We start from the raw sequence: 144,179 nt of genomic DNA, 5'->3' as shown, positions 1-144,179 counted from the left end.
TACAAATGTGTCAACAATCTTTTGAGAAGTTAAAGCAGTACTTGAGCACCCTTCCACTTCTAGTGTCTCTTTTACTAGGTGATTTATTGAAACACCCCTAACCCGTATCTGTCATCGGAACAGGATTACAGAGTAATACCGGACCAACGAAATAGTAAACCATTCAATTCATACATCAATGCAAACATAATCTAATTACTTCAAATACATTCATAATGTCCCTTAATTGAGCCCTCGGGGTCCTAAAAATACTATAGAAATAGTTCAGGACTAAATCAAAAGCATTTGAAAATCTTAGAAAAAAAGTTGAAAAATTTAGACTGTAGGGGTCACACGATTGAGACAAACGTCCGTGTCTCAGGCCACATGGACATTCGAAATAGGGACACACGATCATGTCCATGCTCATGTAACTCGCTAACTTGGGTCACACGACTAAGCTACATGCCCGTGTGCTAGGCCATGTAACTCTCGAAATGGCCCCACACGCCCGTGTGCTAGGCCGTGTAACTGTCTGACTTGCATGCCTTGAACCTGCAGGGGATACACGGCCGTGTCGCATGGCCGTGTGTCACACATAGTTGAGACACACACTCGTGTCTCAGGCCGTGTGGCCCCAAAATGGACCTTAAAATACAAGTTTACCGTTTCAAGTTTGCTTGGACCTTAAGAAACTTAAATACCAACAAAATACCAATTCAAAATGACATTAATTGAGCCAAAAACACAACAAAACCAACCTAATAAGTGCCTAACCAATGTACCATCATTGGTACCACAAGTATATATAATTATACATCAAAATAAACATCAATTCAATTCAATGATTCATTCAAGCAATAACTAATCAAAATACCTATCAAAGGTACCACAATCACAACATTTCATTTATATATACCATTCATACTAGCATAAAAATTATACCTCACTCTCATGTAATATTTAAGTTGTTTATCTGCACAAAATATTTTCATAATATTTACATAAGCCAAACAATAACCAAAACCACACAATAGCCTATACATGCCATATAATTTGTATTAAACGTTCCAAAAACTATTGAGATGAGTTAGATAGTGTGACTTGAGTATCGATCCGATCGTCCAATCTTTCAAGAATCTACAATGACATTAAACAACACAAGTAAGCTTAATGGAGCTTAGTAAGTTCGACATATTAATCGATAGATCTTACTGAACTAATTATAATAATTCTAACAATAATAATCATCCATGAGAACTCCCTGTCATTCATAATTTCAATCGATAAGTTCATCAATTCAGATCAATGTGGAATAAGTAACATATCTTTCAAATTCATTAAACATATTACCTTACCAAGATTTTCCATTCGAAGAACAACTTACGGGTAAGAGTACATCATCAGATAGACCGAATACACCAGACAGAAACTCATAAGAGCTAATCCAACTGAAATATGCCAAACAAAAGCTCATAAGAGTTGGTCCACTCGAAACACGCCAACATAAGCTCATAAGATGTAACACCCCTATACCCAACCTGATTACCGGATCAAGTATAGAAGTGTTACATTGGTTTTCAGAAACTCTAATAATAATTTCTAAATAAAAATAACATTATAATTTGTACATATTAGTTTCGTTGTTCTAGTATATTAATTATTGATATTCGAGATAAGCCGAAATAATTTTTTTTACCATTCTTACATTTAAAACAATATACTAAAGTGAAAGAAGGGCCATTGTGAAAAATAGGGAACGTGACTGTGTGGATTTCAGTAATCATGTTTAAATTTGAAATTTAAGGGATAATTTGCCAAATTAATTCCTAAAGTTTACCTAGTTTAACCCTTGTTCACATATCAAATTTTAAGCCAATTTAATTCAAATATAAATCGTAATTAAGTAGTCTAAAATCTAATTTTGTTATATCACTTAATTGACATTTAAACTATTTCATATGAATTAAGTAAATATTTAAGTCGCATCACATACAACCTTAATACACACACCTAGGTACATGCCATTTACTGAAATGGCAGAAATTAATACCTTAGCTCTTTCTCGGATCCACTGATGTGATGAGATGAGGTGTCTTCAATCTTCAAAAATCTTTTTCCTCTACTTTTAACCTACGCGTTAAGCTATTTCTAGCTTAGTAAGTACAACAAATATTTAGATTATAATCTATATTATAAATGATAACTTATTTATTTTTACTACATAGAAACATTTAAATGACTTGTTTGTATTCATCATACATAATTTACCAATCAATTCTCTTATTCTTACAATTAGGTCCACATTTATTATTTACTCATTAAACACCAACTAAACATTTTGATTTAATTAACATCTATATAATACTAGAATCACATGATTTGCTTTAAATTATCATTTACTCTATTTAGCTAAAATTTCTAATAATTTACTTTACTTATTTCAACCATATTTTTTTCTCAATTTCAAAACTTTTCAACACATATAATCTATATAATTCAATAATCACTAAAATAGTTTTGTACCTTTTTCAAAGGCTCAGTATACTTAATAGAACACACAGGATATACGGAACAGAACACCGCCGAACGGATGAACAGAGAACACAGCTGTGCTAATTGATGAGCATTGACGTGCAAATAATTAGAGAGCACTAACTGCTAATAATCAGAGAGCGCGCTAAGGTTTCTTAATGGCATGCCACTAATATTCCACTAGTTTTTATCTCGTCTACTTAGGCAAGTCATAATATACACATGTCACTTTTACACTTTTTACCATTTAATCCTTATAACAATACTTCGTATAATTATATCTTCCTTTTTCATTAACACATGTAACTTGACTCAATATTTAATAATCTTTCATAATTCCATTAATAATTGTTATTATACATTTCACCTATCACTTACTTATTTTACAATTTATACCTCATCATGACATTTCATATAACAATATCTTTTTCTTTCAATTTCATGTATAACGTATTTCGTATAAAACCTATCACTTCCTGAGCTAAAATTCTTACGAGTTCTTTCGAATACGTCAAGTTTGGCTGTAGCTCAATCTCACTATGAGAAATCACATGTGAAGGATCAGATCTGTACCATCTCAGCATTGAAACATGAAACACATTATAGATTTTCTCGAGTTCAGAGGGTAAAGCTAATCTATAAGCTACAGGGCCGATTCTTTCAACAATCTCGTACGATTCTATAAATCTCGGACTCAACTTTCCTTTTTGCCAAAATGCAGCACTTTCTTCCACGGAGAAACTTTCAGGAATACTCGATTGCCAATCACAGATTCTAGATTTTTTCTTTTTAGATCCGCGTACAATTCCTGACGGTTAGATGCAGCTTTCAAACAATCTCGAATAATTTGAACTTTGTCTTCTATTTCTCAGATCAAATCAATTTTCACCATTTTAGATTCACTCAATTTTGACCTATACAATGGTGTTTTACATTTTCTTCTATAAAGAGCTTCAAACGGTACCATTTTTATACTAGAATGATAACTGTTATTATAAGAAAATTCAGCTAACGGTAGGTACTTTTTCCAGTTACCTTTAAATTCAAGTATACAACATCTCAGCATATATTTTAGAATCTGAATCACTCGTTCTGATTACCCGTAAGTCTGAGGATAAAATGTTGTGATGAAATGAAGTTTAGTGCCTAGAGCCTCTTGAAGTTTGCTCTAAAATCTCGATGTAAATCTCGATCTAAAATAATAGATGTCAGAATTTCGTGTAATCTTACAATCTCGGATACATATAGTTCCACTAATCTCTCGAGTGTAAAATCTGTTCTGACTGGAATAAAATGTATCGATTTAGTCAATCTATCAACAATCACCCAGATCAAATCTTTCTTTCTTGAAGTTACAGGTAAACCAAATACAAAACCTATCGTGACTCGCTTTCACTTCCATTCAGGAATCATAACAAGTTGTAGTAAACCTGACGATACCTGATGTTCTGCTTTCACCTGTTGACAAATCAAGCATTTAGCTACAAATTCACAAATTTCTCGTTTCATACCCGACCACCAGTACATTTGTTTCAAGTTATAATACATCTTCGTGCTACTTGGATGAATAGAGTATGTACTGTTGTGAGCTTCAGAAAGAATATGATGTTTCAAATCTAGATTATTCAGGACACAAATTCTATCGAGATAACGCAATGTACCATTATCATCAACACTGTACTTTGAACTCAAATTATTCAGGATGAACTTTAGTTTCATCGTCAACCTCGAATCTTCATTTTGCGATTCTCGAATTCATTGTAGAAACAGAGGTTTGCTTCTCAACTCTGCTAATATAGAACCATATTCATTTAAAGCTAAATGAACATTCAACGCTCGAAGTGCAAACAATGACGACTTTCGACTAAGTGCATCCGCAACTACATTAGCCTTTTCTGGATGATAATCAATAACCATATCGTAATCTTTCAGTAATTCTAACCATCGTCTTTGTATCAAATTCAATTCTTTTTTAGTAATCAAATACTTTAACTTTTGTGATCTGTAAACATGAGACATTTCTCGCCGAATAAATAATGTCTCCAAATCTTCAAAGCGAATATAATCACGGCTAGCTTGAGATCATGAGTAGGATAATTTCTTTTCATGCGACTTTAATTGACGAGAAGCATAAGGTACTATTTTCCCTACCTGCATAAGCACACAACTCAAATCGTTGAGAGACGCATCACTATAAACAACATACGTTACTCCAGATTTAGGTTGAGTCAACACTAGGGCTTTCGTCAACATTTTCTTCAACTGATCGACACTCTGTTGTAACTTATCGGACCAAACAAACTCAACATTTTTCTGTAATAATCTGGTCATCGATGAAGTAATAATCGAAAGTTTTTAACAAAATGTCGATAGTAACTTCTAAACCCAGAAAATTTCGCACTTCTGAAACATTTTTCGGAGTCTTCCAATTCATCACAGCAGAAACTTTACTTGGATCAACTCGGATCCCGTCTGTTGATACTATGTGACCCAAAAATCCAACCTCGCGAAGCTAGAATTCACATTTACTAAATTTTGCGTACAATTATTTTTTCTCTCAAATTGTAGTACGATTCTCAGATGTTGAGCATGCTTGGATTCTATTTTGGAATAAATCAATATATCGTCAATAAATACAACAATAAATCTATCCAAATAAGGTTGAAAAACCTGATTCATTAAATGTATACAAGCAGCAGGGGTATTAGTCAAACCAAATGGCATTACTAGAAACTCATAATGACCGTAACGAGTTCTAAAACTAGTCTTTGACACATCACAGTCTTTAACCTTCAATTGATAATACCCGATTTTGAGATATATCTTCGAGAACACTGTGGCACATTTCAATTGATCAAACAAATCGTCGATATGTGAAAAAGGATACTTATTTTTTTATCGTGACTTTGTTCAATTGTTTGTAACCTATACATAATCTTAAAGAGCCGTCTTTCTTTTTCACAAACAACACACGTGCAACCCAGGGAAACACGCTCAGTCTAATAACTATTGCAACTGTGCTTTCAATTATTTTAACTCAGCTGGTGCCATACGATACGGTGATATTGATATCGGTACAGTTCTAAGAACAAAATCAATCACAAACTTAACTTCACGATCAGGAGGCATACTGGGAAACACTTTATGAAAAACATTAGCGAACTCACTAACAACTGGTAACTGATCTAACTTCGATTCTGAATATCTGTTATCAGGAATATATACTAGAAATGTTTCGTTACCTTTTCGTATCAATCTCTGAGCAAAAAAAGTTGAAATAATTCTAACATCTTTCGGACTTTTAGGCTTAACTGAAATCATCTCTCTTGTTTGACATTTCAAATCAATCCATTTCTGTCTACAGTTTACTATAGCATTATGCAACGATAGCCAATCCATACCCAGAATAACATTAAATTCCCGAAAGGGTAACAACATTAAATCGGTAAGGAATTCACAACCTTTAACTTTCAGTAGACAATTACGACAAACTAAGTTAATTATCACACTCTGACCTAAGGGATTAGTAACTTGAATATCATAATTAGTAGACTCAACAGGTAATTCTTTTTCATTACTAATGCAGTGCAAATATAAGAATCAGTTGACCTAGGGTCAATCAATGCATACATAGTAACATCAAAGAGATAGAATATACCAGTAATCACATCTGGAGTAGTAGCTTCCTCCCTGGCTCGAATGACGTAGGTGTGAGCAGGTGCTCTAGCTTCTGATTGAATGACAGTGTCTTTCATTTCCATATGAGTAGTCCCGGTAGCACTATTCTGGCCCGAACGTTTACTTTTCTGAGAGGTAGACATTTTCTTTTCTTTCTGATCTTCATTCTCTTTTAGCGATTTAGGACAATTTTGAATAAAATGATCAGTCGACCCACATCTAAGATAGGCTCCCGATTTACCTCTACACTCGCCAAGATGATATTACCCATAATATCTACAATTGAACTTTAAAGCATTTCGTACACTACCCACACAATCAGCTGGTTTAGTAAGTGCTCTAAAATCATACTAAATCGTCTTATTTTTGTTTAGATGCTCAAACACCGAGGTAGCTCAGTTAAAATCATCTTTAGTCTTCTTTACCGATGATACAAAAAATGACTTGGAAAAATCTTTCTTGTGAAATTCTCGAATCCGTCTATCCCATTGTATCTTACGGTTGTACACTTCTTGTATTTTCTGTGCACGATCAAATAAGATAACAAATTCTCAAATTTCATTACCTCCGATCATCATTCAGATTTCATCATTCAGGACATCTTCAAACCAGATACATATATCTTCTTTAGTAGGTACAATTTCTTGAGCATATTTATTGAGATACACAAATTCTCTTTCGTATTCAGTTACTGATTTATTTCACTGATGTAACTCAAGAAATTCTCTCTGTTTTTCTCTAAATACCATTTTTTAACATATTTCTTTTTAAACTCAGTCTGAAAGAGTTCTCAGGAAATTTTCTCTCTACGTGCCACAGCTACTATCGTAGACCACCAACTGTACACTTTTTCCTTTAATAATGAAACAACACATCTAAGGAAATTATTAGGAGAGCAAGCCATTTCTTCAAAAACCCGTAAGATATTCTGAAGCCAATACTCAACTTTAACCAGATCATCCTCAAATCTGCCCCAAAATTTTTCAGCACCACACTTTCTAAGTTTCTTAACCGGAATACGCCTACTGGGTTCAATCACAGAAGGATGTGGAAGTGCAACCGGAGGTACAACAGGTGGTATAACAAGGGGTACAATAGGGGTGGAGGTCGTTGAGCTAAATTATTCATTTGCATAAACTCGCTAAACCACTGGTTCATATACCCAAAGAATATATTTTTAAGCTCATGTTTCTAAGCCGGTAGAATCAGAACATTACTACTCGTCCCATGATCAGAGGACGGTACATTACTGTTAACCTCATCATTGTCAGCACGATCAGATCCGTCTGACATCTTTACAATCTATAAGAAAAATAAAGGTTAGATCGGATCAAACAAGTCACACTATCACAAATTTATATGACATGTAATTCTAAAAATTTTATATGCTACATTCAGTCTAAGAACCGAAGAAATCGGAGCTCTGATACTACTAAATGAAACACCCCTAACCCGTATCTGTCATTGAAACAGGGTTACGAAGCAATACCATACTAATAGAATAGTAAACCATTCAATTCATACATCAATGCAAACATAATCTAGTTTCATTCAAATACATTCATAATGTCCTTTAATCGAGCCCTTAAGGCCCTAAAAATACTATAGAAACAGTCCGGGACTAAATAAAAAACATTTAGAAATTTTAGGAAAAAGTTAAAAATTTTAGACTGTAGGGATCACACGGCTGAAACACATGCCCATATCTCAGGCCGTGAGGACATTCGAAATAGGGACACACGGCCGTGTCTCAGCCCGTGTCCATGCCCGTGTAACTCACTGGCTTGGGTCATACGGCCAAATCACACGCCCGTGTGCCAGGTCGTGTAACCTTCGAAATGGCCTTACACACCCATGTGCCAAGCCGTGTGCTAGGCCGTGTAATTGCCTAACTTGCATGCCTTGAACGGCCGTGTGTCCCCAAAATGAACCTTAAAACACAAGTTTACCATTTCAAGTTTGTTTGGACCTTAAGAAACTCAAATACCAACCAAAATACAAATTCAAAATGACATTAATCGAGTTAAAAACACAGCAAAACCAACCTAATAAGTGCCTAACCAATGTACCATCATTGGTACCACAAGTATATATAATTATACATCAAAATAAACATCAATTCAATTTATTGATTCATTCAAGCAATACCTAATCAAAATACCTATCAAATGTACCACAATCACAACATTTCATTTATATAAACCATTTATACTAGCATAAAAATTATACCCCATTCTCATGTAATATTTAAGTTGTTTATCTGCACAAAATATTATTCATAATATTTATATAAGCCAAACAATAACCAAAACCACACAAGAGCTTATACATGCCATATAATCTGTATTAAACGTTCTAAAAACTACAGAGATGAGTTGGATAGTGTGGCTTGAGTACTGATCCGATCATCTAACCTTCCGAGAATCTACAATGACATTAAACAGCACAAGTAAGCTTAATGGAGCTTAGTAAGTTCGACGTATTAAACGATAAATCTTACTGAAATAATTATAATAATTCTAACAATAATAATCATCCATGAGAACTCTCTGTTATTTACAATTTTAATCGATAAGTTCATCTATGTTCAGATCAATATGGAATAAGTAACATATCTTTCAAATTCATTAAACAAATTAGCTTATCGAGATTTTCCATTCAAAGAATGACTTACGGGTAAGAGTACATCGTCAGATAGACCGAACACACCAGACAGAAATTCATAAGAGCTGATCCAACTGAAATACGCCAAACAAAAGCTCATAAGAGTTGGGTCATCTGAAACACGCCAACAGAAGTTCATAAGAGCTGAATAGAAGCTCATAAAAACTGAACAAAAGCTCATAAGAGTTGATCCACCCGAATCACGTCAAACAGAAAGTATAACGCGAGAGTTCGCAACAAATGCTAAACCTCATTTTACTTGGGTAATATACAAATATCTCCCTCCACTCTAAACCCCTATAACACACCAAAACACGAATGTATCTATCCTACGTTTAATTGAAATCGAGCATCAAATTCAATATTATAACTCAAATAATGATTCATTTCCAACAATGGAACATATATTATGTTATGTAATACCAATCACCTATGTATATAAATGTTAAATTTTAACAGTACGAACTTACTTGGACTAAATTGTAGTAGTTGTAGAAGTTTATGGACTATTCCGCTATTTTTCCTTTTCTATGAGTATCTACGAAATCTTGATCTAAAATGTAAAGTTACTCATTTATTAGCATATATTTCATTTTCAATCTATTTTGCAATTAATACCATTTTATTTTTTCTAATTTACACAATTTAATCGTAAAATTAAAATTTAACAAAAATCTCTTTACAAAATCTTTAAAGAACAAAATCAAAACTCCAAATACATGATATTCATAAAAAAATCCAATATTCAATAATGGAAACTTACAAAACTTTTAACAGAATTAGAAACGAAGGTACGAGTTAGCTGGACCTAGTTGCAACGATCTCAAAAATATAAAAATTACAAGCAACAAGTAAGAATTGAACTCACACGCAAGCTTTTATGCTCAACCGATTCTCCAAGCTACTTCTATGGTGTTTCGGCAATGGCATAAGAAGAAATGAAGAAGAAAAACTTATTTCTTCTAATTTGTTTATTTAATTTTTATTTATTTATAATTATGCCATTAAAATCACATTAATTTATCATTTTAATTCCTTTTGCCGTCCAACACTATCCATTAGGGACTAATTATTATATTGGTCCCTCTTCATGTAATTAATAAGCCATTTAATCATTTAATTGAACTAATTACTAACTTTTTCACATTTTTCAATTTAGTCCTTTTTTTAATTAAGCATCCAAACGTTAATATTTCTAAACCAAATTTTAATACGACTCTAATAACTCTATAAATATTCTAAAAATAATAATTACGAGTCGATACGACATAAATTTGTGGTCCCAAAACCACTGTTTCGTCACCACTAAAAATCGGGTTGTTACATTTATTGTATGTGTATCTTGTTGCATCCTACAAAACAGTAGCAGCGACTTGGTTAAGGAAATTGGTGGACAACGGTAACCAATTTATTATGTCGGTAGGGTTCTGCAAGACGAAGAGCTAAACTACTTCGAGGTAGAAAAGATTGTCTTTGCCTTGGTAATGGTTGCAAGAAAAATCCGTCCTTATTTTCAAGCTCACCCCATCATGATCTTATCCGGCCAACCACTTAAGGATATCCTGGGCAAGGTTGACACTTTTAGAAATGTGATCAAATGAAGTGTCGAGCTAAGTGAATGTAGGCCAGAATATCTATTGTGGAAGGAAGTCAAGCCCCAAGCTCTAGCTAACTTCATAGATAAGTGCTCATTTTCTCGACCATTCAAAGATTTTAATAACAACCTCGACGAGCTTCATCAAATACCCAAAAGGTCCTTTTGTGAACCCTAATCCATTGCAAGAAAATTCTTAAATTCTCTATGTAGACAGCATTTAAAAAAAGGGCTTTAGAACTTGAGTTCTATTGGTAGGACTTGAAGGAGAAAAATAGTAGTACAATTTGTCCTTCTCTTTCTCCACTTCCAACAATATTGTTGAATATGAAGCCTTGGTGGTAAGACTAGAATTAGCTCGTAAATTAAGCATCTGGAATCTCCATGTCCACATGAATTCACAACTGGTGGCGAAGCAAGTTCAAGGAGAGTACGTTGACAAAAAAACCAACACTGGCCAAGTACTACTTAGTTATGGATCTAATTAAGTGGTTCTTGAAAATTCAAGTTAACCCTAATGACAGAAAATGCCAGAGCAGATGCCTTCTTAAAGTTAGCAGGCACCATCAACATCATGGAAAGGGGGAAAATCTTGTTGGAACACAAGGAGTATCCAAGTTATGAAGCACTAGAGCAAGTTTTCACTGTTGACTTTAAAGACACTTGGATGACCCCTATTCGAGATTCTTAATAAAAGAAAAGGTGTTTAGGAACCCAAAAGAGCATGAAATGGTAGGATGGTTGGCTTCCCATTATATTTTGATTGATGAGATCCTATTAGAGATTTCTCCAACCACTTCTTAGGTGTTTGGTACCTTCCAAAGCTGATTATATAATGGCGAGAGCCCATGAAGTAATTTGCGCACATTATCTGGGTGTAATGGATCTCACTTAAAGAATCCTATGGTAGGGTTACTATTGGCCCTTAATGCAGAAAGACATGGTGAAATATGTCGCCAATTGTGAACCTTGCCAACAATTCTCACCGGCACCTCGATAACCAACGAAACTCTCTAAAGTATCTCTAGTCTCTGGTCGTTCAACACTTGGGGAATTGACATAGTTGGCCCATTTTCACCTATTGTTGTGTAGAAGAAACATTTTGTGATAGTCATTGAGTATTTCACCAAGTGGATGGAAGTTGAAGCCTTGGCCACCATCATTGAAAAGTAAATGGAAAATTGTGTAAAAGACCATCATTTGCTGGTATGGGATTTTATGTGCAGACAACAAAACCCAAATTCAAAGGAAATTCAAGGATTTTTGTGAGAATCTTCACATTTATTTGACACAGTTTAGTCAAGATTTTGTAAACGAATGGTCAAACCGAGGGCACCAATAAGAAAATTCTCCAAGGGCTGAAGAAGGAAGTGGATGCGGCCAAGAATAGATGGTTGGAAGAACTCATTAGAGTTTTATGGTCTCTTTGAATGACATCGTATTTAGGAACATGAAAGATTCCTTTAATCTTATATATGAGACTGAAACGGTGATACCTATAGAAATTGGCCCCAACATCCATTGTATGTTGCATTATACCTCCCAAGCTAACGAAGTTATGCTCTGAAAGAACTTAAATCTCCTAGAAGAAACCAGAAATTAAGCAACCCTCTGCCTAGTAGTTAGAGCTCAATAGGTGGGAAAATACTGCAACTTCAAGGTGCATAGGTGGGAGTTTCTGGTAGGAGACTTGGTTATGAAGAACACAGATGCAAGTCAACTAGAGGGAACAAAGGGAAAATGTCTACCCAAGGAAAAAACCATACCAGGTAGCTGTATTTATCGACTTTGGATAATACTGATTAGAACAGATGAATGGAATAGCTATACCATGAACATCGATTGCTCATAACCTTCGCAGATTTTATACTTAAATGAAAAGTATGTTTTTCAAATTTATAATTGTTTTTGTTCTCCTTTTTTACAAGTTATGTACAAAAAAAACAAATAATAAAATACCATGACTTTCCATTCACACATTGCTTTTTATATAGCACCATGCGTCATAAAACACCCATATTTCTCTTGCAAGCCTCCGCCATGTGTTGGGAGCAAGATCTCTCTAAGCCTCCCTCATGTGTTGGAAGCAAGACCTCTCATAAGCCTCCCCCTTTGTGTTGGGAGCAGGACCTCCCATAAGCCCCCTATGTGTTGGGAGCAGGACCCCTCATAAGTGCCCTCCATATATTAGGAGCAGGACCTCCCATAAGTATCTCCTTATGTGCTGAGAGTAGGACCTCTCGTAAGCCTCCCTATATGTGTGGGATCAGGACTTTCTAAAATGCTCTACTCAAGAAATGACCCTAGAAAAGGATGTTTCACAAAGAAAACATTAGCGCTATTAGAAAAGAATACGCCAATAATACAAGTTTAAAGTCCTGGTAAATTGGTTTAGTGGTAGGGTCATTCGAAAGATTTTACCCAAGATAAATAATCACAACGAATATTTCTATCAAGAAAGTAAAAGAAGTAATTCCTTCATTAGAAGATGTTAATAGAAAAGCTTTCGTACACTCCAATCCTTCTAAATGACAAGAAATTTGACGACACAATATCTTATTTCTCTCAAAGTTAGCAAACTTGCAGGTATTAGCATTTGTCAATGAAAGCGTCATAGTAATAATGAATGGTCATTACACTTAATTACTTTGAAAGAAACTCTCCTAAGAATAAATAAACAACGAAACAGAAATGGAATGGAAGGAAAATGTAATTTTATTGATTAAGAGAAAAAAAGTCATTTAACATCAACAAGGGATTTATGCCTAGTATTACAAGTATTATTCTCAGCAAGGTTAACATTATTCTTCTTGAAAGTAACATTAGCAGTAGAGGGATCTGTATCTTTTAAAAAACCACCATCCGACTCCCTACCTACTTGATCACCTTCAGTAGAGGCATTTCTTGTTGTTGTCTCAGCAGAAGGCGTCTCCTTCGGAGCAGTCAAAGGAATTTGGAGTCGCTCTTGAAACTCTTGCCATTTATCATTGTCAAGATCTGAATCGTTCAGATTGAAGCTTAATGAATCAAAGTCCTTTTCCAGTAGAGCTGCCAAGTTCAACTACCGGTAGTCAAAAGGACCATGGACAACTTGAAGGGCTAAGACCAGTTAGTCCTGAAATGAGTCCAACAACTTCCCTTGAGCCAAGGTAAACAAGGCTTTACCAACAGCATAAGACTCTTCTTCCTTAAAAAAACTCGACTGTCAAATCTTCAATCTTTTTGACCTTCTCTTTCAACTAACTTTTTAGAGTTTGCACCTTCTCAGTTAATTTTTTAACATGCCCTTTCAAGTTAGAAATGTAACGACCTGAAAGTTCATGGTGTCAGAAAATACGATTTCGGGACATTGTTTCTGTAAATTGAACCTGTAAATATTTTTATTAAATAATTATCGAGTTATTATATAAGTGGATTGAATTTTGGATAAGTAATTTAGCTAAAATTATGTTTAATTAAGGCCTAGGGACTAAATTGTAAAATTCAATCACTATAGATTTTCAATTAGAAAATAACTTTACGACTTAAATTTTAACTAGTGGACAATATAACATGATTATGCTTAAAATTTATTAATTAAAGGTAAACATAATTAATTAAAACTAAGTATAAGGGTAATATATGTATATATTATAGAATTGGTGGGAAGAAAGATAAAACATCTTCTTCCCAAAAATTGAGAGAAATTAAAGGAGAAAACGCCATAGTCGAATATCAAGTTTTTATTCAACAATATTTTTAGTACAATTTAGTCATTTTCTTATAATTTTTATATTTTTAGATCATGAGAGCTTAATCTAGCTAGCCTATGTATGAATTTACAAAGCTGTTAATTTTTAAAAATTTTCCATAATTGAGAATTGAAAGTTTTAGGTGTTAAATTGATATATTTAAGTTTAGATATAAAAAAAGAGTAAATTGTTAAGCTTAATTAATAGTTTCGTACATTAGGAACTAAAATGAATAAAATGTAAATTTGAGCTTAATTGATTATCTTAATTAATGACAAAGGCTTAATTGGATGTGAATTTAATACAAGGGTTTAATTGATTTTTTTACCTTTTAATGGTTTTTTACATATATGTATTTTATTTTTAACTAGAAATTCTATTACATGTATATGTGTTATATTTAAAACACAAGTATGTGTTTAAAATAACATATAATAAATTATAAAACGTATAGTTTAAAGCTAATAATAATAAGAACATATATGCATTATGTACGAAATTAAAATAAAAATAGTTTAACTTATGAGTAAAAGAAAATTGAAATAAGTAAATATATCATATTAAGAATATTAAATACACTGTAATTATTTATCATCATATTTCTAGTTTTCTATTACATATCAAAAGTTATCAAGTTAGTGAAAATAAAATTCCATATTGAAATTTTATTTTAAAAAATTAAATATTGAGTTGATTTGTAGATTCATCAGACATTATCTATACACATATTTGATGAGAGAAAATATTTTATTATAAAAGTTAATTTTTATTTTAATGAATTATAATAACGGGATAAAGCTTGAACAAATAATACGAATAACACGACTCGAACTAAACACCCTTGACTAAAAAATTAATATCCATATAGTAATAAAAATCTTATTTATAAATCCATTCAGCACGAATTAAATAGAAAAATGAAAAATACAAAAACTAATCATTTCCAACAAGTTAGAAATCAAAAGAGCTCATGAAAGCAAAATATCTTTCGCCCCCAAATTCTGTCTTTAGTCCTTGTTTTTTTCTTTTTTTTTTTTCTTGTTGAAAATCTCATTGTTTAGACGCTGAGAATCAATCTCAATTCTCAGGTAAAACCCCATTATCTTTTGGCAATTAATTCCCCTCTGATTGCTCTTGCTTTTTTAAAATTCTCTTTTAATCAGATCTACAATCTACATTTTCTGCTCTTGTTTTCATTTTAAATTCATTTTTGACTGGAATTATCGTCCTTTCTGTATTTGATGAGAGGAATTATAGTTTCTTTATTGAATCTAATGTGTTTTGTGTTAGTTTTCGGAGACTATTTATATTTATGCTGTTTAAATTTGTGGGTTGATTTGAATTTTTTTTTCTTTTACGTAACTGAATCTTTCTAATATTTGGTTTCCCTCTATTGTCTGTTATATTAATTTTGGAGGGGTGATTTGAAGTGGGATTTTAATTTGTTATGGAAGATAAACTTGTGGGTCAAAGTTGAGATACAGTTAGTGATTTATCTTTGAATTTGCCTAGTTGTAAAGCTGAGCTGTAGAGAGCTAACTGTTTTGTTTTCATTGTTGTTATTGATAGTTTTGCTATCATGGTTGGAATCTAGTGTTTGTTCAATCATAAATTTTATGCGCGTTTTACTGTTCATTAAGAAACTCAAACCAACAATTAAATTTAAGTGGAGATATAATGTTATCTGAATTATGCTTTGATGATTGAAAAATGAAAATAATTTAGTTATTGATTTGTTCTGTTGATGAGCATTTTGTGCTGGTGCTTTACATTTTGGGTGGTTCGATCCTCAAGATTGGTTCAATTAGTATTTGTAATGTTTTACTATTGTCTTGGAACCAGGTATTTATTTTTGTTGATAATAATGGCGGGTCAGAGGAATAGCTATGGGAAGCGGTCTCATTCTCAGTCTGACTATTCTGAGAATGGATCAAATAAGAGGAGAAATGCAGGTGATGACAGGGAACAATTTGTTATTGATTCAGATGATACCGTTTATAGGTATTTGTGCCCTGCAAGAAAGATAGGAAGCATTATTGGAAGGGGAGGGGAGATTGTTAAGCAATTAAGAGCAGACACTAAATCAAAGATTAGAATTGGTGAGACAATTCCTGGTTCTGATGAACGCGTGGTTACTATCTATAGCTCTAGAGATGAGAGAAATGCCCTTGAAGATGGGGATTCTTTTGTTTCTCCTGCTCAAGATGCTTTATTCAGGGTGCATGACAGAGTTGTTGCAGAAGATTTGCACAGTGATGAAGATTCTGAAGGCCGCCAAATTACTGCTCGGCTTCTTATATCTTCTGATCAGATTGGATGTGTTATAGGAAAGGGTGGACAGATCGTTCAGAACATACGTAGTGAAACTGGTGCTCAGATTCGCATTCTTAAGGACGATTTACCTTCTTGTGCCTTGTCCACAGATGAACTTGTACAGGTTATTTGACTAATTGATTATTGTTGTAGTACTTTTAGATTTTCCTTATTCATTTAACAATCTCTTCTCTCCTTTAAAACATAGTTTACGCCCATACACCGACATGGTAAAAAGTTATGCTGAGATGAGTTTCAATTTATTGAAAGCATTGGCAAGAGGCTTTTCTTGTGTTTAGGGTCAACATTGGACAAAGATTTTGTTTATTTGATTGCTGTAGTTGACAAAATCAGCATTTAATTTTTCGCCTTTGATTTCTTCAGTTTATGAATTATATCTTTTGAGACTGTTTTTGGCATGCTTTTAATATGTTATTTTTTTTATGTGTTTTTTCCTGAAAATTTCACCTTCTTTTGTTTGTTTTCTGTAATATTGTTAGTTTTTTTTTTTTAATATTAATAATGTTATCAGATGGTTGGCCTTTTTATATTTTAATTTACTTTTGGCTTTAGATATCTGGGGAAGCTGCAGTTGTGAAAAAGGCTCTGCATCAAATTGCATCTCGCCTTCATGAGAACCCTTCACGATCTCAGCACTTGCTTGCTTCTGCTGTGTCAAATGCATATCCTGCTGCTGGTGCAATGCTTGGTCCAGCTGCTGGTGCCCGGATTGTAGGGGTAACTTCATTGGTTGGACCTTATGGACGATACAAAGGTGACACTGGAGAATGGCCACGCTCCATGTACTCAGCTCCAAGGGATGAGATGTCATCAAAAGAATTTTCTCTTCGTTTGGTTTGTCCAACTGCTAATATTGGAGGTGTGATTGGCAAAGGTGGTGCTATAATCAACCAGATCAGGCAGGAATCAGGTGCAGCCATCAAAGTAGATAGCTCAACTACAGATGGAGATGATTGCTTAATAACTATATCAGCTAAGGAGGTCAGCTTTTCATCTTTGCTATGTTTATTTGTCTTGTGGAAGTATCTATGCTATGCTTTTTGACGGGGTTCCTAATCTTCTGCTGCATTAGTTCTTTGAGGATTGGTATTCACCTTCTATCGAAGCTGCTGCACGGTTGCAACCTAGATGCAGTGAGAAGGTTGAAGGAGACTCTGGAATTGTATCATTCACAACCCGCTTATTTGTGCCTACCTCACGTATTGGTTGCCTTATTGGTAAAGGAGGAGCTATTGTAACGGAGATGAGAAGGATCACAAAAGCTAATATCCGTATCCTGTCAAAGGAGAATCTTCCAAAAATTGCATCTGAAGATGATGAGATGGTTCAGGTGTTCTATCATTTATATAGGATTTTCTTAATCATTGCTTTCTATTTGTTGGCTCTTTTTTTTAAAAAAAATATTATACGAACGGAACATGGTTGGTCTGTTATTATTCAGATTGCTGGAGACCTTGATGTTGCAAAGGATGCCCTTGTACAAATAACAACACGGTTAAGAGCAAACCTATTTGATAGGGAAGGTGCTGTTAATGCGTTAGTGCCAGTTTTACCGTATCTTCATGTGCCAACTGAAGGAACCGACAATTTAAGTTATGAAAGTAGAGAGGGCAAGAGGCATGGACGTGTGCACTCCTTTTCTGGTGGTTATGGCTCTAGTGATTTATCTTCTAGTGACAGCTATGGAAGTTATGGTGGTCTCCAGGTATTTCCTTTTGACAACTTTTACTATTTTACTGTTCTTTAGGTGGGTGAATTGTAGAAATATAGTTTGTTGGACTTAGTTATCCCATTTATCAAGTGAAAATAATTTTTAGTCCCTTAAATCCTTATTCCCTTCAATATTTATTTCTTATTTGGCTTCTTATAATAGTTTAGCTTTCTCATTTTGTTTACATTGTCCCAATCTCTCTCTCTATCTCTATGCTGATAGTTAATAATTATGATTCTTAAATATTATTTGTAGATTGGTAGTACTACTGGTGCTCATGGAGCTTATTCTGCAGGACGTGGTGGTCCTTCTGGGTGAGAATAATTTCTTTCCTTGAAAGAACATATTTCTTGTTGTTCACCTGTCATGAATATCATCTAATGCAGGAAAAATGCTTGGGGCTGAGGGAGTGATTGCACTATCATAAACATTATATTTAAATATTTGAACTACATGACATAAAGTTGTCTTCGAGGGTACAATGCCAGTTTACAATTTGTTCCTTCCCAAGCATGTCTTTGAGTCTTAGTTTCGTTAGGTTAGTACATGCACATTCTCTTCGGATTCTTCAGTATTCATCGTTAACTTCTCTTACCAGGTTATCAAGCCATACCTCTGTTTCCCGGCGCTAAAACTATGGTTACTAAAATTCCGTTATTGGTACGTGCAGATAGATTGTAGTTTTCATTTTGGTATTCTTATGTCTATTGTTATAATTGGCACTTCTTTGATGTTGTCCAGTACATACTAGTGTATACAGTTTGATAACATAGCCTATCCAATTTCCCTATTTACGGATCTGATGCTCTTGTTTTCCCTTTGATGCCTTTCCGATCCCACTAAAACAGCTGAGACTTATGAAGCCTGAATCTAGCCTACTGCCTACTTTGATGAAGCCTGCCTAAACCTGAAGACCAGATGAACCAGGGTTTGACATACTCATGGCCCACCCTGATGCTACAACCTAGAAGGACCAAATATATATGGAGATCTTATTTTTCTCTTTGAAATTTGCCATTTCCATGCCACCAAAAGCACCAAGCTCTGTTATGTGTGCGCCCAAGAACCTAGCTAGCCGGCATGCTTGTTGCCGACTTTTATTTCCTTATTTTGCGTCTTTTTCTGTTTTTAGTTTGCATTTGTTTAGGGGTTCTAAACCTTGTACCTTCTTCCATCCACTGGCAGTTGTACTGAGAGTGCTGGGTTATTATCTGACATTTGTCTTCTGCATTTTCTTAATTTCATTGGTGGTTCAATTTATGATGGCATCTTATCCTCAGCTTACCCGGTTTACTCTAAAAATGTATCTGTGAAGACATATAATCTGGAATACAGACATTTTCATTCTATTTTATTAGCACCTAAATCAGCTTAAATGGTCCTTGAGTCTTTGTAATGACACCCCTAATCAAGAAATCCATTGGTATCCACCTAACTGATCACCTGAGGCTTAGAGAAGTCTACATGTTAAACCATGTTGTGTAGGAGAGAAAAAAGAAGGAAAGAGGTGGTAAGAATGTAGCTTTTCTTTGCATCCCTTCGTTTGGTAAGAGGGAAATATGAGCAAGTTAAACAAATGGATTCTTTCTATTTAAATTGACTGTTATGTTTATTTTCCATCCTCTATGCTAAACAATAGAAAGGAAAAAGAACCTTCTTCCCCCCTTTTTCCTCTCCGTTCTTCGTTCTCTCTATCTTCCATCCATGCCTAATAGTGTTCGATGCATAAAAGGGATACAATATGGCATCTAGTCATCAACCTTTAGGGTTCAACACCTCAATGGTGCTTTCTGACACATGGCATTGTTTTAGGGTAAAAAAAATGCTAGTTTATGCTACCAATGGATTACTTAATTAAAGGACAATTTAATTATGTTGGAATCCCTATAATTAAGGATAGAAATTTTACCTTATTACTAGTAGTTCCTTGTAAATAGAAATTAATCTCGATTCTCGATTCTTAGGAAATTAGGAATTTTTCCTTTAAAATGATTATTCCTCTCTTTATAATCTGTAAACTAAAGCAGTACAAGAATAATAGAATATTTTCCTCTGAGTTTTTTCATGGCATCAGGGCTTTAGGATTCATTCGATCCTATTTTTTTCTCTAATTTCCCTTACTAAAAATTCCTTCGGTTTAGTCCTCCAATGGGTGATATCAATGAAAATTTCTCTGAAACTGAGACATTACAAATAACTCAGAATATCAATCAGGGAATCACTCAAGGTGAAATTAATTCCTCCCTTATAATCACCAATCATCGGCTAAATGGGAAAAACTTCCTGCAATGGTCTCAATCGGTTCTTATGGTGATTCGTGGTCGTGGCAAATTAGGGTACATCAATGGAGAAATTCCACTACCAACCATAGCTGATCCTACTTATGCCACTTGAGAACTCAATAATTCAATTGTAATGGCTTGGCTAATCAATTCGATGGAAGGCCATATAAGCGGCACCTATCTTTTTTTCAAAACTGCAGAAGACATGTGGGATGCTGTCAAAGAAAACTACTCAGATCTTGGAAACTCCTCCCAAGTATTTGAGATCAAGCTTAAGTTAAAAGATATCCGACAAGGAACACTCAAGGTAACTCACTACTACAACAATCTGAAAATTTTGTGGCAAGAACTGGATATGTATTATGAGGCAGATTGGGGTGAAGGCTTAGAACACAACAGGTTTATAACCCATCTCAACAATGAACGTCTTTATGAGTTTTTAGCAGGACTGAACCGTGAGTTAGATGAGGTCCGTGGCCGAATTCTGGGCAAATCACCTCTTCCAACGATCGGTGAAGCATTTGCAGAAGTTAGAAGAGAAGAAAAGCGTCGTCTTGTCATGATGGGAGATTCAAAGGAACCTAAACCAATGACCCCGATTTCTAAGCATCCCTCTCAATCCTCTCGCTCTCATCTCCAAAGGTCCACACCATAAAACGTCATCGAAATGATTCGGATCAACAAGACCATGGCGTAGTCAATGCAATCGTGTTGGTCATACAAAAGAAAAATGCTTCGAACTCCATGGCTATCCTGAAAAATACGTAAGGATAATAAGACCGCCATGTTATCCTCCACTCTTGGTGATGATGTTCTTGATGTTCGCTAACAAAACACGACTTGAGACTCTCCATAAGATACTTGGTACTCCCACTACTCATGGATCTCTAGCCACTCAAGGTAACGCCTCAACATTGCTTTTGAATCTAATAATCAATCTCCTTGGATACTCGATTCGGGTGCCTCCGATCACATGACAGGTGACTCCACGTTGTTTCACACCTACACTCCTTATCATAACAAATCCCAAATCCGCATAGTCGATTTGGTTCTTACTCACCGTATGGAATAGGAGAAGTACAAATGACAGAGAGTTTTTCTCTCGATAAAGTCTTACATGTCCCAAACTTGTCTTGTAATTCACTTTCAATTAGTAAACTTACTAAGGATGAAAAAGTTCTTGCTGAATTTTCTGCAATTGGTTGTGTGATACAGGAACAGAAATCGGGGAGGATGATTGGCACTGCTAAAGTTGATGATGGACTATATATTTGGAATAAAAACAGTACACAAGGGGGATTGACTCTATCCACTTCAAAAGAGGACACTATTATGTTACGGCACCGTAGGTTAGGACATCCAAACTGTGTATTTGAAAAAACATCTTTCGCTGTTTTTTCGAAATAAAAGTATTAATTCCTTGAAGTGTGAAATTTGCCAATTATCTAAACATACCCGTGTGCCATACCCATTAAAACCACATATTCAGTCCCAACCTTTTTCGTTAATCCATAGTGACATATGAGGAGCCAGCCGAGTGAAATATATTACAGGGGCTAGATGGTTTATAACATTCATTGATGATCATACTAGGGTCTGTTGGGTCTATCTACTCAAAGAAAAATCTGAAACACCCAAAGTATTCCAAAATTTTCACTCAATGGTTCGAACCCAATTCAACTCTACCATACATACCCTCCGTACTGACAATGGGAGAGAATACTTCAACTCTGTCTTAAGTCCATACCTTTCTGACCAAGGCATTATACACCAAAGCTCTTGCCCTGACACTCCTCAACAAAACGGGATCTCTGAGAGAAAAAATCGTCATCTCCTTGTTGTGGCTCGAGCCATAATGTTCACCATGAATGTTCCAAAATACTTGTGGGGAGAAGCTGTCCTCACTGCTTGTTATCTCATAAACCGAATGCCATCAAAGATCCTCAATTTCCAAACACCTCTAAATACTCTTTTAAAGGCCTTCCCTCTATTTCATGTTCTAATCTTCCAGCCAAAATATTCGGCTGTAAAGCTTTTGTCCATAACCATCAACCAAATCAATCCAAACTTGATCCTCGAGCCCACACTTGCATCTTTATTGGATATTCCCCTACACAAAAAGGCTATAAGTGTTACCAACATTGCGCCGAATGTTTGTCTCTCGGGATGTTACCTTTTTTGAAAATGAACCATACTTTGCAGCATCTCATCTTCTGGGGGAGATTTTTAATGAAGATGGGACCCTTAATACTCTCCTCATTATACCTCCTGATCCTACTACTACTATCACAAACAAACCTATCCCAGATTTAGTTGCTGTTTCCCTTGTGCAGCAAGAATTTAACACCGTCCTTCCCAATAACAATACCTCCACCGAAGTACAACAGCCACCTGATCAAGGAAAACAAAAAATACAGGTTTACTCCCGACGGAATCGTTCTCCTGAAGCTGATATAGCAGTGCCAATTACATCTCCAACCGAGGACTGTTCTAAAACATAAGTCCCACCTCCGTCACCATCCATCTATCTTCCAATTGTAGTTCGAAAGGTTACAAGGAGCTGCACTCAACATCCTATTTCTCGGTTTGTATCCTATGGAAATTTATCTAAGTCTTACAAAGCTTTTGTGACTAATGTTGATTCTATAAAAACTTCAAAAAATATAGAAGAGGCTCTTGAATCAGCTGAGTGGAGACAAGCCGTGATGGAAGAAATGAAGACCCTCAAAAACAATGAAACATGGGAAGTCTCGGATCTACCTAAAGGGAAAAAAATCGTAGGGTGCAAATGGATTTTCACTATGAAATTTAAACCCGATGGCCGTATTGACCGATACAAAGCTCGACTTGTGGCTAAGGGATTCACCCAAACTTATGGTCTCGACTACAACGAGACGTTTGCACCGGTTGCCAAGCTAAACACCGTTCGGGTCCTGCTATCTCTTGCTGCCAACCTTGATTGGCACTTGACTCAATTGGATGTAAAAAATGCTTTTCTCAACGGGGAATTAAATGAGGAGGTGTACATGGATTTCCAACCCGGGTTTGAAGAAAATAAGGACCAAGTGTGTAAGTTGAAAAAGTCCTTGTATGGGCTGAAACAATCTCCACGAGCGTGGTTCAGCCGATTTGCGAAAGCTATGACTAGCAGAAATTACATTCAAGGACAGGCAGACCACACCATGTTCTACAAGCACTCGGAAGAGCGTAAATGCTGCATCCTTATCGTTTATGTCGACGATATAATATTAACAGGAAATGACTCGAGTGAAATTTTGAGATTGAAAGAATTTCTTGGTACAGAGTTTGAACTTAAAGACTTGGGGAGTCTTAAATATTTTCTTCGTATGGAGGTAGCAAGGTCGAAAAAAGGTATCTTCATTTCCCAAAGGAAATATGTTCTTGATCTATTGTCGGAAGTTGGTTTGATGGGCAAGAAACAAATTAAACTCCTATGGAGTTTAACCTTAAATTGGGAACTAATGAGGATGGAGAAGAAATCGACGGGGAGATATCAACGTCTAGTAGGAAGGCTCATCTACCTATCTTACACCCATCCGCACATAGCCTTCATGTGAGTGTTATTAGTCAAGATATGCATGCCTCGAGGGAGAAGCACCGGAAGTCGCATATAGAATACTAAGATATCTAAAAGGAACTCTGGTAAAGGACTGTACTTCAAGAAGATTGTCAACTGAAGCGTGAAAGTCTACAATCGATGCATCAGGCGGTTACATTAATGATAGACGCCTACAAGCGCTATTGTAGTTATGTTTGGGGTAATCTCGTGACGTGGAGCAAAAACATTCTGTGGTAGCACGCAGAGTGCAGAGGCGAGTATCGAGCACTATCTCATGGTATATGCGAAGGAGTTTGGATACAAAGACTTATGGGAGAACTAAAAGTGCCTTATACCAGACCTATGAAGATGTACTGTGACAACCAGGCTGCTGTTAGCATAGCACATAATCCTTTGCATCATGATCAGACCAAACATGTGGAAATAGATCGTCACTTTATAAAAGAAAAAATACACTCAGGAGAAGTATGCATCACCTACCTACCTACCAGACAACAAGTTGTAGACATGTTAACTAAAAGTTTGAACAGAAACATGTTTGAAGAACTTATTGGCAAGCTGGGTTTGATTAACATCTACACTCCAACTTGAGGGTAGTGTTGGAATCCCTATAATTAAGGATAGAAATCTTACCTTATTACTAGTAGTTCCCTTGTAAATAGAAACTAATCTCAGTTACTGATTCTTAAGAAATTAGGAATTGTTTCCTTTAAAATGATTATTTCTCTCTTTATAATCTGTAAACTAAAGCAGTAGAAGAATAACAGAATATTTTCCTCTGAGTTTTTTCAAATCATGTGAAAGGACTTTCTATTGGTGTCTTTCTACATTGTATAGGTTCTTGGATTTTGTCTTGCATGAAGACCTCAAGTATAAGGTAAGAGCTTAATTCTTTTATAATGGTTGGTTGTGACTTGAGAGAATAAAGGAATTCATTGAGTTGCTTGAAATACACTAGTAAGTTATTGCTTAATCACTCTAATAGTATTGTGGATGTTCGTTTGAAATGTGGTTAGACTGCTCGCTATGTTACTCAGACTTGGGTATATTTCCGACATAGATATTTTCAATTTCTTCAAGTGTCATATCCTTGTATCCATGTCTGGTTATGCATCAGACATAGGTACTTCAAGAAAAGTGAATAGTGAGAGTAACATAGCTAGTTAGAATGTTATACGAGCAATTGATTTGGTGACAGGTTCTGAATGTCACTGGTGTATATATTCTTTTTCCTGGGAAAAAGTGCTATATGTAAATTCATTCTTCATTTTTATTCAAGTTTCGGGGAAGACGGATTCCAACTGGCTTTCGCAGAGAATGCATACATATGACGTAAATGATGAGGTGCAAGATGTCTTTGTTGCATTATTTTGTATTGTGTTTTAATATGCTTTGTATGTAACAATTTTGATGGAGCTATTTAATCTAAACTCTTATTGCTGCTATTACTGTATTATTCAATCTATAGCTTAACCCGGTCCCTTTCTAGTAACTGAGATAAACCTAGTCTTTATTATTTTCTGTTTTTGATTGAATAATATTCTAACAATCTAACTGTTGGCACTGCTGTTGTTTGATTCAATGCTTTATTTTGAACACATACTGTTTTTACTACTGTTGCATAAATACTTTTCTCTTACGGTGAAGGCCGTAGTTTTGGAGATAACATAATTGACTGCAGGTGTTAGCGTCTGAATAACTTGAATAGTTTGATTCAAACCTTTGTTTTTAAGCACATATACTCATTTTACTGTTTTGATGTATCAATACTAATTTTACGGTGAGGTTATAGTTGGGCCTTAAAAGAATGGTAAAAATACAATGGAGGCTCTTGTTTTATAGGAGTCGGATTGTATTTTACCCTCCACTCGAAGAATAATCAAATTAGTATTTATATATTAGATTAAAGAGTAAATCGATTTTTCTGTTAAAAATTTTACTCATTTTTATTGTTAAAATGTTAAAATGAGGTACACATGGTACATCATTGTAATTGTTTGGTTATCTTGTCAGCAACGATAGTTTTAGCCGTAAAAATTGATTTTTTTGTACTAGAAATAATCAATTTGTTTTTTAATCTAACGTTAATTTTCATAGTAGGGAAAGAGCTGATTATAGGTATTGGAATTTAAATACAAATAACTAAACTAAACCCTGAATTCGATGTGGTAATCTCATTGCTTAATCGGTAGGTTCAGCTATTATAGGTGATGGTGAAAATCAATTGATGCTGCTGAGCATGCTAAGACCTCTACTGAAACTGAAGTGAACGTGTCTGAATTTGCCGTTATCTTTTAGTGCAAGATTCTTTTAATGTTCACTTTGTTTTGTCGTACGAAGTTTGCATATCAACTTTTAAGACTTTCAGTAGAAGTTGGGTTGTCATTGGACGGTCGAAGATGATTTGCTGTATATCACATAATTGCAATATTCAACGGAACATAAGTGTTGGATCTTGCTGTCAGAAATTTTTAGGTAGGGGCTTCCAGCTTGTACAAATGATATGTAAAAGCTTCGAAGGAGGAAAAAAAAAACTAGGGAAATTGTTACGAGAGTTCGAAACGGAACTTTTTACTATGATAATGTCATTTTATTATTATGAAATTAATAAAAAAAAATGAACATCTAAGAACTGTAGTCCATTTTCCATCAGGAGATTAAACCTGGTAGAACAAGAAAAGGTGGGCTACCCGTGTAATACAGTCACATTTACCATGTACGTAAAATAGAGTTTTATTTTACAATATTGCCAATTTTTGTCAATTTAGCAGTTACAATAATTGGACATTTTTACTTAAAATAAAAATTGACGTGTATAATTTACGTGGTAATGGCCAATTGGAAGGTCACCCTTTGTTCTAGCCACCCAAACAAGTAGGAATCATCTGTTGACCCAAACATATAAATATCTTCAAGAACGATGAAGAAATGATCGACTCTCTAATCATGTAAGTTAATACTCTATCAACTTATCTTCGACACTTAGCTTTCCCAGTCTACTCACTTTTACTATTTGTAACATTTGGTTTTTTGATAGGGCTAGATGAACTAGCCTTTGTAATCATCACCACATTCTCTTTTGTACCTTCTTGTTGTATCACTGTATCAACAATTTGTGCGATAAATGTGGACAATAAAACTTCGTAATCCCATAATTGATATGGACAATCCAACTAACCTAACTTGAAACAAGCTGTAGCTTGCCTTACAACTACACCACCTTCCCTAACTGTAACCTTTACGTCGTTAGATTGGGGTTCTTATCAACAAGCCTTTGGGACCTGGCCTTATGATTTAGAGACCCAAGCGAAGCTACAACGACTAGAGTAGTAGTTCTTTCAACAAGAACACCGCTTCAAAGAGCAACAAGAGTGGTAATGTATCCTTGACCAAAAGAACACTCTGATTGAGCAGCTGATTGTTGAATTGAGAGCTGCCGGGAGGGCCCCAAGCCAGAGAATCTAGTCTGCCAAGAAGATGAGGCCCAATCAACCTTCACAGAGACGAGGTAACTTATTGGTAGCATCTCAACATTCTCAAGGTAAAAATAATGCCTATCTAGAAGAGCAACTAAGGATTTTCAAGGCTGAGATGATGCAAGAAATGAAGAGGGTTAAAACAGATGAATTTGTTTGGAACTTCTCCAATGAGTGCCAACTGTATTTCAGCCTTTTTCAAGTTTCTAAAGTTTGTATATAACGGGTTGGGAGGATTCGGAAGATCATTTGGCTTGGTATAACAACCATATGAATATACTAAGTGTAACACCCTATACCCGACTCGATTCACCGGGTCTGAATGTAGGATGTTACTAGACTTAAAACACTTAACAAAAATTTTGAAATGGGCGAAGACTTTGCTGAATGAACTTTTCACCTATTTATTATTATTCTAAGACATAGATTCTGAAGATAAACATTTATTTAATTACAACTGATTCTCAATGATAGTGTAAGTCAAGATTATTTAAAAATTTATTGAAATAGACCCCAAACTTGGCGTACAATATTATTCACCATTTAAAAAAAAACATATTCTATAAAGTGTCCTTTTGTATGCATAATATCGCTAAACAACCGACTACTTTGGCGCGTCCCTAGCTTGGTCCCTTCTGGCGAACCTAACAACCTGCAATACAAATAAACACCTATAAGTTCAATGGAACTTAATGAGTCTAAACCATTATTACCTTTCAGCATTGATATTGAATTCCTCGACTCTAATATTTTGTTCCCTTTCAGATTTTTGGTTTATACTTCCTGATTTCTAGTTGGTAGATAACTATACGCCAACTTTAAGACTTAACCGCCTTATATATATTTCACCCAAATAGAGGTAACCCAGACTTCACACCATATTTTAAATCTTTCTTCATAATTCCCTTAAAGATAGTAGTTGGAAACACATTTCAATACGATGTTTGTCAGATTCTTGTAGCTTGTGGGTTCTCTTACAGACCATACAAACTTTCTTAGGAGAATATAACTTTTTAATTCACACACTAGAATTCTGAATGACTTCCATACAAGACATGAAAATTCTTAGGTATGGCGGGCAGCTCTCACCACATTTAATTCTAGATACTGAAAGCTTCTCTACCTTGGAAGTCACTATGGTGGATTCTCTTGTCCATTATATTGTTTGAGAATTCATTCAGAAAATGCCTCAAAGGCATACCCACATTTCACCATACGACTGTCTAATAATTATCAGTTAGGCTCGTATGTCAGAATTTGATAGATAGGTTCTCCAGATGACTTGTCACCAAGGCTCTCCAGATAATATACCACAAAGGCTTTCCAGAGAGATTGCCACAAAGGCTTTTTAGAGAGATCGCCATAAAGAATTTACAGATAATCCATTTTTACTGTTCGGGCGAACCATCTCTGTGGATGCCATGGGGCTTCTTCCATATGATGTTATACCGTCACGCCATCTTGTCGTATTATCATATGATTCTATGGCCATGGACTTTCCACTGGTTTATTCTGTGATTTTCTAGTTCGGTTAGCATTATAGCTGTCTTACCGAAGGCTACATAATAAATCTTCATTTCGTATTTGTACATATCACAACCTCTCTTGTACTGGACTCGTACCACATCAAAAGATCTTTTTAAAAAAACTTTACCATTCGGACATGTGTAACACTGATTATTATCCCTTACACATTCTAAAGATGATGTGTCTACTCTCTAACAAGAAAGACACTTATAATGTAACTTAATGTTCAAACAACTATCAATACTCTTTTCTAACATTTATACAAATATTATCCCAAGGAAACATGCTTATCTACAGATGCACCAACCATTTATTTGAATTAAAGTAATATACAAAACTCAATTTTAGAGACTCACCAAAAACTCTCATTCACCTCGACTCAGAACATCTGTGCAATCATCCTTCCCGGTCTAGCAGCAACAACTGGTTAAAAGATCATAAAACCTCCATTAAAAGTCTTATTTTTTGATAGGTTACTAACAATTCGTCTATACATGACCCTCATGTAAGGTCTTCCTACTCAAAACATATTTTTCTCACATCTTTATGCATCCCTACTCTTTTCTATTGTAACATCCAAAGCTATTAAACTTACCAGGAGGTTAAATCATCCACTAATCTACAAAACCTTAGCTTTAGCTTACCGAATAAGAATAAAAGAATGTCTAGAATGAAAAAAAGTAACCAAAATGTAATCGGAAGAGAAAAACCCCTTCACCATATATATACTCCCAATCTCTTATAGTGGATTTTGACAAGTGGTAAAGCTTATCTAAACCAATCTCCTAGTTTTCCATAAAATCTAGAGGTAGGTAAGGAGAATTCAATAAAGATCTTTGTTACTGTTTTGACCAGTCACAAAGAGGGTCTAATCGATTCCATTAACTCTCAACAAATCTTGTCACGAGAACCAATCATGAACAGTGCTCAAATAAACTAAGTGTGCTATACTTTGGCAGTAACTCGCGTATGGCGTGGCCTTAAAAACAATTAAGTCTCTTGTAACATTCTCTTACACTTGGTAGGCTCTTGTGCCCGACCAAAACTCTGAGGCGTACTCTTCCTCAGGCATATACATTCTCGAGCGAAGTCTTTCTTGACTTGAAGATACCCTGAAATCAAACCCTTCAATACCACCAGCAGGCAGATTCTTGGCTAGTATGTGCCAATCAATTTACATACATACATACTTTACTCATCCTTTTTAATTTGTTGATTTTTGGGGTGTTACACTGGAGCCTCCGATAGAATCAAGTGTTGGGAATTCTTTATGACCCTTTCTCAAGCAACACGATAATAGTACTTGTGGCTATTACGGGGCTCCATTTACCCCTTTAACTAAGTAGCTGAATAGTTCATGAGTCATTTTTGGGCTAATAAAAAACTCCAGCAATCCTCAGCCTACTTGTTAAAAATTCATCAATGAGCAGGTGAGTCCTTTCTTGATTACATCCGTTGATATAGTGCAACCACCATGATCATGAAGGAGTCCATTGATGAATGGGCTAGTCAAGTTTTCATTATCGAAACTACCAATCAAGTTCTAAAGTATATCATTATCGGGAACACTCTAAGTGAACTTTTCATCTTGTATGATATGACTCGTAAGTTGTCGGAGGGGGATAAAGTTGAGAAAGTTTGTGCCCATTCTTCTGCACTTGTCCCCTAACAAGGTAACCCCCTGTGACAATCACCCCCAAGGTGATTTCAAAGTTATCAGCATCCTAGGACCACTCTCAGGGTATGTGGTCATGATTATGAGCATTACAACTCATCGAACCAAAGAAACCACTAGTGGGTTAATAATCTCCACATTACTAACTGTCAATGACCCATTCAAAATTATCGAGGGATCCAAGATCAATGACCCAGCGCCCCCTATAACCAATTCAAGACCAACCATGAGTTCAATTGCTCCCTACCTTAGATATTCCATCAGGTGGAATATCAGATGATCATAGATTTAACACCACAACCACCACCCAGTTAGCATCACAGTAACTCTAATCACCACTACAAGTACCATAATGCCTAGGGGCATCGCACTGATTAAACATGCCTCGAGATAAGGAAGCATGATAATCATGTTAATATCACAAAAATAAGGGAAAACAAGTTGTTGGAGGAACAATTGATTTGTTGGTAGGAGGGAAGCATGTAAAATGGTTTGGTTCTAATTTGAAGCGAAAGGCCCACATGGGAGTATCCTATCAGTTTTTGCCATAGTAAAAAGCCCGAGGTCTCTGAATGGTAACTCTAGTTTTTAGAAATAGATGAAAGGGACGCTTTAAACGTAGAAGGCGGGGATTCTTTGGTAATTTCAACCAAAATCTCTTCTTTTTATGTTAGAAGAATCCTGGTAGACACATACAACTTGGTTGATACTTTGGCAACCAAAGCGTTCTATTCGATGGGCCTTAAGGATACAACTCAAACCAAAAAGTCCAATTTGTCTTTGCGAATCAACTCATTATGGTTAAATGGTCCATTGCTCTTTCTGTAGTCCTTGGTGACAGTGAGCACTCCATTATTGAAATGGTGGGATTTTTAGTAGTTGACCATTCGGTATCCTAAAATGTCATATTTGGAAGGCCAATCATTAGGATGACTAAAATGATGGTGGATACTTTTTGCATGACAACCAAGTTTTTTACCTTTACGGGTGAGTTATATATAAAAGTTGATAGAAGACAATCCAAGAGTGTCACATTTTCTCCCTACAACTCACAGGGAAAGATCAACCCTCCTTATCTCTCTCTTGCTTATTGCATTTCACATCTTCATCTTTTAATAGGGGTTAATATCATTAGAATGTCAATAATTGATTTGGAAGGCTATGGAGCTAGACCAAATACCCAATTTTCTAATAGACAACTAGCAGAAACAATGTAATCCATTTTCCTGTATTGGAAGGACCCTGAGAAGGTTACCTAAATTTTTTCCACCCTTCCCGCATGAAGAGAAAGAATCCTTAAGTTCCTTTTTCATGGAATGTCAAGATGTATTCTCTTGGTCTGCGAAAAATAAACCAACAATCCACTTGTATGTCACTTGACATTCCCAATGGGTGGATCCTGGTATATAACCGGTAAAAAAAAGAAGAGAAAATTTTTCGATGAGAAGGTTACCACTACATGAAAAGAAGTAAAGAAACTGCAAGCTACGGGTTCCATTTGAGAGGTTACATACCCTTATTGGGTTTCCAATATGGTAATGGTACCCAAATGCGAAAACAGATGGCAAATGCGTGTAGACTTCACCAACTTGAATAAGACTTGCACAAAGGAAAACTTCTTGCTCTCTTTCATAGATCGATTGGTGGATTTTTTTTATAGGCCACCAATATATGAGCCTCATGGATACCTTTTCAAGCTATAATTAGATATGTGATTCTAAACTTTTCCAAACATCCAACATACAAATTGAGCATCTACAACAGTATTTCACCAAGATACATGCATACCATTCATCATACCACTTAAGCCAATATCAAGCATTGTTCAATCATCATTCTAAAGCAATCAAACCATATAGAAGTCCTTAAACAGTATATAAAAGTCCATTTACAAACCAAATAAAATGAAGTCTAATCCCTTCAATATATATAGTCCCACATTACCTTTATTTTTGGTAGTTGAAGAAAAAACACTTCACATACACAAATTAATAGCCTTAGATGGATCACTTGCTTGCTCACTCTTCCTCCTTACTCAACCCATTTCTCTGCTAAATAATAATTTGAGAGTGTGATCTTAACCAAGCTTAGTGACTGCTCAAAGATGCCACAATAAAACACAATATCAAAGGCTAATAGAAACTATACTAAGAACAAGTACACTTATAATCATGAATCATTAAATCATATTGATACATTAGTATCTAGTGATTATGAAATATGTATGGAAATACAACATATCGAATACACGAATCTCTATCACACCAATGACTCAAAGAGTCTAACATGTCTCAAATAAGTGTAGCAATAAGCTAATACTCTCCAACACACCAACATGTCCCAATGAATAGAGCTTAGCTCAACATTCCCTTATCCTTCCAACATGTCCCAATATTAAAACACATATATGAGTAATAAATTCCTATGGCTTGTCAATTATATCCAATGATTTCAAGATATCACAAGGCCATCATATCCATTTTACACATTTATTTATTGATTTATGCACCTTTCCACATATCATGTTGTCGCATGTGAAATGATATGCGATTTGTGCAAGTATACACGCCGAATCAAGTAATAAAGTGATAAGTGAGTATCGTTCCTATGAAGATCAGATTGAGGCACAAAAATGGTCAAGTTATTGTACTATATTGTTATTAATGCTATGGCAAAAACAACAATAAGTATGCAGTGACAATTAAAGGAGTAGTGATGTATACAATATGTGGAATTAATAAATACTTGGAAATTTTATGGCAAAACAAAAGTAGAAATGTAATGGAAATTATGAGAATTATTACAGGAATATTATGTAAATGAACAAAAAATAACTAATAATGATATGGCAAAGATACTATGGCAAAGAATAAAGAATATACGATGTTGATTTGGAATGTCGGGATTACTAAGAATCTACCCTTATTGCCAATAATGCTCCGACAAAATCATGCTCAGTTTACTGCTCAGAAGAGTTCTAAAATGGTCTACTTCTTTCGAGAGCAAAAACCTTAAGTTACCTTTTCCGTATCTGTGGGCTTTTAATATGGTACCCTCCACTATTTTTCTTCTATATGAACGTTGCTTTATGTCTAGAATCTACTGCAAGTATCAGTTGGGCACTTGCTCATATCATTCAATATCGATCCAACTAATCATACCTTTTTAGAATTAGATTTAGTTTATGGGCATGTGGAACAATCATTTATGTCTAGGGATTGCACGCATACAACTTAGAAATAAAACAATTGAATGAAAGAGTAAATTGATTTAGATATATGATTCAACCATTAAAGAAAATAAAAGTTTCATAATGTAATCCTAACTCAATGAAATTTAGCTCATGGGTTGGAACATAAAATTTAAAACCAAAATAACATCCAACACCATTTTCATCATTCAATTCACGGAAGAAAAAAATTAAGAAATACTGAAGACTACGGGAAGATAGCATTCGCATGCCAATTCACACTCTAACAGCATAATATCCTGCGATGGCTGAGAGGGACTACTTTCGTCTTCCTCTTTCAGTCTCTACTCAGCTGCTACCATCAAATTTTGCCTAATGATCTATTCCTTTTTTATTCATTGTTTAAGGTTTCCTTCTTTGGCTTTTTATAGCTTTTTTTAGGGTAAATCCAACAATCCATATTTATCTTTTCCTTTTTTAAATTCTTTTTTCAACAACCCAAGATTGTCTTCTCCTTTTTAAAATTCTTTTTCTAAGATAAAAACCAACAACCCAAGATTATCTGATCCTCTTTTTTAGCTAGATTTTTTTGGTACAAGTATAGTTGGACTGGTATACGTTGAATGTTGACTCGGTTTTTCTTGAATTGCCACGACATTTATGCTGACAAAATGTCCAACCTTTTGCCCTGACAAACCTTCACTCATTTCTTTCTCGTTCCTCGATCTGCATCTGCCAAACCTCCAAACACAGCCCTACCACAATCAATTAAAAGTATCTAATATTTAAACACAGTCCAAGCACCTAATGAAATGATGAAAATGAGAATGAAATGTCCTAAAATACAACTAAATGTACCTAAGTACAAGCAATTAGCTAGGTCTAAAGTCATGAAATATAAATCTTTTCAAGAGTTATCACATGTTAATCATGATCACATAGCTATCACATTGCTCATTAAGCCACAATCACTATAATCTCAGATATGTGCATATAATCGGAAGATGACAAGTCATATTTTAACATAATCCTATCACATATGGTCATATGCACATCTCATTACACTTAAGCATTATTTACAAAATACCATAAGTTCAAGTAAGAACACTTACACTTGGAACTTAGGATAGGTGATTATGCTAACCTAAGGTCCCAATTAACACGAAGAATCGTGCTTACATCCAGCACACCAGATGACTCACCGATTTAGCTTTTACTTGAATGTTGAAAGCTTAAACAAGATTTTCCTTGCCCTTTGTTTTGCTCAAAGAGGCTCCAATTGGATCTGGAACTTTGCGTACACATCAAACACATAACAAAATCATCATTTACAGCTTTAAGCAGAACAAACAACCTCAAACACATAGTCATATGCTCTCCCCTCTTAATTCCAAAAACTTAACTACTTAACTAAAATAAGTGATTTCCTTGTTCAATTTATCGTTTCTAATCACTAAACATGATTTTAAACATCTAATTTATCATATTAGAGCAGAGCCATCAAAAACACCTAATTACTCAGATCTAACTTTTCCTGAAAATTAATCAATTATGAATACTAAAAGAGCTAAAACTAGTAATTCTTAAAAATCTTTTAACGATCTATAAAATTGAGTTTAAAACCTTATAATTAGTCTAAAACAAGTTGAAAATAGTTTAAAACTCGTGATTTAACTTAGAATTTCATATTTCACCATTTTTAAGCTAAAATTCAATTCAAAACTTTAGATCTATGTAATTTTGACCGCAGCTTGATTAAATCTTGAATTGTAAAACAACAAGCTTAGTTTGATCATTAGAAATTAGAATATTAACTCAATTTGAAAAGAATTACGAGTTGAAGATCTAATTCGATAAAAAACTTTTGAAGAGAAATGAAGAAATTGATGATAGAAACAAAGATTTTCTTTAAGATTGAAGGATGATTTGGTGTTTAGAAGGTAGGAAAATCATTAGGGTTTTGCTAATTTGAGAGAAAAAGATTTGATTTGGATTTGAAAGAAATTTCAAATGAATTGATGAAAAGAAAGGGAAGGGGCGTGAGGTTGTTTAAATAGGCAAATTGAGGAAATTTTTTTTAAAATTTAGGGAAATTTTCCTTTGAAAAACTTTCAATTTTTATCCTTTTCCAAATCAATCCTTATTTGAATTAAAATCACCCTTTTCTTAATTAATTTCAAAACCGGTTTCATTTTTAAAATCCTTTTTAAAATAATTAATAACCAAACACTTAAGCCTAGTTTCTCAATCTAAATTTTTAAACCCGATTATTTTTATAATATTTTATTTAATTATAATAATCATTTTTATCCTAATTTCAATATTCAGATCAAATATCCGGTTCACTAACCTGATTCTACTAACCTAATTTTTGGGATGTGACATATTGACAACTGGCGAGTAAGCTATTTCAAAACCAAATGGGGAGATATATGGAACTGTATGTAGGCGAGATGCTTGTCAAAAGTGCCACCATAGAATAGCCTGTCAACGACCTCTAGAAGGTATTCACGGTATTAAGCAAATACAACATGGAGCCCAATCCGAGTAAGTTCACTTTTGGGGTAAATTTTGAAAATTCTTGGGTTTCATGATATCCAGTAGGAGGATCAAAGAAAATTTGAAAGAAGTCAAGGCCATTTTGGAAATGACCCCTCCGCAAAAACCCAAGGAACTTCAATTGTTAACCAGACGAATTGTATCCATCAACAAGTTTGTTTGAAGATCGTTAACAGATGCCTACCATTCTTCAAAGCATTATAAAGTCCCTTCTAGTGGATAGGAAAATGTTAACAATCTTTTGAGCAGTTAAAGTAGTACCTGAGTACCTTTCCGCTTCTAGCATCTCCCTTGGTGACTTATTATATGTGTATATTATTTCTTCTGACGAAATAGTAGTAGCGATATTGGTCAAGGAAATTAGTGGACAGTAGCACCCCAATTTATTATGTTAACAGGGTTTTGCAAGACGAAGAGCTAAACTACTCCCAGGTAGAAAAGACTGTTTTTACCGTGGTAATGGTTGCAAGAAAACTTTGTTACTATTTTCAAGATCGTCCAATTGTGGCCTTATCCGACCAAGTACTTAAGGACATCCTGGGCAAGGTCGACACTTTTGAAAGGATAATCAAATGAAGTTTCGAGCTAAGTGAATTTAGGCTAGAAAATCTATCGCGGAAGGCAGACAAGGCCCAAGCTCTAGTTGATATCATAGTCAAGTACTCACTTTCTTGACCATTTGAAGCTTTTAATAAAAACCTCGCTTGAGGTCTTTCAAGTACCTAGAATAAGGTCCTTTCACAAACCCTCATCCATCGTAGGAAAAACCTTAAATTCTTTATGTGGACGATTTTTCAAGAAAAAGAGGTTTTGGAGCTGGAGTTCTGTTAGTAGGACTTGAAGGAGAAAAGTGGGAGTACATTTTATCCTTCTTTTTCTCTACCTTTAACAATATTGTTGAATATGAAGCCTTCGTGGTAGGACTAGAATTGGCTCGTAAATTGAGCATTCGGAGTCTCTATGTCCACACAAATTCTCAACTGGTGGCAAAACAAGTTCAGGGAGAGTAGTAATTGAAGAACCAACATTGGTCAACTACTTAACCATGGGTCTAGTTAATGGGTTTTAAAATTTTAAGTTAACAAGGTCTTAATTTTTGGATATGGTGCCCTAAATGTAATATTTTCATCTAACTACACTTGTAATTTTTTTAACAGATTGGTTAATAAAATTATTCAGGATTTTTTGCACGCAAAGTAAAATGGAAGCAAATGTTGCTAACTAGTTGGCTCATGTTTAACCAATGTTAAGCAGTATTACATGGTCGGATTGTAATTCAAAAAGATAAATTATATTAGTAGACGAATCTAAACATGTCTTTAGTCTAATAAAAATGAGTAAACTAATTCAAAGACTAATATACCGTCTATCAAGTCCAATTAGGGAGATGTTTTGTCTTGGGCATCGGAGCGGATGACTCTCAGAAGATAGAAACATAGATGTGACTGACTGGATTGACTGGACTGACAGCAAATTACACTGGCCCCAAGAAGAATAAATCCTGAATCCGTTTATGGATTTATTCGCTTGTGGCATTCATAGTGTGGCATACCTAAATCCATAGTGGATGATGGACTATATATGCGTGACTCGTGCACTTTGATGTAAGTAAAAGCATGAGTTTGAATAGATATGGAACCGAAAGCTAGTGCATTGGGTGTACGACTTCTACAATATGTAACATCATTCAAAATAATGGAAATTCATAGCCTAAGATGTGGGTAAATGATATCCTCTCATTGGCATTACATGGTTGATGAAAAGTAAACGTGGTCACAAGTCGATCGTCTTTGTGATGAATGACTTTATTACTATTTAGTAGTAATTGACTTTTCATAGAGAAAGATGTAATTGTTACCATACGATAGAATAGGATCATATTGGGAGAGCGGATATCACCCCAAAGAGATTAAGAGTATCCTATGAGCAACCTGGGTAGAGTCCCAAAAGAAGAGTGGGACTGACCACTCATATGGCTAATTGTAGTAGTAAGAAAATGATTTTTTTTTTCCATTTGTAAGTAGAAGGACTTGTCTATTTGATATGAAAACCAAACCTCCTACCAAACTTCAATTCCACAAGAATATATTTGCTATAATCAACCTGTATTGTTACCTCCCCATTATAAAACAAATTTTTTATCTTAAGAAGTGCCTTTTGGGGTAGGAATACGAACAACCTAGAGGAAATTTCATCATTCAGTTCTTGCACATAATACATGTATGGAAACAACAAATCGAAAGAGTGTACACCTTTCTTGTGGCACATGATGAAGTACCTAAAAAATAACCACCAAGAAACTCTTGTCAACTACCCAAGTGCTATATTGAAATCATAAAGAACATCTCGAATAAACTCTAGAAGAGGAAGAGAAAAACCTTCATTGAGCATAAACAACGACAGGTAGAACCTAGGCCTCCTCCTGGTTGTGTAACACCCTAAACCCGACCTAGATGTTTTGGCTGAATCTGGCGATGTCACATGGAAAGGGATTTCGAGCGATCCCGAATCAATCTAACCTTATCCTTTGTCTCAGAGACCAACTCAGGACTAAGAACACGTTGCTCGCCCGACTCAGTCCAACATAAAAGAGTGCGACACTTATGATCATACAGTGCCTCGTAAGGTGTCATCTGGATGGTAGACTGGAAGCTATTATTGTAGGAAAACTCCGCTAACAGCAAGTACTCCTCCCAACTACCTCAGAAATCAATAACACAGCTCCTCAACATGTCCTCCAGTATCTGAATCACCCTCTCCGACTGACCATCTGTCTGAGTATAGAAAGCAGTACTGAAATCTAATCTTGAACCCAGAGTTTCATGAAGCGAGGATCCCGATCAGAAATGATCGAGACAGATACCCCATGCAGTCTCACTATTTTCGATATGTAGAGCTTAACTAATTTCTAAAGAGAAAAGTCTGTTCTTACCGGGATGAAGTAAGCAGACTTGGTCAATCGACCCATGCTGCCCCAGACAGAATCCTTTTTAGTGGGTGTTAAAGGCAACCCTCTAACGAAGTCCATTGTTACTCGCTCCCATTTCCATAACGGTATCTTAACCGGCTGCAGCTAACCCGAAGGTAATTGATGCTCAGCCTTAACCTACTGACAAGTCAAATAGCGAGCAACAAAGTTGGTAACCTAACGCTTTAACCCTGGCCACCAATACAATTCCCGAAAATCTCGGTACATCTTGTTCCCGTCGGGATGCATAGTATAAGGACTACCATGCGCCTCTCTTAGAATCGATTGCCTTAAATCCACATCATGCGATACACAAATCCGACCGTGGAAACAAAGTACCCCTTCACTGTTCAGTCTAAAATCTGTTGTACTACCACCCTCAATCTGTCAGAATCGAAGACCCAATGACTCAACTTTCAACTGCTTACCCTTAATCTGCTCAATTCATGACGGCTTAACCTGAAGTTCAGCTGATAAACTACCATCATCAAATAAACTTAGGCGAGCAAATATCGCCTTCAAATCAGTCATAGCCCTACAGCTCAGTGCATCAACCACCACATTGGCCTTACCAGGGTGTTACTTAATGGTGCAGTTATAGTCTTTAAGCAGCTCAATCCATCTCCACTACCTAAGATTAAATTCCTTCTGAATGAGGAGATACTTGAGGCTCTTATGATCAGTATAGATGATACACTTCTCACCATGCAAATAATGCCTCCAGATTTTCAGTGTGAATACCACAGTAGCCAACTCCAAGTATGCATTGGATAATTTACCTCATGGGTCTTAAGCTGACGAGACGTATAGGCTACCACCTTACCATCTTGCATCAACACACATCCCAAATCGACATGTAATGCATCACTATAAACAGTAAACTCTTTTATAGGCTCGATCAGATCGTAACGATGCCTCGCTTAGTACGATCTTGAGCTTTCAAAGCTCTCTTCTGCAAGATCACCCGCTTAAACAAGACATCCTTACGTAGCAGCTTAGTCAAGGGTGCTGCAATCAATAAAAAACCCTCTACAAATCGTCAATAATATCCACCCAGTCCCAGAAAATTACGGATCTCAGGCACGTTCTTAGGCTGCTGCTTGAGCTTTCAAAGCTCTCTTGCTGTGCATCAGTCTAGTTAAACGGTTCACCCTTACGTAGCAGCTTAGTCAAGGGTACTGCAATCAATAAAAAAACCCTCTACAAATCGTCAATAATATCCATCCAGTCCCAGAAAATTACGGATCTCAGGCACGTTCTTAGGCTGCTTCCACTCCAAACAGCCTCAATCTTTCGAGGATCAACTTGAATCCCCTCAGTCGAAACTATATGACCAAGAAATGTCTCTTCATGCAGCCAGAACTCACACTAAACTTAGCATAGAGTTGTCTTTCCCTCAAAGTCTGAAGAACGACTCGAAGGTGCTCATCATGCTCATCCTCAGTCCTTGAGCAAACCAGTATATTGTTGATGAATACCACCACAAACTGATCTAAATAAGGCTGGAACACTCGATTCATTAAATTTATGAAAGCTGGCGGTGCATTAGTCAGTTCGAATGGCATCACTAGGAACTCGTAGTGACCATAACGAGTCCTAAACGTCGTCTTATGAACATCAGCCTCCTTAACCCTTAATTTATGATATCCAGATCGAAGGTCAATCTTGGAGAAAATCAAAGCTCCTCGAAACTGGTCAAACAAATCATCTATCATCGGTAAGGGGTACTTGTTCTTAATGGTCATCTTGTTCAGTTACCGGTAGTCGATGCACATCTTCATAGATCTATCATTCTTCTTTACAAACAGTATCGGTGCTCTCCATGGAGACATACTAGGGCGGATGAACCCACAATCCAATAACTCCTAAATTTGAGCCTTAAGCTCCGTAAACTCCTTCGGTGCCATTCAGTAGGAGTGATAGACACCGGAGTTGTACCAGGAAGGATTTCTATCCCAAACTCCATTTCACAATTCGGAGGTAAACCTGGTAGCTCCTCAGGAAAGACGTCCGAAACATCCTTTACCGTTATGATATCCTTAACCGTAGAGTCCCTAGAATCGAAACACTTACATAGGCCAAGAATGCCTCACATCCCTTACGAACCAACTTCTCTGCCACCAGTGCAGGGATCACATTAGATAAGTAGTTTCGACGTTCTCCAATCATGACTACCTCCATATCCTCCTCGGTGATTTTCACCTTTTCGACCAGAGCAGAAAGATTTCACTCCTTCTGCAAGGCTATTAGAACTCTTAAATTATCTCTGAGGCCATTCTCAAATAGGACACATCGCTCATACTCAGGTGTCACCATACCTCACGCATAGCGGCTCAGTCTCAGAAACTCGGCCATTGATCGATCCCTCTGTGTAAGATTCAGAAACTCCTTCCTATGTGCATCTACATAACTAGCTCCGATATATTTCCCTTGGAAAGTGGTCTTAAAGAACTCCCAAGTCAGACGTTCGGGTTAAGTGCCCTCGTTAACGGTCAGCCACCACTGATAAGCCTCGTCCCGCAGCAGCGAGACTGCACCTTTAATTTCTACTTAGGGGTGCAATCTAGATCATCCATGATCCACTCCATGGCCTATATCCAGTACTCGGCCACATTAGGGGCGACCCCAGTGACACTCCTGAAGAGCTTAGCTCCATTGGACCGGAGTCGTTCCGTAATCGACCCTCGACCCTCGACCCTCAAATCTAGTATTGGGCTCAGCGACCCTCTCCAAAATCCTTAGCATAGCCTGGGACAAAGCATCGTCCCCAGCCATGCGATCTTGGGACCCAATCTCAGTAGTGGGTGACATTAACGTCTCACTCATATCTAAATTTTGTAGGCTGGCCGATGACGAGGACTCAGCTCGAGCCCTTCTACGGCCTTTACCTTGGCCTCTAGTACTCCGTCCGTGAATGCCTCGTGTGCTCATATCTAATCGGATTTATCTCGTATTATAAGTTTATGAATTAGTTACAGTTTCAGTGTTTATTAACAAATATTTTATGTAAAACAAGATTTGTTATTCGAGTTTGTTTTCAGAAATTGCGCCTCACTACGCTTCAGCTTTCTTTACAATTTTCAGTATACACTAACTAAAGTGTTTTCAGTACAGTTTACTACCTATAGTAGTTTCAGAATATACTATCCATAATAATTTCAGTTTAAAACAAATTATAGTTCAGAATACTTATAGGATCAGCGCCGGAGACTCGGTGTAACACTTACTCAGTAAAAACATTTCAAATCATTTGGAAATTAATTAATTTTTCGAAAGCCCAATTTTTATAAAACCCATAATCCATAGCTGAATTTTGTAACCTGGCACTAATACCACTAAATGTAACACCCCCAACCCGGCCTAGACGTTATGGCCGAATCTGGCGATGTCACATGGAAAGGGATTTGAAGACAAGATTGTCGAGTTTAAAAACTGTTACAGTAAGTTAGCTTTAATTTAATTCAAAACAAAACTAGTTGATTTGCTTTAAAACTTGTCTCTTAGCGGAAGCTTTTGTAACCAATTAATTTAGGGAAAATCGTTTCTATTTACGAAAAATCTTAGTTTTTAGAAAAAATCGTGTTTTGTGGAGTTGTAGTTAAAAAAATCATAAAAACAGTATAAAGTCCTAAATTTAAAGCCAACCAGTCCATAGTCCAGAAGAAACATCAAAAACCCCAAATAAGTAATAAATCTAGGCATTAACAGAAAACAGTTTAAAATTTACATGTGGCAACTGTCGAGTCCTCCGCTGCATCGACCCGTCCAGTCTGAGGATTACCTGTATAGATTAAACAGAGAATGGGTGAGTTTTCGTAAACTCAATGTGTAATCCCCATAGAAAACATGCATACAGATAATCAACAGAATTCAGTTAGATACAATCTAGGGCCAGTGCCCATCACAGAATCAGTTTGGGCCTTAGCCCATTCAGATACAGTCTCAGAAATACATTAGGGTCTTGGCCCATATCAGATACAGAATGTAGATATAGTAAATCAGAATCCTACCCACCAGCCTCTACACACCATCTCCGTTCAACCCTACACACTATGTGGGGATTAAATCAACCCACCTATCCCTATACACCATGATGTACCGAAATGCGACACATAATCAGAAGGTTGCAACTGCGCTGCCAGATAACAAGCTTAATAGCCTTTCAGATACTTCCTCTAAATATCATCAACCCACCCCGATGCAATGCAACATACAAAATATGTCATGCCATTATGCAATTAAGAGTACATACTGTGATAACTCGAAATAGGGCCTAATCGGAATAGTGGTTTCGTAACCACAAATTCGAAGTGAAATAGTTTGATTTTATAAAGTTTTATTAATTTTCGATTGATTGAAATATTGTGTGAAAATATGGATAGGAAATTTTAATGATTTAGTGCCTAATTGAATTTTTAGGCCTAAATTGAGAAAAATGCAAAGTGTGTCTAATTAGTGATTAAATGACTTAATTGAATTATTGCATGAAATTGGAAGTGTTTATGTGGAAATTAGACCATAAATTAGTGATATGGACACAAAAGGGTAATTTTAGAAAAATATCTAAGTAATAGGTCAAGGGCATTTTTGTCCAAATTGAGAAAAAGACAAAATAAAGTGAAAATAAGTGTCCATCTTCTTCAAAATCAGACGTTTGCTGCCAAAAAAAATTCATGTCACCATAGCTAGGGTTCTTGATTTTTCTAAGCTCAATTGTAAGTGATTTCTTGTCCCGTTTTTAATTATTTTCGTATTTTTATGCTTATTGAAGCTTGAATTTCATGTTTCTACCATTTAATTTAAATGAAATTAAAGTTTAAAAATTGACCCATTCATGATATAATTGTAAATTGATTAGTGATGTTAGATAATGAATGTTTGAAGTGTTAATTACAAGTTTTACTAGATGAATTTCAATGAAAATGTTGAAAAAGAAATAAATTGTGAAAGATGGTAAAGTGTGCATGAAGTTGTGATTTTGTGAAATTGGGGGCTGTTATAAGCATGAAATATGATTTAGTGAAGTTTGAAATTTAAGAATTTAGTGAATTTTATTTTTACGAGCTTTGGGACAAAAGTGGAATTTTTAAAAAGTTATGGGAAAAAAATGTAAGTTCGTCAAAATATTGTGTATGAGTTGTATCTGAATGGAATATTGATAAAATGCATTAAATTGTGTTAATATAGATCAAGAAAGAAGAAATAGTGGAAGTGATAGGGGAAAAGAGAAGGTTATCGACTAATTTACAAAAATAGTCGTTTTGCATCCGAGGTAAGTTACGTGTAAATAATAGTTATATTTTTATAAATTGTGAATTATATTTGATATGTGAATTAATATTGAATGTGGAAGGAAAATTGTTCATGAATTATTCAAGTGATAAAGTGTTGAAAATAAAGTGTTAAGTGCAAATTCCCGGTTGAACTTAGGAATAGAAGTGGATACAAGTGACATGTCACTAGAGATCAGTGTTACAGTGTTACAGTGAGTCCCGGGTGCTGGGTGATCTAGCATGTGTTGCAGACACCTGACAGCTTGTGTGAGCAGACCCATGGACATTTCCAGTGTTATTGATCAGTGGTAGCTTTGGCTACATTTCAGTGGTAGCTTCGGCTACATATCAGTGGTAGCTTCGGCTACATATCAGTGTGACACTTATGTGCTAAACCTCTATGTATCTGTGTATATTCTGAGTTTTCAACGGGATTAATAATGAGTTAAAGTGAATATGAAATGAAGTGTGTATGCAGGTACAATTGAAAGAATTGAGCATATGTGATAAATGTTAAGTGTGAAAATGTATATGCAAGTGAATTGGTAAGATTGTGCATGTGTAAGTGATTGAAATTGCTAAGAAATGTTTTGATTAGTTATATGTTAAAAGTGTTAATTATTAAATGAGTAATTATTGTTTACATGTAACTTACTAAGCTATTTGTAGCTTACACATTTTCTCCTTTCCTTTGTTTTATAGTGATTTAAGCTTGCTCGAATTGGGGATCGTCGGAGCTCGTATCACACTATCATAACCATCTCGGTATTATGTGTTTTTCAGAATGTTTAAAACTATGGCATGTATAGAGTCTTATATAACGTGAATGTAAAAAATCACCATAAATAGCAGAAATGGAATTAGAGAGTGAATGATATATATAATTAAAGCTTATCAAGTCTATTTTTACATAAAAGAAACGGTGTAGGCAAATGAATTTTATATTTTGATATAATTGAATTTTAGTGTGACAGGGTCAGAATGGTTTTTGAAGTCCCCTGTTCTGACTTTATAAAATCATTATAAATTGCACAAAAATAATTATATGTCATAATTTATATGTCTAGATTCCTTAGTGAGCCTATTTTCAAAATAAATAAATGATAACCTTATATGTATTCTTTATAATGAGATAATTGATTTTAGTGCCAAGAGGTCAGAACTGTCAAGTAGTGAAACAAGGGAGACTTTAATGAATAAACTGTACTAATTGGCTAAACCACAAATTCTAAAAATTTTATGGTATGAAGCTATATGTGTCTAGTTTCAGGAAAAATTTACGGATTTAAATTTCTAGTTTCGTACCTCAAGATATAATTAAATTAGTGACAGTCGCTCAGGTGGACAGTTTTGTTGTGAACAGTGAATTTAATTTTAAAAGCAAATTTTTATGCTCCGAATTGGTAAGTGAAGTTGGATAACATATCGTACTCGATTCCGAAGATGGTCTCGGGTAAGGGGTGTTACACATACATTCAGATATCATAAGTCATGCTCGGTATAGAAATCAGACAGATAGATCACACATATAGGGGTCTAAGTAAAGCTTACCGACTCTACAGTAGGTCCACAATCGACTTGGGCGACCCGTGCAACCTTACAGAACTTTTCAAAAAAATAGGCTCACACGCCCATGTGGCCGACTCGACCCAAATTGGCCTTGGCCATGTGATCCATTTTTAATGTAACCCGTGCTAGTTAATTATTCATATACGTTTTCACTATTTACTTATATGATCCTTCAAACCTGTCTACTTGAGTCACTGTTACTAAATTATTTATATCTTGAGCTACAGAATTCCGAACTAAGATCCACTTGATGTCTTTGAAACTAGACTCAAATACCTTTTTACCATAAAAATTTCAAAATTTTTTGTTCAGCCAATAAGTACAGTAAAATTTTCAAACTTACCCTTGTTCTGTTGTCTGACAGCTTCGTCCCTTCTTTGCTAAAAATTAATTTTCTCTTAGTAAAAAATTTGGATGATGTTTCCATTTGTTTCTATTGAAAATAGACTCATTAATAATTTAAACATGTAAATTTTAACCCCTAATTATTTTTCTCCAATTTTTGATGATTTTCCAAAGTCAAAACAGGGGAACCCAGATTTACAAGCAAATTGACAACCAAGAACGAATAGAAACCCAACTCACCACCAACGATAACCTTCCGTTTAGCTATTGTTAAGACAAGAACACTGAATTCACCAGCCCGAGCCTCCCTCTAGGCCCAAATCATAGAGAAAAAAACATTATCACTTCAATCGTTAAGAGATTCATGACAAAAACGAAGAGAAACACTTACCAAAACTAAGCGAGCACTAACCGTGTGCGAAAACAAAGGAAAATAAATGGATTAGGAAAAATCAAGAAGAAGAAGAAAAGAAAGATAGAAAAACTCATAGAATTTCGGCAAGAGGAGAGGGAGAAGAATAAACGACAGAATTTTTTTTGAAAAAGAGAGTCAAATTTCGGTTATGGGAAAAAAATCCCGATAACCCCCAAAATCCCTTAATCTTCTCCCCTAATTCCCACTACACATCCACTACTCAAAATCCCCTATTACACAACTCTATCCCGAAATCTGAGGAGAAAATAATACCTTTGCATGCATAGGGATTCAAACACAAGACCTCCACCATAATAACACACCATTTAACCCTCAAATCAGCAGGCCCATTCTGATGTAATTTACCCAACAATTAAATAAAAGCCTACTAAACAAGAGTAAGACCTAATTCATTCAAAATACCAAAATTTGCCCCCGCGAAGGCTTGAACTTGGGATCTCCGAAACACTCCTAGAACACATAACCACTAAAGCTGACAGATATTTGTGTCATATTTTCACAATAACGAAATTAGAAATTTTAAGGCGTTATAGGTTGAGTCTGAACCAAACACTTCACTAAGATAATATGACTCTTCTGAGACACTAAACTCATACTATTGTTTTACATGTAACCTGCGACACTTCAACAAAATTTTCATCTTCGGATGGGTTGTGTTACACGGATAGCTGAGATTGACCACAGGTTTTTCCTCTTTCTTTTCGAGCTCTTTCACAACAATCCTCTATCATCTCACTGCCTTTCTTAGCGCGGAGCATTTCTAGAATGGTTGCCACCTCGACCTTGAGTTATACCAGATCTTTCATTTCCTCTAGCCATTTTCTTTAAAAGTGCTAAAATTAACTAGTAGTAGCAAAAATAACTACTCCAAGACGAATCAAAGTGTGAATACTCCTTGAAAGAAAAAGTTGTTGTAGAAATCAACCAAAACCATAAAAGTGACAAGAACACTTGCAAAAATTTCAAAAGTTGAATAGGCAAAGTAACTCCAAAGAAAGAAAAGCCAGAGAATATATAGAGTTATCCACCAAACCCCACGTAGGTTCAACTGGTCCGTACCGTTAAGTCAGAATTAATGCAATGATTTGTTCAATCACAGACATCCTCGTCCCATTGAAGACATCCATCCCACGCATTCCGCAATGATGGCTAGATGGCAAATTCAACACGTTAACACCATCCTACATGGGATCCCCCGTCTATAAATACCTCTTTGAATGATGAAGAAAGGAACGACTCTCCAAGCATACAACCTCATACTTTGTCAACTTACCTTCAACACTTAGCCTTCACACTCTCTTCACAGTCACTCTCTATAACTTCCGGCTCTTTGCCCTAACTGGGTAAATCGACCTTTGTAATCATCCCCACATTCTCCTTTGTACCTCCTTCTTGTTGTATCATTGTATCAATAATGATGACAATTTATTGTTATGATATTTGAGATATTGTACAAAAAAACTTATGAAAGTATAAAATTAACTTAGTATATACAAGGTTAATATTTAGTAAAATATTAATGAAAATTATTTAATTTCACAAGTAAGAGTTAAATCCATCCCCAAAAAAGATAGGATTTAATTTTGTTTAAATAAAACTTGTATTATCTTAATTTATCTTAAAAAGTATGTCATTTATTTAGTTTTACTTGTGGAGTTTTTAACAATTTTGATATGATGTAAATTTTAATATATATATACTATTAATAAAATATCTGATTGAGTTAGTATAATGAGTCAATCGGGCACTAGCTTGTTAAGAAAATTACAAAATAACATTTTATGTTTAAAATTAAATTATATTATTTGAGAGTGCTTTAGTTTTTAATTTAAAAAAAGAGTAAAAATATATGCAGTGAGATTTGAATCTATATCAATTACATTAGAAAAAACCTTAAATTTACTACTCAACTAGTGTTTTATTTTATTGAACTTATACATTCTAATTTTATAATACACACTTTATTTTCTCCATTAATTGTGTATATTAATTTATTATTTGTTATTTTTAAACATATCTCTCTATTCTAAATCGGTAGCCTATGATAGAATTATATATATATAATATGGTAATTATTCAATACAATCTTACAAGTGGCGTGTTTAAAATTTTTATATATATTTTCCTTTTTTATTGTACCTTGCGCTTATGTCATCCTTTCAACGTTCTCACGTGTCATTTTCTTTTATTCTCTAAATGAAATCTTTAAAAGGTTTTACTCTTCCTCAAATGAAATTATTTGTTTAGAGTTCAACAGTAAATTTTAAAATTAAAATTCATGTTATGTTTTAAACTGTAAATGTTAATTTCTTTAAAATTTAGTCTTTTAATAATATAATAGCTTAAATTAGTTTAATTTGATTCTTATAAGAGAGAGACATGTTAGATAGTTTTATGCAAATATATGTATAGCTTAAGGTCCTAGATATTTTAGTATTTAGGTTAGAGACTCATCGTGTGCAATTTATATGTATAGGTCTCTAGTTGACAATCCTCACCATGTGCTATTACTTCTTAGCTCATTTGTACTTTGTATTATTTTAATTTATTTTATAATTGCTTAAAGATGTTTATTTATAGAAAAAATATGATTAGAAAGTTGACAAATATTTTATAAGAATATAATAAAATATTTTAAAAATTATGTGACAAATTTTTAAAATTATTTGTAAAATAAAAATATATTACTAATATACTAAATATTAACCCTATAGATATAAAGTGTATTGTATTCTTACCTGTAAAAAAATGCCATGGAAGTGTTTGGAGTGAATGAAGTGAATTCACTCACCTAACTCAAAAGTATGATGAGTCAAATTGAGCAGAGATTCTGGAGACCCACTCCATTTACTGCAAGAGCAGGTTAAAAGAACAGTGATAAAGTACTCCGTTGATAACGAAGATAGTCAGCCTTTTGATGATAAGGATTGATCTTTTAGGTTTAATCTCTCTTGGTTTTAGCATCCATGCAATGTCACATCTCTGCCTCGTCACCCACCAATTTTTCATCATTAGATACCTATTCTACTTTAGCTTTCTATATATTATATATATTCGGTAAAAATACTTGTTCAGTTCATCTCAATTTTGAAATTGGGTAGATTAATCTATTTCAAAAGAATTAGAAAAATCTAATTTTTCTCAATTTCGAAAGTAAGCAATTAAAGATAATCAATCAATCATAATATATTTTCAGATTATTGTACATAATTTTTATTGGTATAATAATAAATTTAACTCTCAATGTTTATATTTTTGTCAATTTAGTCTAAATTTTAAAAAATTAACAAATTTGGCCTAAACATTTACATAAATACCGCATGTTAAATTTGTTAAATCATTATCATTATTGACAGAATGTGTACATTTTGAGAACTAATTTTTTATTATACCAATCACTATTAATTATTTAATATATGAAATAAAAATTTAAATATTTTTAAGCAATTACTGTTAATTATTTGTAAATTTTAATTTGAATATATAAATTATATTTTTAAGGAGGGATCCACTTATACTAATGTTAAACTTAAGTGGTTTTATATCACTCTGTAACATTTTATACAATTAATATTTTAACAATTTAACTATTATATTTCATGTTTCATTCACATAGATAATGCATGTCGACTTTTTAAGTCCCCTGCCAAATCCCAAGGCTCAACCTTGGACAGGTAGTGGAAACTACTAAACTGGAGTACAACAGAGGTAGTGAGAATTTTTGGTGGAGCAGTGAAATGCGTAAAGATAAAAAAGAACACTAACAATGAAAGCACTAGCAATTACATATTTAAATATATGTTATATATTTGAAACAAATTTAAAATATTTTTCTCAAACATAAAAACTAATATTTTTAGTTCTCTTTGACATTAGTTATGATACTACAAGCAAGCTCTAATATTTAAGTTTAGTTTATTTGAAATAAAAGAAAAAGAACAAGAAGATGTAAAGACATAAAAGAGTGTACCATCCGTGTATATGTGTTCCGCTACGAGTTCCCCTTTTAGCTTAGAATTTATGGCTAGAGGCAAGCTGGATGATCTCATTATAGTAGTTTGAGCCTTACATTATGCAAAAATTTTACAGTAGGCTTAAATTTTAATTTTAATATAACGTTAGAAATTTTTTTACTATATTAAAATATTTATTATACTTTCTTTTTTGAAATAATTTTTACCATATTTGTTATTTTTGACACAATATTTAGAATTATTTATATTCCCTCTCCAACTCATAAATAGGAGGATAATGCACTCAAACTCATATCTTCCTACATTTTCTTTTACGAACTCAATAAATTTTTTTATATTATATGATTTTTGAAGTAGACTATTGAAGGGCTAAACTTGGATAAAGTACTTTCAAGTTTAATAGTGTTAGGGATTGAGTCTTAACTTGATTAGTGTGGTCATTGTTGTCAATACAAGAGGACGTGAGTTCGAGTGTATTGAAATTCATTATCCTCTTATTTACGGGTTGAGAATGGGGTTTGAATAATTCTAAGTATTGTATAAAAAAGAACAAATATGATCATAAAAATATAAAATAAATTTTGAAAAAATAATAATATAACTAATTTTGTAGGGAAATAAATTTTTAAAAGCAGAATTTTTACTTAGAAACAACAATTATTAAAGTTAAAAGTATTTTAATGATAAAAATTGATTGAAATTAAAAGATATATAAAAATATATATCACACTCGAATCATGGCATAATAAAGGAAAATGACTTATGATAAAAGGTTTTCTTTATTTTCCAACGTCTATTTCATGGAAAATAAATTGGTTCAACGATGGCTAGACCTGTCCATGGGCCGGGCCGGAAAAAAATTTTGGCCCGACTCTTAGGCCCGGGCCCGGCCCAAAATATGAGCCTAAAATTTTGTCCAGGCCCGGCCTGGGAAAAAAATAATAAGCCCGGCCCGGCCCGATTTTTAATAAACAAAAAAATAAAAAAATAAAAATATTTTTAAAATATTTTAAAATTAAAAATTAAAAAATAAAATAAAAAAATATATATTTATTATATTCGGGCAGGGCCGGGCTCGGGCCAAAAAAGTTGAGCCCGAGCCCGGCCCATTTTTTAGACAGGCCTCGTTTTTTTGCCCAAGCCCATATTTCGGGCCTATATTTTTACTCAAATCCTCCCATATTTCAGGAGGGCCGTCGGGCCGGGCCGGGCCGCTCGACCCATGGACAGGTCTAACGATGGCTTACAGGATAATGATAATTTTTTTATTTTAATTTTTAAAATATTAAAATATTAATATGTTCAATATTGTTAAGCATACATATTTAAATATTTATATTTAATAATATAACAATATAATTTATAGTATTAGATTATTTAATATTACAATTTTATTTAAATAATAAATCTATATTACAATTTATAAATATTTAATGATAAATGTTTTATAGTATAAAATAATAATATTTTAATTATATAAATACGATTATTTATTTAAATTATGTTTAGCTTCATCATTACCAACTCTAATGTATTAATACCCATTCTCATATATGTAATATAAATTAAGTTTTAATTAGAAATTACACTAATTATAATAAAATATTATCTTATTATACAATAAGTTTCGATTTTCAAAAGGAAATGGTGCTATAATATTTTGTAACAAATATATTTTACGATGTGTTTGTTTCACTAAGAACGAGTTTTAGAAAATGATTTCAAGAAAATTTTCCGAACAACGGAAAATATTTTACATAAGATCATTCAAATGCCATAAAATATAAGCTTTTTCAGAAATCATTTTTTAGAAGTTGTTTTCAGTGAAACAAACGTAACATAAATAAAACATGATTATTGTTAGTATTTCGTTATTTTGTGGTTATGGCTATGGTTTTTGGAGTTAGATTGATGGTCAAACTGGCTAGGTCATTGATTATTGGTATTATTGTTTTGACCATTAGTCTGACTTTAATTAAATAAATTATCAAAAAAGTTACTAAAAATCATAAAATCTAATTCAATGAGTTCAACCATTGGCTCAATTGATTCATACTAATTCATGGGTCAACTGATTCTCTCCCTTACTCCGGACCAATGTACCAGTCAATTCTAGGTCCAAACTCAACAACTATAATTATGAGCTATAAAGTTATAATTTTTTGTTTTAAGAGTAAGAAAAATTAAGCGGTTATGAGTATAAGTAAAATGTTGAGCTAACTTATTTTTTATAAAGTTTCACATTTAAAATAAATTATATTATTTGAGGGTACTTTAGTTTTTTATTTAAAAAATCCGATAAAAATATGTATATAATGGGATTTAAACCCATGCAAATTGGATTAGCAAAACTTGAAATTTACTTCTCAACCAAAATTTTATTTTGATATTTTTATACGTTTTAGTTTTATCATGCACACTTTATTAACTCTATCAATTGCATATATTAATAATATTGTCGATTGAGATGATATCACAAATTAACTCGACACCAACTTAGAATTGACTGCAACACCATGATAATTAATTGTATTCATTTAGTAATCAGTATTCTAAATACATGTATAATTGTATACACGTGGAATAGAGTGTAAAATAATAAGTAAAATATGATATGGAATTACTATTTTACTTTTAGAATGTAAAATGTTAAAGAGAATTTTTTTTATTATGAAATTATTATTTTCATTATTTTTATTTTTATTTTTATGAGTTGAAAGTAACTCAAGAAAAAAATATTTTTTAATGTTATATTATAATAAACATCATAAGATGGTACTTTTTACTGGTACTCATAAAGCACGAAGGGAACTCACCTAGTAGTCAGTTTCTAGAGTTTCCTTCCATGTGCAAAAGCTACCCCCTCATTCATTATTACTTCGAAATAATCACCCCCCATGCCATTTACTGTAATCTCACCACCACCCCATTTTTTAATTCAAAATTCTTTTGCCCTACAAATTCCCCCAATTCATCAATGGCTACCAATGGAGAGTTTTCCCATCAACCAATAAGCTTCTTCTTCTCTGCCTGTTTTCTTCAGGGAATCCCCCACTTTTTCTTCGTTTACATAAATAAAAAGAGTCCTTTCTCCTTTGGGAAACTTGTTATCTCTTTGTTATTGGCATGGAATTGCAGTGTGTTCGTTTTTTCATCTAAAGTCTTGCATGTGAAAATCAGGCAATGTTTCAGCCAAGGATGACTTGCCGACCTATTTTTCTTTTAACATTCCAATGTAAATCCATGGCATATATATATGGTTGTATATCATATTGAAGTCCAGATCTAGAACATTATAATAAATGTTATATAGGGTTTATCGGCAAGTCATCATTGGCTATATCATTGTCTCATTTTCTCATGCTAGATTTATGATGAAAATAGCAAAGATATTGCACTTAAAATTGGTTTGGGATCGCATTATTTGGATAAGCAAAGGTAAATTGAAGGTCTATTATCATGCAAAATATAATTGCAATTTTATTTATAATGTATGTATACTCATTACACATATATATATTTTGAAACAAAACATTACACACATATATATGTAAGGTTTAGGGTTGATGTACATATGACGGTAAAATTATCATAGATGTCTTTATATTAGGAGTCAAATTTTATTTTTATCCTTTATTAAAAATATGAGTAAATTAGCTCTTATATATTAGATTAAAGAGCAAATTAATCATTTACTAAAAATTCAATTCATTTCTACCGTTAAAAACTATTGTTGGTAATAGAATAATCAGAAAATTACATATAGTGTGTCATGTATACTTCATTATAATGTACATTAACCAATTTTTAATAGTAAAAATGGATGAAATTTTTAACAGAATAATCGGTTTGCTCTTTGATTTAATGCCTAGAGATGAATTTGCTCATTTTTTGAAAGGAGAGGGCAAAATATAATCAAACTCTAAATACAAGGGTCTCATGATGCTTTTACCCCTCCTCCTTTTATGACAAAAATTCTTAATGCTTAAGTTTGGAATAATTAACTTTTATTTCACTAATTATAGTCGATGATTCATAAAATTTTAGAACTCTATTAACAATACATCAAATAAATTTTATAATATGCTTGAAGATAATAGTGAGGTATATTAGTATAGATGGAATGAATATATCAATGACCGCTAGGATTAGTTCATCTCATATTCCATTCTTTGACTCCTTTTCCCTCAATTTCCAGAAAGCATTTTTTTTCTATTAAATCATACAAATGTAGGGAGGAGAGAGAAATCAAGTTTGTCAAACCATTAGTCAATTCGATTAAGAATGATAAAGAAACATAAAAATTAGCATATGTTTTTCTTTTTGTTTCTTTTCAATCATCAATCAAATCAACTAATAAAGGATAACAAAAAAATGGAAATCAATTTTCTCTAATTGAAAAATAAAAATAAAAATAAAACCAAATTAAATTTTCTTTTATCTTCTTTTTATCTCATACATGCATGTTTCAAAATTTTTTTATATTTCAATTTGTGAAAATTGGTCTTCACAAAACCAATTTACATTTTGTTTTATCCTTTATTAGTTGATTTGATTGACGATTGAAAAGAATAAAAATCATAATCTAATTTTTTATGTTTTTCTATCAATTTTTAATCTTTGACTAATGGCAGAGTTGTCAAAAGAAGGCAAAATCGGGTTGGGAAACCCGATTTCTCTCTCCTCCACAAAATTTGTATGATTTAATTGAAAATTGATTAAAAAGTGGAAATCAGTTTGGAAAATTTTTATTTTATTTGTTTTATTGAGATAAAAAAAAACGTTGCTTGGTGTAGGGAAATATACGAATATGTTGAATTTTTGAAAATATTTTTTTATATATTTAGAAATTCTTTTGGATTATACTTTTATATTCATGTCTACATATTTTTAGTGATGAGTTTGATAAATGGATAAATGTCATGACAAAACACTGTTGAATTGTCAAAATGTTCAAAATGAGTTGGATGTAAATGAGTTTTTAAAATCAAACGAGAGTCAAATGGTAATATCAAATTAAATAGAGCTAGGCTTGTTGCAAAAGACTATACTTAGGGCCCTTTTGGATGGACGTTTATTTCTAGTGTGATGCGTTGAGCTTTCTTTTTGTCTCACGTTACAGTATCACTATAATATCTAACCTCACTGCCACCACTTTTTTTACACTAATCGCAAGTAAACGCATCACCCATCCAAAGGGGTCCTTAGAAGGATGGTATTAATTATAAGGAGATTTTCTCACTAGTCTCTTGGAAAGGCTCCTTAAAAATTATTATGATATTGGTGGCTCATTATGATTTAGTCTTTCACCAAATGGATGTGAAAACAACCTAATTTAAATGAATATCTTGAGAAAGAAGTTTATAAGGACCAATGTGAAGGTTACTCAATTGAAAGAACATGTCATATAGTGTGCCAATGTAACAACCCAAAATTTAGTGGTTTTGAAAATTACGATTTTGAAATCCCGTTTTTGTAAATCTTAAATAGAGATATTTACGAAGTTAGTGTATAGATGAATTGAAATTCGGTTAGTTAATTAAGACCTATAGACTAAATTGTAAAAGTTAAATCGCTATAGAATTTTAATTAAGAAAAGGCTTGAGGACTTAAATAGTAATTATCCAAAGGACTTAAATTATTATTAAACAATTTTTCTTTATGTTAATTGTGGGTAATGATGATATGGCTATTAAATAGTTAAAATTTAAATTAATAAATAAATGTAAATTTAGTTAATAATCATAATTAATTAACTTAAAGTCAATGTTAAGTATAATATATATTTAATAAGTGGGAAGAAAGATGGAAATGTGCATTTTCTTCCACTGGACACCAAATAGAAAAGAAAGAAAGAAACTCCATTTTTGTGCTAGCTATCATTCGACCATCTAAAATCTACTAAGGTAACAAAGCTTTTTTCATATAACTTTTATAGATTTTTTATTATGGGAGCCTGGTTTAAGTAGTCCATGTATTAATTTGTTCAATTGTTAAAGTTTCAGAAAGTTTTCATTATTGATTTCTTGAAGAATTAAGTGTCAAATTGATAGATTTTAAGCTTAGTTTAAGAAAAGGTCTAAATTGTAAAGCTTAATTGTTGATTTCGTACATTAGGGGTTAAATTGAATAAAATGTAAAAATTTCATGAAATTTTAGTAGAAATAGAAAATAGAAGGTCCCTAATGAGTAGATGTGAAATCAAATTTCAATTCAAAGCTCTAGATCAAAAGTTATGTTTGTCTTGGGTTTAGGGACTAAATTGAACAAATTGAAAAATACAATTGGCTTCTTATTTGAATGTGATTTGAATGGAATTTGAAACTGTGACTTTATTGAATTATTATTTGTAGCTAAAGGCGATGTCGAGCCGTCAAGAGGGAAAAGAAAGGCGAAAGCCGACGATGAGTGACGTGAGCTTTTGATTTGTATTTTTTATGATCCGAGATCAATCTAATTATTGCATATTCATGTCAAATTCCATAATTTAGTAATGAGGTGAGTATATAATGCTTGTATGAGTTAATTTATGGTGATTGATATGGTATATCAAGATAGATGATTAAATTGAATAAAATAGAAAGTAGTATGATTTAATTGATATGTGGTATCTGGTATGAAATTGAGTTAAACAAGTTATATGTTGTATTGGAAGGGTGATTTGATGATGAATTGAGAATGATGGAATGTGAATTGATCTATGTGATGAATTGGAAATTGGTTACCTTATTAACTGTATGGGTTTATACTTTGGTTTATTCGATGATGCATTATGTGTACCAGTATGATTGCTTCGGTTTATCCAATAATGCACTATCTGTGCCAGTATGATTGCTTCGGTTTTTCCAGTGACGCACCTTGTGTGCTAGTATAATTGCCTCAGTTTGTTCGATGATGCACTTCCTGTGCTAATATAATTGCTTCGATTCATCCGATAATGCATGTCGTGTGCCAGTATATTTGCTTTGACTTGAAAATGATGCATTATGTGTGCTAGTATCTTTCCTTTGGTTTATCTGATGATGCACTGCGGTGCCAGATTGAGATGCAAGTTGACTAATCCGTGTATTCGTTTTGAAATTCGAGTCAGGTTAATAGGGTTATATAAACATGATTTGGCTATATGATTGATTGAAATGAAATGTGAGTTGATTTGGTATAATTTCCCACATATGAAATGTGATATTCGGTAGCATGTGAAAGACCATGCGAAATGACTAAAAACAAGCATTGAGGGGCGATTATGTTAAATGAGCCTGTAGGCTTGGAAATGGTAAAAATATGATATAAAATGTTGATCATAGTAAATGAATAAGCATATGTGCCTATAGATGGCAATGTGAATTGATTATGTTGTATAAAATATGAATGAAAAATGAGATTGAACATCATAATTGGTACATAAATGCAATTGAATTAGATATGTTACATCTTTGTTAATAGAACGGATGATACAAATGTTAGTTTGATTATCAAATGAAATGTTGTATGAGAATGATATTCTTATATTGAATATGCAATTTGATTTGGTTGAATTGTAGCATAATTAGATTGAATTCTTATATTGAATATGCTTATTTTGTGACTTGAAATATGGAAATTACCACCAGCATTTTCGCTTAGCGAATGGCTTGTTTTCTTCTTGCGCAAGCATAGGTACATTTCAAAATTCCAAAAAGTGATTCCAGCATTCAAGAAACGACTCCCGACTCAACAACATTCGTAATCTTTTTCGTTTAGTATACGACATGTACCTTGGCTTATTTTGTATAAGGTTTGCAAATGGTCAACTTGGTTTATTATGTTGTAAATATAATGAAAAAGTTAATATTTATGCATGGAATAGGTGTTAATGGCTTAGAAATTATATATTGAACTTGTCTATATGTGGGAATGGTTGAATTAAGGTCTTAAGGCAAATAATTATGTATATATTAGGTATCTGGAAAGGTTAAATAGGTACCAATTGGTCTTTTTTGTAAGATAGGGATCACGTCACAATGTCAATCCCTTAATATCGTGACAAGACCAAATCAGTATGTTGCGTCGCAAGGAGGACCCCTTGGCATCACGATGTTAACCTGACATTTTGAAAATATTACAATTTAATCCTAATTCGACCTTGGGTTAGCATTAAAGCTTTCGTAAGCTCATATAAAACTCGGAAAGGTTTGTAAATAATATCATATTCATGAATTGCTCATAATTAAATATGTATTGGTATAAATTGATTATATGTTATTGTAGTTGCTCTTGCAAAGAATGTGGCATCCTGTAGCTCAAACTCGATAGTCGGGTCAGGTATAGGGTGTTATAGCTAACTTAAAAAGTCAATATATGGACTTAAACAATCTTCGCAACAATGGTACATCAAGTTTAATGATTCCATAAAATCATTTGATATTAAAAAATTAATGATCAATTTATATATGAAAAGGCCAATGGGAGCAAGTTCATTTATTAGTTTTATATGTTCACAATATTTTTTTTGCTCCAAATTATTTAGGCATATTGTGTAAAATGAAAGTATAACATATGTTGCTGTAATGTTGCTAGGGTAGAGGGACCTAACAAGCTAGACACATGAATCCTAAAGAAAGTAGAGTCGCAACTAATCAAATTGAGCTAGCTTGGTTAGTCACTTATCGCCTAAGGTTTTAGGACTAATCTTAAAGAAAAATCCTAAAAATTAAGACTTAGTCTCTCACCAAAATTTGAGTTCACGAGTATAGTTATGTGTAGGGAAAATTATAGCACTCGTACAACACCTATCTAATGATAGTCCTATAAGATTCTGTAGCTAGGCTTCTAACATAGAAAATTCTAAATCGCTCTAAATGACAAAACCCAAAATCTAATAACATAAAAGAAGCAAAAAAAAAAAACCCTAAAATACAATAGCTAAAATCTAAAATCTAGTGCAAAATCAAGAATTTAACTTAAAATTTAGAATTAAAATTATAAAAATAATCTTAAAGTCCAAAATCTAAAATCTAAAAATAATACAAAAATTAAGCCTAAAATCTAAATCTAAAACAAAAATTAGCAAAAACAAATTAAGATCTAAAATATGAAATCCGCTTAAAGGTTAAACTAAAAATCTAAATAATAATAAAATAAATTAAATTAGACTTAAAATCTAAAATCTAGTTAAAAATAATGAAAATTAAAATCTAATAAAATACTTACTATACAAGTCTAAAAATCTAAAGTCTCAAAACCCAATCTTTTAAAAACTTAGTATTTAAATCTAGAATCTAAAATCCAATTTAAAACTTAATATTTAAAATCTAAAATTTAAAGAGCTAATTTAAAGCCTAATATATAAAGTAAAAAAACTAAAATTTTAAAATCTAATTTAAATGTCGACTGAGTCTTAGCACGATTGGTATGGGCATTGTTGCCAATACTGGTAGACGTGGGTTCGAGTGTATTGAAGTGCATTATCCTCCTATTTATGGGTTAGAGAGGGGCTATGGGTATTTCTAGGCATTGTGTCAAAAATATAGATATGATCAAAACCTATAATGAGATTGTTAAAAAATTAATTTAAATTCTAATATTTAAAATATAAAAAATTTAAATTTGATATGAAATAAATAATAATGAGATTAAAGAATAATAAAAGAGAAGAGTAAAAGAGAACAAGAAATATGAGAGCAAAAGAGAACGTATTTTTATTGATCAGTAGAGATGTGTACAATTCTTCTCCAAAGTTTATATTTATAGACATACGAAGTATAAATGAAACCCTGTAATACTCCAACAGACCCATGAATTAGTTATTTCTAAACGAGTCATGAAGGGTATAACGAACATACATTGTCTCCACATTGGACCAAGAACGGGATCGGAGGGATCAAAAATGGCTAATTCATATAGAGCCATTGAACCAACCCAACCAGCAACCGGAGCCGTATGTATTATAGGAACAGAAAGCAAGCGACCGGGATCATTCAATCCGATAGTATGAACACGATACCAAGGCAAACCCATGGAAATACCCTTTTATCAACGAAAAATAGACATTATGTAACTTTATTGCATTGGAATACGTCCCCTTTTCGGTGGATTCTTTCGGAGAAAGGATTAATATTTGTTCTATTCCATTAGTAATTAGGGGAAGAATTCAGCTCAGTAGAAAAAAGAGAAGCAGATCTATTCTATACCCGATAAGTATCAATACGCAATGAGGGTTGATCCTATTTTTTATGAATGAACGCATCCCTATTTGTTCGTCATTCAAAGGACCTATTGGTAAGAATTCTCATTCATTCATTCTGTCTTTCTTTATTTTATGGTCTTATTCTATCTATGTATAAAATATGAGGCCAATATTATTAAGACCATTATTACGCTTCCAGATCAAAGTGAAATATAGTATTTAATTATTTTTCTATCATTTAATGCCTATTGGTGTTCCAAAAGTTCCTTTTCGAAATTCGAGAGAGGAAGGTTCAGTTTGGGTTGACATATAGTGCGACTTGTCAAATATATTGGGTCATATAGAATTCCCCCGTTCTCTCGCCCGATCGAGATATCCTCTGTTTCGCCCAAAAAAGATTGATTGAATTATCAAAAATTTGTAGCGTGAAGTGTAATGAAGTGCAATTAGAGATCTATTTCATTTTTGGGGGGGGGGTATCCAGAATAATATTTTCAATTAGAATGATTTATGGTTGGCTTGGTTGGACCGAAAAAATGAATCATCCAGGCTCCGTTTAGAAAAACCCAATTGGTAATACATTTATGATTACCACCTATATCATAATCATAAATCTTTTTTATTTACAAATTCGAAATAGAAATAAGAACGATTTCAAACTATTAATCAATCGAATAATATGAGAAATACATTGAATATTTGGCGGAAAACATGAAAGAAAAAGGAATTAAATTAAAATAAAAAAGGAAATGAAATGAAATTATAGCAAAAAGATGTGGTATTGGGTCATTTGTCCTATATGCGCAAATCAAAATCGAGTGGATCTTTACTCAGAGTAGAGCATAAACCTAAAAAAATTGAATAAAAATTTGATGAAACCCATTCAGGAACAAGAAAATGACATCGTGATTTGGATTGAATCCTAATGAAAAAAATAGATCAATGAAAAGTTTGTGCGATAAGTTTAGCGAATTTTTTCTATATTATAGATTATAGAAAAGCGGGCCAAAACTTATCTTTCTTTAATTTTATTTTGAATTTCATTTTATTTAAAAAATGTAAGAAAAAGCCCCTTCGTTAGAAATTAGAAGTTAGAAAAGGCACGCAAGAAAAAACAAAGAATGGCTAGAATCTACACATTGATTTTTTTTTCGCAATTTTTGTTGAACCGTATGCATCAAAAGGTGCCTGTACGACTACTAAGGGATACAATTTTATCCTAATCAACCTACTTTATCGAGAAAGATTACTTTTTTAAGCCAAGAGGTTGATAGCGAGATCTCGAATCAACTTATTGGTCTTATGGTATATCTCAGTATAGAGAATGATACCAAAGAACTGTATTTGTTTATAAACTCTCCTGGCGGATGGGTAATACCCAGAGTAGCTATTTATGATACTATGCAATTTGTGCAACCAAATGTGCATACAATATGCGTGGGATTGGTTGCTTCAATGGGATCTTTTCTCCTGGACGGAAGAGAAATTACCAAACGTTTAGCATTCCCTCATGCTCGGTGCCAATGAGTTTTTTTATTTGATGGAAAGAAAAAAGAAGACTATGCCTTCACCATATGAAATATGAATTAGTAAGTAAAAATAGCATGGCACTTCGAATTTGATATGAAATTTTTACTTTTATTTTCAAAACATTAGATTTGATTCAAAAAAAGTAAGGAATTATAAACTTGAAAAACACGGATCAGGTTGCGCCATACATATGAAAGAATATAGAATAATGATGTATTTAGCGAATCAAATACCATGGTCTAATAAGGAACCTTTCGGATTCGTTGATAATTTTTTGAAAGATTTCTTCGAAAAGGTTTCATTAACTCCTCATTTATATCGAGTAGACCTTGTTGTTATGAGAATTCTTAATTCATGAGTTGTAGGGAGGGACTTATGTCACCACAAATAGAGACTAAAGTAAGTGTTGGATTCAAGCTGGTGTTAAAGAGTATAAATTGACTTATTATACTCCTGAATATGAAGTCAAAGATACTGGTATCTTGGCAGCCTTCTGAGTAACTCCTCAACCCGGAGTTCCGCCTGAGGAAGCAATGGTCACGGTAGCTGTTGAATTTTCTACTGGTACATGGACAACCATGTGGATCGATGGGCTTACCAGCCTTGACCGTTACAAAGGGCGATGCTACCACTTTGAGCCCGTTCCTGGAGAAAAAGATCAATATATATGTTATGTATCTTACCCTTTAGACCTTTTTGAAGAAGGTTCTGTTTCTAACATGTTTACTTCCATTGTGGGTAATGTATTTGGGTTCAAAGCCCTGCACGCTATATGTCTAGAGGATCTACGAATCCCTACTGCTTATATTATAACATTCCAAGGTCCGCCTCATGGCATCCAGGTTGAAAGAGATAGATTGAACAAGTATGGTCGCCCCCTATTAGGATGTACTATTAAACCTAAATTGGGGTTATCCACTAAGAACTACGGTAGAGCAGTTTATGAATGTCTATGTGGTAGGCTTGATTTTACGAAAGATGATAAGAATGTGAACCCTCAACCATTTATGTGCTGGAGAGACCATTTCTTATTTTGTGCCGAAGCAACTTATAAATCATAGGCTGAAACAGGTGAAATCAAAGGGCATTACTTGAATGCTACTGCAGGTACATGTGAAAAAATTGATCAAAAGGGTTGTGTGTGCTAGAGAATTATGAGTTCCTATCATAATGCGCGACTACTTAACAGGTGGGTTCACTGTAAATACTAGCTTGGCTTATTATTGCCGAGATAATGGTCTACTTCTTCACATCCATCGCACAATGACACAGTTATTGGTAGATAGAAGAATCATGGTATGCACTTTCGTGTACTAGCTAAAGCTTTACGTATGTCTGGTGGAGATCGTATTCATGCTGCTACAGTAATAAGTAAACTTGAAGGAGAAAGGAACATAAATTTGGGCTTTGTTGATTTACTACGTGATGATTTTATTGAAAAAGATCGAAGCTGTGGTATTTATTTCACTTAAGATTGGGTTTCTATGCCAGGTGTTCTGCCCGTAGCTTTGGGGGTATTCACATTTGGCATATACCTTTTTTGACCTAGATCTTTGGAGATGATTCCGTACTACAATTTGGTGGAAGAACTTTAGGACACCATTGGGGAAATACACCAGGTGCCGTAGCTAACTGAGTAGCTTTAGAAGCATGTGTACAAGCTCGTAATGAGAGACGTGACCTTGCCTGCGAGGGTAATGAAATTATCTGAGAGGCTAGCAAATGGAGTTTTGAACTAGCTGCTGCTTGTAAAGTATGGAAGGCAATCAAATTTGAATTTGACGCAGTGGATAAATTAGATAAACCAACTTGATAAATCAAATTTGAATTCGAAGCAATGGATACTTTGTAATCTAGTAATTAGTGTCGTTTATTGAATTGCAATTAAACTCGGCCCAATCTTTTACTAAAAGGATTGAGCCAATTCTATTGTCTATATTTTTTATAGATATATTTTTATCTAGATATACAAAATTTTAAATACAAAAATAAAAGACTAAACACAAATCAAATTTTCTTCTAGGTCCATAATTAATTCTATGTATGGATCCTTAGGATTGATGTATTCTTTTCTATCCTATATACCACGGTTTCGGATCATGGATCGAGCCAAGCATCACAATTTCTTCTAGCCATCTTGTATGTTGTCCTTTTGGTTCTGTGTTGGAATAGATACTTTAGGATGAGTGACAAAGTCGAATATTGAGGTAATTGAATTTGGCATGGAGTTCACCTTAAGAAAAGTAATAAAAGGATATATATTAGTTAACTTCATAGTCGAGTGCCCTTTCGAGAAGCTTGTTGATCCAGCAAGTATAGTGCGTAATATGAAATATTTAAGTTGTGAATATTTTATGAAATTAAACATGTATGGTGCTCATAGTTACCTGTGAACAATTCATGAACAACACCAATTTAACCTATTTTTTCCATCTATTGTACGCAACCTAGTAGTTAGTCCACCTCAAGAGGGTGTAGATACAACTAATAATTCAAAAAGGTAGTTAGTATGTGTTTATGACTTTGCGGCCAGGGCAGGGTCAGGAGTAGGGGTACTTCTATTTGATCCCAGTGGAAATAAATGGCAATACGGATTATCTTTTGGATCTCAAACATCCAAAAACACAATAGAGTATAAAGCTTTGATATCAGGGTTATAATTAACGCACCAACTAGGAGTGAAAGATCTAATCATCTATACAGATTCACAGTTGGTGGTGAAGCAAATGAATAGTAAGTACGAGGTAAAAAAGCCAATGTTAAAAAGATATCATTCAGTTGCATTTCAATCACTTGTAGGATTTGACAAAGTTTAGATAAAGCAGCTCGCCAAGAATGACAACACACGTGCAAACGCTTTATCTAAACTGGCATCCTCTATTGTCATTAAGCAAAGAGGGAAAATTTTGCTGGAGTACAGGGATACCCCGAGCTATGACATGCCATAAGTTTTGAGTATAGATCAGGAGGAGACATGGATGACTCACATAGTTCGTACACTACAAGGAGTGTATGATAATCTGGACAAGAAAGAGCTCATCAAGTTACAATGCGAATTTGTGAGGTATATCCTTTTGAAGGGTGTACTATATAGAAAGGGGTCTTTACATTTGCTGCTGCGATGTCTATCACCATCTGAGGCTGAGTATGTATTGCGAAAAATCCATAAAGGCATCTATGGTGATCATTTGGGCAGAAGATTGCTTACCCAAAAAATCTTTAGAAAAAGGTATTATTGGCCTAGAGTTCAAAAGAACGTACATCACTTGGTTCATACATGCAATTCTTGCCAAAGATATGCTCTGGTGCAGCAACAACCAGTAGAACCACTCCAATTCATGTTGAGCCATTGGCCATTTGTGACCTAGGGAATTGATATCCTCAATCCTTTCCTGATAGCTACAGCATAGAAAAATTCATAGTGGTAGTTGTCGACTACTTCACCAAGTGGATTAAAGCTGAAGCTTTGGTGACCATCATAGAGAAATAAATGGAATCTTTTTTCTGGAAATCAATTGTGTGCAGGTTTAAAATACCTCGCTTGGTTATCACAGACAATGGTACACAATTTTAAGGAAAGTTCAAAAATTTATGTACAGATCTTCAAATCGTTTTGGCTTAAAGTTCCATTAAAATGCCACAAATGAATGGGCAGGCAGAAGAAATAAATAAGAATATTCTAACAACCCTAAAAAATAAGGTTGGTGAGGCTAAGGGTATGTGGTTAGAGGAGTTTTTAAGGATCTTATGGGCCCTGCGAACTTTACATCATACTATAATGGGAGAAACTGCATTTTCCCTTGTCTATGGCTTAGAGGCAGTAATTCCCGCTGAGGTTGGTATGCGGTCACATAGGACAACACATTTTAACGAAGATGTCAACCAAGAAGTTATCAAGCTTAACCTTGATTCATCGATAAATTTAGAGAGGCATCGGAGATTAGGAGTGTAGCATGCACTTAACAAGTAATTTGTTATTACAACTCTAAAGTTAAGAACAAGCAATTCCAACTAGGTGATATTGTCCTTAGAAACACTGAGGCTAGCTTTCCAGCTTCATAACAAAGGAAAATGGCTCCGAGCTGGGCAAAGCCATATAAAGTTATTGAGAAGATAAGTTATGGAGCATATAAACTAGCAAAAATGAAAGGCACGGTTCTACCGCGAACATGGAATGCTCGTCACTTTAAGAAATACTATGTATAATCTCTTACTCCTTAAATAAAAATATTCTTTTTATAAACACTTGTACTTGGTATGTCATAAAGGTTTAACGATTTAAGATCGTAACCTCCAAAGCAATTAGTAGACCTACGCTCTTAGTTGATATTATAAGAGCTCGCAGAGTTAAGCTCGCAGCTCCGACACAGCTAGCGGACCTATGCTCCCAGTTTATGTCATAAAGGTTTGACGATTTAATATCGCAACCTCTAAAGTAGCTAGCAGACCTACGCTCCCAACTGATGTCATAAAGGTTTGACAATATAAGATCACAACCTCCAAAGTAGCTAACGGACCTACGTTCCCAACTGATGTCATAAAGGTTTGACGATTTAAGATCGCAACCTCTAAAGCAGCTAGTAGACCTATGCTCCCAGTTGACATTATAAGTGCTCGCAGAATTAATCTCACAGATGCAACATAATTGGTAAAGCTACCCACCTAGGTGGTACTCAAGGCTTAATTGATTTGAGATCGCAACTTAAATTCCTTTGAGTTTGTTGAATAAAATTCACAACTCAAAATGTTTAGAAACATTTGGGTCAAAGTTGATAATAAGTCACCTAAACCAGAGCCATTGGATTGCACTAAGTCAATTAAAGGTTTTTGATATTACCTTTGAAATTTTAGTTAAGTTTAAATTTTGATACAAGCAATGTTGATATGCGAAAAACAAAATAAACTCACAAAAAGATATGATGTCATAATAGTAACAAGCAAATTTGGAATTTCACAAAGTTACATTTTTTCATTTCAAAAGGAAAAAACTAATACAAAATTACAATTACTTAAGGAATATCATCAGCCCCCTATGGTCACTAGGGATGGCATCTTCTCTTTCCTTTCGAACAACTTCGAAGTTACCATTACCATCAGTAGGAGCAACGTTGACCTTGACAGGGTCCCTATCAGCTTCGTTGTTGTTAGTAGGAGCAACATTAGTCTCACTTGGGTCTTCATCCAGGAAAAAGTCTTTCGAGTTCCTCCATTTGGATACGAACTTATCCCAGGAAGCTCTGGAGGGAAAGTGGGTCAAAACCTAGTTGGTTCATGTCCACATCGTAAAGAGCATCGAGATCAACCCTACGAGCATCAAAAAGGCCACTCATAACTTGGGCATACATAAGTATGTTTGACTTGAGCTCTTGAGCAATGTTACTCAAGTTCTCCAAAGTTTTCCTTTTGAATTCTGTAATAGGCTAATTTAGCACGGGCTCATAAAAAAATAAACCCAAAATAATAAAACAAAGTCCAAAATTATATCATTTGGCCCGATCGGGATGGCCCATTACTTGAAAAGGTTGAAGGTCTATCTACAAGCTTGATGCATATGGAAACATTATCTTCAAAGATATGCAATCTTAGATATGATATGTAATCTTAGATATGATATGCAATCTTAGATATGATATGTAATCTTAGATATGATAGGCAATCTTAGATATGATATGGAATCTTAGAAGATATGATTTTATAATATTAGAGATTTAATTTGTAGATACCTTTTAATCTTAGCCGTTGATGTAATTAATCTGTACCGTTGGATTTGGGGAGGCTCAACTACAAATAGAGGCCTCTCCCTTCATTGTAAAGGACTGGAGTTGGGGAGTAATAATAATTCTTAAGAGTATTTACTCAAATTTCTCTCTCTTGCGTTCTTATTTTCTGTGGCTTGTTCTTATTTTGTTGATTTGTGTATAATTTATTTATTGATTTGTATATTGTTTCTAATGAATATTTTTTATATTTATATATATATATATATATACACACATGTCTATGTTTTTTATTTGCTTAAATACAAACTTATACTTTTAACACATATGTTATAATATATATATATATGTATATTTATATATTTTTCTTTATTTTTATAAATGCATTATATATTTTTGTTATAAATTCCAAAATTTTATATGTAAACCCATGTGTATGTCTTTTATTCTTTATAATTTCAATATATCTATTATGTACCTTTTGTTCTTTATATTTTTGTTTATTTCCTTCATTTGTTTATTGATTTATGCTTTCATTTACATTTTAAAAGAATGTCTTTTTTTGCTCATTTATTTGATACTTTACATGTCATTGTTTATTTTTTTCCTTATTTATGTTTATATTATTTCTATGTCATTGTTGTATTTATTATTGTTATTTGTTAAAGCGGCATTTATACATACATCCAATGAAACATTATATTGTTTTTTACTTGAATTTATAAAATAGAAAACTTCAAAAATAAAGGCAATACTCGAATTTAGACTCTTCGAAAAGATTGAGCCCTAACGTATTGGGTTCCAATTTTCTTTGCTGAATTTAATTATCGAGAATGTTTTTAAAACAAACAAAATAAAAAGCTTGTCGTCGGGAATTCAATATGTTGTGTCCTAATGCATTGGATGTGACGTGTTGATTTCTCGAGATAAAGATTTTTTTTCTTTCTAAAAATTAATAAATGAAATATTCAATGTTTAGGATTTTGAGAAATTGTGCCCTAATGTATTGGGCCGCGATTTCTTCTTAAATCTTAAACAATTGAATATTCTTTTAAATTTTATTACATAAGTTTCTTGGACAAATTCATTTTTGAAGAAATAAAATATCGTGCCCTAATGCATTGGGTATGACATTTTCTTCTTCAAAATGAGAGAGTCTTAATGAACAACTTAATTTAACTAACGATCGTATTTTTCAACTCTCGACATCAAGACACTAATTAATCAATTTGGTACCAATTTTTGGGCGTTACGAGGGTGATAATCCTTCCTTGTACGTAACTGACTCCCGAACCTTTTTTTCTAAAACTCGTAGACTAAGGTCACTTTTCGGTGATCCAATCACACCTTAATAAAATATTGGTGGCGACTTCAATTTTCATCGACAACTAATTTTCGTTTCTCAAAATAAAAGTTGGTTTCGATAGCTTGGCGACTCCACTAGGGACTTTTTAAAAAATAAGAAAGTCGAGCCACAAAGTTGATTAATTTTTGTCTTATGGTCGAGAAAATATTTTTTTTAAAAAATTAATGAGATCCTTTTGCATTTATTATTTTTTTGCTTAACTGATCTTTGCATTATACATTACATGAGTTGAATGATTTTACCCTTTTAAGTGGGAGTGAAAAACTATTTCTTCGTGAGGTTTTCACCTCCGTATAGGATAGCGGATCGCTTTCGGAATACATTGGTACCTATGCCCTCGTGAGATTATCATCTCCGTATAGTCATAGGGAAAATGTGTTCCCCTGAACCGAACTTGATCTATATGAGCCTCTAATGGGTGAAGATCGATGAATCTGCTGGTTTGGGTACCTTTGCCCTAGAAACCGAACCTCAAATAATGAACCTTAGGAACTTGCCCTAGGTAGAGCTATGTCAAACCCCTAGTGGTCACCCGAATAGGTTTTCTATTTATTCTTGCTTTAGCTTTGTACTAACCTGTTTTCTTTTTTGTTGCAATTGCATTGCATTTTCATCATAAAAAAGAGGTGTTGATTCACGTTCAGTTGCTAAATAGAGAGCTTGCCATAAGAAAATGAGTTTCTTGATAAAGTGGATGATAATATGGTTGTTCGAATATGGTCCAAGAAAACGTGATAAGAGAAGGATGATAGTTTAATGGAGAACTACACGACTATGGCTCCGTTGCCCAAGGATTCAAGATAACAAAGATTATTCGAGAGCCGTTGAACTTTCTTAAAGAGAAGCCAACGAGCATCACTAGGATGAGTGAGCAATGAGTTGTAGCCCGGATCAAGCAAAGAGGAGATGGAAGAGACGTCCCTTTTGAAGAGTTCGTGAGATTTATCTTAACGCTCGAATGAAGAAGAGGATCGAATGTCTTCGCCTATGAGGGCAAGGCCGTATAAATATCCATTTTATGTAAAGAGATTTATTTTCTAGAAAAGTTTTCTAAATGTAACTGAATTAGAATCAATGTCTCTTTAGGCATTCATTTCATGCATCTGCATTACATGACATCATATGCATTGAAAGAGTCTAATTGAGTAAATTTATTTCAATTAATCTGGAAACCAACCAACCCACCAAACACCGCTATGGTTCTCGATCAAAAACTAAGGACATGGACCAAAGGATGGAAAGGCTAGAACAGTTCCAAAAGGAGATGCAGTATCAGCTTCAACAACAAATGAATGAACAGCTTGAGAAAATTCAGCAAAAAATGATGGAATCTCAAGGGAGTATGATGGCTCGATTAACTCAGTTGTTGACTGGAGGAACTAATAAAGGAAAGGGCTCTGTGCTCAATGTTGAAGAAGGAGACAGTGAGGGACTTGTTTATCCCCCAGGCTTTACCCATCAGCATGTTGAGGTATATCCGCGCAAATCTTCTGGCACCATCAAGCCTCAGCAGTTTCAGACCAATGTTGTAACACCAATGAATTTTCAAGCTGGATCAGGCTCTAATCCCAGAGACAACCTTGTTAATCCTACTATCCCTGACTTCGACGAAACAGCTGAAAAAGAGAAAATGAAGGATGAATTGCCAAAACAGCTAAAAGAAAAGTATAAATGGCTCGAAGAAAAGTTTAAGTCGATAGAGATCACTGAAAACTATCGTGGGATCGACGCTAAAGAATTGAGTTTAGTTCCGGATTTAGCACTCCCTTACAAATTCAAAATGCCTGAGTTTGAGAAGTACAATCGAACTTGTAGCCCCGAAGCTCATATTACCATGTTTTGTAGGCGGATGACTGGGTATGTTAATATTGACCAAATACTGATACATTATTTCCAGGATAGTCTCACAGGGGCAGTATCCAAGTGGTACAATCAATTGAGCCGTACCAAGATTAATTCATGGAGAGATTTAGCACAGGCATTCGTAAAGCAGTACAATAATGTAATTGACATGGTACCTGATAGAATCACTCTACAAAACATGGAAAAGAAACCCGGTGAAGGTTTTAGGCAATACGCACAGAGGTGGGGGGAGGTTGCCGTCCAAGTTCAGCCATCTTTTCTAGAGAGAGATGACCATGCTTTTCGTTAACACATTGAAGGTCCCATTTATCACACATATGTTAGGAAGTGCCACAAAAAGCTTTTCTGACATAGTTATGAATGGTGAAATGATAGAAAATGCTATCAGAAGTGGAAAGATTAATGCTGGAGGAAATAACGGAAGGCAAGCCTCAAGTGAAAACGAGGTGAATAGCATATCGATTGCGGTGAATCCACCAAGAAAAGTGGTTGCTAATCAGCAAGGTTCATCAAGACAAGAATCAGGTGTAAAGCAAGGTACTGAGAAGCTCCAGTTAACGCCAATTCCAATGTCATATAAGGAGCTATATCAAAGCTTATTCAAGGAGCATGTTGTTTCCCCTTTTCATGTGAAGCCTCCACAGCCTCCGTACCCCAAATAGTATGACGCAAGTGCACAATGCGATTATCATGCAGGAATTATAGGGCACTCAATTGATAATTGCACTACATTTAAAAAGCTAGTTAAAAGACTAATCAACATGGGTGTTGTCAAGTTTGGTGACTCACTTAGTGTAGAAAATCCACTACCCAATCATGATTGATAATGGATTGAATGCAATGTATGAAGAAGTGGTGAGAAATGATCACATCAATGTCATATATGAAGACACACTTGAAAAGGAACCTTGTTAAACATCCACCCTTATAAACTTGAGAGTGTTCTAAATAATCGGATTGTAGAAGAAATCTCTATAGCATCTAGAGCTTACTTTGAGTAATGTTCAGAACACACTTGTTGCCTTTAGCCTAGAGGCAATAAGAATTCTTTTATGAAATAGGCTCATGTCTAAACGTCGTTATTCTAATAAAATACATCTTTGCATTCATTTTTGAGTCAATATTCTTTCATTCTTATCGAATAATTATTCTTTCATTCTTTTGGATTTTCTTCCACATTATTCCTTTATTCATTCATAATCATAATTGAACAAATAGTTATTCATAAATTTATACATTCTTTTGTATATTATTTGATATTTATTATGGGTCACCAAATATCAATAACATGAGTGACGCTGCTATAGGCTCAGAATTTCCTTTTGAGCGAGGCATATGTTTAGAGGGATTTCATGACTTTGAAAATGACATAGATTGTAGCTTATCTCCTGACTTGTTGATGATGGAAGAGCAAGAAGAGAAACAAATTTACCTCCTGAGGAGACAATGGAGATTGTGACCTTGAGGGAACATGCATGACCGAAGAAACAAAGCAAGACGTTGCTGAGTTACTTCAAGAATTCAAAGATATCTTCGCATGGTCATACCAGAATATGCCTAGATTAAGCACGGTCATTGCAATCTGAACAACAGCACGATATCAAAAATTTACAGTATGTTCAAGATTAACATCATGAACGATGCATTTAGAATTCTTTGCCGGGGCAATGACTTCTTCTTTGGCTCATCATGGTTTTGCCCATCGAAGTCAAGTTGCCATTTCTCTGTTGTTGGATTTCATCCTAATTGAAGAGGAAGATCCAAAGTTTTTTCGTCATAGTTAAATTTCGCCCTAAAAGGCTCTATGAAAGAAATTTGATCACAAAGAATATCTTACGCATACAAGATGAAGGTGGAAGATTTTATGTAGAGGACTTTACATAGAAAAGCATTGATTCTGATCAAAAGGGAGAACAAGGACTTGTCAATCCTATGAGTTCGGATTCAAAAAAAATTATGAAAAATGATGATGGAAAAAAGGAAAATAAAAAGAAAAGAAAAAAGAAAAAGAAAAATAAAGAAGAAGAGGAAAAGGAGAGGCCAAGGCGAAAACCTACAAAGGGCACCTTGAGACCAAAGGGGATTTGAGTTGAAAACCCGAAAAGGGCGACTCAAATTTTGGTTCAAAATGGGGCATGAGATGATCAGAGTTATTTAAAAGTAGATCAAAATGGGGTATACGGTGATCTTACTATGCTTGAGAAGGCAGGAAAGGGTACGCGAAATCTTGGGGCATCGACAGAGTAATGTAGATATCCTAAGCACATGTCAAACTCAGAATGGTCTTTAGGAAGTTTGTACAGAGAATTTCAAGCTGCGATATCTGGGGCACCTAGTTTTTATACTATTTATATTTGCTTATTCTTGGAATACTTCATTCTTTTTCAAGATAAAAGTCAATTCCTCTTTTATTCTCAATATTCTTGATAATTTATTCATTGCAAGCTATGCTTTCAAATCAATTCTATTTTATCCATCGCTTTGTTCTTTTTGCAAGCATGTTGCATTAGAATAACGATTAATGGACTAATAAAACTTTCAAAAGGGAAGTTTTGCATATTACTCTAGAAGTTTCTAAATAATACGGGAACTTGAAACAGGACTATTGTTTAGAGCGCACCAAGTTTAAAGGTTGGAAATCTGAGAAGGAAGAGTCTAAATTAAGATTTTCTCTTTGGATTTTGTTGTTAAAAACATTTATTGAACAAAATGACAAGATGGGGTGTTGAGACAAAGCTTCATTGAACAAATAAGCGATGATCACCTTGTGATAGGAAGAAGTTCCTTTTGAAAAGAAAATTCTTCATTTTTGCATAAGAATTTGGTATGACACCCTGGGAATGGTGTAAAGAACCAAAGAGTTTCACATTCTGTATTCTTGAATTACGATGGAAGTGGATTGAGAAAAAATTTAGATTTTTCTACCCTTGGGTCACAGTGGGAGAAAGATGATACAAATTTTGCGTCCCAGTGGATTGAACTTTGAAGTTCACAATGAGGGGCAATCTGATCAAGTATTTCTTTGGATATGTCAGTTGAGCAAAAAGGCGTCAGTGTTAAAGCCTTAATAAACTTTGAGCAATAACAACCTAAGCGGGATCATTCTCGAAAAAAAATTTTATGCATTCATCCAAACACCATTCACACATGTCCAATTAGGAGCATTTGATTCATTTTGATCATGCCATCCTAATCATTAGGCATAATTAGGTTCGTTATACAGGTCATGTTCCCCAGAGAACAGATCAGTGAAGATAACAAATCTTGCCTTCCTGCACCAACAGCGAAGCAGATCGAAGACACCAGCCTTGCCTCCTAAGGTTGCAGCGAAGCAGGTTAAAAATAGCAGATCTTGCCTTCCTGCACCAACAGCGAAGCAGATCGATGACCCTAGTCCTATCTCCCTGGTCAGCAGTGGAATAGGTTGAAAATTGTAAGTCTTATCTCCCTGGTCAGCAGTGGAATAGTTTGAAAATTGTAAATCCTATCTCCCTAGTCAGCAGTGGAATAGGTGAATCCTATCTCCCTGGTCAGCAGTGGAATAGGTTGAAGATTGTGAGTCCTATCTCCCTGGTTAGCAGTGGAATAGGTTGAAGATTGTGAATCTTACTTTCCTGACGTTATAGCGGAGTAGATTAAAGCTGAGGGCAGCGAATTTTATCTCTCTGGCGTTAAGACTTGAAATAGCTGAAGCGGAGCGGATTAAAGCTGTGGGCAGCGAATCTTATCTCTTTGGCATTACAATGAAATAGATTGAAGCCAAAACGGTGAATCTTACTTCCCTGACGTTGTAGTCGAGCAGATTGAAGCCACGACGGCGAATCTTATCTCCTTGGCGTTAAGGCTTGGATTAGCTGAAGTGGAGCGGATTGAAGATGTGGGTAGTGAATCCTATCTCTTTGGCATTACAGTCGAGCAGATTAAAGTCGCAACAACGAATCTTACTTCCCTGACAGTGTAGTGGAACAGATTGAAGCTACGATGGCGAATCTAGTTTCCCCAACATTGCAATTAAAAAGATTGAAGCTGCAATGGAAAATTTTACTTCCTTGGCGGTGTAGTGGAACAGATTGAAGCTAAACGGCGAATCTCGTTTCCCCAACTTTGCAATTAAAAAGATTAAAGCCGCAAACGGCGAATTTTACTTCCCTGGCGGTGTAGTGGAACAGATTGAAGCTATGACGGCGAATCTTGTTTCCCCAACATTGCAATTGAAGCCGCAATGGCGAATTTTACTTCCCTGGTAGTGTAGTGGAACAGATTGAAGCTACGACGGCGAATCTTGTTTCCCCAACATTGCAATTTAAAAGACTGAAGATGGCAAGTCTTATCCCCCTGAAATTGTAGTGGGGCAGACTGAATAAACAAATCCTACCTCCCTAAAGTTTTAATGGAGTAGATTAGAGTGATGGATCTTATCTCTCTGAAATTACAGTAGAACAGATTGCGTCAAACTCATTTTTAAGTTGCAGCAGATCAAGTTGAAGCTATAAGTCTTATCTCCCTGAAGTTGCAGTAGAGCAGATTAAAGATAGTAAATTTTGTTCTCTTGAAAAACTACAACGTGCAAATCCTATCTCCCTAGCATTGCAGTGGAGTAGGTTGAAGCACCAGTTCCTATACCTCTGAAGATGCAGTAGGAAGGAATGAGGCTATTTGAAGAAGAAGAAGAGCGCTAAAGTCTAGCACGGCCAGGCAAAATTGGCCATTTCTAAAGTCTTTTCTCCGTTCTCGTTACACGATCATGAGCAAAGAGGGGCAGCTGTAATAGGCCAATTTAGCCCGGGCTCATAAAAAATAATAAACCCAAAATAATAAAACAAAGTCCAAAATTATATCATTTGGCCCGATCGGGATGGCCCATTACTTGAAAAGGTTGAAGGTCTATCTACAAGCTTGATGCATATAGAAACATAATCTTCAAGGATATGCAATCTTAGATATGATATGTAATCTTAGATATGATATGCAATCTTAGATATGAATGCAATCTTAGAAGATATGATTTTGTAATCTTAGAGATTTAATTTGTAGATACCTTTTAATCTTAGCCGTTGATGTAATTAATCTGTACCGTTGGATTTGGGGAGGCTCAACTATAAATAGAGGCCTCTCCCCTCATTGTAAAGGACTGGAGTTGGGGAGTAATAATAATTTTTAAGAGTATTTACTCAAATTTCTCTCTCTTGCATTCTTATTTTCTGTGGATTATTCTTATTTTGTTGATTTGTGTATAATTTATTTATTGATTTGTATATTTTTCTAATGAATATTTTTATATTTATATATATATATATATATATATATATATATACATACATGTCTATGTTTTTTATTTGCTTAAATACAAACTTATACTTTTAACACATATGTTATAATATATATATGTATATTTATATATTTTCTTTATTTTCATAAATGCATTATATATATTTTGTTATAAATTCTATAGTCCAAAATTTTATATGTAAACCCATGTGTATGTCTTTTATTCTTTATAATTTTAATATATATTATGTACCTTTTGTTCTTTATATTTGGTTTATTTCCTTCATTTGTTTATTGATTTATGCTTTCATTTACATTTTAAAAGAATGTCTTCTTTTTTTGCTCATTTATTTGATACTTTACATGTCATTGTTTTTTTCCTTATTTATATTTATATTATTTCTATGTCATTGTTGTATTTATTATTGTTATTTGTTAAAGCAGCATTTATACATACATCCAATGAAACATTATATTGTTTTTTACTCGCATTTATAAAATAGAAAACTTCAAAAATAAAGGCAATACTCGAATTTAGACTCTTATAAAAGATTGAGCCCTAACATATTGGGTTCCAATGTTCTTTGTTGAATTTAATTATCGAGAATGTTTTTAAAACAAACAAAATAAAAAGCTTGTCGTCGGGAATTCAATATGTTGTGTCCTAATACATTGGATGTGACGTGTTGATTTCTCGAGATAAAGATTTTTTTCTTTCTAAAAATTAATAAAGGAAATATTCAATGTTTAGGATTTTGAGAAATTGTGCCCTAATGTATTGGGCCGCGATTTCTTCTTAAATCTTGAACAATTGAATATTCTTTTAAATTTTATAACATGAGTTTTTTGGACAAACTCATTTTTGAAGAAATAAAATATCGTGCCCTAACGCATTGGGTGTGACATTTTCTTCTCCAAAATGAGAGAGTCTTAATGAACAACTTAATTTAACTAAGGATCATATTTTTCAACTCTCGACATCAGGACACTAATTAATCAATTTGGTACCAATTTTTGGGCGTTACGAGGGTGCTAATCCTTCCTCGTACGTAACTGACTCCCGAACCCGTTTTTCTAAAAGTCGTAGACCAATGTCACTTTTAGGTGATCCAATCACACCTTAATAAAAGATTGGTGGCGACTCCAATTTTCATCGACAACTAATTTTTGTTTCTCAAAATAAAAGTTGGTTTCGACAAATTCCTCTAAGGCTTCTGTTTGTTTTTGCTCTGACCTCGCCATAGCAACTTTGTGTTCCACAAATATTCGATTTATAGTAGCCTTGTACTCTTCATGCATTTTCTTCATATTAGCACCCAAGGCTTCTTTCCTTTCTTTTGCAACCGCAACCTCCTGAGATAGCTCAGCATTTTTTTACCTTGGCGGCCCTTAATTGACCAACGAAATCACCATTTTACCTATAGAGCTCTTCATTCTCCTCCCTCATCTTAAAGTATAGCTCATGAATTCTCTGCAACTCCAACTTAATTTCTTCAAGCTTCCTCTAGTTGGCCCCAGTGTTACCAACATTTTTGTTAAGGCCTACGCTAACCATGGTAGCCTCAGCCAACAAAACTTATAAGGATGAGGTAAGCTTTGACAGTGGAGTCTTCTTTGCACCACTGGAGGACTCAGCAATGCACATATGCCTATTTGTAGTCTCTAGTAAAGAAACCTTTCACTTCTCAACCACTTCGTTGGGATTATTGGGATACTTCCGCTTGCTCAGATGTTCGTACCATGAGAATAGCTCACCATCCTCTTCAACTAAGGATTCCTCAATAGGGGGTAAAAAAGAATAAGGAATAAAATGAGGAGGAGAAAGGGGAGAACTACCACGAACTGCAATCGAAGAACTCTCACGAGACATAGATGGTTAACTCACCGAAAGAGAAGTAGGAATAGCTCACCATCCTCTTCTTTTATAATGTCTGGTAATACAAGCAATGCTCGAAAATTGCCCTCTTGAAATTGAGATGCTAGAAATCAATTTTATTTTTGAGCTTAATCATCTGCTTGCTCGACCTAACAAGATTAAAAAGTTATTTCATTAGCCAAAACTAGTTTTTCCAAAACCAAATCAGTCGGTCTAACTAGCTGAACTAGCAATCGATTGAGGTACTAGTCTGGAGATAGGGGTTAAATCGATTGATCCGTGAACCAATATAGATCAATTAAACCAACCTACAAATCAGCAGAATTTATTTTCTTTGTTTTGAAAATATTTTTTATTTTACAATTTTTTTTTACAATTTGTTTAATCGAACTAGATGAACTGATCAAACTAGTAACTTGTGGTTTGATTGGTTTGATCATCGGTATGATTCTAAAGAAAGAAAATAAATAAATAATAAAAAGAATATAAGAATATATATAAGAGAAAATAATACTTTTTTTGTTTTTTGTCAGATGTTAATTTTTAATTAGTTATCTTTTTTTTTTTTGAAGTAGACTTAACTAACGATTGAACTAATAGGGGTATCAACTTGGGAAAACAATAGTTTAAGTACCATTTGTGACAAAAAAACAAATGTTTAGGTACCGAAATGGAAAAAATGCATAGTTTAGGCACCAATTTGTGAGCTAAGTCTGTTTTTAAAATAGACTAAACGGTTTGACTAATGGAGGTAGGGGCATAGCCAAAGGAGCAAGTAGGGCCTTGCCTCCCACCCACGGGCTTAATAGAAAATTTGCTATATAGCCCCTCCCCAAAATTTAAAAAAAAATCAATTTAGTTTCTTTTAACCTTTGATTAAATGGAAAATTTATAATTTTGCCTCCTAAAAAAATAAAATTTCTAGCTTTGCTCTTGAGCAGAGCATAAAGGGGGAGGTTGTAAGTGGCTATACCGTAAAATTGACTTTCGACGAAATGAAAAAGATATATATGGTATATTCATAATCATAGAATACAACCCTAATTGAAATGGATACATTTGTCTCATACACTATGGGGATGGTGGAAAGAGTTATATTTTATATCCGATAAGGGCTATAATTGGAGATACCATTGTTTCTGGTATAGAAGTTCCTATAAAAATGGGAAATGCCCTACCTTTGAGTGCAGTTTGAGCTATGATTTACCTAATTAAAAGGAACCAATTAGGTTAATGACGAAACCTAAAAATTGATCATTGATCAAATTTGAGTACCTCTACAGGGTAGACCTCAACAGAAAACTGAAGAGTAACAGCAGCAAGTGATTGAGTTCAATAGTTCTTCATATTGAGTTCAATAGTTCTTCATATAAAATGGGAAATGCCCTACCTTTGAGTGCAGTTTGAGCTATGATTTACCTAATTAAAAGGAACCAATTAGGTTAATGACGAAACCTAAAAATTGATCATTAATCAAATTTGAGTACCTCTACAGGGTAGACCTCAACAGAAAACTGAAGAGTAACAGTAGCAAGTGATTGAGTTCAATAGTTCTTCATATAAAATTATTGACTCTAAAGATATAGTAATATGGAGAAGACAAAATTGTTTCAAGCATCGACAAAATCAGAAGCACCCCTTGTTTCAAAGAGAGGAAGATGAGTTATTCGTATTTCATTTGATGGTAAGAGGCGAATTGAAAGCTAAGCAGTGGCAATTCTAAAGATTTCCCGAGGGGAAAATAGAGATGTCTCGTACGTCACCCATAATATATGAAAGTATCGACGTAATTTCATAGTCATTCAATTGGAATGCTACCAACTTGAGAAAAAAAAGTAGTTTAGGTACCACCTGTGATAAAAAAAAAAGGTTTAGATACTAATATGGAAAAAATGGTATAGTTTAAATACCAATTTGTATTAAGCCTTATGTTAATTATATATAGTCACTTTTTGACTTTTAAGAAGGAAAAAATGAAATAATGAAGATTTTAATTTATGTTATCAATTTGTTTTATAGTTTTTGCAAATGCTTTAATAATTAGAAAATTTTTATAGCATTGTATTTAAATTATCAAACTAATTTATATATGTTATTAGTTATTATTTTGAATAAGGTCATTAAGTAAAACTATATTGTATATTTAACATGTTAGAAATACTTTAATTATTAAATAAGTTAATTATATTCAACTATTCAAATAAAGAATGTCTAATTTGTATAGAATGTTGATTAAGACTCTTGTTAAACACCGGTTCAAACTCGCTAACTATAATATTTAAAAATTAATTAAAATCGCATGTAACATTAAAAACTACTGAAACTAAAATTTCATTGGATGACTATTATTAGATATTCTTTTTTTATATACAATGTAAATTACTAAAATTATAAATTTCACTCGCCGACTATTATATGCTCTTTGCTTATAAAAAAATTGTTTATTTCTATCTATAACTTTACATGAAAAACAAAATACGCTCAAACCAATGTGGTCCAAAGTATTACCATAGTAATCGTGCCGGGCACAAGTATCCATTTTTATGTACTCTTATCTGCACTGTATTCATAGTAGAAGGGCAAGGGCACTGACTTGAATGCTCTGTACTTTCCCACATTGTTTAAATGCTCATTCTCCAACCTATTCAGTTGATAAATCAAAAGTAAGAATGAAACACTTAAAACAATGTTCATACGACAATAAGCTGATTAAAATGTGAATACTGACCCATACACACAAACAAGCATTGATATATTTACAAGAATCACGTGGACTCTAACCTCTATTTTCTCTTTTGCCATACCAAATGAGGCCTGTGGCTACAAAGAGTTGAAAATTTACCTGAAGAAATTCCAAATGCCGCGGCGAATGATCTCCAAGCTAGCCACTACTGCAACCAAAGCTGTTTTATGTAGGAAAGGCACAGTTTGAATGCCCAACACTTGCTGCATCCAAGCAAGTCTCAATACACAGTTCAACACCTGCAAATCGGGGTACAAAAGAGAATCGAATCGCGGTATAAAAGAAAATATATGGATTACCGGAGAAATGAGTGACATGAACTCTTACCATGGCTGCATAATAAACCCCTTTGTGTGGTACAACAAGCTTATCTCTAAGCCAAGGGTTTGTTGAATTCCTATTAAGAAGACCCCAATCTATAACTATGTCCCAGTATGTGCTAGTCATTGTTGCAATACCAGAAGTTGCAGCAGCCAAGACCAGCCATGTTTTTGTTTTCTGCTTCTGGTGTGAATAAATGGTTCTAATGGTGACCGCAGCGATCGTTGAGAAGTATTTCAGACCATTCAGACCATGTGCTGTATCTTTTTCTTCAACCAAACGTCTAAGACACTAACAAAAGATTAAACAGAGCATTAGAGAAAATCCAGAAGTTAATTAGGTTTGAGTGTCGGATGCGAGTATGAGCCTATATAGAGATTGGTTTACCTGAACAAAACGGATCCAGTATGGAATAATGGCAACAACTATGTAAAGCACTTTATAAACTTCACTTTCTTCACAGGTGTTTGATCTCTCTTTGAAGTTTCCCCAACCATAGTAGCAAATGTAGAACTCCAGGCTTCTAAATGCTTGAACCTGTATAAAACAGGCTGAAGTTACAACAATGTATTGGACAAGGGTATCAAGAAAAATGAAGAGTCGAAGCAATATAGGTTGGCCCAAATATCGAACCTGGCTAGTAAGTTGATCTGCCAAGAAGAAATCTGGGAGAGTGACCTACATGATGGAAAATGAAGATGAACATCTTTCTTTTTGCACACAACTTTACTCATATCAGAAAATATATAGTTTTATTTGAAGGCATGTTACCTTGTAAAGAGGTGCACAAACACAGTGAAATACACATCTGATAAGAAAGAATCGACTTGATCGATATATGATATTAAAAGGGCAGAATGTTACTGAAAGCACAACCTGCAAGATAGGTAAACATAAGAAAATGGAACATACTTGTGTTGGACACATACCCATATATGTTGTTATTTGGACTCGGATGTGAATGTTTCATGCTGGTATGTATCCAACACGATCATATGCAACTTTTTTAAGTCTTTCCATGTATTTTAGAGTGTCATACCCCCATATACCTTGTATCCACACATGCATTGAACGCAAATGTAAAACACGGATAATTTAAGAAAATCAAAGAGTCGAAGCAACATAACCAATATTCAACACTCATACTCAAATCTGAATATCATAGAGAGAAACTAAAGAGAAATTTGTGTTTTATATAGGACTTACAATGAGCAGGAACAAGGGAATTAGCTCAGTTAAAGTTCTGAAGCTTTTAGTTCTTGGATCCATTTCCATATCCAAATGTGAAATGACACCAGCTAATGCAAGCAATGAAAGACCACTGCTAAGAAGAAGTACTTCTCTATATCCCAACTCTGTTCCTTGCTTGAAACCAAATATAAATGAAAAGTTGACTCGATAACGCTTCCAAAAGAATACATTTCCAGCATACATGAGCATATGCAAGACAATGTAACCAAATAGGCTGCAAAAATATGAACCAGAAACATCAATACAGTCATTAAATTATTCACTAGGAGTCCTTCACTTCTAGAATGATGGGCTAAAACCATTTAACATTTGAGAGTGACTTTACCCTATGTTACTCGTATTTGTATGTGAGTTTTAGATACAGGTGTGTTCAACTTTTCCTAAGTGTTTCCTTGTATTTGAAGGTTCACAGACATAGATACTTCAAGTAAAATGTAAGTCTGAGCAACATTGGCTTTTTACCTGTAAAGTGGAAATATATTGACCATGTATTGATCTCTTCCTTGACTCTTAAGAAGATTTCTAGCATGTATGCTCACAATAATGGCCACTATTAGTGCAATGGAGCAACCAGAGAAGAAGCCTGCAAGTGAAGATGACAAAACAAAGTTTGATAAACTGATATAATCTGTAAGAAATATAACCTGGAAACTCTACAACAATATAAACAATTTGCTCTGGAAAAAAGCTTTGCAATGTCAGAAACTCTTTACCATAGAGAAATGTAATCCTATGCCTTTCCTTTTTAGCTTGTGGTCTTAGAGTTTTCAGTCCTTTTCTACGATTTCCATTAGCAAAGTGTTTAACATAAGTATCCTCAACCCTTCCCATAAGCTTAGTGACCTATCAATCAATAGAACAAAGTTAGGGATAAAGGGGAATTCATTGAACTGATATAAACAGATTCCTATTAACCATTGCTAACCTCATCAGAACTGCCAAGATATGATTTGTCCACCATTTGCAAGTAAGTTTTCGATGCATTTCGCAATGTGATCTGCGCTAGGATGAACCATAAAAACAATAAAAATAAGCCAAAACCTTGTTAACTTTAGTTGATTGTGATGTAGAAAGTGAAAAGGATTAGACCTTATCATATTTCTTCATGATCTTGGAAAATGCCAACTGATTCAAGAAGCTGATAGATCAAATACAGATATGATCAACTATAAAAATAGAGATGCTTTATTTCTAATGAAAAATAACGAGGAAGATAAGGTACCAGTAGCTTTTCAAAAGTCTAAGTTTTCTATAGAATTCAACAAAAGCCTGGGTGATTTTTTCCTCCGCAGTCCTCAATTCTTGCTTGCTGAATGACAAATCTGATTTTGAACTTTTGATGACACTTCTAAGTGTAGCTATAGGAGTTTCAAGCTCAACATTGATCTTTACATGATCCAAAACATCTAATGGAGCTGGTCTAAAATGTCTATCATCAATTTCCTTCATTTCTTCTTCATTGCTCATCTCAGTTTCTTGGATAACATCCATATGAGTCCATCCTGCATATCAACAAACAGATTAAATACATAAAGCAAGAACCCAGATTTTTTTTCATATTGGGTTTGTTTAAAAGTCAAAAACCCAGACAGATTCAGTCTCATTACCTTGCTTTCCACCATTGATGGGATGACTATGAGACAGTGATGAAGAATTTGAAGAAAACCCCTTATCAGCAAGATTAACCATATCAGTTCCTTTAACAACTGGATTATCAACCTTAATCCTAAGAGCAGTTAAAGCATTCATTTGCTTACTCAACTCATCAGCTTCCAACATTACTTCTTCAACTTTTTTCTTGTAAAATCTAAGAACTTTGTTGAATTCATCATCAAGTCTCCTAAAGAAAAGCAACTCGAACTCACCTCCTTCTTCACCTGACATAAGAAACATTGTTTGGTAATCCCCTTCAACCCCTCCTTCTTGAACTGCACTCACTAATATAACTTCATCTTCATTGTTCTTCATTGCAGAAACTGGTTTATACCGATTTGTAAGTCCACTAAATGCCCTATAAAGTGATGCTCTTCGATTCAATGCCCCTTTTGTTGTTGTTGTTGTTGTAGCCATTGTCAATGGTTCCTTGTTTTTTTGTTTGAATCTTAAGATATCTTTCAATATTGACTTCAGTTTACTGTAATGCATGTATGCTTCCTGCCATTCTTGCACCATTTGTGCTGCAAATTCCTTACCGAACTTCATCTTCTTCCTCAAAAATAACTCAAAAAAATGAACACATATATTTCAGTATTGGAAATTGAAATTATATAGAAGAATTTCAATTTCCAAGCTATGGAGTATATTTTGTTTGTTTCTTGCCAGCTTCCTTTAATCATGTCGTGATGGCCATTTCACTTACATAATCTCAATTAATATAGTATTTATTATTTATTATTAAATTAATCAAAAACCCAATTTATTTTTATAACCAATCTTGTTGATTGCATTATTTTCTTTCATTAAATATCAATTTTAATGTTTGTCAAGGAAATTAATCAAGCACATGGCCTTCAATCATGGCTATCATTTAGCTACGCTCTTTGCAGTGGGTAAAAATACTATAAAAGCCCCTATATTAAGAGTTAGTTGCATCTTGGCCCTTCTACTAAAAAAGAGACAAATTAGTCCCTATATGTCAAATTTAAAAAAAAAATTGATATTTCTTTTAAAAATTTCATCTATTTTTACGGTAAAAAACTGGTTCTCGTACATTAACATGAGATAAACGTGGCACACCACATGTTAGTGTCTAGTTATTCCATCAACCACGTTAGTTTTTAACAGTACAGATGAATTAAATTTTCAACAGAAAGGAACAATCTGTTCTTTGATATAACATACAATGACTAGCTTATCTATTTTTTAATAAATGGAGACAAAATGCAATCTAATTCCTGGTACAAGGACCTCATAAAAGATTTCTTTTTTCTTCTATTTGGTTCATAATGACAGATATAATACAAAAAATAGATAGATATAGATATATTCCATATTTATATTTTCTATGTTTTCTTGGTAACGTATCAAGCTTGAGATAGAATATATCAAGATGGAAACAGCTAGAGACGCGTTTTGCGAAAATTAAAACTTCTGATATATATATAAGAACAGTCCTTGTCCTTTTACGAAGGTTGTAAATGAAGGAAATTTTAGTAATGTGGTCCCTCTCCTTCACAGGTTTGAAATTGAAAGTCCCTATCTTATCGTTAACCGCGGTTTCCATTTCCAGTTAATTTTGGTGACATATCAGTTTTTTTAATGGATTATTAAACTCGCATTTGTTGTTTTCTTTTTGGTTTAAATATACTAAATGTCCCTGTACTTTTTTTAAATTTAAAATTTAGTTCCTATACTTTAATTTTGAGACTTTGCTTTTCTTGATTTAAAATCTTGGTCCCTCTATTTAATTTTTCCATTAAAGTTAACAAAGTCAAAGGTAAAACAACCTTTCATCCTTCAATATTTATAGTTTTTTGTCAATTTGGTCCTTACCCTTTAAAAGTACATAATTTTCTTAAAAATAAATTTTTTATATTTTAAATAAAACATAAAAAATAAAAATATATCATTTTAAAATAAATATCATTTTAAAACTTAAAATTATGAAAAATATAAAACTCTTTAAAATTTAAAAATAAAAATGATTTTTAAAACTTATGTACTTTTAAAAGGTAATGACCAAATTAACAAAAACTATAAATGTTAAGAGCTAAAAAGTTATTTTACCTTTGACACCGTTTAACTCTAATAGCAAAATTAGATGGAGGGACCAAGATTTTTAAATAAAAAAAGTATAGGGACTCAATGTCTCAAAATTCAAGTATAAGGACTAGATTTTAAATTTTAAAAGAGTACAAAAAAACTTTGACATATTTAAACATTTCTTTTTTAAGTTGGCATTAGTTTTTAAAAGAGTTCTAAATTTCATTTATCTCCTACAAAAAAACTAGAAAATGGCATGATTAAATATTTTTTTGTTAAATCACTTAGGTAAAAGGGACAGTGGCATTTCGACTTCAATAATCAGCCAAGGAAAGAAATAGACGCTCAAGTTTCCAACATCGTTTGAGGGACGTTACTCTTTGAGCTTGTCTTAGACCCTTAATAGAAGTATTGTTTCCAGGGTGGTACATAATTAGTGTATAGATATGATAAATTAATTTTGCTTAACGTTCGTTGTAACGACAGTTAGAACAAAAATAGACAGTAAAAAAAAATAAGAGCATAAAAGAATCGACGCAACCAATCTTTGTTAACGCAATTCGGACTCAATAGTTCTACGATTATGAAGCCTCACTCAGTGAATGATTTTATTTAACAATAGTATGGATCACCTTTTGGCTTAAGCCCAATCTACCTTTACATGGAGAAGTAATTGCAACCCCAATACCAACCACAATTGTCACAAATCACTTACCCAAATACCTTACAATACAATCAACAAACCTTTCCAAATAATACCTAAAAGAGTGTCGCAAAATAATAGGCCTCTTCAAGTGATCAATCAGCAGTGTTTTGATAGGCTTTAAACTCCTATTTAAAAGCTAAACTCCAAGTGCCTATGAGTGACTTATCCTTCTTTTTAGTATTAGCACATTCTGATTGTAAGTGATCAAATCATTTGCATTCATAACATTGAACATCCTTCTTCCTTGTCTCACTGGTATCTACTTTAGTTTCCTTCTTAGCAAACCTCTTTAAGCTCTTTGTGAGTAAGGCTAATTGTTTTTTTATCTCATAAATGTCTTCCATTATCTGTTTCGCTATTAGGATAACCTTTTGAGCATTAAACGCTACATTCTTTGTCAAACCCATTTTTTAACATTTTACTTCCTCCATATTCAACTCAAAGGTTTGGAGTAAGCCTATTAACTCATCTAACTTGAGAGTAGTAATATCTTTGGCCTCCTCTATTGTCGTGACTTTAATGGCGAATCGTTTTGGTAAAGACCTCGACACTTTGCGTACCAATTTATCATCAGAGAAACACTTTCCAAGATAAAAAAATCTTATTAGAAATCTTACATAATCTTGTATAAAAACTTAGATATAGTTTCGTTTTCAAACATTTTCAAATTTTTGAACCTGGTTGTTAAAATCTGAAGTTTTGACATATTGGTTTTTCAAGATTGTCCATGCCTCATTAGTAGATTCATATATAGAAATGGATTTAAGTTGGTCCAAGTCAACTCTATTGAAAATGGCATTTAGGGCCTGTGAATTTCTATGAGAAGCCATTCTTTATACATTAGTGTATTTGTTTCTTCCATTAGGGTGTGTGGTGTTATCAGCAGCAATTACAGTGGATCGAGTCCACCTATCTTCAATAGCTTCCCAAGTTGCTTTGTTGACAAACATAATTAAAGCCCTCATATGAGCCTTCCAATAAGCACAGTTTGTTGAACTAAGTAGCAACAGGGGTCGAGAAATCGAACTACCTTCCTTCATGGATTTCATGGTTGTAAATTGAACAAAGGATCACCTTCAAATAACTTTTGAAGCCTACGTCGATCCCAGTTGATTAATAATTAGCCTGTAAATATGATAAATCAATTTGCTTAGCATTGTTGTCACGATAGTTAGAACAAAAACATGCAACAAAAAAAAATTAAGGGCGAAAAAAATCAACACAACCAATCTTTTTTTACACAGTTCAAACATAACAGTCCTATGTCTACGAAGCCTCGCCCAGTAAATGATTTAATGTAACAATTTTCTGAATCACCTATTGGCTTAAGCCTAATCTACCCTTACACAAAGAAGTAACTGCAACCCTAATATTGAACACCAATTGTAACAAATCACTCACTCAAATGCCTCACAATACAATCAATAAATCTCTCCAAATAATACCTAAAAGAGTGTCGCAAAATAACCATAAGAATACAGCAAGGTTGTTGATAAAAACGCTAAAAAAAAGATGCTCTTGATGTACTACACAAAACAACCTATTTATAGAGCACTCTTTAAGTGGTCAATCGATAGTATTTTGATAGGCTTTAAACTCCTATTTAAAAGCTAAAATTATCTCATTAATTATCCTAAATATTTATCACATAAAAATCTTCTTAAGTCAGTCTTCCAATTGCTCCAAAATTCTCTTAAATAAATATAATATTTTTCTTTAAAACATAACATTTTAATAATAAAACTTTCTTGCTTATCCAATCACCTCAACCAATTCGATTGGGAGTGTTAGCACCCTAGTTGACCCATGTTTTTAGTTTTGTCAAATATGTCACGTTCAAGTGGACCGAACTCAGCACAAACAAAACCTATTCAATGCCTAAGTTAATAGCCTAAGTAGAGAAACAATTCCGTTCACTACACCAAAACAGGCTTTTAGCGGCGTTTAGACAGAAAACGCCACTAAAAATCAAGCTATAGCGGCACTTCTATAAAAACGCCGCTGAAGGTCGATTATTAGCGGCGCTTTGTAACAAACGCCGCTAAAAATAAGCATTAGCGGCGTTTTTATAAAAGCGCCGCAAAAAGCCAAAGACAAACGGCACCGTTTTCTGATTTTTTGGGGTCTTTAGCGGCGTTTTCTGTAAAAGCGCCGCTAATGCTCAAGTCTTTAGCGGCGTTGTTTTAAAAGCGCCGCAAAAAGTCTAAACCCAACGGCACCGTTTTCTGAGTTTTGGGGTCTTTAGTGGCGTTTATGTAAAGTGTCGCTAATGCTCATGTCTTTAGCGGCGTTTTTTTTAAAGCGCCGCAAAAAAGCCTAAGCTCAACGGCACCGTTTTCTAAGTTTTTGGGGTCTTTCGCGGAGTTTATGTAAAGCGCCACTAATGTTCAGGTCTTTAGTGGCGTTTTTTTTAATGCGCCGCAAAAAGCCTAAGCCCAACGGCACCGTTTTCTGAGTTTTTGGGGGTCTTTAGCGGCGCATTTATAAAGCGCCGCTAATGCTGAGGTCTTTAGCGGCGTTTTCTCAAAAGCGCCGCAAAAAGCCTAAACCCAACGGCACCATTTTCTGAGTTTTTGGGGTCTTTACTGGCGTTTTATGTAAAGCGCCGCTAATGCTCAGGTCTTTAGCGGCGTTTTTTAAATGCTGCCAAAAAGCCTAAGCCAACGCACCGCTTTTACGAGTTTTGGGGTCTTTAGTGGCGTTTTATGTAAAGCGTCGCTAATGCTCAGGTCGTTAGCGGCATTTTTTTAAATGCGCCGCAAAAGCCTAAGCCCAACGGCACCGTTTTCTGAGTTTTTGGGGACTTTAGCGGCGTTTCTGAATAAGCGCCGCTAATGCTGATGCCTTTAGCGGCGTTTTTTGTAAAGAGCCGCAAAAACATTTTATCTATCTATTTGCTATGTAATTTGTTTATTTATATTAATTAAAATCCAATTTATTTTTAATTGAATATTTGTTAAAATGAATAAATTTGAAATAATGACACGTAGATATAATTTGAAATAAAAAACATAGAAAATATTTGTTAAAAATGGAGAAATTAAAATTCTATAATTTAATTAAAATAATTTTAAAATTTTTGGGTATATAATTGATTGATTTTTAATTTATATATTAAATAATTTCAAATATAATTTTAAAAGATACGATAGTATTAATTTTAAAATATTTAATTTAATTATCATTATAGTTTAGGGTAACGTATATATATGGTTAATTTAAGATTTAGGGCCGGTTAATTTAAGAGTTACAATTTTAAGGTTTAGATTATGGAAATAGGGTTTATTGGTTAATTAGGGTTAGGGTTAGAGGTTAAAGGTTAGAAGTTTAGGGTTTATGGATTCGGTGTTATGTTAGAGTTTAGTGTTTAGACTAATTAATATATTTTAAATTATATAATATTAAATAATGTTTAGGGGTTAGGGATTTAGGGTTAGCTAGGGGTTTAGGATTTAGATTAATTAGTGTTTTTTTAATTTATATATTAAATAATGTTTAGGGGTTGGGGGTTAGTGATTTGTGGTCGAGTGAGGGTTTAGGGTTAAATTAATTAGTGTTTTTTAAATTATATACTAACAGTGTTTAGGGTTTAGGGGTGGGGTTTGGGGTTTGGGGTTTGGGGTACTTAATTATGGTTAAGAGTTAGTGATTTAAGGTAGATCAGAATAAGGTTTAAGCTCAGATTAATTAGTTTTATTAATTTATATATTAAATATGTTCTTAATAATAAAATAAATATATTTAAATTATGAGTATATATTACTAAAATATATTAATTTATATATTGACCGCTTATATATTAATGGTTAAATTAGGGTATTAAGGTTTATTTGAGACTTGTTAAATGATACAATTAATTAATGCTAAATTGTCTAAAAATATTAAACCTTAACAATTTGATATTTTATATGAATATATATATATATATATATATATATATGATTAATTATTTAATTTGGACAGACCAAAGTATAAGAAAAATAAAAATTATAAAAGGAAATAAAAAACAAAATTTATAATTTTATCAAAAACTTTTAAACATTACTTAAAACTTTAATAATTATTTACTAAAATTTTAATGAAAATACAATAAATAAATAAATAAATAATGTGAAATTTAGCGGCGTTTTTAGAAAAAACGCCGCTAATATATACAAATTTCCCAAAACGGCACCGTTTTGTTAAAAGAATTTAAATTTTTTACTGGCGGTTTTGCCAAAAACGCCGCTAAAGGTGGACATTACCGGCGTCTTTTTTAAAAATGCCACAAAAAAAATTCCAAGCTGGTTTGATACGCCGTCGATTCAATTTATGGATAAAATTTAAAATTTGGAAAAACGGCGCCTTTTCTTTACGTGCTTTAAAATATTAGTGGCGTTTCTGTATAAAACGCCACAAATGGGAATACAATAGAGGCGTTTGTTTTAAAAACGCCGCAAACGAGACTTAAAATTACCTTAAACGGTGTCGTTTCCTATGAGGACATTTTGACTTAATCCCTCCCCTCCGTCTCCTTTACGATTATCTGAAGAAACTTAATTAGCAGAGGCACAGCAGCGATTCCACAGGGAAGAAAAAAAATTAGCAAGAAAATAAGAGGAGCCGACATCTCAGGAATCAACAGAAGAGAGAACATCGATCTTTACACCATTGTTGGGCAAAGCTGCGAGATTTGTATCCCAGGTAAGCCATTTCTGTCGATGACCGATTAAAATTTTAGGGTTTTGTTTTTTTGGGTTTAGGGTTTCGATTAAACTGATTCTGTCATGGAAATTTGTGGATTCGATGAATCGATTGGGAATGGGCAATTTGCGCATATTTTTAACGTGATTAATTACAAATTTGTTGAATATTTTTTGTTTATTCTGTCGATGTTATTTACAAATTGCGATTAAAAATTTGTTTATTCTATCGATGTTAATTACAAATTTTTTGAATATTTGTTGAGTTGAAATCATTACGGAATTCATCTATTTGAGTTTAAAGCTGAAGCTTTTGAACCCACACCTGTATTTTATTCTCCCCCTCCCACGGTTCATATGCCTAGATAGGAAGACAATACCTAAGTCTGATTAAAATTCAAATTTTTCTACTTAATCTCCCTGTTCCTATCACCTTAGCTCCCCCAATTTCCTATATTACCATTTGATTCAAGAGCAATAAAATCATTAACCTCTAGCTAGATCCATTAGAAGGTCAGAAAAAGGAGGCTAAGAGCTTGTTTAATAGCATGGTGAATAGAGGCTTGGAGCCTGTAGTAATTGTTATTTCAATATGGTTCATTTCTTGTGTCAAGGTGGGGATTTTGAGGCTGCCTTGAAAATTTGTAAGGACAGTATGGAGAAAAAATGGGTTCCGAAATTTTCGACTATGAAATCACTCGTGAATGGACTTCGAAGCATATCTAAGGTTGAGGAAGCTAAAGAACTTATCAAGAATGTTAAGAAGAAGTTCTCAAAAAATGCGGATTTTTGGGATGAAATCGAGAAGGGTTTGTTGTAACTAGGGTGACAACGGCATAGACTGTTCTTTAAATAATGACTATGAACTATTAGAGCTAGTTAGGTCTGGTCTTAGCCATTTTATATGGAAATGAAAATGAATTGGACAGTTTTTCATTTAGGGACGGATCTTTTTTCCTTCTATTTGTTAATTAGTGAAAAGCTTGTCTTTTCTGAACTTGGGTTATTTAGCAGTGGAATCCACCACTTTTAAACAGTAATGTCTTTCTGAATGAAATCCTGTTATCAAGTTGATATTTATAATAGAATTGAAGCTGCTGGTTCGGCTCTGCTTACTGATAAAACTTTACATTGATTTCAATCTAGTGAAAGTTCTTCATATTTGAGGTCAGTGAGGTGGGAAGCAGTTCAGTTCATTGGATATAGTATTTTTCTAATGATTCGATTCTTGGTCGAGCAATAAAATTTGGTTTTCTAACAGTTCGATTCTTGGTCTTTTTAAAATTTAAAATACTTTTTTTATATAGTATTTTTCAATAATTTAGTCATAAATTATTAATTTTATACTCTCAAAAAATAAGAAACTGACTATAAATTAAATAAGAAATAGGTTTTGGTTAGTTTGAATAATTGCGGTTTTAAACTTCTGAACCAAAAACCAAATTTGTTTAACTATAACCCGAACCAAATTTTGCAGTTGGAGTCACTTTCCAGCTTCCTTGGGTTCTTTTTGCTCATTCCAATTAATGCTTTTATTCTAGATACTTCAAGTAATAATTTCACATATTACACCAAGTTTATCATGTCAACATTTCAAATCCACATGGTACTCATAATCGCTAAAACATAATAGATTAAAGTCAAACCGAAGCCCTCAAGACAAGAGAATTAGACCTATAGAACTTAACCAATATTGTGGGTAAATAACAGGATATATAATTAAATTATTTTTCTCTAATAAGTCATTAAAAAAATCAAAGTCGAATTTGGTTAATAGGGTTCATTAAAATGAATTAGGCTTACATTTGCAACCCAACGAGCCTTAAACCTAGGATTTAGGGGAAAAGTAGTGGAATATATATATTTGGCACTTAAATTTGTTCAAAAAATGTATAAAAAATTAATATTATACATAACTTGATTATTTAATATTATACATAAATTACATAAATTACATAACTTAATTAATTAATATTATACATATATTACATAACTTGCATTAATATTATACATAAATTATATGACTTAATTGATTAATATTATACATTAATTACATAACTTACATTAATATTATACATAAATTATATGACTTAATTAATTAATATTATACATTAATTACATAACTTACATTAATATTATACATAAATTACATGACTTAATTAATTAATATTATACATTAATTACATAACTTACATTAATATTATACTTAAATTACATAAGTTAGTTAATTAATATTATACATAACTTACATAACTTACATTAATATTATACTTAAATTACATAAGTTAGTTAATTAATATTATACATAACTTACATAACTTACAACTTACATAACTTACATTAATATTATACTTAAATTACATAAGTTAGTTAATTAATATTATACATAACTTACATAACTTACAACTTACATAACTTACATTAATATTATACTTAAATTACATAAGTTAGTTAATTAATTAATATTATACATAACTTACATAACTTACAACTTACATAACTTACAATCTACATAACTTACATTTTTTAATTATTCGTAAAGTACATAACTTAATTAATTTTCATAATAAATAACTTACATAACCTACAACTTCTTACATAGCTTATGTGACTTACATAACTTACATAGCATAATTTTCATAATACTGGACTTACATAATTTGGGTAATAAATAACTTACATATAATACATAACTTACATAGCGTAACTATACTTATTCCTAAATCCTAAACCCATGCAATTTATTGTCAAGATTAGGCTTCAAGAAATAAGAAATGGACCAGTCTTGGATGAATTTGTCAAGGCTAAGCGACGGTTACCGAAATGGAGTGCAAACTTTTCTAAATTTTGCATTTCAATATGCAAGCGAAGAGAACATGATTCTTTGCCCGTGTAAGAAGTGTGTCAACATAAACTGGCATTATCGTGAAGTTGTATACGAGCATCTAATTGTTGATGGGTTTGTTCGTGGTTATAAACAATGGTTTTTTCATGGAGAATGCCCGCCTAGTACTTCCTCTTCAAGGATGGATGTATCTTATGACAGTACTGCCTACCATCAGTCTGTTAGAGGGGATGACATAGAAGGGATGTTGTGGGAAGCATTTAATATTCACAGTCATGGTTTACAGTCGTTCCCACCCGACTTTGTGCTATCTGATGATTGTAATCTCGGTGGAAATGCTTTTACCGAACCCGGAAGAAACCAACATCATGAAGAGCCGAATGGAGAAGCGGCAAAGTCCTACGCGCTACTTAATGAGATGAACGAAGAACTATATGAGGGATCGAAATTTTCAAAAATGTCTTTCTGCATTCGTCTTTTCCAGTTAAAATGTTTGGGAGGGTGGACCGGAAACTCATTGACAATGCTATTAGAGTTTTTGAGAGAAATGTTTTCGTTTGCAAAAATCCCTCAGTCATACAAAGATATGAAGAAAATGATAAAAGACTTAGGTCTTGGGTACAACAAAATCCATAGTTGCCCGAATGATTGCATGTTGTACTGGGGCGATTGGAGAAACCAACAGTGCTGTCATGTATGCGGCGAATCCCGTTGGATGAATAGAAACACAGAAGATGGGAACGACGATGAAAATGATGCACAGCCAAGAAAGAAGCCGGTCAAGATTTTACGGTATTTTCCGCTGATACCAAGGCTTCAAAGGCTTTTCATGTCGTCGAAGACAATGAGTCAATGACGTGGCACCATGAAGGACGAACCGATGATGGACTATTAAGGCATCCGTGATTCTTTAGCTTGGAAATCATTTGACAATAAATTTCCAAGCTTTGCAAGCGATCCGAGGAGTGTCGGGCTTGGCCTAGCATCGATGGATTTAATCCTTACAAGATCATGAGTCTCGCATACGATTACATGGCCGATGGTGCTTGTTCCTTACAATCGCCTCCGTGGATTTGCATGAAGCAATCTTCCCTTATCTTATTTATGATTATCCACGAGAGAAAGGGCAGGAATGATATCGACATTTATTTACACCACTTATTGAAGAGTTAAAACAATTATGGGTGGTGTCGAGACATACGATGTCTTGAGAAAGGAGAACTTTAATTTACGTGCGACTTTGATGTAGACCATTAATGACTTCCCGCTTATGCCAATTTATCCGGTTGGAGTACCAAGGGTCGTTATGCGTGCCCCTGTTGTGCTGCACAAACATGTTCGTAATGGTTATACAATGGGAAGAAGTTCTCTTACATGGGGCATCGTCGGTGGTTATCGGAAAATCATAGATTTAGATTTCGGAGTTCGGCATTTGACGGTACTGAAGAGTTCAGAAAAGCTCCTTTGCAGACAAGTGGATCTGAAATCTTGTTAATGTTGGAACATATGAATTTCAGTTATGGGAAGATGAATCAACCGGCAAACACGCAAAGAAATAGAAGATCAAATGATGAAGCTGATGATAACTCCGATGAAGAGGACGATCCTAATGAGGCGGACTTGTGGAAAAAAAGAAGTATTTTTTTTGAGTTACCTTATTGGGAGCACCACTTTTTACGACACAATCTTGATGTTATGCATATTGAGAAAAATGTCTGCGAGAACATTGTCTGTACAATTTTGAATGTAGACGGAAAATCAAAAGACAATCTTCAGAGTCGACTTGATTTAGTTCAGATGGGAATTTGACCTGATCTTCATCCGAATCCACTTCCGAATGGTAAATATCGGTTGCTGCCTTCAATTTTCTCAATGTCGAAGACAGAGAAAGAAGTGTTCTGCATGGTGTTGAATGATATAAAGGTTCCAGATGCGTATGCATCAAATATATCTCGATGTGTTAGTGTTAAAGATCGAAGACTATATTCGCTAAAGTCACATGACTATCACATCTTGATGCAAGATTTACTGCCAGTTGCTCTACGATGTTGTATTTCGAAGAAGGTGACGTCTTGTATAATTGAACTATCCAATATAATGAAAGATATTTGTGGCAAAGTTTTGGATGTTCAAGAACTTCAGAAGGTACAGGATCGAGCCGCTTTAACTCTATGCAACATGGAGAAAATCTTCCCACCTTCTTTCTTCACTATTATGGTTCACTTGATAATCCATCTCCCGCATGAAGCAATTCTTGGCGGACCCGTTTTCTATCGATGGATGTATCCCATAGAAAGGTGTTAATTACAATTTTGTAAATTTTCATTCATTCACCCATATGCCTTTAGTTACAACTTTTGACAATGTTGTATATTGTGTTTAGGTTCCTATCAAAATTAAAGTCTTATTGCCGCAACAAGCGTTATCCAGAAGGATCGATTGCTGAAGGCTACTTGGCAGAGGAATGTATGACCTTCAGTTCAAGATATTTGGAAGATGTTGAAACAAGGTTGAATGACCAAATAGAAATCTTGGACTCACGGATCGTAACTTTGCCGCACAGCTTATTTGTTCCAAAGTTTTGGAGAACCAATCGGTAAAGTTGAAATTGCGAAATTAGATGATTTATCGTGGGTACAAGCACATCGATATGTTCTGTTTCACCACGAATCAATGGAACCTTTACGCAAGTAAGTTCTAGAAATTTGATAAATATTTATCATTTCAAAATTGTTTATAGTCTAACAAACTTAACATATTTGTAACATAGTGAGTACAAACAAATATTGAGATCTCGTTCGCTCCCGAAGAACACAACATCGAGATATCAATAAGTTGTTTATCGAATCTTTTCATGAATGGTTAAGTCAAACGGTATGTAATTGGAGCTTTCACCGACAAATAATAATATTTGTTCAAAACATTTTTAATTACTCAGTTTACTTTCCATTCAATAGGTTTGGAGTGGGAAGAACGTCACCGACGAAGTTAAATGGCTTTCCCAAGGTCCAAATCGGTGGTTAAAAGATATAGTGTATTCCTCATAAACGGATTCAGATTTCATACAAAATATCGCGAGAGATTGAGGAGAACGCAAAATTGTGGAATAGTTGTTAATTCCTCAATTACAATTATGCTAGTGCTAGGGACAATAATCCGTGGAGGAAATGTGGAATATTTTGGACTTCTTCTGACATAATTGAGTTGGATTACTACGGCAAATGGAAAGTTGTCTTATTTCGAGGTGATTGGGCGATGTTAATCTGCACGTAGAATCAAGCAAGATCAATTTAGTTTCACAATGGTAAACTTCGCTCGATTGATTCACACAGGACAACAATTGATTGATGAGCCGTATGTATTTCCTTCTCAAGTCAAACAAGTTTTTTACTCAAAAGATCCAACTGATGAGGGTTGGTACGTTGTACTCCGTAACATCCCTAGAGACTTGTTTGACATGGGCAGTGGAAGTAGAGATGACATTGACGACAGAACACAAACTTTACCATTTCCAGAATAGAACTTAAACGAAAACATCCCTAGTACTAGTACACAATTTCAATGGGTCCGCCAGGATACGGATGAAGATATTTACGAATTATAATGTAGTCAGCTTTTACGATTATCTAATTATATTTACAAATGATGTTATTGTTGTAATTGTATACTAAGTTTTCAACTAATTTATTTATATTGCAGATAAAATGTCTAGAAGAAAAGTGCGATCGCACCGCATTGTTCAAGGTACTCCAAACTCGGCGGAAACAAACAGCACTGAACAACAGACTGCAATTGGATCTTCGAATGTTACGGTTACACCTGAGGAACATATAGAAGTTCAAAGTAATTTAACATTTAATTTTCATGTGTGCTGACTTCTTGTTTATTTTTTTTAAATTTCGTATATTACAATACTTTTATTTTTCAGATGAAACTGGTGAGACGCGGAGAGTTCGCGGACGTCAAGATCTTGGCGATTTATCGACCTAGATCCAATCGGCGTGTCCAAGTATCCGATAATAGCTTTGGTCACTGTTGGATCGAAGCCCGCCTTTTAGCAGGATACATGGGCATTCTAGCACGGAATGCAAATATGTTGCCAATTAACTTCGAGTCATGGCATAAAGTGCCCGAGAGTAACAAGAACCAAGCTCTCGATAACATTAAGGTAACAAAACGTGTATGTCATTTATAATACTTGGGTTTAAGTTTCGTTTACATTTACTTTCTTAAGTTGTGTTTTTTGTAGGCGAGATGCTTATGTAAAGAAGGCATTGGGAAAAAGATGGAGAGACCATAAGAGCACTTTAAAGAAAGAATATTTTAAAACAAAAACAACACTCGACGAGAGATTACAAAATGTCCCACCGGGAATGCTGAGGTACCAGTGGGAAGAGGTCGTTAGATTTTGGACTTCGAAGAAAGGAGAGGTATGTGTAACTTATAAAATTTTGTAATTATTTTGGTGTATAGGATTTCCTAATTAACGTACTAATAATTTCATAATGTAGGATCGTGAACAAGTTGGAAAAGCAGTAGGCGACAACAAAATTCACTCACACAATTTGGGTCGAAAAGTTTTGCGTGTGTAGCTCATGCAGAGGTATTTTGAAATGCTTTTAATATTGGCGATATTTATTACTTTCTATCAATTAATATTTTTATTATTGTATTGTAGGAATCGTCGTCCGGTCAAAAAGTTGGACGACTTCAACTTTTTGACATTACACATAGGAAGAAAGATGGAAACCCTATGACTCCTGAAGCTGCAGAAATTATGGTACGTTTGCTTAATACAATTTCACTTGTTTTAATTATTTATATAGTGTTTACTTTCTAATGATTTATTTCATTTATTATAATGCAAATATTGTTAAGTTATGTTGCATTCTTATTTTTAATATATATTGCGTTCCTATCTATGTGTGATTTATTTTTTAGGAAAAATTAAAGAATAAAAAGGCGGAGTACGACGCGATTGCATCCAGTGATAGTTCTGTTCATATTAACGACATTGATAACCGGATTATCACTGAAGTTTTGGTCTGAAAGGTATGGTCGGGTTCGATTCAAGGATCTTTTGTTAACCCGTCCCAATATTTTGGATCTAGCTCATAGCGATATATGCCTTGGAGTCGAGTGAAATCAAGTTCGAGAGGTTAAGAGACCAGATTGCTCGATGCAAGCGACAACAACCGAGCAAATTACACAACTTAAAGCGGAGGCAACATCGAGAGAAGCGATGTTCAAAAAGATATGAAGAACTCCGGCTACAACTTAAAGCGATCAAGACGAGAGAAGGCGAGGTTCAACGAAGTGTGAAGAACTCCAAGAGTGACTTAGAGCGAGATCTGGCAAAAAGAAGAGAAGCGGAGGCGGCGAGAGAAGAACAGTGCAGCAAGGGAAGCAGAGGCTAAAGCGAGGAAGCGAGAGGCTGCGATGAGGAAGCGAGCGGCGTCAAAGTTCGATGAACTCCAGAGCAGCCTTGAGTATGATGAAGATGTTTCAAAGATGCAATAAATTACCGTCTTAGACTATCGTGTAAATATACTTCAATTTTGACTTTCAATTATCATTTTAACTTTTAACATTTTTGTAAGAATAATACGAATTTGTTTATATTTATTGATATTTATTATATTATTTGTTTAATCCATAGATTTGTTACTTTTAATGGTTTAGATATGATTTCTTTTGATTTGTTTTTTACGGAGGCGTAAAATATAAAAAAATTTACAAATCGCCAAATTTAGCGGCGTTTTGGTAAAAGCGCCGCTATAGATTAGGTCTTTAGCGGCGTTTTTGCTTGTTACCGCTATATAGACAAAGGGTATTTAGCGGCGTTTTGGATAAGCGCGCTATAGATCGAGGTCTATTATGGGCGTTTTACGGATAAGCGCGCTATAGATCAGGGTCTATTGCGGCGTTTTGGGAAAAGCGCCGCTAAAGGCCATGATCTATAGCGGCGCTTATATAAAAAACGCCGCTAAAGACCCTGATCTATAGCGGCGCTTTCAACAAAAACGCCGCTAAAGACACCAATCTATAGCGGCGGTTATATTAAAAACGCCGCTAAAGCTCTTAGTCTTCAGCGGCGTTTGTGATAGAAGCGCCGCTATAGACCAACAACTTTAGAGGCGTTTTTTTGTGAAAACGCCGCTAAAGGTAACGGCGCTATCTTTAGCGGCATCTAAAGGCTTAAAAAAGCGCCGCTAAAAGCCTGTTTTGGTGTAGTGGTTATAACAGGACACGGAACGAACAGTTGCAACTTTCCCAACATGGGGTATCTATGTTTGATTTTACCCTCAAGTTTTTGCCTTCTGACTTCAATGGGAGCCCTTGACAGGTTCACAGAGTTTAGCGAGAGTGTTTAGTCCACCAAAAAAAAATTTATCATTAAAGGCATAGGTCCAAACCCCACTAAGACTAAATGCTAATGTAACATCCCAAAAATTATAGGGTTAGAAATAATAAAATTATCATGAATTGAGCTTTAATATTAATGGTTAAGAGCTTAGTAAAACTCTTAGAGAACCAAGGTTCAAGTCTTGTCTTTTTGCATTTTTCCTTTTTATTTTTCAACATTTAAGGATGAAAACCAAGTTGGCATAAGAAATAAATGTGGTAGAAAATAATTAAGAAATGAGCAATAGCCTAATGGCCAAACATCACTCCATTCTCCCTAGGGTCTAAGTTTCATCCACGCTAATTCTCTTCCTCTTTTATTAAATTTCGATAAATTGGTAATTTACCAAATCAGCCCCTAAATTTTGCTTAACCTAGCCATTTGGTCCCTTTTTTAATCATAATATGATTTTGGTTATCTTTTCAAACCTATTTAGAGTTTATTTTTTTCTCTTCTTTAAATACATCTTTTTCTTTTAATTCCTCTTCTTTTCATAAAAATCTTCATATTCTTTTATTGGAAATTTTATATTTGAATCTCGAACCCAAAATTAACCTCGTTCAATCCATTTTTTCAGTTTAGCAAAATGTCGTTAAATCTGTGTCTACACGAGCCAAGATCGGTAAGCAATCTTGTTTCTAATTTCGTAGAACCTTAAGATTTTGGAATAGCATCATTCTTGACAATCTTTCAAATCGTTTTCGAATCTTTTTTGAGTTTTCCTGAAAATCTTGCTAAAATTAAGTAAATCTTGGAAATTGATATTAATTATTATGTTTTTTCGATCAAAAGACCCGTATAGGTGGCCCGGATCAGATTTGGACATGTGGATCGTCGTATGAGACCCCATAAGTCAAGTGTGTGTTCTTTTACTAGAAATTCAAGGCAAAATCAAACTCAGCCCAAACCAAACGACCATGTGACCCACACGGCCTGAGCCATTCCACACGGCCATGTGCCCCTATTTCTTAAATTTTACAATTTTACCCAGAATTTTATGCTTTGATCAATTTAGTCCCTAAATAGTTTTCAAACTATTTTTAGTGAATTAAGTAATGCAATTAGGTCTCTGATGATATGAGGCATGCTAGAATCCATGAAAGATCAAATTAATATGATATTTATTTGTGATTTTGAATGTGTGCATGAATTTCGAAAAGTACATATATATTGCTGTATGTATATTTATTTTTTGTGACTGTATGAATGGTATGCCTAAAATATTATTAAAGCGAATATATGGAGAACATGACGTTGCTACTTGATTGCCATGTGTTAGAACATTAAATGTTTTAATATATGATGAAATTAAATCAATTAGATTGCATTGCATGGGGTGGGTTGATATGAACGGAGGAAGAATCAGCAAAATTTATGCATTCAAACGTTTGTTGTGTACCCACAGCCATGGTAGATTCCAACTGTAATGTTTTACTATGCATTCACAATCCTCTGACAGCTATCATCTGCGAGCAGATTGTGTTTCCATAGACATCAATAGATTTCACTTGCAAAATAAATTGTAAACCGTTGGTAGTTAATCCACAACTTGGAGTGATAGTGGTGGAAGTTCTGGAGAACTCTCAAATATGGAGCGTAGTGGTCAGGGTAGGATCTTCCTGATAAACCGAAACTATATAACATTCATAAAAACATGTGCATAACTATGATTTCTGAAATGATACATATATATACATATGCACATTGTTGTGTTATCTAAAATAATGATATGTGTGAAATTACTATGGAGAATTATTCGATGAACAGTATTTCTACATGATTAATCATTCCACTGATTATTCTTGTGCTGAGCTAATCTAAAATAACGATATTCTGAATTATTTTTCGATTATGATTATTTTGAATTCTAAGAAATTTATAGTAAAGTGTTTTATGTGAAAAAAATCGTTAAAATTGAAGTACTTTGTGATTGTGTTTATTCTCGGAATTATTAAAGTGCTTTGTCTACTGTTTTGTTTCAATTTCCTTGTGATGGAACACGCACTGCGCTTTCATAGTCACCCCGTCCCCCCTTTTTTTCCTTCACTTTAGATAATTCATAGGGTTAAGATGCAGGCACTGCATCTGGAGGGACTCTGCTCAATTTTATTTTCTTATAATATTTTAAGTTTCATTAATATTCTTTATTTTCTTTAAAAGATTGTATTATTTATTTATAAACCATGACATGGAACTTAGGATTTAGTCTTGAATTTTTATTACATTCATTAATAAATTTAGGAATAGGTTATTAGGTAATTATTATCGATAAACCCTGATTTTTACTAAAAACAAAAGTAAATATCATCTTTTCCGTTGCTAGGTAACTAAATAAAATTTGAGGTTAATTAAAACAAGTATTCCACTAAGTTTTCAAAACAAAATTAAACAAACATTTTTAAAAGGACTATTTTTCAAAAATTCCGATAACTTATCGGGCTGCTTCGGTGACTAATATAATCTCTTGAATTCGGATCTAATGCCTAGATTCAGTTGAAGAGGTTACAGCTAAACATTTCCTTGATGGTCTAAGCGTTCTTGCCATCTTTGGGGTATGAAAAACAAAAATTTAAAGCTAAAACTAAACATAAACACCCCGAAAATAATACCTTAAAGATCAGATCGATTCCTCGGCCAACCACCCTTAAAAATTTTCTATCGAAAGACAACTGAACCCTCAACAGTCGTCAAGAAAATTAATCAAGCACATGGCCTTCAATCATGGCTGTCATCAAGGAAAACTCCTTGCACTGATAATGATGCTTATATATATATATAGATATATAGATATATATATTTATATATTTGTATAAGAGATTTGGAAGTAAATAGATCTTCTAATTTGCATACACGTGTGGAATTGGTTTTACGTATTGATAAAAAATAAATATTAATACAGAATCTTCTATTTAAATATCATTAAAAATTTGAGATACGTTCCTGTAATTTGAACTCAAAAGAAATCTTAATGAAACTAAAGATGGACTGTAATTAATAATAATAAAAAGGTATATAAATATATTATTTAAATAAAATTTAAGATTTTTTAATAATAAAGCCCAAAAAAACCCTAGGAACAGTAGAATTGCAAACCAGGAACAGTTGTAAAAAAAAACTAAAAGACTCAGTTTCAGTTTCAATCCAAATTCTAACAACTCCCTATTTAATATTATTAGTGACATAGTATCTGTTTTTCTTGTTAACGTACCAACATTATAAGAAACCCAATCTCAAATCTCAATCCAAAGACAAGACAAGAATGTCGACTTTAAATCTGGGTTTAGTTCTGATAATCCTAGGATTCATGTTGGAAACAAAGATGGGGGAATCTATGAGATTCGAATTGGATTCAGGGCAAACCAAATGTATATCAGAAGACATTAGGGCAAACGCAATGAGTGTTGGCAAATACGCCATTGTTAATCCACATCAAGGTTCATTGCCTCATTCTCATAAACTCACTGTCAAGGTATGTATGTCCCCAATCAATTTTTTTTTTTACAATGTTTAGTGTTTATTAATTTAGGGTTCTTTTTCATGTTTAGAGGTTGATTTTAGTCTGAAAATTTTAAATATAATTGTAGATAAATTTTGATAATTTGGAGATTTAATTTTAGTGTTTATTAATTTAGGGTTTTGTTTTGTTTTGATAAATATAACTTATGCAATCGGTCTTTTAGTATAAGGATGCTCATAACACTTTTACGGGTGATATTCCTATATCATGTGTAGGATACAAGTGTCTTTAACTTATTAGATTTTTCTAAATTTTTTCACATATCTAGAGGCGATACGCTGAAAACGAATATATCAATGGAATTAGCTTTGTTTGATCTAGAATTGTAGCAGACTTTTGTGATTAACAAGATGTTTTTATGTTTATAGGTGAGTTCGCCTTATGGGCACAGTTATCACATCGGAGAGGATGTGGATTCGGGTAATTTTGCATTTACCGCCACCGAGAACGGTGGTTACACTTCTTGTTTCTGGGCAATTAATCACCAGCCACCGGTAAAGATTACCATTGATTTTGTTTGGAGAACTGGTGTTGCTGCTAAAGATTGGTCCCAGGTTGCCAAGAAAGGGCAGGTTGATGTAAGTTCTTTTTACCATATTGTTCGATATTTTTGATTCGGGTGTGAATGTCTCATACAGTTATGTGTTTGATAGGAGTTTATTCATATCCTTTTTAAAGTTTTTTTCAACGAGACATACTCATATCCAACATTGTTATACATCCAAGCATATTATATGTGCGATAACCTGCTTTTAAGGGCTGAATGACACACTCGTATGCGACACTCACACCCTTCCCTATATAAACTATAAGGTAATTTATATCTTAGTATGGAAGTACTTTGATATGTCCGGTTTACTGTGTTATGAGCAATGGATGACACGAGAATGCTCAAGAGGATTCTTAAAGGATTATCTCTCATAGACAATGTCTGAATATGTTCATATACAAGTACTTCAAAAGTTTGATTGTATCATGTTTATTAGCTTTGAACATGTCCTTCCTTGTAGACAATGGAGTTCGAATTGAAGAAGTTGTACGACACCGTCACATACATTCATGAAGAGATGTATTATCTCCGGGAGAGGTATGAAATAACTAGTTTCGTTATAACTATCCCCTATCTTATAAATCTAATATTCGAATCCCAACATGTACAATACAGGGAAGAAGAAATGCAGCATCTTAATAAGGAAACAAATTCGACAATGGCGGCACTTAGCTTCTTTTCGATCGCCCTATGCTTGTCGGTGGCCGGTTTGCAGGTGTGGCATCTAAAGACATTTTTTCAAAGGAAGAAGCTCCTTTAGTTTCTTTGCCTCTCTTCTGTTCCTTAACTCCATTGTTTATAACACTTCTCTATCTGTTATCTTTATTGATCTTTTAAGAGGCTTACATGTTAATAGTAAATACCCTAATTTATCATTTCATTGTTTGCACTTTTATTGATTTATTAAATTGGTTAAATTCGAAATTTAAACATTAGCACCAAACTAAATAACTAAACTGAGTATCTAACTAATTTCCAAACTAATTAATTTTAAAATTTTGGTAAATTTGTATCATTTATTCAAATAAATATTTTACTAAATATATACTATATTTAATAACCATCCATTATTATTATATTTTGTATCATAATATTTTATTAATCTGAGATTAAAACTTTTGTTGTGTTGATAAAGTTTGTCTTTTTACGATCTACGATGAGTTTATTTCTTTTCTTGAATTGTATAATTTCATTTATTAAATGAATTAATGAATTTATTTTTAAAAAATCATTCATTATTAAAATTACTTGCTATTTAACTTTTTTAATACACCCACGGTTGAATTGATAATAAAATATATATTTTAATTTTAATCTGATTTTGAGTTGAAAGTATTTATATTAGAAATTAAATTGTATTTTATTTTTATTTAAAATTTAGACGTTTTACGTTCCCACAAATGACAAGCTGGTCAATTTTAACAAAAAAATAATTTTACTCTTTAATTTAATTATAACGATTAATTTACCTATTTTTATGTAAATAAAATACAATTTTACTGTTGGTGCTTGTTTTAATGTGTTGCAAACATAACACTAAAACTAAAGCAATAGAGATTCATTTTATTTTAAAATCCAATACAAGCGCGGTAACCCAAATGTTTGGGGGATTTTTATTAACAGTCAAAGATTCAGATCGACAAAAACACGCGTAGATAATAGATACCATCAATGGAGGCATGCCTCAACTCTTTATTTAGTAGCTATATATTATGGCATGAAACTGAACTCCATTTATGCACTGAGGCATCATTCCGATTAATCATCGTCGTAATCACGGTGCCGACGGTGCCGGCGATGCTTCTTTCCCTCATCATCATCATCATCTTCATCTTCACTTTTCTTACCCTGCAATGTTGACCATGTTGAAATCGAGTGAGTTTAAAACATCTATGTTATTCAAATTCGCGATAAATATGGGATAACTTACGTGTTTCTTGCGCCCATGGCCCCTCCTTTCACCATCTGAATCATTGTCATCATTTCTTCTATAACTTGACTTCTTATACCCTTCATCTTCATCATCCGATTTCCTCCCACCTCCATATCCTTCTTCTCTTTCATCTGATCTATCATAACTCGATTTCCTATAACTAGATTTCTTATACCCTTCATCTTCATCATCCGATTTCCTCCCACTTCCATGGCTTTGCTTTTTCCCGTACCCAGATCCGTATTCGGATTCGGAGTCTCCATGCCCTGAAGATTTCCTACCATATTCGGATCCATGTTCCCCGTGCCCCAATTTCCTACCATATCCAGAATCATGTTCAGGCTTCCTTCCGTGATGATGAGACCCATGTTGATCTCCATATCCATCATCATCATGAGCACTAGAATAGGGTTTAGATTGTCCATGTCGATCATGACCATAAGGGTAGCTTCCGGACGAGAAATGCGGACGCTCATAATCAAAATTTCCGTCAGACTGTGTGGACGAAGGGTAACAAGTCTCTTCACTGGGTTCCAATGGGTGCCCGTACGTCACGAAGAGGTCGAACCCACCACGGTACGGCGTCGGATTATGCTCGTCAAACTCGTCGGGTTCATCCTCAGCTGGAGATGTGTAATACGGCATCGTTCGGCTTTGGTTATGCGTTCAAAAAATGAAAATTAAAGGTTCTCTTTTTTTTTCTTTTTTAAATGTTTTGATATAAATATATGAGACGAAGTGAGGGGGGTTGAATGGAGAATGAAAGGCGGGAAGCGATTGAATAGGACAGTTTGACGAGACCTCTCAATTCGTTCATTGTTTAAAAAGCCTAAACGATGACGTTTTAAGGAAATTAATTTGAGCCGTTGGATTTTGAAATATACCGTGTTATTTGGCAAAGAAAAGGTTCAACTCTGAGAATTTTTTTTTTTTTTTGTTCAGAAGTTATTGTAAATTTGAATTTTCATTTACGATTCGCAGATTCTAGATTTGAATAAGATATTTTATTTTATGAAATAAGTAATCAATTTAAATATAGTTTTTTTAACAATTAAATTACATTTTGAAAAATTCTTAATTAAATAAATTTAATGGTAAAACCCGAATATAATGTAGACTTGATCATAGATCGGGCCAGGCTTGAGTCGATTTCAAGGTTGAGTCGATGCAAAATTTTAGGTCTATTTTCTAGGCCGGGCTCGATCCGTCCAAAAAAAAAATTAGCCTAAAAAATGCTTAATCAAGCCTGGTCGGTCCATATTAATTTTTTTATATTATTTTTATATAAAAATATATTTAAAAAATATAATACATTAAATATAATAAAAACATTAAAATAAATTTTTTCTAACAAATTGAAAATACATTAAAAAATCTTTATACTTAAATAATAGTAACATAGCTAGTAATTTAGCAAGCAAATGCTTCTAAAATTGTAGCAAACTTAACAATAAAACAAAAGTTATACAATATCCAAACAATAATAACAAAATAGTAACAATATATTAGAGAAATTGTAGCAAAACAACAACATAACAACAACAAAACAGTAACATAACCGAAGCAAACAGCAACAAGAAAAAAAATTTAGTCAAATTCGGGTTAGGGCCAAAAAAACTTGTTGAAGGCCTGGCCCATTTAGAAAACGAGCCTTATTTTTTGTCAAATCTCATTTTCTAGACCTATATTTTTGCTCAAACCCTCTCCCTTTTCAGGCGAGCTTAGGTGGGTGGCCCGACCCCTAGTTTTGTGTAATATCGTGATACATGAACTTTTTCATATTTAAAATTTTGGATAAACATTGGGTCAGTAAATTATTAATAACTTTACGTTTTGGTTATTTAATTTCAAAATGTTACAAAATGGTTATTAAATTATTCAAAAGTTTTCATTTTAAGTTTGAACTATTCTAAGGTTTTTATTTAAGCCATTGGGTTGTTAAGTTTTTTTTTTTAAAGTCCAGCTAGAGAGCTCCAAGCAGCTATTCAACAATTGGTACAATGAATTAGTACTTATTGACGAGTAGAAGAACATACATTAGGTCTAAGTCTATTTGACAATCAATGTCAAGATTGAAGAAGAAAGCTATTTGAATTTTGGTTTATAAATTCATGACATTTATAGTTGCTTCATGAAAAAAAAAACTAAATTTAGGAGAGAAAGAGAAGAAGAGCTTTCAATTAGTATAGGCAATGCAAATAGAAGATGCCATACAATAGTGATTTTAAGAGTTCAATGACTTAAAAAGAAAACTTTCAAATAGTGCAAGTGTGCAACGACTATTTTGCAATCTTTTGAAATTGAGTGATCAAAATGTAAACTTACTAATGATTAGTAACCTTAGTGTAGTTTACCTATTATTTTAAGTTGATTCAATTCAAACTTTTAAAAAATAGGTAGAAAAGTTAACGTTTATTAACTTTATTATTGTAGCATCACGTGGATGTGGCGGCGTCAACAATTAATTAATTTTTAAAATTTAAAAATTCAAAAAATTATGAAGAGAAGTATTATGTCAAGGTGTTGAATTAAATCAAGAGTGGGTTATAGAATTATATTAATAATTGAGAAATAAAGACCTTAACCCTCGTTTATAGAATAAATCTGAAAATAATAATAAAAATAAGTCATGAACAATAAAGTTTATCTGATATCACCTCATAAATGATGAAATTTGATTTTTTTTTTTACCTTTGTTTGACATCAATGGCAATACGAAAAGTCTATAGATGAGGATATTATTGAAAAAATAGCATAAATAAGTATAAATATAAGTAATATTTAAATACCACCTCCAAGTTTATTTTATTTATCCCCATCTTGAAACAAAAATTACGTTTAAGTGTATAAAATTTCAAAATTAGACAATACCAAAGGGGCCATTCATGAAATAAAGGAAGTTGCGTTTCAATTGCATCCCTCCTACTTTTGTTTTAATCAGTGGAGCCCTTTTATATTCCTTATAAATGGTCAAGAATAAAAGACATTATTCTCTTTTATATTCCTTCTAATTTTTACTCCATTTGAAGCACCTTACTTCCAATTTGGATTTAATTTTTTAAAAATTATTCTATGTTTTTTGTTTAGAATTATTTTTTAGTTTTATTTTAAGATTTTAATAATTGAATTAAATTTTAATGTTATAATATTAAAATTATTATAGTTTTAGAAAAGATACATATTAATAAATATTATCAAACTAAATTTATATTTTTCAGATCAAAGATAAATATAAATTTATAAAAATCGAGTATTAAAACAATTTTAATATAATTACAGATTAATTTAACTATATAAAAATAAATAACCTATAAATAATTTAACTAATTTTAAATTATTTAAATATTTTAAAAATAATTTATAATTACATTATGTTTTAAAATTTATTAATGATTTTAAACAAAATTAATGTTATAAAAATATTAAAAGTTAATATATACAAACAAACTAGTTAGATATAAAAGTAAGATACATTAGAAATTAGTGCAAAATTGCCCAGGTAGCGAAAGGAGATAAAAGAAAGAAAGTGGGAAGAGAGTTTAAAATAAAAAAGAAATGAGGAAATTATTTTCATGTATTATAAATTCATTAGGTTAAAATATATTGCTAGTCCCTATGCTTTGACGAAATTTGAAATTTAGTTTATAACTTTAAAAGTTAAATTTCATCCTTCTACTTTTTTAAATTTAAAAATATTAGTTCAATCATTATCGTCGTTGTTTAAATTATTACCTTTCATATACTTGTTCTCAATAAGTTTTGCATGAAAAACAAAATGTATAAGCAAAACTCTTTATAGCAACGACCTATTTGCTGGATTTTCTTGATAATTTGAAAGAAAAAGAGAGAGAGAGAGAGAAAATTAAGAAACAAGGGGGCAAGACTCAAGAGAGAAGACTTTGGTAAGTTTCAATTTTTTGAAATTGAAAGTAACCTATTTATTGTCTAAACCTATCATTTCTTATCTATAACTCCAATTACTAGATTGATTGGGTTTTAGAATAACTTTCCGTATTAGAATTTTGGATTTTTAAATTTATAATAAAAAAATACTATTTTTCTTCTCCTCTTCCTCGAAACTCACCATTTTTCTTTTAAATTTCAAGTAGTGAACGGGTATCTAATTTTTTGTTTGTGAAAGTTCAAAGACTATGATTTTTTATGAGATTGGATGTGGAAAAATTAGTTACAAAATTCTTGGTTTTTCTTTGCTGCAATTATTTGTTCTATAAATTATTTATTTATTTTAAAGAATTTTAAAATATCTATTAACCCTTTGAATTAAGCCGCAACATTGAGTAACAGAATTGTAACAATGGATAAATTAAGGATTATTATGTAACATGGGTAACCGAAATATAAATTTAAACAAAGTTGAAGGACAATCAATGTAGTTTACCCTTACAAAATAGTATGATAAAAGACAAAAACATAGTAATTAGCAGTAAAACAGCAATGAATCATATCTTCTGAAAAACCTGTAAATTGTTTTTCTATTTATTGCCTCTTCGCTCGATCTCATCATCCCCTTTCTTTAAGAAAAACTCAAATCTCACTAAATCCCCCACAAAACATTCAAGACAGAAAAGGGGGCGTGTTGTTGTTGTTGTTGTTTCTCTTCGACTTCGATCGATGTCGGCGAGGGTAATAACGGTGTCCCAAGACGGCAATGGCGACTACCGAACAGTGCAGGAAGCCATTGACACTGTTCCACTCTGCAACACCTGCCGCACCATCATTCGACTGTCACCCGGCGTTTACAAGCAACCTGTTTACGTTCCCAAGACCAAGAACCTCATCACCTTGGCTGGTCTCCGCCCTGAACTCACTGTTCTTACATGGAACAATACCGCTACTAAAATTCAACATCACCAGGTAAAAAAAGATGTCCTTTTTTCGTGCTACCTTATCTGGGTTTTCGCCACGTGTAATCATAGTGTTTTTTTTTTTTTTGAAAAGGGTTCGAGGTTAATTGGGACTGGAACGTTCGGTTGTGGCACTGTGATTGTTGAAGGAGAAGATTTCATTGCTGAAAATGTCACCTTTGAAAACTCTTCCCCAGAGGTGAATTTTCAATTTTTCCTCTAATTTTAACCCTTTTTTTTTTTGTAATTTTTTCTGGATTTCGGTTTTTGTTCTTAGAGTTTTTTTTTTTTGGCTAATTATCATATCATCATTATCAAGAATTTCAACTCTGAACTTTTCTTTTTTCTCTCAATATATTTCCCTTTCTACTATATTGTTATTGAATTAATCACTAAAGCAGACAATTTATGATTGGAATTTCACCTTTATTAGACATTTTCCTGGGCTTCAATTTGTGATTCAAGTTTGGTTCTTTGGTTTTTGACTGATCATCATCATCATCACTTTCTTTAAAATTTTGATTTGTTTCTCAATATATTTTCCTTTCAGCTATGTGGATTGGAATGATATGATTTTTAGCATTTGGGTGTTTTTTCTTTCTATTGTCAAAAATTGCGAGTTGCTTTGAAAATGCTGCAGAAATTTCAAACTATTCCTATGCCATTAATCTTTCACTTCCTTACAGGGTTCAGGACAAGCTGTTGCAATCAGAGTAACAGCGGATCGATGTGCATTCTATAATTGCAAATTCCTGGGCTGGCAGGTGCTTAGCTCATCTCATTTTAGTTGGCCTTATGTAAACTATATCATTATGCCCTCTTATGTTATCCTGACTTTGTTTTCCGATGCATATTCCAGCATGTGTATAAAGATATAATCCTCTGAAGTCCTTCTAAATACATTGAAATCTTGGCAAAATTATATCTTTCTGCGTAAACAATGTTGGCTACATGTTAAGGTCTTTACTCCTTCGCCTATTTCATGACCAATTTAGTGGTTTAATTGTGTTTGTAAAGTTGTACGGATGATTTATGGAACCTTCTTTAAGAGGTGATATTTCAACAAGTCTAGAGGTTCGGACATTGACCTCCTAGAATCTTACTGCTTGTATAACCATTTGCAGGATACTCTATACTTGCATCATGGAAGACAGTACTTGAAAGACTGCTACATTGAAGGAAGTGTAGACTTCATTTTTGGAAATAGCACGGCTCTTTTAGAGCATTGTCATATACACTGCAAGTCAGCTGGATTTATAACTGCACAGAGCCGGAAAACTTCTCAGGAATCGACTGGTTACGTGTTTTTAAGGTCTGTGGTTGACTAATTGTGCCCTTTTCTTTTCTACTATTCGTTTTTCGTTAACATCCCATTATCATCTTGCATAAATTTCTTAATTTTCAAGTTGTTAAGTTGTTTGAGGACTTCGAAGTGGATGGTTTCAAACATAGTTCTTATGTTTAAATTCGAAAGAAAATACTTCAAAATACAGCTCTTTTGTATGTATGGTCTATCTGGTATTTTGTTGGTAGGAAAATGTGGCACTCGCAATTTTCCTTAATATTGTATTTGTGCTTTTTATAGTTGTTTAAGTTAAAAGTTTCTCACCCGAACCCGGGATTTTGATTTTGCCATCAATTCTTTTAACCATTAAGCTATACTTCGTAGAAAACTATATACTTGCAATATAGCTACAAGTACCATACATAGTTCTGTTTTTAGGAGAGTGAACTGCAATCCGTTCAAGTTCGCAAGGAAAAAGTTATGGTGCATCTTCTCGGGTTATTTTTCCCGTTCTTTTGATTTCCTTCCTCTTACAAACAGTTACTTCCATTATCACACGTAATCAGCTGTGAATTACAATTTGTGGCATTGATTCAGGTGCGTCATTACTGGCAATGGAGGGTCTTCTTATTCATATCTCGGGCGACCATGGGGACCCTTTGGAAGGGTGGTCTTTGCCTACACATACATGGACCAATGTATCAAACATGTAGGTTGGCATAACTGGGGAAAAGCCGAAAACGAGAGAAGTGCTTGCTTTTACGAATACAGGTATCTCATGTTCTCTCTTCCTTATTCTCATGTTGCTTTTACGAGAGACGTCATTTTCTTCGGAACAAATAGATTTAAATGAAACTGCTGCAGATGTTTCGGCCCTGGGTGCTGTCAATCAAAACGGGTTACTTGGTGTCGGGAACTGCTGGAGGAAGAAGCAGAAGAGTTCCTTATGCACGGATTCATCGACCCTGATCCGAACCGACCATGGCTTGCTCAAAGAATGGCACTGAAAATACCATATTCTGCATAGAAAAGAGAAACAGATAGTGGTGGTATGAGTTAATAATGAGGAATATAATGGTGTGTGTTGGAAGTATTTGAAGCATAGAATAAGGAAGATGGCTAAGAAAAATGGTAAGCTCATATGGTTTGGGCAGTTGAAACTTGAATATAATAGTGTTGAAGTATTTGAATCCTCATAATTGCTTTATTAATCAAATTAACTATAATAGTTGGAGTGTTTTAAGATAATTAATATTTACTATGATTTTTTTTTGGTATTTTTCATATCCATTTTACGGTTTATGTTTGAGGTTTGTGGCTCTTCTTCAAACAATGTCGTTTCAAAGGTACGAACATGCATCTCTCTTTGGAAATGCAATGTGCTTTACTATTTCATTTAACCCTTGTTAATTATTATGGTCTTTTTTAATCACATTTTCGTTGCGACTCATGAATGTGATCATACAATTTGATTCGGTGCATAGCTCTCTTTCATGTCTAGACTTTTTAAAATAATGTTAAAAATTTTAAAATTGATTTCTTTTCATATTAATAATTTAATGATATTAAACGTTTTATGACTAAATTTATATTAGATGATGAAATTAATTAATTTTTAGATAATAATATAATTTTGAGTTGGGTTAGCTTTTGAAATTTTCTGGTTAAGGTTAAATTAATTATGCCTTTTGCTTTGTTTTTGGTTATTCAACTATTAATTTTTTTATTTGGTTACAATATTTTTGAAATTAGATATTTTAATCAATCTCTTGTTATTTGACGTTAGATGAGTAATGAAAAATTGACGTGTAGTTTTTATTGATCTAATAATAAATTTAACTTTTCAATATTTACACAATTTAATCTTAAATGTAAAACAGTTTAACAAATTTAACTTTTAATATTTACAAAATTTTTCATTGTAGTTTAAATGTTAAAAACTCAATAAATTTATCACTCAACAATTACAAAATTTGTCAATTTAGTTTTAATTCTAAAACAAATATTTAAAAAATATATTTAAAAAATATTCTTTAATGTACTTCCAAAACCTACTAAACAAGAAGAGTACTTACTTATTAATATCATATTATTTAATTAAATTCCTCTAAAATATTAAGAATCAAACTGATCGGATGAGTATTTGTTGAATGTTGAGGGGTAAGTTTGTTGAGATTTTAGAATTAGAATTAAAAAAACATTAAGGGCTAAATTTGTTGATTTCTTTAGATTTAGGATCAAATTAAATTTGCTATTAGGCAAAAAACAAATCCAAAATTGGAGATGCGGGGGATCGAACCCCGTGCCTCTCGCATGCAAAGCAAGCGCTCTACCATTTGATCTACATCCCCATTGTGTGTTAGAATCACTGAAAGAAAACATTTCTTATTAGAAAAAAAAAAGTGTTGGCAAAAAAGTCTGAAAATGGAGATGCGGGGGATCGAACCCCGTGCCTCTCGCATGCAAAGCGAGCGCTCTACCATTTGAGCTACATCCCCATTGTGTGTTAGAATCATTGAAAGAAAAAATTTCTTATTAGAAAAAAAAAAGTGTTGGCAAAAAAGTCTGAAAATGGAGATGCGGGGGATCGAACCCCGTGCCTCTCGCATGCAAAGCGAGCGCTCTACCATTTGAGCTACATCCCCATTGTGTGTTAGTATCATTGAAAGAAAAGATTTCTTATTAGAAAAAAAAAAGTGTTGGCAAAAAAGTCTGGAAATGGAGATGCGGGGGATCGAACCCCGTGCCTCTCGCATGCAAAGCGAGCGCTCTACCATTTGAGCTACATCCCCCATTCGGGCATATTGTTACAAGAATAAAAATATCTCCATATTGTCAAATTCAAGAGAGCATTTGAGCAAATAAAAATAGTGTATTTGCCGGGATGACAAAAGTCAGTCCAGTTTATAGTATCTTGAGGAATTTCATCGAACAGATTATAGGCAGAGGACATATCGCCACAAAACTGGTGAGCTTTAAGGAGGAAGAGGTTTTCAGTTGTGGAAAGGATTCAAGGCATGGAGTTTTTTTGCCAATGGCAAAGGCAATTTGCTTGGGTTTTGAGTTTTCTCGCTAAAAAACCCAGAAAAGCAGACATAAATGAGTGATTATTTAGCAATAATGATGCCGACAATCCACTTGTTTCGGTTCATCCTTCTCGGCATGACTCTCATAATTCTCCTGCTCTCGCAATGTGACAATTGATAGCATAAAAAGGTTAATGGGGTTAATGTGAGAAATTTATGGTCCAACTAACATTAACCCTTAGATTTTACAATTATTTTTATTTCAACTTTACTTATAAAAATTATTTTTAAAACTTCAATTAAGATTAGTTCTTATTTTTATGGCTAAAAGGTAAAAAAAAAAAAACCCTGGGTAAAAAATAAATCAATTGAGCCCTTACGAAAAAATGTACTCAATTGAACTTTGAGTGATAAAAAAAACTAATTAGCCCCTTCCGTTAACAAAAATCATCAGTTGACTTGTTTGATCGTTAATTATTTTGATGTGGTTGACGAAAGTTACCAGAAGCTACCATATGCCAGTAAACTAACGTGACATACCACATCAACAAAAAATAAAAATTATATATTTTTAAATGAAACATTTTTCCAAATTAATTAAAATATACGTATAGAACAAATCTGGACAAACCAGATTCATTGTGGTTGAGTGTAAAATTAGAAAAACTTTGAAAATATATAAAAATTCAAATGGGTAAAACTCAAAAAATTATTATTTATTCTTAGTGTATATATAATTATTTTTAGTTTAATTTCATACTGTCAATAATTACATTTATTCTTAGTCAATAATTTTATTAAACTTAATAAATAAATTTTATTTTGGGAATGTTCAAGCTAGATTTAAATCAACTTGAACAAATAAAAGCGTATTTTATTTTAATGATCTAATCCAATCAATAAATATTTATCTTTTGATGAAATCGAAATATACACCGTCAATAATAATAACTAATCTTTTTGCCACTAAACATCTCTCTATTGTGTTTTTTTTTTGGTAATAAACCAATAAACATCTCTAACCCTACTTTATAATTATTTGTTAGTATTTTGTTTTCATGCCTACACGCTTTTGAATTTGTCTTATACATGGATGAAATGAACATAGTAACAGCTATGGAAAATATAAAATTGAATTAAAAGTAATTATATAAAATAAAGATTAATAATTGCAAAATAATAATGAATCGTAATAATGAATTTACTGGTCCAATGGTCAATTTGTGTGGATTTCAAGTTGATTGGTGTAAAGTCTATAAGAGGCAAACTACTATAGTGGCCTAAGGGGCCGTGCACCCTCCCAAAATTTTGAGCAATTTTGATTTTTCCATTAAAAATTTTAAAAAATTCTCATTAATTAAACGCCAATTCTTTTTTTAAATTCTCATTAAACTCCTAAAACTTTTGAAAATTTTATAAAGCCCCAAAAAACTTGGTCTTAGAATTCGCCAATGAGATACACGGCTTGAGCCATGCGTTTGTAATCCTCTTCCGCATTGTAATGTAATTATTTACTTATAAAAAACAAAATAGTAATATAAAATCCATAACGAAAAGGTAAATTAAAAATACTATCACTCTTCTATTTAAAAGGTTTGATTTGACTATCTAACTACTAATATTACTGGCAAATCAAACCTTTTAAATAGTAGGTGATTTATTGGGTTTAAATCCTACTTAAATTAATCTACTCTTAAAAAATAAGAATTTTTGCAAAAATTTTCTAAGACACCGAAGCAAAGTGGAAGCAAACTCGAAAGACAAAAAAACTACGAAGGAACACACAACAAGTGTTTGAGTAAATGCTCTCAAAAACATTTTATTACTTTAAAGGTTTACAACTGAGTGGTTAGATGAGAGAAAATAACTCTATTTATAGTTGAGCTCCCTCAAAAAGATATTATAGTGATAGTAAAAAGTAGTGAATTAAATCGTTATAAAAATCATGTTATGGAAGAAATATTGTATAACTAAAAGAAACATCTTAAAAAGTTGTAGTATAACAACAAAAATGTAATATATTTATGATCATGTGATAAACATCCATATAATTAAATTATGTAATGTAATGAAATGTAATTAATATAAAATTTATTATCATGATGGTATAAGTATAGTATACAAAGGAAATGGTTTGTGGTAAAGTCTGATTGCCTACCTGCAAACACTTTGAATTAAGGAATAAAAAACCTCCGATTCCAAGTTCAACTACAACGAAAATTATGAAGCTGCCATAACCAATCTATCAAACTTTCCTTTTTCATGCCTTCAATTCTCGACTCTCTGATGAACAAAAAAAGATAAAAAAAATTCTCTGACTTTCCCGAGGTTTTGCAATTTTACATAATCTTATAACAGATTTATGTTCTGGGATTCTCCTTCAAGCTGCGGTTTCATTTGATGGAACCAGCACTGCCCCATCAGTCGAAGGAATTCCGGTTTTCTTTTGGTGTTTTCCTTGTACCTGCTCCAGTTCTTGTTCCGAGAACACTTCGGATTGCAAAGATGGGACAATGTTCTTCACATGCAGCCATGTCAGTTGCCAAAAACTCTCTCCACCCAGATCATCACTCGGCACAAGAATACCCGTTGTTTTCATCACCAGCAGTGTGTTCTTGAGAAGCTCAGGGACTAATTCATGAATTTTTTCACTACGTTTTCCTCGGAACTTGACTTTCACGTATCTCTCCATACGATCAAGAACCCCAAGCCATAGTTTGCAGAAGGATGGTTGCTGTGATAGATCCTGCAGTGACTGTAAGAAAGCTTTTGACAGTAATTTTGTCGCTAAGACAAGGGTACCCTCTATTTTCCGGTATTCTTTTGGGGAGCTCTCCTCTGCAATTTCTAGCAAATCATCCATTAACGTAAAAATCACATGATCAAAACACTGGAACCACATAGCATTTGGAATCTGAATTCCATCTACCCCTCCTAAAGAACTCTGCAACATTAAAATGGCATGGTTCCGCACCTCTTCCCTCTGGTCCAAACAGACTGCCCTTAGTCCTTGCACCAACCTCAGCCACATCTCTCCGATATCCCGACTCACTTTCATAGCAGCCTCCTCCTCCACAGCATTCTTGGTTTCATAAGACCATCTTACAAGACAAACAACTGAACCCGCCATCATGTCTAGGGCAGAAATCGACCTATCAACCTCTGCAACCCGAGACTCGGCAAACTCCCTCGCTGCATCCACACAAAGAACATAATTAGATGGCAAAAGGTGTGCCCCCTCAGACATGATGAATGCTAGTGCTTCAAATCCGAACTCAGATGCTTCTGGATGTCGAGCGGTGATATATAGCAAGGAAATGATTGTGCGCCAACCCAAATGGGATCTGATGTGAGTGGCATTTGCTTTCACGAGATGCATGACTTCTTGTGTGATAGGTTCACAATACGCATCAGCAACCCGAGCATCAAGTTTCAATATTAGTTGCATGGACTTTAGAAGTTCGTCGGTTATATTTTCCTTGTAAGGAAGCAAGCGCTGGCATATCTTAAGGAGCCCAAATACAGCTTTTTCAACTAGCGCACATGGTACCGCCTTCTGCTGGACAATATCTGATATGTGCTTGTATACCTTTTGCCAGATTATCAAAATTCTATCCCGGTTATTTAGTGTGATAACTATCAGCAACTCCAGGCAGAACACAGCAGTGTCTTCATCTTCCATGACCCCAGTTCCCTTGCTGAAACGACTTGCAGCCAAGATAATGGCCTCGACAAGCTGCAATAAAGACTCTGCTTGGAGAAACTTGCTCTCCATGAATATATTATCGACGTGGCATTCCTGCACTATCTCACGAAGGCGCCGTTGAGCAGCGAGCTCTTCCTCGGTTGGATACAATGTCGGCTCCTCAATATCAAAGGATAGGAATTGACTGAACCGACCAATCAGGCTTGAAGATTTCCGGGGAATGGCCGCAGGTGCTGTCTTCAATCTTCGTAACGAACTAGTAGCAGACTTACCCCGCTCGTGGTCAGACGAGGACTCGGTTTCATCAGCTGTGTCACTAGCTAGACGGGCAGGCAGGAGGTTGAGCTTGTGCAAGCTTAAGACACAATCCAATATGTTCGTCCAGCCACTGTGGATGCAATCACCATAACTATTTGCTATTGTGAAAACTGTTTTGGTTGCCATCCTAGCTCGTGAATCATCTCCGAAGGAAACAATGGCCTCTTCAATAGACAATGGAGTTGAAAGGTTCGTAAATTTACAAAGAGACACAACCAAATCATCCAATACATCACCAAAGTGATAGTGCGCTGAAAGTTTGGCAATGGCCAAGAATCCATCAATGCACATTTGTAAGACATCTTCTTGTTCCACTTGATCGAAAACCACGGACAAAGCTGCAATTGTGGGACCGGAAAGGATAGTAAACATATCATGGTCAAGGAGTGCTCTGGAATCGCAGGCAATAAAAGGGGTGCTTCCTTTGGATTTGTTCACCACATTAATCCAGCGGCTTGATGTCATTACTGGGACACCAGCATCTTGGTCTGGGATCATTTGAATTTCGTTCTCACAGATAGAGTGGAAAAGCTCAGACAAGTACTCTCGAGGAAGATCTTTCCCCCCATTGATGAGTCGATTGTTACGGATAAAATCTTCTTCAGTCATCTTTTTCTTAACCTGTACATTGTGTTGATCTGTATTGAGCAATATAAGTGAATATGACAACACAAGGGCAGCATCTTTGTTACACAATATATGTGGCGATTGCTCATAATATCTTTCAGAAAAAGCCTCTAGCACTCTCTGTATCTTCTGTGATTCTCCGGGCAATCTGAAAGTTCCCAAGAAAACCCGTAATGCTGAATCTAGATTCATGTCTTTAAAATTGAAGGTCTTGACAAATTCATGAAGCACCTGAACACAAAATTCATCATGATTTCCCAGAAAATCTCCGATAAGATTCTTATCTAACCCAACTGTGTACCTAAAGAATGATGCTACACTTTCTGGATCAAGCTTCTCTGGTAATAGATGGATTCCTTGGAGAAATTCCAGACCTTTCTTGGGATCTCGATTAAAATGGTCAGCTCCAATTGCCAACTTTCTCTTCAAGTGCTTCATTTTACGGACAAAAGGAATCCAAGAACTAGGGTCACTGTAATTCTGACATTTTGATGTCCAGAAAGCTTCATATCCCTCATGATCTGTCGATGACTCATTCGGAATAGGCAATTCATAACCGATTCTCTCAGTCATACCCTTTACTGTAGATACCAAACCATCCAGAGCAAGGATATGCATTGCAGACAAAGGTCCATTCACGGGAAATGCGCTCTTTGACAACATGTTGGCAATGTCTTCAAAAACATTACTGCAGGATATGTCACAATCATAATTAGCATACATCTCAGCCACAAAGGTCTGCTGCCTGCAAAGGTCGACCAAAGCTTCCATAGCAACCTCCTGCTGTTGGTATGAAGACCCATGCTTGCTTTGAACAAGCTTCAAAAGCACATATGTAAAGAAAGCTTCAAGCTGCACTTTTAGTTCCCAGCGCAAATGATGATACAGGTTGAGAACGATGCTACATACGGTAGAAAGAATAAGAGGGCTCATGGATAAGCCAAATTGCATCAGATTATGAAACAAGTCGTCCTGAATTATAGCCAATAACTTGGGATGCTTGCCGAATGATGGCCCACCCAATTCTATCGCTGAATTAATTAAACCCAGGGCAAAGAGCGGAACATCTTCATCATATGCTACAGGATTCGATTTAGGGCCAATACCTATATTTTCAATGACATTTAACAGAGAGCACAAAAATTGAAATATCTCCACCATGCATGGTATCCCAAAAGGTGCTGACATCAATACATCAGCACGTTGGGCATCCTCCGTACCATCACTTTCCCCAAAGTTGCTTGAGTCAGTTTCAGGACCAGACTTCACGATTGGAGGACTAGAAGCATCGCTAAGGGAGGACGGACCATCACAACTGATACCCACATTTCCATTTTCTACCATTGTACTTCCAACCACATGGTTCCCGTTCTGTGCACCCACCTGCTGAATAAAAATGAATTTCAGAATTAGAAGGTAACAAAAGAGTCACTATTTGCAACTAAGAACCCAGAACTATGACTTAAAAATTACCACTCCGGAAGCATATAACGACCTTCCGTTAGACATCTCATGTTCAGTGCTGCCAATCTCAGGAAGATGAGAGAAAATACACCTAATTAGTTCATGCATTGTATGCCGAGCTATCCGCTGCAACAGTTCACCTTTTGAGCTTGCTTGATGAACAATACGAAAGCATGTATTTGCTATCATGCATACATGCTTATTACTCAACCTAGGTGCTGCTTTACTTTTCATGCAAGCCAAAAGAACCTGAAGTATCTTCATTAGTACCACTTCTTCAGAAGCTGGATCAGTTACTTCAAATCGGCAACTTGTCACTGCATCAACAATCAGATGCATAGCTTCTTCCACGTTCACAGTATCCAAATCAAGTACATCAAGGGTCAAGATCTTATAAATGGAAGACAAGGCAACACCAGTTATTGGCGCACCAGTTTCATCAGATTTAATTACATCCAAAAATGGCAGGAGATAAACAACCGGGTCAACATTTTGCCACTGATGTTGCCATGAAAAAATTTGTTTCCGCAATTCTTTCAAGGAACGGATAAGAGAGTGCTCAAGCTGGTCATCATCTGAAACATAGCGGACTCCCCACCGAACATTTCTCCTCATAACAGCCAGTACAGCCCCAATTTCAGAATTAATCATACAAGCGAAAGCACCTTTACAGGGCTTAACAAGTTCTCCATTAAATCCATTTTTTTGAGATTGTGTAATAAGATCCCCCATATTCAATCAAGATTCTCAGTAAAAGCGAAAAGTATATTTCAATGAAGAAGCCAGCAACTATTCAAACCCAACACTGAACTCAGGAAAAATCATATTAATTGCTGCAATTAACAAAAAGGATGTTAACACAAATGAATTCGTATTTAAACTAATAAATCTCCAAAGAGGCTGTCTTAAAGGTGAAGATAGCACTTAACCTTTTTCATAATCATCAATTACCAGTAATTTATTAGTAGAAACTTCACTTAGATTGCAACAGTCATAGCGAGTTCTAAAGTTTGATACAAACTATTAAACTATGCAGAGTTAAAAATGAGCAATTAACTACACTTCTCCTATATCAAGCATTGAAATTAAGCTGCAAAAGGCAATAAAATTCGAAGCGAGACTACAAAACTGAAGATTAAAAACAACTAAAGCTTACATTAACAAAAAAGTAACAAATACGCAATAATGGGAACAATGTATAGACCCAAAAGAAATTAAAATAAGATCAAAATCAAAAATGAAAGAAAACCCAAATTCAAATCCCAGAAGCCAGATCTATCCCAATTCATCAAAACCCAAACAGAATCATACTAACACTTCAACAAAAATAAGATTTCAAGATCAGTATTTTAAAGGATATATCACGAGCCATCAAATCTGGGTCGATTTAGATTGCAAAATAATCTTCGTTTGAGCCATAAAAAAAAGAAGGGAAAAAGGGGGATCGAGTGAAGAAATATGGTACCTCTTCGAAGATTCCAATGATGGAAATTGGAGAATAACGTGAAGTAAACTCTGAAGAAATTTTGGAGCTTTTCGGGTTACATGGGAGAGTGTAAGGAGTCGGAATTGGAAAAAAAAAAGAAAAGAATTTCTTATTTTTTTCCTTCTTTTAAGTCGATGCCAATTTGTTGATTTTTTTTTCCTAAACAAATTGAAATTTCTTTTTAGAAAATCTGATTAGGGTTCTCCTAATAAAAGAAAACATTTTTACTTTCTAACCTTTCTTTTAATAATGATATTCATATTTTATTATATCTATACTATTATTTAACAATACTACGGATGATGTCAAAAGTCAACCGGACATCGACTTAATTAGGAAAATTATAAAGATGTCATTTCCTAATGTTATTTAAAAATATTTTAGTGTTTTTTTAAAAAACATGCATCTAGAGGATTTGATTCCACACCAATAACATTAGTAAGGTCTTAAGTTTACTACTCAAACAAAATTTTGTTTTAATATTTTATTAACTCTATCAATTGTATATATTAATAATGTTGTTGATTAAGATGATATCACAAATGAACTCGACATCAATTTAGAATTAACAACATCATGATAACATTATGATAAATAGTTGTATTTATTTCTTGAATAATAATATTTTTATTCATTTAGTATTTTTAATCGATGTATTCATGTCTCTAAATTTAATCTAATTTTTATTTTAATATCATACATATTTTTAAATCATATTTTTATTTTTATTTTTATTATATGTTATTTTAAACTCTTAAATTGTTAATAGTTAAAGCGTTATTTTCTAATGTTTTTAAATTTGTTACTAAAACAATGTGGGTTTAATTTTGGAAAAAAAGAGTTTTTAAATAAAAAATTGTGGTAAAAGCAGCATAAACTGTTTAAAATAAATTAGATATTTTATGTGGGTGGAAAAAGTTACAAGAATATATTTAGGTTTAAGGATGAAAAAGCTTTCAAATTTTAAAATAATAATAATTAAACTTTTTTGTATTTATTTGGGTATTTGAACTTTTAAAATGTATCAAAAATTCTTAAATTTTTTAAAAATCAATTAAGTCTTTACTTTTCTTTTCACTTAATTGAGTACTTGAATTTTCAAAATGCATCAAAAACTCTCAAACTTTAAAAAAAACCATTAAGCCCTTGCTCTTATTAAAAATTAGAGAAAATTTGTAAAAATTAAAATAAATAAAAGCTATAAATATTATTAAATTTTAATAAAACAATCAAATATTAAAATTAGAAAAATATATATAAATCGTAAAAACTATAAAATAAATAGAAATATAAAAAGTATACAATTTTACAAATTAGTAAGAAAATTATACAAAATGTAAAGAAAGATAAATTTAAGTAAAAATTATAAAATTATCATACCAAAAGAAGCATTTTATAATTTTTCTATAACTTTTAATATTTTTATTTGTTTTATCATTTTTATACATGTCACGATATGTTGCCACACGTGATGAATTTAATTAAAAAAACTAGGGATCATTAATTTTTTATGATTTTTATACAATTTTAGATTTTTTTATTTTTTACGATTTTTGTAAAAATTTTCTAATTTTAATAATTTTTAATATTTTATTAAAATTTAATACTTTTTCTAAAATTTATTTTTTATAATTTTTTTCTAAATTTTATTAAGAGCGGGATTAATTGCATTTTGAAAAATTTTGATGGTCTTTTTGATGTACTTTGAAAGTTCAAATACATAATTGAGTGAAAAAAAGGGGTTTAATTGCTTTTTTTTTGAAGAAGTTTGAGGGCCTTTTTGATATATTTTGAAAGTTCAAGTGTTCAATTGAGTGCAACTTTTTTTTTTTTTTAAGTTAGAGGGCTTTTTACACCCTTAAGCCAATATATTTATAAAAAGATTTTTTGATAGAATGACTAAAATTATTTATAACCTCTCAATAACCCTTAAATAGGAGGATAAACGCACTTCAGTGCACTCAAATTTATGTCCTCCTATACTAGTAACAATACTGATGCCAACTGAACTAAAACTCAGGCAACATTTATAAAAAAATTAAAAATATAAATTTTTTTTATAGGAAATGATAGTTTTTTTAATAGTGATATTAGTACATTGCCAAAGTGGATCTCTGGTCACAATTTTTTTGGCTATGACTTCATCTATGGGCAATAATACGCCATCCATGGTCCTTGCAAACACATATGTGCCCAAATAGGTAGTGTACCTCTAATCTATCTCGTCAAGGACATGTACTAAGTCATACATTTGCATCGGACATATGAATGATCCATGTGAGGTTTCACCCGATCCATATCAATCCTATCATCACCTATCTAGAAGGCTAGTAAGACACGTGTTAGTGTCTAATGCCAAGGGTAGCCATCCTCGTTTATAAATACTTCTCCTTGGCTTTGATGGATGTTAAACTAAGCTTTATTTGAATATATATTTTAATATAACAAATAAAAGAGTTTTTGAATAAAAGTTAAAATTAAACAAAATGTAAGAAAATTTGATATCGTATGTAGTATTAATATGTCAGTAACAATTGTACAAGCCCAATTTCAACCCTTCCCAAACCCATTACAAAACAACCCACCAGCCCAATCCCACTACCCAAAATTTTAGACCCAAATTACCCAATACCCAAACCCAACTAAATTAACCTAAACCCTAGCCCATTTTCGAAAAAAAAAAAAATGACCCCAACCCTAGGTGCGCCGCACCTAGGGTCATCCACTGCCACAGTCATGCCGCCAAGCGTCACGTCTCTGCCAACACCGACTCCACCCACTTGCCTGCAAAATCAGAGAAAGAAATGACAAGTAAAAAAATACTAGATCAAAATATTGTAAACATGGCTATAAAGCCATAACAACCAATGTAAAAAGGGGATCCTTTTTTTCCTAGGAGATTTTGAAGGAAAAGAAATAGAAACAGAAAAAAGGTTGTTACCGATTTCGATCTAAAGGTTTCTTTTAATTTTTACTTCTTTTTACTCAATTTTTTTTTGTTTTTATTTTAAAAATATACGAAAATACAAAAAAGAACAAAAAAGAAAGATTTTTACCTTCGTTGGTGGCGCCGGAGTGCTCGGGGAGGCCAAGGGAGCGTGTTGAAGGGAAAAGGAGGAAACTTTTCAGTTCCGCCATTGTCACGGTGGTGTCGGCCGGCCGGCCGATGCAGTGGCTCTCGGCGGACCGTTGGCGGATTCTGGGAGAAGAAAGGGAGGAGAGAGCATTTTGATTTTTTTGGAAAGGGGAAAATGAAATTTTTGGAAAATTTTTGAATATATAGGATATCAAAATGGCGCCGTTTTGGAGGAGTTGAAAGCCTCAAAAGCACGTCGTTTTGACATGGATCGGACCGACCGACCGAACCGCCTAGGATCCGCGTGTTCCTGGATAAAATGGGTTATTTGCGCCCCTGGTCCTTGCGCTTTTGAGGCTGTTTACGATTGGATCCTATTTTGTTTTTATTTTTCAATTTTGCCACAAAATTCCATTTTTTCTCGATTTTGTCCTCAATGAAGTCATGCGTTGTAGAGGAGAAGGAAAATTTCCTTCCACCCCTCTATGTTATTCGTGTTCAATGTGGTCCCTTCCTTTAATTTATTTATGATTTAACCCAATTTCGTTTTAAATTTTTAGTTTAGTCCTTTTGTTATTTTGTTTATTTTCTTAATAAATTTATTATTATTATTATTATTATTATTATTATTATTATTATTACATATCATTGTTATTCTCATTATATATTTTCATTTATATTTACTTATGTAATTTTAAATAGATGTGTCTTATTATATTAATATTATTATATATTTGCTCATATATGTATATATGTATATGTATATGTATTCTTTTCTAACTTATTTAATATATATATAAATACTTTTTTATATATGTATATCTATATATATGTATATGTATATACTTTCCATTTTTCTCACGAATATACGTATATATATATTTATATATTTTATATGGCTTCTTTTATATCTATACATATATATGTATATTTATCTTATTTTATATGTCACATGCACATTTTATATATTATATATATATGTATATATATGTTTATATAATATTTATACGTATTTGAGCATTTTATTTATATGTTACAGTTTATTATTTACATGTTATCGATTTGTTCTTTTTATTATTATTTTATTTTAGTATTATTGCCCGTATTATTTTTATACTTTTGTATTCATCATGGTTTTGCCATGCATAATAATGTAATTTGCTTTCACATTTTTACTACGACTTCGTGTTTTTATTTCACTCGATATAACAAAATTTGTTTTAAAAAATGGCACTTTGTGTTTAGATTCGAGAAGATCGTACCCTAACTTACGGGGTTTCGATTTTCACAATAAATCTAAATATACGAATCTTTTCAAACTCAAGTTTTTAAATGATCTCCGGAATTAAGAAAAGATCGTGTCCTAACTTACTGGGCATGATCCCTTTCCTAAACCTGAGATAATAAAATATCTTTTAAATAAATAAAATTTTGGCATTCATTCGCGTATCGAAAATTCGAGACATTGTGTCCTAACTCACTGGATATGATTCTCTTTCTCGAATAACGTGAAATATGCCCCTTTTTCTGAAAGTTTTCAATGTTTTAATACAAGGATCGTTTTTTAAAATTCTTCAAACTTCTCAATCTTGACACTAAGACATTAAGTAATCAACTAGGTACCAATTTTGGGCGTGTCGAGGGTGCTAATCCTTCCTCGTATGTAACCGACTCCGAACCGTTTTTAAATTTCGTGGACCAAACTTGTTGTTTTAATAAAATCAAACATTTTATTAAAACAACCACTTTTACGAGGTGACCCAATCACACCTCATAAAAAAGGATTGGTGGCGACTCCCGTTTTTTTTTCGTTTTTATTTTCAAAACCCAAGTCGACCCCGTTTTCATCCAAAAAATGGTGTCAACAACAATGATAATGCAATACAATGCAGTAGCAGTAACACAATAGAATACCTGTAATCGGACAAAGATAAAAATTAGAAGAACAATTTTGTCGAGGCCTATATAAACAGTTTCCTTAAGACAGATTCGTCATCTCCTTTGTGCTTTGAGTAACGTTGGACGTCTGTCTCCCAGGATACAACAACAAACGATCACAGTAGTAGCACAACAACAGTGATCATTCGAACACAATCTTACCTTTCTCTATTACAAAGAGAAATGAATTTAGAAGGAATTTTTTATATTGATAGTTTTGATGATTATATTTTGAAATCTCCTAACTTGGCTTTATATAGAGGAGAAGAAACGAATGAAGAGTATTGTTGAAAAATTAATAGACATGAGTGAATAGAGATAATGAATGAAAAAAAATTCAATATAAAACCAAGAGATGCAGTTTTTTTTAAAAAAATCATCACTCAAAACTATTTTCCAACACAAAATTGACTAAATCATTTCTCAAATGAAGTCTAAGAGTTAAAATTTTCCATCCTTACTTAGAAAAATTTTGAATCAATCTCAAAATCAAGTTAAAATGATTTTAATTAAGGACTTTTCAACTTGTCAAACTAATTTTTAAACAAGTCAGAATTGCTCCAAACTAAAAAGTATCGATATTTTGAAAATATCGATACCCCTTGGAAACATGATACCTAATTAGCATTATGTTGCTCACAAAATCAACTAAGTATTGATCCAGTATCGATACCTTTTATATGGTATCGTTATTTTTTTGTCTGGCATCTATATTTCAGCTCCAACGGTCACTGAATTTAGCATTTATTGCAAAAAAAATCAATACCTTTTTAGCTAGTATTAATAATCATTGATGCAGGTGAATTAAATGCTCTGGTTTTTACATCCCGAATGGTATTCATATCTCCAACAACCACAACGGTTGTAATCCATTTCAAGGGTATTAATATCAGTTTCCAAATATCCTACAATAACAAGAAAGCATACTCAAGCAAAAATCATCAATCGAAAAACCTTTGTGCCCAATACTTCCATAATTTTCTTGTACACACTTGTGAGCTTTTATTGTCATTCTTTAGCCCCAGAGTATTCTTGTCTATTTGTGCTTAATTGACAAATATTATGATCTTGTAAGGATTATTTTCTTTGTTTGCTTCTTTGTAATTCCTTGAAAGGGTTTGTCTTAAGATTTGAGTATAAATCTTAAGGGAGTTGTAAAGTTAAAAATTTTCCTCAAAGGTTGAAATAAATTAGTGAATTTTAGAAAATCATTAGTTGTGGAAAGCTAAGGTAGTGGAGTAGGCAATTGGGGCCGAACCACTCTAAATCGTTGTGTTCTTCGCTCCATCCTTTCTTTCTACCTTTCCAAAATTTTTAAAAAGACAATTCACCCCCCTCTTAGCAATTTCAGTTTGATCTATCGAGCTAACAATAGACTTCTTTTTCAACTGGTCTTTTGTATGCTTTCTACTTCTATCCTCTCATATAAAAACTCTTAACACTTCACCATCGTGTGAATCGCCTCCTCTCTTTCCACCCTATCCTTGATCATCAACAAAGAGAATAATTTTTAAGAGAAAGTAATTCTTTCCATAGAGTAGTTTATTTTAAATTTTAAGTGATTTATTTAAATATTTTTATATTACATATTAAAAAGTAACTTTCTTTTAGTATTTGTTACTTTAAAAAAATAGCTTTTAACTCTTTTTGTAACATCCCAAAAATTATAGGGCTAGAATTTATAAAATTATCATGAATTGAGCCCTAGTATTAGTAGTTAAGAGTTTAGTAAAACCTTTAAAGAACTAAGGTTCAAACTCTATTCTTTCCATGTTCTTCTATTTATTTTTCAGCACCTAAAGAACAAACTCAATTAAGCTTATATATTAAATGTGGTAGAATTATGTCAAGAATGAGCTTGTTGGTTTAGTGGTAAGGCTTTAGATTTTCCTTTTGCTTCCAGGTTCAAAGCATGCCATTCCCCCTCCCATTTTCTTAATTTTTGGCAGATGGGTTATTTGCCCAATCAACCCTCCAATTTTGAAAACCTAGGAATTTATTAACTTCCCCTAGTTATACTATGATTTTGAATCCTTTCCAACCCTAAATTGAATTCTTTTCTCTTCTCTTTAAAATCCTTTCTTTCTTTTAGTTTCCCTCTTTTCTTTTCATAAAAAATTTTGCCTTCATTGCTGGAAATTAATCTTTTGAATCCTAAATTGAAATCAAGTCCTGATTAAATCATTCTTCCCACGAATTGTTGAATTTTGCATCAATAATCTTCAAACCCCATGTTCAAAGCGTGCCATTCCCCCTCCCATTTTCTTAATTTTTGATAGATGGGTTATTTGCCCAATCAACCCTCCAATTTTGAAAACCTAGGAATTTATTAACTTCCCCTAGTTATACTATGATTTTGAATCCTTTCCAACCCTAAATTGAATTCTTTTCTCTTTAAAATCCTTTCTTTCTTTTATTTTCCCTCTTTTCTTTTTATAAAATATTTTACCTTTATTGCTGGAAAATTAATCTTTTGAATCCTAAATTGAAATCATGTCTCGATTAAATCATTCTTCCACCAAATTGTTGAATCTTGCATCAATAATCTTCAAACCCTCATCAATATCGGTAAGTTTTCTCGTTTCCGATTGGTAGAACTCGTCAATTCTAGGATTTCGTTATTTTTTCTGTTAATCTTTCAATCCATTTATGAAGCTTTTACAATATTGTCAAAAAAAAAATCTTGAAAATCTTGAAAATAATTTTAATTCTCACGTGTTAATCAATTGAAGAACCCAATTTAGGTACTGGAAACACAAAAATATACACAATTTTTCATGCCCTTTTTAGCTCAAATTCATGCAATTTTGCAGTAATTCTTGTCGAAAAATATATAATAATTATAAAATAATTAAATTTTACTTAAATTATTAACATGTTGAATTTTAATTAATTTTATAATAAATTTTGATTTATTTTCAACAGATTCGCATAAAGGGCGAAAAATGGCTCGACAGACACTACCAGAAGCACAAAACCGAAAAGCGATTTTGAAGCATCGAGGCGAATTAATATTTTAGCCGAAGACGGTCCAAATTATGAATATTAATTCATAATATAATTAATTTTAATTTTAATCCAATTTATTTTGGGTTAAATAATTATTATTAATTAAATTATGAAAAAAGACCCAATTGTGCTAAACCGAGAGACTAATCCAATTGAGCAACTAGGCTGCCCAAAACCGTCCAACATGCTGACGCAATCAGCTTATTTAGCTAGTTATTTGAGTTGCAAAATAGCCCTTGAACCTTCCTTGAAATTGCATTCAAACCCCTCCACTTATCAAGCCTTTGTAGATTTGCCCCTAGCTAAATTTAGCAAGTTTGAAAGCTTCAAACTTGCCACATGTGTGGCCGACCATAGGGGAAGGTAATGGCTGCTGATTTTGCTATTTTTAGCAGCCAATCCAACCTATAAATACCTCCCTTGGCTGCTCATTTGAAACACATCTCTCATCCTTTCATTCTTCACTTCTCTCTTAAAAACCCTTTCCCCTGTTCTTCTTTTTCCATTCCATTACCTTGCCGATTTCCCCTCTTAGAAAAGATTCCTTCAACCACCGTTGGAAGCAGCATTTAAGTGCTCATAGAAGCCTCGGTTCAACAAGAACAAGCGAAGAATGAGAAGCGGAGCAAACTAGTCAAGTTTCGGAGAACCATTGAATTTGATTTTAGTTCCCTATCCTTTAATTTTTTTATTGTTGTTATGAACATGTTTATGAATACTTGTTATGTTGATATGTTTAATATAATTAATATGGTTTAAATTTAATTCGTGTTAGGTTGATTGCATTTCGTCCACTTAAGTTATTAAAATTATGTTTGCGCTGTTATAGGCATTGGTAAGTTGTTTGATTAAGTAAAATCATGGTTAAGTTATTCTTGCATTATAATTGTAAGGTAACTAATGAATTAATTATTTAATCGTGTTGAAATTGTAATTAATTGGCATAATACTTAATCGGTGAATGTTTAATCTTTTAATGTAGTTGATGGTTAAATTAGCGATGGTATTAGGCGGTACATTAGACTTACAAGATTATTGTGATTAAATTGTTTTAAGGTAGGAATACATTGTTACCTCACTTAATCTTTTATGTGCTTATGAAGATTGATTAATTGTTTGAATTGACATTGGAAAATGTTCAAGAGATAAGTTAATTTAATAAGTATGTATGAGCGATAGTTAGCAAATTCTTGAGTTGTCGTGAATTTATTTGTAACAACATGAACATTAGTTTAGTAATTCTAAGTTAAGAAATGTAATTAATCTAACACAATTATATCATCTTGATTAAAATCATCTTTTGAAATCGTGCATAGGAATTTTTATTTTTATTTTACTTAGTTAAATTTTAGTTTTTAATCACTTCCTCAAAATCAAAATATTTTTCTTCACCAAAGTGTTTTTAATTGCATTCATAAATAATTCTTTTACAGCCTCTGTGGGTATGATAATTCGACATTTACTCGTCACTTTATTACTTGTGGCGATTGTGTACACTTGCACATTTCCATCATTCCAGGCACCCCGGATCAAACTTAGGTGCAAGGAGTAACATTCGAGACCTCGTCAATCAAGTGTGTGTTCTTTTACAAGAAAATTAAGGCAAAATCGAACCCAGCCCAGACCACATGGCCTGGACCCTCCTACATGGCGTGGCCACATGGACATGTGACCTACACAGCTTGCCTACACGACCATGTGCTAATAACATGAATAATGCTAGAATACATTACCTAAATGATTGAATTACTACTTTATTAATATATACTTGCATGAATCGTGAATAAATATGTTAGCTGAATTCGTGTTTGTGAATGTTCGTATAACATGTCCTATGATATTGTTATACTGAATATATGAAAGGTATGACTTTTGGCTACTGAGTTGATCTATTTTAAGCATATTATTTGCTACTGTTTTGAACTGTTATAAGCATATTGATTGCTATTGTATTATTCTATTAAAAGGATAATTAGTTATCATATTGATTTGTTCTAGCTTTCCATATTGCATTGCATGGGGGGACAATATGTACGGAGGAAGTGTGAGCAGTTTATATGCACCGTTGAGTGGTTTACCCATACCATTTGAGCAACTTTTATCTGCACCGTTTGAGTGGTTTATCCACACCACACTAGCAACTTCAATTTGCGAATATCTACAACCTACAGGTAGCTTGTCTACAAAAACTGTTTTATCAAAAACCCAGTGGTTCATTCACCCTTTTTATTACTAGTGGTTTATCCACAATGAGTAGCTCGTCCACAACGATGATTGATTTATCCATAATGTGGTGTAAAGGCAGATGAATTATAGGGAACTCCTATTATGGTGTGTAGCGGTAGGGTAGGAAGCTTTTCTGATAAATTGAAATTGCATTGCATTTATAAGCATTTGCATTACTGTGAATGCCGAGATATTATGATAATGAGTGAATCTAAAATACCAAAATTTCAAGTTGCTATTCAAATTGTGTTTATCCTTTGAACATTGATATATTATGTTGATGAAATTGATCTGATTTATTGATTTTCTAAATCGTTAATTAATTGTGGTTTATACTTTGAAGTTGATATTTTGTATGTTTTGTCTACTATTTGCACCGGCTTTATTGTGATTGACCTCACACTAAGCTTTCATAGCTCACCCCCTTATTTTCTCTTCTTTTCAGATAGGTTAGGACCCGACTCAACATTCGAAGGGCTCAACTCGGAATATTGATTTCTATAAAGTATTTTAGTTTGATTATTTTATAATTTTGGCTATTTGAAACTATATTATTATTGTGGCATGGGATCTAGTTTACAATTTTTACTTAGGCATGCATGACATTTAAATAATTTAGGCTATTAGAATATGAATTTTATTTAATTATGCATGAAACAGGTTTTTATTAAAATTACGTTAATATCATTTTTCCGCTACTAAATTGTAAATGTAAAGTAATTCGGATTTTCAAACTAAGTTTTCAATAGTAAATACCATTATAAAAAGATGTTAAACTTGATTTTTTTGTAACTCTTGAGTTTTTCTAAAAAGAGACTAAACTTCCTTCTAAAAAAACAAATGTTTTTAACTAACTATTTTTAAAACTCCGATAATTCTGTTAGGCCATTTTGGTGGCCAATGTAATCTCCCGAATTTGGGTCTAACGTCTAGGCCAGATTGGGGAGGTTACATTTTTTTCTAGTTGATCAACTAGTTAAGTTATGAAACCAATTGAGTTAATTGTTTTATAATGATATAAATAAATTCAAATTTATTTTAAATGTGGCATAATAAGGTAAATATATATTTTTAATTTTTTTTGTGGAATTGTATAAAATATACTAAGGTAATATTAGGAAAGCCACCTAATAGTTGGATTTGGGTATAATTGTTTGTAATTACAAATTGGTGGCATGTTTTACTAACCATTATAATTGGTGGATCCCATTAAATTGGTGGAATTAGAGCACCCCAATTACAATTTTCAATTCTTAGGTAGGAGGGTGAGAATTGGAGTAACTACGGGGGTAATTACACCCGAACCTAATTGCCCTATGACTTTCTGAACAGTCATACATAATTTAACTTTAAGAAATTATTTTTTATATAAGTTTAATTTATAAAAAAGGTATTATAAGCATGAACACATATGAGAGTTTGGAGTTATGGCAAAAAATGTCTCAAATTATATTATAAAAAGTAATTATGTATACTTTATAAATTTATAACAAACAATTATATTATTTAAATTCTAAAATATTCCTAAAGTTATGGTAAAAAGTATATTATAAAAAATAATTTACGTATTATAAAAACTAAATATATACACTTTAAAAATATATACTATTTTATAAGAAAATGTTTTATAAAAAATTGTCACACGAAAATTTTAATTTAAGACATTTAAAGTTTCAAAATGGGAATTAGAGATATTTGTTATTCTAACAACAAAAAATTCTCTTATCAACAATATCACCTCATTATAGCATAAAGAACATAGTTGAACTGTATTAGCATGTCACATACTTCATAACCTCATTCTTAGGTGGAATTGGAATGATCCATTGAAGAGTACATGAAAGAATGAGATGTTGATAATCTTAATGAAACATATACATATTTAGATTTAGATTTAGATAAATGATGAACTCGGTCAAAGATCAAGAAATGACAATAAGGAGTAACGGAGTATATGTTAAATGCTAGAGAGAGAATAGCCCAACTATAATGCAATTAAATTTCCAATTAGACACGTGATGCTATTTCGATAGTGGATACAATAAATTTGCAAGAAAATTTGGAAAATAAGTCAAATAAAGAATTCTTATGATAATAAAGTTTATTTTGGATATAAAATTAAAGAAAATAAAGTTAGAAGTGAGAATGTGGGAAATGACAAAATTGCAATTTTGAAAAGTTAGACTAAAGTGTAAATTTGACCAAAAGAGAATATGAACTATTATTAATTAATTTAGTATGAGAATAAGTAGGAATATGTATTGGTATGATGAAAATCACTTTTGAGACCAAATTGAGAAGATTTGATAGTACAAGGATTAAATTATAATGTGGACCATTGAATGTGATTATAGTGGAAGGAAGGAAGGCGGAACACACTTTATGTTGACTTCAACTAGTATTTTAAAATTAGATAAAAATGTGAAAAGAGATGGAAAAACCCATCTTCTTCTCCATTTTCTTCCTATTGTCTACTCTTTTGGAAAAGAGAGAAAATTCTTCTCTCATTTTCTTGCTTCTTTCTTGTAATAACTTCAATTCCAAATGTCAAATTTTTAAAAAAAAATCAAAAAGGAAACCTAATTTCCAAGCTTATTCTTCCTTCAACTTCATCATTCAAGCTTAGGGTTTATATGATTCCTGAAAAAGAAAGTTGAAGATAGAGAGAGATAACTTCAAAATGTTAAGTAATGAAACTTTCCGCCTCCTCTAGCTTGATATTTGAGTTTAGATGTAATGAGAAAGTTTAAAAAGATTTTTTATTAATATTTTTAGTGTATGAAAAATGAGGATATGTTTAAAAGTTTGGAGACAAATTAAGAACATGTAGGCTATTTGGAGACAACAACAGTGCTTCATGTTTAAAAGTTTGCCAAAAATTATAGAAATTGAATTAGAATAATAACTTTATATGTCTGAAAAGCTTATCGAGCCTAGTTTTCAACGAAATAAACTGTATATGCATCCAAGTTATACGTCAGGAGAAAACACTTTTAAGTGAAGAAAGGTTAGAGTTGCCTGGTAGCAGCACTAGAGCAACTTTAAAAATTTATTGGTATTAATGTACACGGATTTAAATTTTAAAATTTTTATGGTAAGAAATGGAGTCTAGTTTCAAAAAAAAAAGATCTTAATTTCCAATTCTATAGGCCAAGATAAGAATATTTAGTGACTGGTGTACAGTTAGACAACTTTGTTTTGAAGGGCTGAAATATTAAATTACTTGTACATATGAGTAGTAATAAAAAAGTTGTTTAGTGTGAATGAATTAAGCTGATAAAACATGACATTATTATACAAAAATTATATTTGTATGGATGAATAGGTTACTAAATGTAACACCCCTCGCTTGACCGATCGCCGAGTCTGAGTCACAAGATGTCACATTTGTTGCAGGAACAACTACAGTCAATTTATAGCAAAACATTCACACACAAATGTAATTCAATCAAACACATTCATTTATGATTAAGCAATCAAAACTGAGTCTTAATTGAGCTTACAAAAGCTCTTTTGTTGACCCGAGCACGAAATAGGACCAAATTGAAAATTTTTAAAATTTCAAGGCTGGCATCGTGATGTCGCAAAATAGCTTGTTACATCGTGACCTTGGGCTACTCGGCGTCGCGACGTGACTCACTATCGATTGATGTTGCGATGAAAAATTTTGGTCACCAGGACGTGGACTCTATTTCTGGTAAAAATGAATCATTTGATACCTATTTCAATGCTTCCAAACAAACTTGCAACATATGCACCTAATGTCAAACTCAATTGATCCAAAACATGTATTAAACTGTACCAATCAAGTTTAAAAACTCAATTCAACTTCTTAACAAGATGTTCCCAACATTAATACCAATTAAACTTATGAATTTCAATACCATTTAAGCATACTAACTTGATTCATTCAAATGTCTAACCTTACCTATGGCAAATATATCAACACTTACCATTTCACTTGTGATACATTCATAAATCATTCACCAACACTTTTATGCCATCAACCATGAACCCAAATAACTATTTATTAACATATGCATCATAATCATCACAAATTACTAACACTTATCAAGTCTTTCAACTTTAAGGTGTATATCAAACACTTATATACATAAAAGAACCTCAAGACACCTTATAATTATACATGCCACAAATCAAGACTCAAAATGATCGAAAGGCTACCAATTCAGTGATAGGAGAGTGTGAGCATTGAATGATCCGGCTTGACGTGTTCCAATTGGTAACAGTCTACAAGGAAAATGGAGAAAATGGGGTAAGTATATACAATACTTGGTAAGTTCATAGGTAATAAACAACAACTTACCTTATCTTTCAATTAACTACATTAGGCTTCCACATTGTTGGCATAGTTTGGCTAAACATAACACATCACAAAATCAACAAGGTGAGTATTATACCAAAATTAAACCATATGAAGCTATAAGTAATCGATATGCTAGTTCATGACATATTAAGTCGCAATTTCAATCTTATACTCATTCAAACACATGGTTCATGCTTAATTCAACATCTTCCTATTTGAACAACAAGTTCTTTTTATCACAATTCGATTTGTCTTTCCATATAAGCTATATCGCCCAATGAACCCTAGTAAATAAATTCGGATATACAGTAAACTACACCACACTAGGGCATTGAAGTGTAAAGCTCGTAGGCTATTATATGCATAATTATATGCTAATGCATCCCTCCATCACACCAGGGTCTTCGTAGAGACATATAATACTCGATGATCCGTAACAAATATTGGATTTAGATATAACCTGCGGAAATCTCCACATAACAACATATCCCATACAAGTGCGCATAAGACCCTATTGGCATACCAATCATAACCTAACCTTTACTAACTTCACCCAGACATCTTTAACACATATAGTCATTTTTTTACAATGTAGTCTAATTCTCACCTTTCATGCCAATTTGCCACAATTCAATCCACAATCAACATATATACACAAATCAAATACATAAAAATTCAATCACATTCATACAATATGAGCTTACCTGGTCAAAACAACAAATAAGTTGAATATTTAAGGACTATTCGATAATTTTGGTTTTTCCCCGGTTGATTCAATTATTAATCTAAACAATTATTTTAGACAATTCATTAACACCAAACATTTTATATCATTCCATGATATGCATGAACCTATTTAATTCAATTTTTGAATTCCCTTGAGTTTTGCATTTTATTTAATTTAGTCCTATTGAAATAACATTATCTTTCAATTTTGAGCTTCAGTTTGAAAATTGATTTAAGTTACATCCATAATAACCCTATACTATCTCTTATAGAAATTTTAAATTTTATTCACTTTAGTCCTTATGAACAAAATTAACAATTAAACTTTACAATCTAGTCCTTTTTCACATCTAAGCTTAAATTCTATCAATTTAACACCAATTTCTTCAAGAAACCAACAATGGTAACTTTCAAAAACTTTAACAATCTTACAAATTGGTATATGGGCTAGTTAAATCAAGCTCTCATGACCTCTAAAACATAAAAATTACAAGAAAAATACTTGAAAGCACTTACCAATTAGGAACCGATTACTTAAGCTTCAAAAATGGCTTTTTCTTTAGGTTTTTAGGCTTGGTTCACTTGAAGAAGAAGAAAAGATGAGCATCCCCACTTGTTTTTTTATTTATACCATAATTAAATCCTTAATCACTTAATTAACTTAATTAAACTTTAATTAATTAAACCATAATCACAATTAACCAAATTTAGTCGAGAATAATATCAAACTCCATTATTTGATAAAACAAAATGGTTTATTTACCATTTTAAACCCTTAGCTAATTAAAAATATATAGCGATGAGATTTTTACAATTTAGTCCTTGTACCTAAATTAACCATGAATTAAACAAAATTATTAGACCAAATTTTAATATATTTATATACTAACTCCATAAATATTCTTATTTAATAGTTATAGACCCGGTTTACGAAAATGGGGTTCGAAACCACCTTTTTTGCCACCACTAAAAATTAAAAAGTGTAAATGTGAGTTTATCTTTAATATATGAGATTTGTTTTGGAATGGTATGTGATAAGAGATATGTGTGACTAAATGAATATGTACATGTATGTAATGATTGAATGACCATGTGCCTTTGTTAGTGTAATGGGTATTTGGTAAAAGTATTTCCCTTATAACTTAGTGGAATAGCTAGGACACATATGGCATGCCATAGGTAATTAGTTGCGTGCTTGTTGTATAAAGATATGTCTCGGATGGAGATATGATATGTTTGCCTTAAGACATAGCACTTCAGTGCAACCCAAGTATTTTATATGTGGTGTATTGGTTGGTGGCAATTATAATGCCTTATATGTGGAGTTGGGATGGAATCCCTAGTGTCCGCATCATATTTTACTAGAATTACAAAAGGCTAAGAAATGGAATATGATATTAAGTTTTTTTGGAATGTGAGAAATAAGTAATGAACTTACTTTATAATAATGTAACAACCCGTTTTTAGTGAAATCAGAATTGTGGTTTCGGGACCACAAATTTAACGTGAAAAATATTTATTCTATTATTATTTTAAAGTCTACGATATAATAGTAGTGTCATATAAAAATTTCGTTAAGAAATTTTGACGTTTACATATTTAATTTGGTGAAAATGACTAAATCGTTAAAGGTGCAAAGTTAGAGTTCTATAAGTTAAAAGTACTAAATGTCTATAAATTAAATGGTTAAGGGATTTAAGTGGAATTATACTAATTTTATTATGAGTGGACAAATATGGACATTAAATGTATGTTTTTAAAGGTTAAATTACAATGTTTTTTAAGTAAATTGATAAATATGTTAAGTAAAAAAATAAAAGAAAAAGCTATCATCTTCCTTAATGAAATACTCCACAAAATTTGAGAAGAAAAAGAACCTCCATGGGAGCTTGTTGAGTTCGGTTAGACATTCCTCTTGCATGTAAGTAAATTTCGATCCCGTTTTTAATGATTTTTATGTTTTCAGAATCGTTGTAGCTTAATCTAGCTATCCTAAGGACTAATTTGCAAAAAATTTAAAAGGTTAGGGTTTTTCCATGAATGTATTCATGTGGTTTTTGAAATTTGATGGAAGAAAATAAACCCTTGTTGATAAATAAATAACTTTTGTAAAGTGATTTTTGTTAAAATTGTCAATTAGGGATTTATTTGTAATATGTGCAAAATACAAGGTGAAATTGTAAAATAATGAATTTTATGAGTTGTTATGAGTGTGTATTGAATTCGGCTAGTTATGTATGTGGATAAAATTACCTGAATTTCAATTTACGGGCTTAAGGACTAAATTATAAAGAAGTTAAAATATTAAGGGTAAAAGTGTAAATTTGCAAAAGATTGTATTTTGGACTGAATTGAATAGAATGAATATTGAATGAATTGAATTTGATTATTTAGATCAAGTTAAGCCTCGTACGGACTTAGATCGAGGGAAAGATAAAATGTCGGACTAATCGATCCTATTTCATTATTCTTGCGATCGAGGTAAGTTTGTAAGTTTAAATAGTGTTTTAAAGTATTTGATTTTATTGCTTATGTTATTTATCATATTATGCTTCGACGAAAAATCTAATGACGTTACAACGACTATTGAGCCCTGTTTGAACCTTAGAAATATATATGATACAAATGACATGTCATTATGGTTACCATATTTTGGGTGCTAGTCCTGAATGTCCTACCGATGGCTGAGTTCCGGCATTTGTTGCGGATACTCGTCAGCTTGTGTGAGTAGACCCATTTATGGCTCGTATGAGCGTTTACATAAAGGAAAAAAAGAAAGGAATGGTTTCGACCATGTGTTAGCACACTTTGTGTGAGCTTCTCGTGTATCCAATATTATTCTAAGGGGTTCAACGAGTATAAAAAGGGATGAACCAATAAGGGTTCTGATTGATTACACTATGAAATTATGGAAATGTATGAAGTATTGATGATCAAAGTATGTATAGCCATGTTATGAAAAGTATGAATTCATATGTATTATGATTTTGAGATTTACCTTACCATGTGATGAATTTTGCTAAGTTATGTGATTAAGCACTAACTTGTGTTGTTGGTGATGCTTAGGCTTATACCAAGCTTGTATTGGATTGATTCATGTCTATTTTTATGATTATGCATTGAAATGGTAAGCTTTGTTCATGATTTACGAACTTACTAAGCATTATATGCTTACATTGTGTTATTCTCTATGTTTTATAGATTATCGAAAACTCAATCGGTTTGGAAGGTCGTCAGAGACTTATCACACTATCCCGCGACTTTTTCGGTAGATTTTGATGTTTTGAGACATGGTTATAATGGCATGTATAGGTGAATTGTGCTTCATGAAATATTCATTATGTTTGGCTTGTAAATGTGGTATTATGGTTGATGAACTTTTGGTATTTAAATGCTTTGATGGTTGGTCTTGAAATGGTCAAGTGAAGTTGTGTTATGATTAACCAATTTGGTATGTTTGAATGTGATTTTGGAATGTGGTCATTATGGTAAGTTTGGTATGGAATTGGGTTATAAATGCATGGTTGATGAATGGCTAAATTATGCATATGGTTAAGTATATTTGATTGTTGTGATTGAGGTGCCTTTTGGTATATTGGTTGCATGGATAGATACCATATTGATCTACCTCTATTATGCATAATTTAGGTATGTTTTGAAGCTTGATTGTATGTATAATTGGTTCATGGGATCATGCTTGATTATGGTGAAGAAAATGGCTTGAAATTGGCCTATTTCTTGTCTACACGGCCTAAGACACGGGCGTGTCTCACACACGGCCATGGGACACGGCTGTGTGTCCCCTGTAGGTTTCAAAGGGTTGCAAGTTAGGTAGTTACACGGCCTGACACATGGGCATGTGGTTTGGCTGTGTGACCCAAGTCAGAGAGTTACACGGGCACAGACACTAGCTGGGACACGGCTGTGTCCCTACTTCGAATATCCATATGGCTTGAGACATGGGCATGTGTCTTAGTTGTGTGAGTCACATGGCCTGGCCACACGGTCGTGTGGCCCCTGTAGTGTAAAATTTTCTATCTTTTTTTATAAAATTCTAAATATTTTCGATTTAGTCCCGAATCATTTCTAAAGTGTTTCTAAGGCCTCGAGGGCTCAAATAAGAGATGATAAGCATGCGTTTGAATGATTTAGGCTATGATTTATGAAATGTTTGGAAATTTGATGATTTTAAGTTAAGTTCTTACGGTAATGCTCCGTAACCCTATTCCGGCGACAGATACAGGTTAGAGGTGTTACAAATAAATTCTACTTGTAAACTTATTATTGATTTGAAATATGTCTAATTTACTTAAAATGTGAAGTGAGGAAATATAAATGTGAAAAGGCTAATCAAGGTTAAATGACTTGGTTAAAATGTAAAATAAACTAGTAGTTTGTTGTAAGTAGAATTAATATTAACAAATTTGACAAAAACAAGTACATGAATAAGAAATTGGAACAAAGGTTCCATCAACATAATAAGAATAAGATCTATCTTTTGGTATGATAGAAACTTGTGTAAATAAAACATGGATCTAAGATAAGTATGGTATGGATAAGTACTCATTTGATGACTGAA

At 33.3% G+C, this 144,179-nt stretch overlaps 6 protein-coding genes, 4 non-coding genes and 1 pseudogene across 22 annotated transcripts in view; 4 read left to right on the top strand and 7 right to left on the bottom strand.

Annotated features, from left to right (window-relative positions):
* Positions 1-26,720, top strand: part of LOC105798161 (KH domain-containing protein HEN4) — a 38,366-nt gene extending 11,646 nt beyond the window's left edge. For 2 of the 11 annotated variants that reach the window (XM_012628107.2, XM_052620738.1), the window contains one exon: positions 19,075-19,575. Coding sequence is in view for 9 of the 11 variants with exons in the window: in XM_052620731.1 (XP_052476691.1) it covers positions 16,046-16,618; positions 17,068-17,496; positions 17,588-17,845; positions 17,957-18,220; positions 18,482-18,540; positions 18,825-18,858 (1,617 nt within the window). In the remaining 2 variants the exon portion in view is untranslated. Of the gene's footprint in view, positions 1-15,100; positions 15,270-16,023; positions 16,619-17,067; positions 17,497-17,587; positions 17,846-17,956; positions 18,221-18,481; positions 18,541-18,824; positions 18,887-19,074; positions 19,576-21,723; positions 23,865-24,925 lie in introns of those variants that run through there. The other 9 variants (XM_052620736.1, XM_012628114.2, XM_012628115.2 and 6 more) reach the window with 9 other exon arrangements.
* A 36,196-nt stretch (positions 26,721-62,916) lies between these two features.
* On the top strand, positions 62,917-64,218 carry LOC128032458 (ribulose bisphosphate carboxylase large chain-like; annotated as a pseudogene).
* A 16,089-nt stretch (positions 64,219-80,307) lies between these two features.
* Positions 80,308-85,523, bottom strand: LOC105798159 (phosphate transporter PHO1 homolog 9). 2 transcript variants are annotated; one of them, XM_052620416.1, is made up of 14 exons: positions 84,788-85,523; positions 84,403-84,682; positions 84,270-84,318; positions 84,106-84,177; positions 83,894-84,023; positions 83,643-83,763; positions 83,136-83,394; positions 82,701-82,805; positions 82,563-82,607; positions 82,317-82,466; positions 81,936-82,220; positions 81,708-81,847; positions 81,374-81,506; positions 80,308-80,716 (listed from the first exon to the last, which is right to left on the bottom strand). In XM_052620416.1, the coding sequence occupies exons 1-13, from the start codon at positions 85,380-85,382 to the stop codon at positions 81,407-81,409; spliced, it is 2,331 nt and encodes a 776-aa protein (XP_052476376.1). In that variant the 5' UTR covers positions 85,383-85,523; the 3' UTR covers positions 80,308-80,716; positions 81,374-81,406. The 2 variants fall into 2 exon arrangements, with proteins under 2 accessions (XP_052476376.1, XP_012483553.1); XM_012628099.2 differs by lacking the exon at positions 80,308-80,716 and having other exon boundaries at positions 81,184-81,506.
* A 19,227-nt stretch (positions 85,524-104,750) lies between these two features.
* Positions 104,751-106,443, top strand: LOC105797811 (transmembrane emp24 domain-containing protein p24delta7). Its single transcript, XM_012627726.2, has 4 exons — positions 104,751-104,990; positions 105,407-105,616; positions 106,049-106,125; positions 106,204-106,443. The coding sequence occupies exons 1-4, from the start codon at positions 104,781-104,783 to the stop codon at positions 106,346-106,348; spliced, it is 642 nt and encodes a 213-aa protein (XP_012483180.1). The 5' UTR covers positions 104,751-104,780; the 3' UTR covers positions 106,349-106,443.
* A 604-nt stretch (positions 106,444-107,047) lies between these two features.
* LOC105797810 (uncharacterized protein At5g39570) lies at positions 107,048-108,166 on the bottom strand. Its single transcript, XM_012627723.2, has 2 exons — positions 107,519-108,166; positions 107,048-107,436 (listed from the first exon to the last, which is right to left on the bottom strand). Exons 1-2 carry the CDS (start codon positions 108,164-108,166, stop codon positions 107,347-107,349), a joined length of 738 nt encoding a protein of 245 aa, XP_012483177.1. The 3' UTR covers positions 107,048-107,346.
* Positions 108,167-111,968: 3,802 nt separating this feature from the next.
* On the top strand, positions 111,969-114,948 carry LOC105798158 (pectinesterase 31). Its single transcript, XM_012628098.2, has 6 exons — positions 111,969-112,396; positions 112,481-112,585; positions 113,073-113,150; positions 113,511-113,698; positions 114,269-114,442; positions 114,536-114,948. Exons 1-6 carry the CDS (start codon positions 112,154-112,156, stop codon positions 114,696-114,698), a joined length of 951 nt encoding a protein of 316 aa, XP_012483552.1. The 5' UTR covers positions 111,969-112,153; the 3' UTR covers positions 114,699-114,948.
* A 1,001-nt stretch (positions 114,949-115,949) lies between these two features.
* TRNAA-UGC (transfer RNA alanine (anticodon UGC)) lies at positions 115,950-116,022 on the bottom strand. The gene has a single exon. It is a non-coding gene; the product is annotated as a tRNA-Ala (tRNA).
* A 74-nt stretch (positions 116,023-116,096) lies between these two features.
* On the bottom strand, positions 116,097-116,169 carry TRNAA-UGC (transfer RNA alanine (anticodon UGC)). The gene has a single exon. It is a non-coding gene; the product is annotated as a tRNA-Ala (tRNA).
* A 74-nt stretch (positions 116,170-116,243) lies between these two features.
* TRNAA-UGC (transfer RNA alanine (anticodon UGC)) lies at positions 116,244-116,316 on the bottom strand. Its single transcript has one exon. It is a non-coding gene; the product is annotated as a tRNA-Ala (tRNA).
* A 74-nt stretch (positions 116,317-116,390) lies between these two features.
* TRNAA-UGC (transfer RNA alanine (anticodon UGC)) lies at positions 116,391-116,463 on the bottom strand. Its single transcript has one exon. It is a non-coding gene; the product is annotated as a tRNA-Ala (tRNA).
* Positions 116,464-118,773: 2,310 nt separating this feature from the next.
* LOC105798157 (ARF guanine-nucleotide exchange factor GNL1) lies at positions 118,774-124,453 on the bottom strand. Of its 2 annotated transcripts, none has more exons than XM_012628096.2 (3): positions 124,278-124,453; positions 122,822-123,645; positions 118,774-122,734 (listed from the first exon to the last, which is right to left on the bottom strand). In XM_012628096.2, the coding sequence occupies exons 2-3, from the start codon at positions 123,542-123,544 to the stop codon at positions 119,078-119,080; spliced, it is 4,380 nt and encodes a 1,459-aa protein (XP_012483550.1). In that variant the 5' UTR covers positions 123,545-123,645; positions 124,278-124,453; the 3' UTR covers positions 118,774-119,077. The 2 variants fall into 2 exon arrangements, with proteins under 2 accessions (XP_012483550.1, XP_012483551.1); XM_012628097.2 differs by having other exon boundaries at positions 118,774-122,731; positions 124,278-124,452.
* Between the last annotated feature and the right edge of the window lie 19,726 nt (positions 124,454-144,179).

Source organism: Gossypium raimondii, chromosome 9 (genome assembly GCF_025698545.1).
Source record: "Gossypium raimondii isolate GPD5lz chromosome 9, ASM2569854v1, whole genome shotgun sequence".
Lineage (NCBI taxonomy): Eukaryota > Viridiplantae > Streptophyta > Magnoliopsida > Malvales > Malvaceae > Gossypium > Gossypium raimondii.
Note: the sequence above shows the minus strand (reverse complement) of the source record. Positions and strands in the feature narration are given on the sequence as shown.

Excerpts from the sequence above, each read along its gene's own strand:
- LOC105798159 (XM_052620416.1), bottom strand. The coding sequence starts at position 85,382 with ATGAAGTTCGGTAAGGAATTTGCAGCACAAATGGTGCAAGAATGGCAG. Across the intron at positions 82,467-82,562 it reads CAGATCAACTTACTAGCCAG|GTTCAAGCATTTAGAAGCCT; the intron begins GTTCGATATTTG and ends TGTTTTATACAG. Across the intron at positions 82,221-82,316 it reads ACTGGATCCGTTTTGTTCAG|TGTCTTAGACGTTTGGTTGA; the intron begins GTAAACCAATCT and ends ATCTTTTGTTAG.
- LOC105797811 (XM_012627726.2), top strand. The coding sequence starts at position 104,781 with ATGTCGACTTTAAATCTGGGTTTAGTTCTGATAATCCTAGGATTCATG. Across the intron at positions 104,991-105,406 it reads CTCATAAACTCACTGTCAAG|GTGAGTTCGCCTTATGGGCA; the intron begins GTATGTATGTCC and ends TTATGTTTATAG. Across the intron at positions 106,126-106,203 it reads ATGTATTATCTCCGGGAGAG|GGAAGAAGAAATGCAGCATC; the intron begins GTATGAAATAAC and ends TGTACAATACAG.
- LOC105797810 (XM_012627723.2), bottom strand. The coding sequence starts at position 108,166 with ATGCCGTATTACACATCTCCAGCTGAGGATGAACCCGACGAGTTTGAC. Across the intron at positions 107,437-107,518 it reads GCCATGGGCGCAAGAAACAC|GGTAAGAAAAGTGAAGATGA; the intron begins GTAAGTTATCCC and ends TCAACATTGCAG.
- LOC105798158 (XM_012628098.2), top strand. The coding sequence starts at position 112,154 with ATGTCGGCGAGGGTAATAACGGTGTCCCAAGACGGCAATGGCGACTAC. Across the intron at positions 112,397-112,480 it reads CTAAAATTCAACATCACCAG|GGTTCGAGGTTAATTGGGAC; the intron begins GTAAAAAAAGAT and ends TTTTTTGAAAAG. Across the intron at positions 114,443-114,535 it reads GCTTGCTTTTACGAATACAG|ATGTTTCGGCCCTGGGTGCT; the intron begins GTATCTCATGTT and ends AAACTGCTGCAG.
- LOC105798157 (XM_012628096.2), bottom strand. The coding sequence starts at position 123,544 with ATGGGGGATCTTATTACACAATCTCAAAAAAATGGATTTAATGGAGAA. Across the intron at positions 122,735-122,821 it reads CGTTATATGCTTCCGGAGTG|CAGGTGGGTGCACAGAACGG; the intron begins GTAATTTTTAAG and ends ATTTTTATTCAG.